The sequence below is a fragment of the Magnolia sinica genome, chromosome 18 (assembly GCF_029962835.1).
Source record: "Magnolia sinica isolate HGM2019 chromosome 18, MsV1, whole genome shotgun sequence".
In the NCBI taxonomy this organism is placed as follows: Eukaryota; Viridiplantae; Streptophyta; class Magnoliopsida; order Magnoliales; family Magnoliaceae; genus Magnolia; species Magnolia sinica.
Window position 1 is genome coordinate 23501015 of NC_080590.1, and position 144179 is coordinate 23645193.

Here is a 144179-nt window from a genome sequence, read left to right on the forward strand (position 1 = left end):
GCAGGCCGAGCTCGTGATTTCAAGATAAGGATTCATGATCATTAGGGTTGCGTCACCACTAAAGAACTTGCTAGAAATTATTCACAAGAGAATAATGTATTTGGCAAACACGATCAAAAGGAAGTAACCACTACTTTACAATTGACAATATTGGAAATTGCCACATTGGCAATAGATATTCTCACGACTACATCAGGAACTCTAAAAATAGCAGAAAAATACATGGAGATGTGCATCCACAACTATAACAACTCAATCAAATCATAAGCACTAAGCTGCTTTTATCCTTAGTTTTTAGGAGTTGTTCAGTCATTTAATTGTAGTTGTAATTCCCTTCCATCTAAGCCTATATACTTGACTTGAGAAGACTTTAGTTCTAAGAATCGTCCACCTACACTTGTAAGCTAGGTCGACAGTAGTTTATAATCTTTGGTACTGATCGATCACCGCCTATCAGCACACTGCTTTACGAAGCACTCCATTGCTCTCAGCAAAGTCGGTGATTCTGACTTTAGTGGTAAGTTCTCCCTCTCCATATTCATTTTAAATTTATTTTCACTCAATCAAACAAGTGTTACACCTTTGAAAGTCCTTTGATTTTTAAGGGAAAAAAGGACGCATTGGAGGAATATCTTCAACATCCACAAATATCCTAATATCGCACTCAACAGTTGGCTCAATAAACAGTAGGTTGTGTTCCCAACCAAGGTCACTAATCTATCTCGACACCAGGGGTCGGTGGTTTTGATTTGAACTGGGACCAATCATTTCTGGCTCGCCTGTATCCTCACACGTGCATCACATGGCCAAATTTCAAATCAACACATAATATAACATTTTTATATTACTCCAATGTCAAATCATCATCAAAATACATTGATCATTATTGAATAAAAATGAAAAAGTACAATGATTACCAATTCTTTTACTCATCTCTAAAATACATTTGCATTTAACAATCATTCTCGTGCTTAATTTGGCCATGGTAAAAAAATCATAATGATGACACAAATCATCATCAAACATATCCTTATTGCCTATTTGAATAGTGAATTACGATGATATTTGTGTTCACGTTCTCCGAACAAGACGGACATGAACATAATCCATGGTGTTGGCATGGATGCTCTTTTGATTTCCTAGATTAGATGTGATGTAAACTTAAAATGATGCGTTTGGAATAGTCAGAGTTGCCATTGGTCGATAGATGCCTACAATCTATGGTCAACTAGACCCACGGAATTGCCTTAATTAGATTAGAGAATCAAATGTTCCTCAATTAAGATAACTCCTTAATATAGTTTACAGTAAAAGATTCTAGGTAAGGACATCGGTGATGGAAAGGGATCAGGTACTCTTATCTCTACTTTACGAGATTTTAGAACTTTTAGAAATTCAGGGTTCGGGATGGCCTTATTTAATTAACTAGCTAGTTATAAACAACGTCAGAAATTGATTAGTATTCTACTACTTAACCCAACTCACCATTAAAGAAATCGTAGTGTCTTAACCTATGATGAAATTTTAGAGAGAGTAGTCATAGTAATAAAAGAAAAGATATAGCACACATGTAACACACTATTAAGTAAATGAAGTAAAATGAAAATTAAATGACAGTACTTGATTTCTGATACACCAGAATTCAAAAATTTGGCAAGTGTAGAGCATACACTCAACAATTACTTGGATAATAAGCAAGGAGTATTGTGGACACTGGATCACACTTACGCGAGCTTCGCAAACTTCCGGGTATATTTTTTACTCGCGATGCTGTATGTTTGACTTGGAGTTACCACTAGTCAGTTACTCAGATTTTCACATTAAGCTAGACCTTGTAGAAACCTTAAGTCAAGGAATTGGAGGATTCATTGTCTTAAAATGACTCTTGATCTGCGACCAAAAATTCTGAATAAGAGACCATGGTGACAAAAATAGAATATGTTAGGCACCCTCCCTACTAGTACAAGCGTACGATCTTTACTTACAAGATAAAATGAAATATCAAGGATTGAATTAATTCTTATGCATAGATTATGCAAATGTGTATGGAATAATGCGGCAATATAGTGCTTACTTCAAGCAATGGATCGAGATAGACTTCTCTACCCAGACTCACTCACTTGGAGAAGCAGTCGAGAGACCACTCAATCTGAGTTTTTGATGGGCAAGATCCAGTATTTCAGCAAGCTGCAAAGTATACAATCGAATTGACTAGATAAGCAAGTGGGCTGGGAGTAGAAATGATGATGCACAATGCAGATTTAGGTATGGATGAAGATTACCAAAGATGAGCGAGTAGGTGAACAGGTTATTTTGAGGACCGATTGGACTAGGTCAAATCAGTCTTTCGGATGGCTTAAGTGGCTAAGGGTAATACTTGGTTGGGCTGACCTGGGCGAGAAAGCTCCTCTCCTCACACTCTTTTCTCTCCTTAGTGGATGGATGGGCTACATCCCATTCTCCATCCCTCCTTCTCCTCCTTAAGTCTCTTTTGGTAATGGTGAGTGATAAGAAATAAGAGATGGAAGATAGTTTGTAAATGAAATGGGATAGAGTATTTATAGGTGTTTGGAGTGGCATTTGGCCATTTTTAAAAAGGCTAGGGTTAAAGAAGACCCTAAGGGCTGGGATTGGTTGTTGGAATGGGTATGTCACATGTCGCCATGTAGATGGTTGATTGTGTGGTAAGAGGCATAATTTTGGACAAAATAAGGGGAAGAACAGTCATTTCACCAAAGCATCTTTTGCATGGGCATCATTCGTTAACATTATTTAGCATTAATTTAGACAACTAGTTGGACGGTCCAACTAGTTGTGTGTGAGCATTATTCTCTCTCTCTCTCTCTCTCTCTCTCTCTCTCTCTCTCTCTCTCTCTCTCTCTCTCTATATATATATATATATATATATATATATATATATATATATATATATATATATATATAACACTTAAATGATATGTTATTTTTAAAGCTTAATTTACCCCCTTTTGTTGATTTAAGATCTTTGATAGAGTTAGAGGCAAATCACTTCAAAGATACTAAAAGTCTTCATAAGGTTCTGCATATAGTAATCATGAATGGATCTCTATAGGAACTCGTTGATGCAGTTTTTTTATCTGACAGACTCATTGAGTGCTCGAACTTAGTGGCTTAAAAATTTTGGGTAACTTTCTTATTCTCAAGTAATCATAAAAGGAAAAAACTATTTAGAGAGTTCGATTGAATTTTGATTGAATCTATTTTTATTTTATGGTTTTTAGATATAGAGGGTTCAATTTATATAGTATATAGGGTGTGGACCGTTACTAGGTGGTTATCAATAGTTCAGACAAATGTTTCTGGCCATTAACACTAAATTCCGAACGTTTCTAACCATTAGATCAATGATATGGTTTTTTATCATTGATCTGACCATTCTCAGCAGCATATAAAGCCAAGCCACCACCCACTCTTCGCACCAATATCGCACCATTTCGAGACAGTTTGTGTAAGTGCACATGCGAAGTGCACCAACTAATACTACTACAACTACATTGTTCAAGCCTAAACGCACATGTGCATTGGACACACAACCCGAGCATCTCTCTCACTTTTTCCAAATAAGAATACTCAACACACAAGGATTTATAAACCAAAAATTCTCTCCTACTTTATCCCATGTAAGACTAAAAAAGCACTTTTTTCTTTAGTTTCTTCCAAATCATCTTAGAGGGAAATGAATTTTCAAACTTTTTATAAATATTTTATTTAAAAAAAAAAAAAAAAAAAACCAAAAATCTCAATAACATCTATTAACTTGGGAAGTTCAATCATTCAGTTGACATTGTTCATTAAGTGCATAATACATTTTATAGAGTATAAAATAGCTAATTGTATGATCCAATTTACCTTTTATTTTACTTTATGTAGTTTTCAATTTTTAAGCCATGGAAAGATAATTACAATTGCCTAACAAAAAGTGATTCTTTAGAAACATAAGCAATCCATGATACCCTTCAAATAGATGTACGAAATTGTTAGCTTAACTTATTTGTGCGAGTGATGTTAACCGTTCGTATAAATGCCATTAATCCTATGCCACTAATCATGCATGGTAGCCCATGAAATATTGGTTGGGGCTAATGAACAATATCATTGAATGAGTTGGACTAAGTGTCCCAAAGCATCTAGAGAAAACCATAACTTATATGATGTAAGAGCATTTGGAGCATCTCTCAATGATAAAACATATTGATTGGTCCTAATTCAATCAACTATTTTCCAGAAGTTAAAATGATTCAAAAGATGTATGTGCCTTCCTAATTCAATCAACTATTTTCAGTTGGATGTATATTCCTTCTTAATCGATCCTATCCATCTGCCCTGAGATACAAAGGATCAACGGTCTGGATTCTAAAAATGTGGGCTTCATCTATTATAATGGAAACCCGTGTGTAATCTACAAAGATGGGATGCCGAATATGTGTAACTTACCCGGCCGAAACAAGGTGAGTAAACCGTGGGAACCATGTGTGATGTATTTGTTTTATCCACATTATCCAAAGCCACTGCACCATAAGAAATAATGAGAATTAAACGCCTACTGTTGAAATTGATCAAGACCACGGAAGCTTTGGATCAATCTAATATTTTTGTATTTCTTTCATAGGTTGAATGACAAATAAACACCACTTTGGGTTTAGAAATGTTTCAACGGTAGGTGTCATTATCCCCATTCTTTCTTGTGGTGCGGTCCACTAGAGCTTTGGATATGTTTCAATTTTGAGCTCATGCTATGAAATGAGCTGGAAAAACGGATGGATCGGTGTAGATAATGATAAATACATCAAGGTGGGCCCAAGATTGTATTCACTACTGTACTTCAACCTGCGTCCTCAAAGATGAACAAAGCTGGGCAAAATTTGCACGCAGTCGGTTCTTTCAACTGTTAAAACATGGCATTACGATGTAAGCTTCAGACGCACATAAAGGGTATTTGGGTAATTTGTCGGCAAAGCCATGTCTCGTCGGTGGGAATACGTCCCAACTTTTTGGGACGTGCCACGAGGGGATTTTTCAGGGAGTGGCGGTGGGTGAATTGGGCCCACCTCAATGTATGTACCTTAAATCCACTCTATCCATCCGTTTTCACAGCTCATTTTAGGGTATGATTTCAAAATTTAAGCAGATCCAAATCTCAAGTGGACCACACCACAGAAATAGAGGAGATTGAATACCCACCATTAAAAACTTCTTAGGGCCACCGGTAGTGATTTGCCATTAAACCCGTTGATAAGGTCACAAAAATATGAGGGACTACACAAATAACAGCTTGATCAAAAACTCTTGTGGCTGATAATAAGTTTTTAATTGTCAAACACCACTGTTTTCTGTGATGTGGTCCACCTGAGATCTGAATATACATCTCTTTTTTTAATCATGCCCTGAAATGGATGGACGTGGACCACGTGGAGGTAAGCCACCAAAGCCGTGCCCCAATTTTCAGTGACCTATGCTTTTTATGCGCGGGTCACAGATTCAGTAGGGTCCAGACATGATCGATTTCAGTCAGCTCGTGACAGTGGGCTCACCTAATGCATGTGCTCTATATCCACACCTTAATTTCATCCGCTTTTCCGCCTCATTTTATGTCGTGGACAAAAAACAAAAAAAAACAAACTGAAGAAATCTCAAGTTGGACAACACCCACTAGAAATAGTAATAATTAAATGCCTACCATTGAAAACTTCCCAAGGCCTGTAGTCATGCTTATTTATCATCCAACATATTCATAAAGTCAAATAATATAAATAAAGGATATTCATAAAGTCAAATAATATAAATAAAGGATAAATATAAATATCAGCTTGATTTAAAACTTGTGGCCTATGAGAAGTTTCTAATAGTCAATCTCCATTATTTCACGATGTGGAGGTCACTTGAGATTTAGATACGCTTCTGGCCCATAACTTAAAAATAAGTTAGAAAAACATATGAATAGTATGGACATACAACAAATTCATCAAGGTGGGCCCCATGATCACAGCTTGATGGAACTGGATTAAGTCCCAACATGGCTAAATCTGCACCTTTATCTATCAAGGCTTCATTGGATGGAGGAATGCCCAATAGGGAATGCCCAAAAGTTTTTTGAACTAATCATTTCTATTGCTAGCGATGATGTCAGGTGTGTCCAATTCATAATCAACTCAAATCGAACCAAACACCTTATGACCCCACACACATTGGATTAGAAATGAATCTATGAAGATTGACTCCACTACTCAGCCAGTAATGGATAAGATAACTAGACAATTTGTTAATGGAAGGATTAGTACTTTAAATGAATTCTGATAGCCTTGAAAATTCAGACTTTTATTCTAACGGTAAAAGCTTGATCTTGTTTGTCCCAAAAAAAAAGTAAAAATAAAAAAAGAACAAAAAAGAAAGAAAGTAGAAAATATATTAAAAGGCTTAATCCCAATGTTATTAATATGAATAATGATTTAGAACAATCGGCATATAAAAAGGAAATAAAGAAGAAAAAGTTACCAGCAATTATTTGAGCAGTCGAGACACTCACAAACAAGACGATCTCTAAGACTTGGATGATCGTGAAAAGAACCTTGATAGTCGTAGCTTTTGTTCAGCAACACATGACTAAGAAATCACTAAGTAAAAACCCTAGAGATTTGAAGTGAATTCGATAATGAGGTCATGGATATTTAGAGTTGTACACGAGCAGCCTACACTCAGTAACTCGCGCGACTCGGCTTGAAAAAGCTCGACTCGACTCAACTCGGATCGAAACGTTGTTCGAACCGAGTCGAGCCATATTTTGGGCGATCGGAACATTTTGAGTCAAGTTTGAGCTGGACGTAGCTCAACTCGACTTGACTCAGTATTAAGCTCGACTTGACTCGACTTTAAATTATATATAAAGTTTTTTTAAAAAACCTTACCCAGTCGTCCGACCCTACCCATACGCCCAAACTAGTAAGCCCTACCCGTTCTCCCTCCCTTTGCCCAAATCGTCCCATTTCTCCTTCCAAATTGCCCAAATCGGTCGTCCGTCTGACTACATGTCGTTTGTCCAGCGTTTGTCCGACGACATTTCGTTTGTCCAGCATCTGTCCGGCCGTCCAGCATCTGTCCGGCGGCATTTCTTTCGAAAGTGAATCCTATCCTCCGACCTCCTCTCTTTCCATTTTTCCCGGCCATCCGAGTAAAGGAACCCATTCGACCAGCAACCACTGGCCGAACGAACCCATCCGACCAGCTCCCACTGGCTGGATGGACCTATTGAATGTATATTAAGTCCGACCAGTTCCAACTAGCGACCACTGGCTCGAAGACTCGAACTCGAACTCAACTCGAAAACTCAGCTCGAACTCAGCCGAGCCGAGCACGAGCTGCTGTTCCAAGATCAAAGGCCGAGCTGAGCCGAGCACGAGCTAAGACTTGAGCAGTCAAAATCGAGCACGAGCTGGGCAAAGCTCGGCTCTGCTCGACTCGGCTCAACTCGTGTACACCTCTATGGATATTTATCTAAACTAAGCTAGTTTGCTACACTAATACACTGAACAGAAGTAGGAACTAAACTATGTTAAATTAAATCGATCCGAACTTAATGCAACATGACACTAGACAAAAAGTGGAGATACTTAAACTAGGTTATGCTCAGATTTTTGTCCATGAGGGACAAAGGATTTATAGGCAACATCGATTCAGACTTCCATTAACGTGGCAATGGACAAAAAGTGAAGAGGCTACAATTAGGCTATGCTAATATTTGTGTCCATGAGGGGCAAAGAATTGTTAGATAACTATAGACACCCTACCAAAATATCAAAGATACTGCTTTTGAATCAACTGGCTATGTTTCAATAAAATTGCACTCAGAATTCCCAACTGCGTTAAACACCTAGGCAAATTTAGAGGAAGAACTCTTAACTCGTCCCTGACAAAGTCATTAGACCCGATCCAAAGATCTTCAACTCTTAATCCCCTCGATAGGAGCCATTAAGCAACACTTGCAAAATTCACTGCCCGATATACATTCTGATAAAACTGCACTTATCTGCCAAATGGAACTTTGAAAGTTAACAAAAAAAAAAAAGAAATGTTAGAGTTGAACCCCCTTCCAAAGACAATGATTGGCTTAGATTGCTCAATCTATAATCCCACAACTCAAAATCAAACATTAAAAAGTCCAAGAAGGAAAATCACATCCACTATACCGAAATCAAGGGAAAGGATATCATCGACTCGTAGCGAGGCAACGACCACTTCGTATCCTTTTGCATCAACTAGGGATATGGATCCCTTCTAACAAATCTTACATGGCCAATATTTTCCAAGTGTCCACCATCGGCTCACCAAGAGCCGACGGTATTCATCTATAAATTTGACCCCCGGCCCTGATTCAACAAAAGTAGAGTCCTGTGAAGCCGAAGATAGGTCAAAACACTCATCAAGAAGGGAAGCTTTGCCATCTACGACGTCCAAAAGTTGCAATACTTATGCCTAGATCCTGCTTGACACACAGTCAGCTACAAAAAAGTTAATTTGTCAGAAAAAGTCAGTCATTTTAAGAAGAAAGGCTAGATTTAGCGACATTCGGCTATCCTTTTTTTACCAAAAAGGGTGCCTGACTTCCCTTTTTCTTTCTTACGTCTCTATCAAGCTCAAAACATGCCTATTCTACACATTCTAGTATACCATATGCCATTTTCATTTCTATTTCTCTACTTTTGCATATTTGTCTATTTATTTTACTACTTGCTTGAGGTCGCTTGACTTTGCATACATGGCTAGAAAATATTTTATTTTTGCTTGTCGGCCCTCCTACGGGGCTATGTGAAGCATGACTAAATAGACTTTATCATTGTAAGTGTTTGAAATTTTCTTGAAAGTTGCATACCCCTTAGAATAAAGACCATATGAAGTACAGACAGGAGATGTGCCTAACCTCTTTCTCCCTTGTAACTAAGACACTTACTCAGACTTTTGCGATCATAGGCCAATTACAAAAGTCTTTTTCAGATTAGGGAATTTTATAATCTCCCAACCCCAAGGTACGTTTGCAGACTCTAGCCCACCGCGAATGAAAACAAGCCTAATAGGCTAGTGGCGACTCCAAATATTCAAATGTACCATTTTAGGGCATTTCAAAGGGAATTACACAACCAAGAAAATGATGTGAAATCAATTCAATCATAAACACCATCTTACTCCATAACTAAAGAGTGGCAAGAGACACCCAGATCCATAGCTCAACTGGCAGATTGAGTGGAGATACCTCGTTTCAACACTTGAGGTCTTGGCATCGATCCCTAATGGGGGTGGCTAACATGGAGTGTGTGTACTGACATGTTTGTGCACTAACAAACTAACCCAAAAAAAAAAAAAAAAAGAGTGGCAAGCAAGATTCATCCCTCTCTTCTCACGACGGGCAACATCGGGATAGACTGAAAAGGGGTCGAGCCCGTAGGCGGCGTTTATAGCAGCATTGAGCTAAAAAGAGTTGTGTTTACTTAGAGTAGTGAGGACATGAAGCTCTTCATTCTATGCTACTTTTAGAAACTTGGATAAGATGGACTTACTTACAACCCCTATACCTACGGAATAAAAGTTTGACAAGTTAACAACATTGGCTTGATACGTTTCTTTTATAAGGTGTAGCCATATACACATATACCTTCATATTCAAGCGCATCTCTAATTTCGAACAATTTCATTATCTTAACACCCTGCTTAATTATCTTTGGGAATGTGTGGCCAATCGTCTTTGGTCATGTGTTCTTGGGAATCATCACGACATCAAACACGTCTTCAAAAATATAATATGTACGATTCTTTTATGTTTGTCTACCACGTGTCATTAGGAAAGTGTTACACTTCAAAAATAAACTCTTGTATACATCATACCAGATTCGAGTTATGTAGTGTTAGATAATATACACAAGGTATAACATTTTGTACTTGTCATACATTATATGCATTTATATTCATGAAGATACCCAGTCGCAAGAATAAAACCAACTATACTATAATTCTTATTTTATTTAATCATAAAAGTTTAATAAATCCTTTGATGCTCACTCAGGTGTGAGCAATTATTACAAAAATCTAAATTCGCAACAAGAAACATAAGTAAAACTAAATTAAAATGGGAGCATCGGTGATGTAAGCCCACGTCACTCGTAATAGTCTTTCGTATGGAGATCATTGCACATATATTCAAGTTGTGCATCACTTTCATTATCTATATGATTGGAGAGGATTAACGCCCTACTCATAGTGATGATTATCTTTCAAGATTAACAATAATTCAAGTAATTCACCACATTGAGGCAATATAAACGTTTTGATACATATCGCATTTCACCACTACGAGTGGTATTGATATGTATGCGCAACCAATTTACATGAATGTATGTCCAATATAATGTGTACGACTCATCATACATAATGACCACCACATTTTGAAATATAATTTATAAAAGTTTAGCTCGCTCCGCATCCCATAATTATAAAGATTTGTTGCCATGTCAGACACTATCATGGATTTACGTGAACACCTCGAGATGGCACAAGTTATAAATTGAAAGAAATTTGATTTGTTCATGGAGTGACTAATTACGACATCAAATCTCGAGAAGTGATATATCATGCCTAACAAAATTACATAAATCGATGCGTGCACTACTAACCAATTCCAAGGATTTACACATTGATTAAGACGGTCACTACTCATAGCACATTACGCCCACGATGTATATACAAGTCACTAGTCGTGAGTCCTTTAACACATCACTTGCATCAATATAAAATTAAATTGAATCATGAGAATTTTGGAACTCCAAGACACATGCCTAAGCCATAAAATACAGAAGTAGTATAAGACTAACTAAATAAAAAGAAAAAAAAAAGTAGTGTTCACTCCCCAAGTATAGGGTTGTGATGTAGTAATAAACTCGGTGAGACCGAGGTCGAATCCACAGAGACTGAAACCTGTACGTAATCTGAAACTAACTAGAACTAAAACTAGACTAAGATGAAATCTAAATTAAGTAAATATAAAGAAATAATGGTGAATTATTACTCTAAAACTTAAGAAAATAAAAGTGGGATCTAGGGTGCTAAGGATCCACTTGTAACAATTGGGAAGCTACCTTGTATTGATTCAGGGATACAACTGGAATCAGAGTCCTATCCTATCCAATTGATAAGAAGAGATTTGTCAGATCTCTGAACTTCTCATGGATCTGATCATCAATAGATAAGAGTGGTGAAGATTTGAAAGTGATTGTGTCACCTAACCATGCCCAGGAGACTATGGCAAACAACAGCAATTTACCAATCTCACATCCAATCATGAGAGAATTGTGAAAGTTAGGAAGGATTCCGTCACCCTACCATGCCCATGGGACGATGGTGAACAACAGGTCTTACTAATTTCACAATCTCAATAATGGGAAAAACATACTTAAAGCTATCGCAGATCCATTGTAATTTGAGTCACAATAAACCATTAAAAACTAAAAATATACCTTCATAAATAACTAGAATCCATAAGAGTTCAACAAAACATGAATCAAAGCCAAGCAATCGTCCCAATTATGCTCCAAGCTTCACCTCTTAGCCCTAGCTAAGAGGTTTAGCACAACATGATTGGGCCAGAACTCGAACAAAAACAAAACCGAAAATATGAAACAAACTCTAACTACTCTACTCTCTCTCTTGTATCCACGTTGAAGCCCCCAGTCGAGATGCCCTCTCTATCTCATCTCTTCTTTCCTTTATAGCTTACACTAACGGTGGAGAGGTCTCTTTTGAGTCAGAGAAAAAAAATTATTTTTGAAAACTTTCTGCGGAGACTTTACGCAGCCCGTTACGCAGCCAAGAAGTGTTCTTGCGTTGAACTTGGTCTTCACACACAAGGCATTTTTGTGAAGGGCAGGCGTCCCTACGGTCAGTTTTTGGTTGCTGTTCAGATGAACGGTTTGGATATTCAAGACGAGCCGTCCGTGATGGCCCACCTGAACGTCAGTTCCGGTTGCGAAACAGGGCTCTCGTAACAGAGCCTGCACTGATTGATTGGTTGGACCCGTTATTGAATTTAACAGAGAAATTCACTCCGTTCATTGGATTCAAGACGAAAAACCATTCGAGAAGGAGTGTTTTTGGAGTAAAATAGGTGTGCCCCACATGATCTTTTATTCCGCTGTCCATCCTGCGTTTAACGGTTATGATCTTGAAATAACTTGCATGATGTCAAAAGGTCACCTAGGTGAGGTTAATACCCCACCTATTTACACAATGGACGGTCCAGATTGATTATTTGGATAATGAGTGGGCCCCACTACATGAAACCGGCGGACCACGCACGTCCACTGGTCGTCCGTGCTGGAGAAGGAGAAGGAGACGGGTCTCCTTCCGTTGACTGGGGATCTTGGTCCAGTGCACGTCAAGTGCACTTGTGCACTCATGATGTATATATGAAATTCACTCCATCCATCCATTCTGTCATATCATTTAAGCCATCGAGACCAATTTTTAAGCATATCCAGATAGCAGGTGGGCCCAAAATCAATGGTTTATCAGCTAATCTATCCGTTGAGCCACTTCCACAGGGATCTAACGGCTGAAATTTGATATGTACGGTTAATTTATTGTCCTCAGGCCATGTATGAAGTTTCGAGCCGAATGGATGGTGGAAACCTTGTGATTTTGCATTCTGGCTGACTTTTAGGTCACTTGAACTTCAGTTTCTCGATTTTCTTGAATCACTAGCGTGTAAATCCATCGATCTTAATCCCCTGGGGTCCATCCCATGCTTTGGTGAATTCTGAGCATTAAATCTCAGCTTTTAGCACCATGTTTCGGTCCAAGCTCGCAAATGTACCCTGCATCACAAACACAATTAAATCGGGCCGTTAAACAATACCGTGTTCGTAAATCTAGGCAATAACAGGGATCTAATATGCAATATTTGACCCTCAACAAAACCCCCAACCAGCATCTTGCTAGTCCCGAGCAAAGTATGCGAAAAATACGTTGAGACTTACATGACAATTTCTATAAACTCGAGTGATTTTTAAAAAGCAATCCAGATACTAGAATTCTAAGATTAATGAATGTTAGGTATTACTTTTTCCTGGACTCAAGTGCACGGTAAACTTTATATTCAAGTTCAAAAGTATTAACCCATCAATTAGAAAAAAAAATTTAAACATTAAGATCCATGGGTATATAGTATAATCTCGACTTATTAACATTAAGATTCAATTCGTTATTTCATGATATCATTGGTAACCAACAAGAGCATTCAGGACACCCGAAACCTAGACTAAAATGTGCCTTACAGATCATCCTTTTTCTTTCTTTCAGCTTTTGATTTTTTTCATTAAAAGTAATGCCAATGAGGGGAATCAAATCCTCACATATAGGGAGCAAACCTATGGTGAAGACCGTATACCCAACCCCTTTCACATATCATCTATAGAGAATTAAATCTACACCTATAGGGAGCAAACCTATGGTGAAGATTATTCATCTAACCCTTTCTAAAGGTATCTTTTTTTTTTAATTTTTTTTAAAGATGGGTATTTTCTTTTTCTTTAATTGACCATGATGGGCAAATTTTCCAAGCCGGTTCCTTACATACTTAGTGATTACCAAGTTAACCCTTCAATATCAAACTGAAACCTTAATTTGCAAGGGAGATACTTCTTGTGAAATCATGACTCAATCAATGTTTAAAATTTCTAATCATGGATTACTAGTTCGAATTTAACTGTGAAATCTAACATATAACTAAATCCAAGAGTCATAAATTACCAACATCACTTATCTTGTAATTGTAAATCCAAGATGGCCGTCAAAATTACTTCGAATTCATAAGAAAGTACAGAAAATTTTAAAAATTTTCACAATTTTTACTAAAGACCAATAAAACACTGATTAGGTGACCTAATTTCCCACCCCAACCTAAAAGCTACATTGTCCTCAATGTAAAAGAAATAAGCATGCAATGCACATGGGACAACGAAAGTAAAAGAGGAGTGATGGAAAGAGAGTATCCGGACAAAGGAATCAAGAGGCTTTTCCAAAGAGATCGTAACGTGAGAGCGAGTCAACACAAGAGTGAAACCACGAAAGAGAACTAACCTAATGGCATAAAACCGGCTAACCTAGAACAATATAAAGCAAACTACCATAGTCCTATAAAAGCAGTAAATTCTAATCCTCAACTGTGAAGGCATGGAAAATCTACTCAATCATGCATCCAGGTTCTTCCGTCGGCCAGTATCTTGGTAAATTTCTCAGAAGGTTTTTCAACAAGATCATCCAAAAGCCCGTTTTGCAGTAGGCTTGGATGTCCAGAGTGTAAATGTCCAGAGAAATTGAGGGACCTCAGCATAAAGTTTTCTTTTAATTGTCTGAAGTGTCCAAAGTATATATGATTCACCTGTGGCAAAAAAAAATTCGAAGTTAGTACATCATGATGAATCAGAGACTACAAGTAGATGAAATTCAGAAAATTTTGTAGTAGGTGGTTTAGTCTCAACACACACTGAAGTTTCACTCTTTAGTTCAATTTTCAGCTCCTCCTCCTTTAATGGTAAACATTCAGGATCTGGGGGAGGAGGTACTTCAGAATAAGGGTTCTCTTGGTCCATGACAACTACCGTAGTATTGTCTTGCGAGACATCCACTATTTCTTGTATCATGGGATCATTTGAACCTGCAAAGTATGCCAAGTAATCATCCAAAGAGTCGAAACATTCAGTTGAAATGAGTTCATTCATCCTATCGAGATCTGTGATGATATGTCCAATAACTCCTTTATCTTCTTCGAGAGTAGAAATGAGCATACTCTCTTGTTTGTTCTCTAGGTGGGATGAAATCATCACTGGATATGTCTCTTCTTGACCTAAATAAATATATTTCACATCAGAGGGCAATGGTTTTAGGTCAAGCTTCGGCAATTTGAGGTTAGACGGTAGAGGCACTCCATCGGTTTGAGGAAATTCTTCAAATTATGGCCTCCACCGGTTAACTTCAATTACCAGCGCAGTATCAAGCAAGGCACTCGTCTCCCTAATTATGTCATTATCCAAGTCATGGGAGTAGGCCAGGCACGTCTCTAGATGGTTAGAGGATAAGGTCAAAGGCGTTCTATCTTCCACGAAAGAATCAATCATGTTAACATCGTGGAAATCGTCATCATCCTCGGAATTTATATCGTTATTGAAAAAGATGTTTGACTCTAATGTCATATTCCCAAAAGACATGCTCATGACTCTATTCCTACAATTGATAATTGCGTTTGAAGTGGCAAGGAATGGGCGACCAAGGATGACGGGAATCTGATAGTTTCCATTATTGACAGGTTCAGTATCTAGTATGATGAAATTTATAGGGTAGGAGAATCTGTCAACTTGAACTAACACATTCTCAATTATCCCTCTTGGTATACGAACAGAACGATCAGCGAGTTGTAACGTGGTTAAGGTGGTTTTCAATTCACCCAACCCTAGCTGTTTGTATACCGAGTAAGGAATCAGATTGACGCTCGCTCCTAAGTCAAGAAGTGCATGCTCAATGCGGTAGTTACCGATCATACATGATATGGTTGGGCTACCAGGATCCTTGTATTTCTGCGACACGTCTTGCTTTATGATGGCACTCACTTTCTCAGTCAAGAAGATCTTCTTTTGAATACTTTGTCGTCTTTTAGTCGTGCATACATCTTTCAGGAATTTGGCATATGAAGGTATTTGTTTTACGGCATCGAGTAGAGGAATGTTGACTTTCACTTGTTTCAACACCTCTAGAATATCCTGAGAGTTAGAGAGTGGTTTTGGTGCAACCAACCTTTGAGGAAATGGAGCAACTGGTTTCTCTAGAAGTTCTGGTTCTAATTTTTATAGGGCATCACTAGATTCATCATTGTTGCTCTCTTCTAGTTCTTGAGGCTTTTCGGGCCTAACCGGAAGGGTTTTATCAATAATCTTCCCACTCCTAAGAGTGGTGATGGATTTAGCATGCTCCATTTGATTTAAAGAGCTGGGATCACTTATCTCGTATTGCGGTTTGGGATTGGGGAGAGGTTGAGCAGGAAGCATCCCCTTTCCCCCAATCATTATGTGTGACTCTATCCTTTGAATGGATGATGTAAGTGATCCTATTGCTGATCTGATATCTTGGTTGAATAGCTCTTGGTCTTGAATGTGTTTTAGAACTGGATCCTCTTGAGGTTTCCCTTGATTTGGAGTTTGATTGAAGAAACCTTGAGGGATAGCAGTTTGTCCATTCCTCCAACTGAAGTTTGGATGATTTCTCCACCTAGGATTGTACGCATTAGAGGTGGGTCCATTGAAAGGTCTTTGGTAATTATTTACAGTGCTGGATTGCTTAGTCAGAACCTCTTGAAAGGCAGATATAGTTGGACAATTTTCAGCTGTGTGACTGTTACAACCACAAATACCGCAAACAACTTCCTTACCCTTGTCCTTCCTTGATTCCATGGCCTCGAATTTCTTTATGAGATTAGCCACTTTAGAATTGAGATCATTATTCTCTTTCAAAAGGTGTACTCCACCCATTTCCTTTGATTCAGTAGGCTTAGAAGTCGTATTTGATTTTGGGTATGTGTCCCATGCTTGTGTGTTTTCAGAAAGTCTATCCAAGTAATCCCACACATCATCGACATTTTTATTCATAAACTCTCCATTGCACATTGTCTCGACCAATTGGCGCATGGAAGATGTCAGTCCATCATATAAAAAGTGTGTAATGTGCCACGTTTCAAATCCGTGTTGTGGGTATGAGCTGACAAGATCCTTGAACCGCTCCCAACATTGGGAGAATGTTTCATCCTCCTTTTGGGCGAAGTTCATGATTGACTTTCTAAGGGTGTTTGTTTTGTGATATGAAAAAAATTTCTTTATGAACTCCCTTGTGCCAATAGATCGGGGACGTAGTGAATGTAACCATGTCTTAGCTCTCTCTTTCAAAGAAAAGGGAAAGAGTTTCAGCCTGACCATGTCCTCAGATATGTTAGGAAAGTATAAAGTGACTATGATTTCATCAAACTCTTTCAAGTGTAGATACGGATTTTCAGATTTAAGCCCGTGAAACTTTGGAAGGAGTTGGATCACCCCTAGCTTGATATTCATGTGTCTTGTATTTTCTGGAAAAACCATGCATGAGGACATACTCACCTCCACCTGTTGTAAATAATCTCGTAACGTACGAGGCAGGGGTGCTTGATGCACCTCATTCTCATCCTGAATGTCCTCCACCCTAGGTTGGGGTATAACACGTTGATTTGCAGCCATAACATCAGTTAACTCTGAGGATCTCAAGTGATGTCTAATCCTGCGATGGATAGATAACCCCTCAACTAATCCTCCTTGGGACGTAGAGTATTGTCACGAACCCACTTGGGCATGAAACACTCGCAGTTCTCAACTCAAATTCTAAACCTAAACCTAAAAGAAATGAAAAAAATAAGAGAAAAGAGTTAGAAGGAAGTTACCAAAATAGAAGTCCTAAATTAAGAACCTGCAAATCAAAACAAACCAAGTTAGTTTCTATAGATATAAAGTCTAAAAATAGCTGGAGATCTTAAAATAAAAGGTAAACTAGTTTCTAAAAAAGGAAAATTTTCTAAAAAGGAAAATAGAAAATTTCTAAAAACAAATTAGGAAAATTCTAAACCTAAAATAGAAAGAAAGTTATTTTCTAAATTAGAAGAAATCCTAGAATTAGAAAGTTTTTAAAGATAAAACCTAATCTAAAATAGAAAACTAAAAAACTAAAAAATTAGAAAGAGATTACCAATTTAGAATGTGTATGTCAAGGTCATACAAAACAGAAAAACAGATTAGTTTCTAGAAATCAGAAAAATCTAAACCTAAAGATAGAAAATCCTAATCTTAATCTACTTCTAAAACTAGTCAATTTTAGAAAAACGCAACCGTCAGTCCCCAGCAACGGCGCCAAAAACTTGTTCACTCCCCAAGTATAGGGTTGTGATGTAGTAATAAACTCGGTGAGACCGAGGTCGAATCCACAGAGACTGAAACCTGTACGTAATCTGAAACTAACTAGAAGTAAAACTAGACTAAGATGAAATCTAAATCAAGTAAATATGAAGAAATAATGGTGAATTATTACTCTAAAACTTATGAAAATAAAAGTGGGAACTAGGGTGTTAAGGATCCGCTTGTAACAATTGGGAAGCTACCTTGTATTGATTCAGGGATACAACTGGAATCAGAGTCCTATCCTATCCAGTTGATAAGAAGAGATTTGTCAGATCTCTGAACTTCTCATGGATCTGATCATCAATAGATAAGAGTGGTGAAGATTTGAAAGTGATTGTGTCACCTAACCATGCCCAGGAGACTATGGCAAACAACAGCAATTTACCAATCTCATAGCCAATCATGAGAGAATTGTGAAAGTTAGGAAGGATTCCGTCACCCTACCATGCCCATGGGACGATGGTGAACAACAGGTTTTACTAATTTCACAATCTCAATAATGGGAAAAACATACTTAAAGCTATCGCAGATCCATTGTAATTTGAGTCACAATAAACCATTAATAACTAAAAATATACCTTCAGAAATAACTAGAATCCATAAGAGTTCAACAAAACATGAATCAAAGCCAAGCAACCGTCCCAATTATGCTCCAAGCTTCACCTCTTAGCCCTAGCTAAGAGGTTTAGCCCAACATGATTGGGCCAGAGTTCGAACAAAAACAAAACCGAAAATATGAAACAAACTCTAACTACTCTACTCTCTCTCTTGTATCCACGTTGAAGCCCCCAGTCGAGATGCCCTCTCTATCTCATCTCTTCTTTCCTTTATAGCTTACACTAACGGTGGAGAGGTCTCTTTTGAGTCAGAGAAAAAAAAAATCATTTTTGGAAACTTTCTGTGAGACTTTACGCAGCCCGTTATGCAGCCAAGAAGCGTTCTTACATTGAACTTGGTCTTCGCACATAAGTACATTTTTGTGAAGGGCAGGCGTCCCTACAGACGGTTTTTTATTGCTGTTCAGATGAACGGTTCGGATATTCAAGATGAGTCGTCCATGATGGCCCACCTGAACGTCAGTTCCGGTTGCGAAACAGGGCTCTCGCAACAGAGCCTGCACTGATTGATTGGTTGGACCCGTTATTGAATTTAATGGAGAAATCCACTTCGTTCATTGGATTCAAGACGAAAACCATTCGGGAAGGAGTGTTTTTGGAGTAAAATAGGTGTGCCCCACATGATCTTTTATTCCGCCGTCCATCCTACGTTTAACGGTTATGATCTTGAAATAACTTGCATGATGTCAAAAGGTCACTTAGGTGAGGTTAATACCCCACCTATTTACACAATGGACGGTCCAGATTGATGATTTGGATGATGAGTGGGCCCCACTACACGAAACCGGCGGACCACGTGCGTCCGCTGGTCGTCCATGCTGGAGAAGGAGAAGGAGACGGGTCTCCTTCCGTTGACTAGGGATCTTGGTCCAGTGCACGTCAAGTGCACTTGTGCACTGTACACTGGCGCTGCCAGTGGGGTCCACTCATGATGTATATATGAAATCCACTCCGTCCATCCGTTCTGTCATATCATTTAAGCCATCGAGACCAATTTTTAAGCATATCCAGATAGCAGGTGGGCCCAAAATCAATGATTTATCGGCTGATCTATCCGTTGAGCCACTTTCACAGGGATCCAACGGCTGAAATTTGATATGTACGGTTAATTTATTGTCCTCAAGTCATGTATGAAGTTTCGAGCCGAATGGATGGTGGCAACCCTGTGATTTTGTATTCTGACTGACTTTTACGCCACTTGAGTTTTAGTTTCTCGATTTTCTCGTATCTCTGGCGTGTAAATCCGTCGATCTTAATCCCCTGGGGTCCATCCCATGCTTTGGTGAATTCTGAGCATTAAATCTCAGCTTTTAGCACCTTGTTTCTGTCCAAGCTCGCAAATGTACCCTACATCACAAACACGATTAAATCGGGCCATTAAACAATACCATGTTCGTAAATCTAGGCAATAACAGGGGTCTAATATGCAATATTTGACCCTCAACAAGTAGCAATAAGCTGACTCAATAAAAGAGAAGGAAACTGAAAGCTAAATCAATATAGAATGGAAACACGCGCCGCTTTCAAAATTGATAAATGACAAGGCTTGTATCCATCACTCCTCAAGAATTCATAAAAAATATAGCGGTGTTTTTATAACGAATCAATATGGAATTATAATATAATATACTTTAAAATGGTAGAAAATAATATAGACACTTTAAAGTGTATCAATAAGCACAGGTGCAATTTTGGGTCAAATAAGTCCCCAATTAGGTCCAAAATACATCAAAAGTGCGCCCGTTGTCTGAAACTTTAAAATATGAATTTTAAGTAACATAATATCAATAAGCACAAGTGCAATTTTGGGTTAGATGGGTCCCCAAGTAAGTCCAAAATACATCAAAAGTGGGTCTATTATCTTAAACTTTAAAATATGAATTTTAGGTAACATAATATCAATAAAATCATAAGGTTTGCTGACACAACCATTCAGTCCATTAGATGCATAAATTATGCATCATTTGGGGCCCAAACATGTGTAGTTTGACGATTTAATACATAGTTTTGTGGTCCAATCCACAAAATTTATCCAACATGATTAAAATCACATCTTAAACATAATTCTCACATGTATAAACAATTCATAATAGTACAACAACTTATTCGCATGGAACTCACAGTAGGAATCAAACTATTCAAAATTTTGCGGTGAAAATAAAAAAAAAGCTATAATATAAATTCAACTTAAATAGGTGTAAGTTTAAATGAATCCCTCACCTTAGATTGTTGATTACCGTAGACGTGATATAAGTTGGAAAAATAAGAATCTAAAATAAAAAATCAAATTTCGAACTATTTAGATTTCACATGTACAACATGTATTGAAACTAGAACTTCAATAGCATAGTTTTTTAAAAAATAGAAAATAAAATTAAAAAAAATCACTAATTTAAATAAAATTGGAGCTAACCTATCTTAAGATTAATTCGTGATTATGAGGAAGAAGGTGGAAAACACCTTTGAAGGGCTTGGACCGCCCACCCTTCTTTCTCTCCCATCTCTCTCATTCTCTTTAATGTGGGAGGGTTGAACGTACAACCCTCTCTTTATATAGGGGGGGATAGGACATCAGCTCCTTTAGGTGAGTTTGGGCGTGGCCCATTTGTCGGGGCTTTCCAACATCTCTCTAATAGTGTGATTTTTGTGATGAGTGGACACTTATGATGTGTTTTAGACCATTCAACATATGTGCGGTCCATTCTTAATGAATGGGTTCCAAAGTTTGTACAACCTCAGAGTTGAATGATCCTAGCCACTATGAGAATTTTCATCACGAATGGAAAATGAGAAGTAGTTTAACTTGACATTACTTAAGGCTTAAGCTAAATAGTTATAAAGAATTAAAAACTTATTTTTAAAAGATCGTGGAATTTTCTAATCTTGGTGAATCTTGAATTAAATCCAAGTGCTCTCTTAGTTTTTCAATATTGGTTCACACGGAAAATGCAATCGAGGGCATTCATTAAATCTAGCCCATTGTTCCAAGTTTAGGAAAAATAATTTAATGATCATGGGATGCTACATGAATGATTTAGGGGTTGTTTTGTTAATTTGACTATTTTTACAATGATTTAAGATTGGAGGCTTGGTTTGTCCAGTTAAATTGTACTCAATGGCTTTGGGTGATGATCATGAGCAAAATCTTGTGAGAAAAACTTTTGGCTAATGATAGCCTGTAATTAGGCACTAATAAATTGTACGTGCAATTAACTTCTAGACCATCCAAATTATGATCCCTAACTTAGATGATTCTTTAATTTAAAATTACACTGAAACCTTCCAACTGCCTAGTTAGTTGACATTTAGGGCCTATTTGGATACACCCAATAAGTAATTTTTTTAACTCATGTTAAGTTAATAAGTTACTTTTAAAAGTTATTTTGGAAAACACAGTTATAAAAGTAACTTATATTGCCATTATTTTTTATTTTTACTTTTATTTTTCTTGCTTTTTAAAATTTAACTTTTCAACGGCTTTCTCTCGATGTGATGGATGATCCACATCAAAGAAGGTCGCAAATGATAGGCTGGGCAATCCACATCAAGGGTGGGGCCCACATCATGGGCAATCCACATCAAAGGAGGCCCCAAATGATGGGTGGTCCACATCAAAGGTGGGGCCCACATGATGGATGGTCCGCATCAAAGGTGAGGTCCACAATATGGATGACCAACCTCAAGGTGAGCCCACATAATGGATTGTCCACATCAAAAGTAGGCCCCTAATGATGAATGACCCACACTGAAAGTGGGCCTCACATAATGGATGACCCACATTGAAGGTGGAGCCCATGATGGATGATCCATGTCAAAGGTGGGCTCCACAATAGGGGCAGTGGATATAGAAAGTGGGCCCACATAATGGCCCATATCAAAGGCCTACCCTTAATGATGAATGGTCCACATCCAGGGCGGGCCTCACATGATCGATGACCATATCAAAAGTGGGGCCCACACGAAGGATGATACACATCAAAGGTGGGTTCCACATGGTGGTGGTAGACATTGAAAGTGGGGCCTACATGATGGACAATTTAGTTTGATGGTAGGCCCCACACAATGTGGGGTCCACATTTAAGGTGCCGATGATGAATGTCCTACATCCAAGGTGGGCCCCACATGGACTGTCCACATCAAAGCTATGCTCCACATGATGGCAGTGGATATTAGAGGTGGACCCCAACTGATAGATGACGCATATTAAGGTGGGGCCCACACAAGCTGTTCACATAAAAGGTTGGCCCCTAATGATGAATGACCCACATCCAAGGTGGGCCCTGCTTGATGGATGACCCATTTCGAAGTTGGGCCCTAAATGATGAACTGTCCACATTAAAGGTGGGCCCGCATGATGAACGACCCACATCCAAAGGCCCCATATGATGGATGGCCCACATCCAAGGTGGGCCTCACAATGTGGATGGTCCACATTGAAGGTAGGCTCCACATGTTAACTTGTTAGACAGTTCATATTGAAGACAGGGCCATGGTGGACCCAACATAATAAACGGTCTACAGCAAAGGTTTGGCCCACATGATGGACAGCGGACATTAAAGGTGGACAGAACAAACTTGAGGAATAAGTAATCAAGTGATGTTGGAAATCAAACATACTTTTCTACTTTCTGGCTTTTTTAGCTAATAGGTATATTGTTTACCAAAGATACTTGTCTACTTAACAAGTAAAAATCAAGATAAATTAATTGAGGCATAAATAGCTTATATATAAAGTAATTGGGTCCCTACTCACGAGAGTTTCAACACTATGGTGTGTGTGTGAAATCTGATATGATGAGCAAAGTTATCATGCTGTTTGGGATGTGTTGTAAATAGATGGTAATCCAGTTGACCAAAAACAATTTATGTTCGGAGCAAAGATGTAAACATGGTCAAAATTTCAACCCTCACCATGCATACTCCATGGGAGGTACCCACAGTCGCTTACCTTGCTCCGTTTGGATAGACTAATACTACTCACCTATCAACCAACCGTGCAGTATATAATTTCTCCGAGCTAGAAAATATATTCTAAATTTTAAAAAAAAAAAAGAAAAAAAAGTGGGCCACATCATCACATATTGTTTTCCATTTCCTATGCTCCATCCCAATTTGATGCATCTACTTGAGATGGATCTGAAAGCTAGCATACCCATGTCAATTTGTCCAAAAAATTAAAAACATCTACACCTTTTACTCACCTGCAACCCCTATCAGAATACTTTAAAAAACGATCTCCCCCATATAGTCTTCCAAAGGATGGAGTGGAGGGACCCCCAGAAGAAGCTCACTAAAAAAACTTGGATCCGACACATGCCCACTAGCTGTCGACAATCATGTATATGGACACCAAAAGGAGTGCGACTCCTACCAGCACTACAAACATCAGACTCACATTGCGATTATACGGACGGCGGTGAGACACCGTCCCAACAGTCTGCTCCAGTACATTAACGGCCGGAAAATCCAAACCACCAAATGGGGCCGTGGAAATCTCCTGTGGTACAAGGTATGTCTCAGCACAAACAAAGGGTTGATTCGTATTCCGGTCAGAGTTGTTACTGGACAGAACTGCTTGCGGATGATGTTGAGTAGGCGGCTCAACTGTCAATGGTGAACGCTTGCCGGTGAAGTCACACCAAGCCTCAATAGCTTCATCTAGTGATGAAAACCCATGGAAGCTGGAACCACCGAATTGATGAACTTGATCCTGGCATAAAGGCCTCGATGCATAAATCTCCGGAACCCTCCCACGGTAAACAACGTAATAGGGTGCCATTCCATCCTGCATTCCAAAACACATACTATTATCATTGGTGTAAGTGTGCATCATAAGTTTGATCAACTTCTGGGAGTGAAACATCGAATCGATAATATGATCCACTGGCAGATCCCAAATTCAATAAATGCAGTATCATCATAGATCTGAGAAGGGATATTCAAGTAGGAACCGTTAGGGATGGGCTTTGCAACAGGCCTAACAATCATCCATATCTGTCGTCTACTAGCTGCAGAATTATGATAAGGTACATACACGATGAAAGCAGGTAACAGCTAAAGAGACATAATTCATATATAATACTTGGCTGCACGACGATTTCATTAAAGACAAGGCAGATTTCAACCAGATAACCACTAAATGGGCTACCAAGCCAAATAGAACGAAATATAAGCAAAAATAAACAGTGCCCAAATATTTAACATCGTGCACAGTGTATAGCTGAAACACTAAGGGCTCTCTTGGCATCTCTACTCTAATCTAATAAGAGCTTTTCAAATAAAAGCTACTCTAATAAGTTCTTTTTGTTCGAGCTCTTGTTTTAAATAAGCCCGTTTGATAAAATCATGTTTTAATTTTATTTTTAAAAAAAAAAAACAACGCTTATTTGAAATAAGCACGTTTAGATAAAATGTTTAAATAATAGCTTTTTTTTAATGGGATAGTTGATGTCATTTTTCAAGATTACAACAAATCCATTATAAGAGCGATCGGGACGGTTGTTTTGGTGTATCTCACCATAGATTGACTGTGCCCCAAATGGCAAAAGAATGGATGGCTACAATCTTCATGTTTAAAGACAATTGGGCAGTCCATTATGGACATTGGATGTGGATCACCCATCATATGGAGTCCACCTAAGCCAAACCTTCAAAGTGGGTTGTCCATCATGCGAGGCCTGTCTTGGATGTGAACCATTCATCATTAGGAGTTGACCTTTGACATGGACCGTCTATTATGTGGGGCCCACCTTGATGTAGGTCATCCATCATGTGGGGCCCACCATCAATGCTAATTGTCCTTTATGTGGGGCCCCTCAATTTCTACTACCCATCATGTAGAGTCCACAGTTGATGTGTACGTTGTGTGGGTCCCACCTTCGAAGTGGGTTGTGCAACGAGTGGGGCCTGCTTTTGATGTCCACCATCCATCATGTGCGGCACACCTTCTATGTGGATCATCCATCATGTTGGGCCACTTTGGATATGGGCCATCCATCATGCAAGACCTTGGATGGGGACCGTCCATTAGGTGGGGCCCACTTGATGTTGACTGCCTATCACAAGGGGCCACACTTTGATGTGGACCATTCCTTATGTGGGGCCCCACCTTCAATATGGGTCATCCATCATGTGGGTCCCACCTTCGAGATGTGGACCGTCCATCAAGTGGGGCCCACTTAACATGAATGGTCCATGTTGGGCTGCGCTTTGATGTGGGTCATCCATCATGCAGGCCCGCCTTTGATATTAATCGTACAGGCCTACATTTGATGTCCACCATCCATCATGTGGGTCTCACCATTGCTATGGAGCGTCCATCATGTGGGGCCCACTTGATGTGGATAGTCTATGCGGGGCCACATTTTGATGTGGGCCATCCATCATATGGGACCCAACTTTGATGTCTACCATCCATCATGTGGATCCCACCTTTGCTGTGGATTGTCCATCATGTGGGGCCCAACCTTCAATATGGGTCATTTATCATGTGGGCCCACCTTTGATGTCAACCTTCCATCATGTGGTCCCACCTTCAATGTCCACCATCCATCATGTGGGTCCCACCTTTAATGTGGACCATCCATTGGGTGGCCCCACTTGATGTGGATCGTCCATCATGTGGGGCCCGCCTTTGATGTGAACGTGCATTATGTGGGCCCATCTTGATGTGGACCATTCATCATGTGGAGCCCACCTTCAATATGGGTCATTCATCATGTGGCCCACCTTAGAGATATTGTAAAGAGAAGAGAAGAGGGCAAGATGGGAATTACTTAAAAAGTCATGTCTAAAAATTAGCCCCACTTAAGCCAAATAGCTCTTAAAGAAAAAGTGACCTCCCATCACGTATTTTTTTAAGAGCTTTTTTGCTAGTTTCTAAAAAATAAAATAAGTGGTAAAATTAGAGATTTACCAAACAGTTTATTTTCAAAATAAGAGCTTATTTTTTTACAATAAGCAAATAAACTCTTATTAGTAAAGATGCCAAACAGCCCCTAATATCCAAAACATCACTGGTCGTAGGTTGTGATGATAAAAAATAAGTATAACCCCTGCACCAACACAAGGTGACCTTGTATCTGCTTTTTAATTTAAATAATAGGAAAAATACGGTACATAGTAAAAATAAATATAGAAAATAGCAAAGAAGACATGTGACCTAGAGAAAAGAAAAAGGAAATGCTTCATTGTTCAAGCAAAAGCATGTTCAAAACAAGTTATCAAAAGCAAACCTACTTATATTCAAGCCAAAACCAATCATATTAACAAGTTTTATTTTCAATGGAAACAAATAGCATGAACAAATAAATATACACAATCCTTTTTGTAGTTCTAGTGAAGAAAAATGAAAATTAGCCAAGTATAAGTTATGCAACTGCAGCCCCCACCATGTCTAGCTATGCATGCCATCCAACCCACGGATTAAGTGAACCCAACTGTGATGATGGGATGCCGTGGAAATTAGGGATATCCAATCATCATGAGGGACACCATAGAAAACAATGGACAGTCACCCTCCACTGTAGCCTGGTGGCCCAGATGGTTGGATCAATCCTACTGCACTGGACGGGTTGGACGCTGGGCCAGTTAATAGAAAACAATGGACAGCAACCACAGAGAAAGAAATTAGACTTATCCAATCATTACATGGCCAAACGATAGAAAACAATGACAACAGCTCAAAAACGACCAACATAACGTGGCGGCCTACATGATGGATTGGATGGCTTGGATGCCATACCATTCACACACCACAGTAAGCCCCACAAAACAAATTGTTGTAGAGCAAGCAAATTCTACAATATTGAATAGGCACTCACCTCCCAAAAGGGGGGAAATTGCCAAACAAAAACCTCAAATCTACATCCACAATTAAATAAAACTCATTATCAGAGTTTAAGGGGAAGAACCTGCCTCTTTTTAGCTTTAAAATTAAAAATTTAAAAAAAAAAAAAAAAAAAAAACTTCAGCTCAACAGTCATGGAAAATCCATCTTTTCCTTTATTTGGGCTCCAATGCTCAAAATTTATCGAAGTGGTCTCGTAGGGTCGATTGATTCTCTAAATTTTTGTTTTTAATCATTGTATGGATTGTGAGAATCAAAGAGGGGTTTCGAAAGAGGGAATAAGGCTTTCAACAAAAAAGGGAATAGTCCTTTCAAAAAAGGACTTTGAAAGAGGGAAACCAAAAGTAGCTGCTTTTATGAGTTACCCTACTATGTTAGTTTTACACCATTTAAAAATGGTTGTAACTCTTTAATTGAACACTCAGCATAGTTCTATTGGTGGACATGATTGGTTGATAGTTGTGATTCTAGACATGTTCTATCAACAAAAAGAGAACATAGTTTGGATGGTATGGATAGCTGTACATCATTGCCACATGTGAGGAGAATTGAGTCATCAACTTTTGTGCTTAAGCTTATGTGTTTAAGCTTTCCAACCTACTTCCACAGCAGCACAAACTACCTACGCTACATGCTACAGAACGTGTAGTGTATGCTACACACAAAATAGCATACCCCTACCCCTTCCCGTGTGTCAGTGGGTGTGAGTGCAAGTGTGTGAGACATCCAACGCATCCAATAAGTTGGTCCCACAATGAGGATCATCTTGAGGAAAACTTAGCTTGATGAGTGGCCCACAATCAGGATCACCTTGAGGAGAAAAAAAGGCCTGATTCACTCATCAAATGGGTCACACCATAGAAACAATGGATAGCCACTAAAACAATAAGAATATAGGTGTGGCCCACTTGATGAGTGCTTCGGCTGATTTTTGCATAAAGTGATCCTCATGGTGGGGTCCAATCTTTTGGACAGGTTGGACGACGCACACACATACATGATGGAAATTATCCACCAGTTGGACAGTGAATTAGCTGCCTCCTTCATATGTATGTATATCTGTATGCATGTGTGTATGCCCATGCATGCCTGTGTGCATGCAATGCAGACGATTCCAAGGTGCTTGGATTCCTATTTCAAAGGCAACTACCATGGTCCTGCTTTGTGCAATTAAGGGATAGACCATCGATGGTAGGCCCCATCGGATCAATGGTCTGGATCACATAGCCATCGGCCCTACTTGCACAAACTCAAGGCTGGAGGCTACAGTGGTTATCCACGGCTCTTGGACAAATTCTTCCACCAAAATATGTGATGCGTGCAAAAGTGAATGACGTTTGCAGTGGGAAAGAAGCCAAATGCAAGCTGTCAATCAAAACAGGTAGGGGGGCATTAAATCAAGACGTTTACTGTGTTTCTAATCAAAATTTATGAAATAGAAGTGACAATCCAAATATTAACTAAGAAAGGTGACTAACCGCTTTAAATAAACCCTCCAGTGGCCGCTCTGTTGTGCTTGACATGCCAGATAAAGCCATGGGTGCACTGCCTTGATTGCCATCCGGGCTGCTGAACTCAGCGAGCAAGGGGGATGTTGAGATGCCAGGTGTACCGATTGCAAGGGATTGAGCTTGGATTAGGCCAATGGCAGTTTGTTGATGTCCCATATTTCCAGCATTCAAGTTCGATGAAATACCAGAAGACTGCTGTTTCTCAGGGTCCCCTTGTAAAGGAGATGGGGTTAAGGGCGTGGAAGGAGGAATGATGAAGGGTGAGTTTGCAGATTGTATAGGTGTTGCAGACTTCGGAATGGATGCTAGCAAAGTCCGCTGGTCAATCTGTGGAGAAGAATGCTGAAAAAATTGAGGCGATTGGGCTTGAAAATTTTGAGGTGAAGATATAGGAAAAGGAGCTCCCATCTTTAGCTGCTGCATTAACTGTTGGTGCATCTGTTGCTTCCACTGTTGTTGCTTTAATTGTAGTGTTTGCATCAGCTGTTCCTTTTTCAGGTGCTGTTGCTGGATCATATTAGAATTTTTTTGAAGGAGATTCATATTAGGCTGCAAAGCACTTGGACCACTCTGCGATAATGTGTTGATGTTAGCCTGTTGGGCTGCATTGACAGTGTTCTGCTGTAGGTACCCCACCATGCCACTCATCGCATTCCGTGACGTCGAATCCAGATTTGAACTGAGCTGAAGAGCATTTATCATGCTCTGCTCTGTTGCAGGAACCCCCAAATGTGTACATAAAGGCATGGATCCATGCTGCAAACCTGTCACAGCACCTGGCTGCAACGATGTCATAGAAGGCTGTAAGTTCATTGGCTGCATCTGGTTGACATGGTTGTCATGCTGCTGCAACTGTGGGATATGAGATTGCAGCTGCTGCGTCATCGAGTGTGATTGACCACCAGGCTGCTGGAGTGGTTGTTGCTGCCCTTGCTGCTGTGGCATGCCAGGTTTTTTTAGCCTGTGAGAACTGAGAATACCAATGATTTGTTTCTCATATTGGGGCAGCTTATCCTTGAAACCAATTGGAATATTACTTTTGGGCAACTGTAAGAATGTTATCATGCGCTCTAATAGGTTCTTAAAATATCTGAGTCTCTCGAATTGCTCTTGCTGCTCCGGCTGTTGGAGGAGTGCATCATTCTATACACAATAAAAAGAAACAGATATCAACAGGATAACAAAACCTAATCATCCAAAAAAAAAGACATTAAATGTGTCAGGAGAAGAGAATAGTTTGGCCCATCACCATCACTTCATAGTGTCTATTTGTTGGATAATGAACTTGAAGCATTTTGATGATGAATTTAGAAGGGGGGAAAAAAAAGGCAGTAGCACCTGCTGGAATTTCAGGTTGATCTTCTGGTACATTTCATTCAGTTCCGGGAAGTACAGTTCCTTCATGGATTTAATCTGCAATGAAAATAAAAATTAAAAAAAAAAAAATCAACTAAATTCTTCACGGTAAAGGCTCCACGTCTTTAAGGTACCATAGAGAAAAGACACCCCAAATACATGGATAGGGATTAATAGAAATGAATGACGAAAAAGAAAAAAGAAAAAAAGATCAGCATGTGCAACCAAAATATGGACTTTGGTATTCAAGAGTTCATGGGATGGGTGACTAGGATTGGATGTTCCAAATGTTCTTTTTTTTCTCTCATAAAATATGGACACTCGCCCATAAGGCCCATTATCTTTTGTTGGTCCATCCATGCCATGAAATAAACTGGAATATTGTCCAACTTGAAAGATTTTCAGACAGCAGACCATCCATGGTGGGAAACATGCTAATGTTTGAAGTATCGGTTTCACTACAAGTTTTGCTGGCCGAGGCTACAGAAACAATATCGATATCGTTGATAATATCACCGATAACCGGAAATGCAAGAAAGCATTGGGGAAACATGGGGAAAATGGTGAAAATTTTCAGTGAAACTTCAGAAGAAACTAAAATACACATTTGCATATTTAGGAATAAAAAATTTGCAAAAAGAATGCATACATAATAGGTTTTCATTTAATGGGGACCTAAAAGCATGTGTTGTCATAAAAAACCAATCCAACCATCCCATCTATCCATCCAACTATCGACAACACACGATATTTCGCCGAGAAATTATCGACAACTAGAAAGGAAATGAAAGATTGTGGTCTCAATATCGCCCACGTTGTGATAACGATAATATCGCGATATGATCGATATTATCATTGAAGATTTGAACAACGCATACAAACACGTGCCTATAAAAAAATTTAAATGAATTTTTTTAATAAACATATTTTCGGCTATGTTGATACATTGGCAATATTATCAAAATATCGCCAATACGCTGGCAATACAACTGACACTTGGAATTTACACAGTCGAAAATATTCACAATACATTGGCGATACTTAGTGATACATCGCCAATACCTAGAATTTCTGAGACTACCAGTGTTATCGGTATCGCCGAGCTGGACTTGCGGATAATATCAGGAATATTTTGATAATATCAGGGATACTCCAAACAATGCATGTAACACATGGACACAGATGATGCATGCATATGATTGATAAGTTCTCTGCATATCCATAGAGGAAAACAGGTGCACATGTTGCGTAACTACATGCCATAAACTCTTTAAAAAGATAGAAGGGAGGGCTTGAGGTTAAAGCAAACTAGGATAGGGCATAAAGAATTAAAGAAAGCATCTTTGTTAAGCACACATGCACCTTGAAACATTGTCATACAAGGGTTGTGCATCAGGTCTGGCGCAATATGCAGATCACCAGGTTGAAAACTTAGGCTGAGAGAGCATCCGTGGGCTTCCGTTTTCCACTTAACAAGTGGAGATGGAATTATGGAGAGGGAAATCAATACTCCTAAGGATTGATAAGATGCATAATTTCCTCTAGCAAGGGGGAGCCCGGCAATGAAAGTTTCTTCTTCTTAATTGGGAGGAAGTCTGTAGACCTTTGAACAAAGGTGGGGCTGGTATCAGGAACCTGGAGGAGGTCAATTCTGCTCTGCTAAGAAAATGGGTTCAGAGATTTGGGGTGGATGAGGATAACTTGTGGCGAAAGGTCATCGCTGGCAAGAATAGTGTGGCAAGCTCAGGAAGATGAATCAAGGATTCATCAATGTACAGAGCCTCCCTTTGCTGGAGATCTATTGCTTGAATAGCTTACAAAGTTCTCCCTAAGATTGGAGTGTCAGTTTGCAGCAGCAAAAAGTTTGAGTTTTTGAGATGACATTTGGATAGGGAAGGTAATGCAGGGGCATTTTCACACCAGGCTTGAGTGGTGGCCTGCGGGAAGCAGGGGCACACTCGGGGTGGGCAGCCCGTGTGAGGCGGGTGGCTCGTGTGATGTGGGGCCCACAAGGGGGGTTCGGCTGAGGACCTAACCCATGGGATGCAAGGCTTGGGCTATGAGATAAAGGGATTGATTCACCATGCTCTATCAATTCGAACTTTTAGAGCAAGTGGTTAGTTGTCCTGCATTAGTAGGCCTCCCTCAAATCCTACTTTCCCCGAATTGTGAGGTTGCGTCCAAACCAGTCTATCTCGATCGCTGATTGCTTCTCCACCTAGAATATCGGTGGTGTGCCCTTACCACAATTTATCCAAAGATGAGATTGAGATGCAAGGTTGATCTCTCTTCTGGAAGGTTTTTGCCCCAACGCGGTGGCCCCGATGAGCCATTCTAGTTAAAGGATATATCGAGCAGTTTTATGATGCAGTCTTTTCTCGATGTAATTCACGATTCGGGCCTGGGCATCAGATGGTCTCAAATGCGATTATTTGGCGACATCAAGCCCCTCCGAAGGTGGCAGTTTTTGCCTGGCTCATGGGTAGAAACAGGATTTTGGCAATGGATAACCTCCATAAGGGGGATGATCTTGCTTAATGTCTACCTTTTGTGTATGAAGGAAAAGGAATCAGTGGTGCATCTCTTCATAAGTTGTCCTTATGCCAAAGGAATGTGGGATAGCATTCTCTCCACTTTCAAGGTGCAACGGGTAATGCCGAACTCCATGAAGGAGCTCTTTTTATCTTGGCACGTAGGGCAAGGTGTCCCGTATCGGTATTGGTTGGCGTAACGATGCCCTCCGAAACCGATATGGATACGGGGGCGTAACGGCCCGTAACGACGCAAAATTTTTTTTTTGCCAATATATATATAGATTAAATCCGGAATATTCTAAGCATTTCAAATATGCATTCATTTATAAATTGAAACATGTTTATGGTGGTGTAACGGTCCACTCTTTGGTGAGAAGTTATATCGGACTGTCTGATGAATTTATGAACTAGATAACCTGAATTTGACTACAAAATTCATATATTTAATTTTCTAAATATATAATTTATATACTTAACAATTTGATATCGTTTCTCCCAATAGTTTTTTTTAAAAAAATGAAATTAAATTCAGGTAGATGGTGTTGCCAATTTGGAGCTGACTTGGAAGACTAATCCATGCCCCAAATCAGCCTCAAATTCATGCAATTTATTGGCATTATCCCACTTATAAATTGGTGGACATTTATTGGATAGTGAATCATGAAAAAAATTAAAAGGCCCTATTTTAAAAAATAAGCGTCCACAAATTAACAATTATAACTATTCAAACAATTTGATTTTGGCATTGTGAGTTAGCATCTATAGTTCATAATTTAATTGGTAAATTTTAAGTTAATACATGTCTTGTGTAGAATTTTTTAAGGGCCCGAATTAGGCGGGACTCGGATTGTGAAGTGTAGTACACGAGTGTCAAAGTTTTTTAGGCCCCACCTTGATGAATGTGTTATATCCACACTGTCCATCCATTTTGCCAAATACTTTTAGGACATGAGCCCAAAAATGAGGGAGATCCAAAGCTCAGGTGGACCGTAGCATAATAAACAACAATAATTAAACGTCCACCATTAAAAATTTATTGGGGGCTACAAAAGTTTTAGATCAAGCTGACATGTGTGTTTTCCCTTCATCCACGTCAGTGTAACCTAATTAACAGGTTAGATGGAAAATAAACATTACAGCGGACCGTGTAACAAAACAGTGCAAGTGCACTGTTCAGCGTGCACCGCAGAACACAAAAAATAATAATAATAATAATAAGTGTGTGGCTGTGAAACAGCCACGCAGTCCATTCCGATTTCGACGCTGGAAATGAAAAAGAAGAGAGGGAAACCGAAAAGAAAAGAGAGAGAGAGAGAGAGAGAGAGAGAGAGAGAGAGAAGAAGAAGAAGAAGAAGAAGAAGAAAGAAGCTGCAGCAGGGCCGCAGCTCATAGCCACGCGGTCCATTCCATTTTCGATGCCGGGAATGAAAAAGAAAAGAGAGGGAAACGAAAAGAAATGAGGGAAAGGAGAGAGAGAGAGAGAGAAGAAGAAGAAGAAGCTACGGCCGCAGCCACAGTAGTCCGAGAAGAAGAAGAAGAGGAAGAAGAAGAAAGAAAGAAAAGGTATGTAATTTTTTTCCTTTTTATTGTTTTGCCCGTAACAGCCTTTACGGGTCAGTAACGGCCGTTATGCCCGTAACGGGCCCATATCGGCCGATACGGGTACAAAAAAGAGGAATGGCCGATACAGCCCCGAATCGCGTAACGGGTACCACCGTTACCAATACGTATCGGCCGTTACGGCCAATACGTAACCGATATGGGACACCCAGACGTAGGGGGGCTCAATTCCAAAGAAAGGTGGAATTGGTGTCTCGCTTTGTTGGCAATCTTGTGGTGTATTTGGTTGGAGAGAAATGAAAGATGTTTAAGGTTTAGATGTGAGCCCCTAGGGTCCAAAGTCAGGAAGTTGTTTTTGCATCTAAGAGTGTGGTTCTTAACCCTTGGGGTTGTTTCTTTTTTCTTTTCTTTTTTTTGTTTTTTACTACTTTCTTCGTTCTCCCTTGAGTCTTTTGGCTCTTTTAATAAATTTATCAATTATCCCGAAAGAGAGAGAGAGAGAGAGAGAGAGAGAGAGAGAGAGAGAGAGAAGAAAGAAGATGCCATTGTAGTAACCATATGATGAGAGGTTGACTGACCTCAGAGCATTAGCATTGACCAAAAAGCATTTAATACTTACTCCTTTTGTAGTAACTTCAAATAAAATTTGACTTTTTTAGAAACCCTGGAAAATATACTTCTTTCATGCAACCCATAAAACAATTTATTATGTAAACTAACAATTAAAATAAATCAAGACACAATGTCACATCCATGAATCTTTCAACCATGAATATTCAGAGCTTTCGATTGCAGTATTCCATAGTCATGTCTGATTTTTCTGCGTACTTTTACCAGTGCGACATTCCAGGCAACTATGTGGCAATTCTTAGCATGATACACGCAAATATTACTGTTAAAATTTGCAAAGAAAATATGTGAGGAAGCTATTAAATTGTAGGTCCCATGAAACCTTCAAGTAACCAGACAAAGAACGAAGGACACATGATGCCCTAGAAACCAGTAGACGCCCATATGCATCACTTACAGAAGACAACACTAAAATCATACAATTGCAATAAAGAAAATAAAATAAAAGTTGTCCCCAAAATGGAATAAGGTGTTTGAGAAAAATACAAAATGAAAGATGACTATTAAGTAATTCTGTCAAGAAACTGAAGATCACATCAAGGAACATGACTAAACGAATTACAAATTAAATTTAAATAAGAGAAGTGGTGAGAAATACCTTCTGATAGATCTCTTCTTGCCAATCAACAACATCTGTATGCCCTGTCTGTGCTGTGGAGTCCATTGATGCTGCAAAGAAGCAAAAAATAGTAGTTGACAAATAAACAGATAGGAGTTAAATATCATTCTTTCCAGAGGTACGTCAGGAAGCTTGTTAAGTCAAGAAATGGAAATTTCTGCAGACTTTTAGAACTAATGTAACATGAAAAGATTATCTGAATAAGCACAAAGGAGGCATAACGAACCACAGGGAGTGCATTCAACCCAGGTGGAGAAATTAAAATCAACCACGAGAACAAAGATCAATCTAGTTTTCTAACCAAAATTAAAAAGGAAAGCAAGCAGAACATCAGGGAGGGATCTTCTTGTGCAAAATAGAAAGAGGTTGAAATGATTAAATAACACAGTTTTCCACATCATATTTGTTTTCTTAAGAAACATCAACATTTTATTCAAAGAAAGGGCAAAGAAACATTTCGGGATACAGAACTGGATCAGGATACATCAAGAATACCAAAAAGACACCACCATCTTTAAGTCATCAGCCAGATGCACTTGGTAGACTTGGACCAAAAATGTACATAACAGGAAGTAGATGCAATTCCAATTATTGTGACAAGTGTTCTCATGCAAACTCACCTAGCAACATAAGAGTAACCTTAGATTCTAATAAATCCTGACAAATCAAACTGTTTCGTATTTGTGACCAGGGTATACTTTCAAAGCAATCCTAGGTAAAGGATAAAATAGGTTATGGAGCATATACCATGAGCAAAGATAAGCATCTTCTTGTGTTTGCTTCGGTCCTAAATGTTTGTTATTGAAGGGATAACTTGTTGAGTTTCAAAAAGGGCACTCTAGCCACAACAACTGAAGGACAGAGATGTCTCAAATAGCAACAACAAATATAATAATAATGAAATACAAGAAAACACCTCTTGCAACAATCGATGGTGTTTTCCCATTTTGACACCTGACACTACAGATGATTCAGCCGAGAGGGTATGGAGCAAGCAATATAAACAATAGCATACAATCAAAACCAAAATGCTATACAAAGTGACTTACATGATGGGGCTTCTGGAAGCCCTCTTTGTGACTGAAAAGTTTGCTTCCGCTGCTCGATTGCATTCTGAGGTGGAAGCAAGGAACCTGGTGTTTGCATCCTTTGCTGCATTTCCTGTTGTAATGAATTCAGCTGCTGCATATTAGAAAGATTATTCTGCTGGCCAAGAAGCCTCGGTTTCTGCTGCTGCGATATGTCTGAGATGCTGTTTTGCTGCCCAAGAAGTTGATTCTGTTGCATGTTTCCTGAACTTGGTTGCTGCCCTGTCAGCTGTTGCTGCTGCTGTGAAGGTAAGATTGGCTGCTGAGAAACTGGTGTTTGCTGTTGTTGCCCAAGGACTGACTGTTGCTGCAGTACAGATGGTCCAGGCTGTTGATTCTGTCGAAGGCCAGGCTGAGTTGACTGCATTAAAGAAGGTTGGGTCTGCTGAGTAGGCTGGCTTGAAGTGAGACCAGAAGAAGATATTTGCATTAGGGGCAATTGGGAGAGCTGCATTTGGTTTGGCTCCAAAAGGGGCTGTTGTTGCTGCATGTCTGATGGCAAGAGATTGGACTGAATATTTCCCCGCTGCATCTTCTGCTTCAAAAGCTGCTGCTGAAGCTGCTGCTGGTAAATTAACTGCTGCTGCTGCTGCTGCTGTAGGGAGACAACCTGTTGTGGTCTTCCTTGCATCTGCCTCTGTGAAATGGTAAATATATTTGATTGTACTCCCTGACCCATTGAATTACTTACAGAATTCTGCGAAATTCCAGATATGTTTTGCAAGTTGGAGTCCTGGCCGACGATGTTGGATATGGCATTCCGAGTTATTCCCGTTATTGATGACAGAGCAGGTGGCAAGCTTGCGGAACTTTGTATTGTAGTAGTTGGTAGGTTCTGGGGTAAAAGCAGCTCTTGTAATTGAGACTGGTTGGCCAAGGGCATTGATAATGGCTGACCTGGGCTGTGAACTTGTGATTGCATACCGTGCAGTGCTGTTTTAGGATTAGAAACCCAAATGGTATGATAAATTAGCTGAACAACTCTCTAGAAATGAAATAGAGGAACATGCATCTTTCCAAGAACCTAACAATAAAATGTACAGGAACTCCAAATAAAGAAAATGGTGTAATGGATTCGACTTTTCATTGAGAAATTGAATGAAGATTTGCGCAAGGAGATAACAAAAAGGTGAATCACAGCACTTATCTAGATCCCCAATCATTATGTGGGTCTGACTGTGAACATTCCCTGGATCATAAATCAAGCCAAACCACTCATTAGGTGGGTACACTTTTATGAAGAATGTGGGTAGTTAGAAAGAAAAACATTAACGTCCTGTATCGAATGTACAACATATGGCCCACCTGATCAGTGGATTATCATGACTTTTGGGGCAATGAATGTTCAATTTGAGTGCCATCTAGTACATGGCCCGGATCTTGCATACTTTGCATGTGTGCCATGATTCGTATCTTCTTCATTCTCTCACCATAAGAATCGCTTCTCAAATCTTCTCTTTTTCCTTTTGACTAACCAAAAGATACCCATAACTGGGCGAAAACAGACTTGACTGCTCAATATACAATATTTAACTTTACCCATTGTAACTAGGATGCTGCCCCCAGTTAGTTGGGATATGGCTTTGATGATGATGATGATGACCCATTGTGACTAGAACAAATGCATATGTCTACATCTTTTGAGGACAGAGATATCAACCAGCTAGTAATTGATAATGATGATATGGGAAAGGATCTGGTGCTGTTCTCTTTCTTGTTCTGTTTAATAAAATTTTGCTCTAGGATTTCAAAAAAAAATATTCACATCATATAGCTGTGCACTAATCACATCAAATAAAAGCCGCATGGACCTTTCGTGTTGTTACCTGGATCTGAGGGATTTTGGTTCCCACCAGCAGAATTTGATGGCAAGGAATTAATTGCACCAGCAGGCTGAGATTTAATCTCCATTGTAAGCAGCTTCATAGCTATTTTCCGCAGATAATCTGACTGTAAAAAAGAATAAATATAGAATACTTACATCACCCAATTAAATTAGTTCATAATGAGGAGTTAACAAAATTATGAGGAGAACTCTAAATGCCGATGACTATAAAAATATAATTTTGAACCATGAAGAAATTGCAATATCATATTATGCATGAACAACCATGAATGCTGACTGACTATAGCATCTTCTACATAAAAGCATTGAAGCCACTTACACTTTTTAATATAATTGTCAGATTACAGAATGCAAACAGCCATGCAGGCAGCATGTAAAGAAAATAAGGGGACAAGAACGGATTTTGTGCACACCACAATTCAAAGGGTTAGTTTTATTAGTTTTTCCCCCTCTGCAAGAGAATACTTTCTCCCAAAACTCGCTCTATCTTTTTTTTTTTCTAATCTTCATTGCCATACAGAGTCTACAAAGACACATACATATATAGACCGACTCAACTATTCTATAATAAGAAAAGAACAAAAAATATTACGCATATGAACCTAAATCTCTCCCTCCTTTTTATTCTCTAATTCTTATCTACATCTTATCTTATTAAGATCAGTGTTTTAAGTAGCTACACAATGTAGCGTGTAGCTTTACACTACATAGCATAGAATAGCCTTAATGCTATGTAGCTCATAGAAATGGCTTAAGTCGCGTGTAGCCTACTCTACATGATAATTTGCATACACTACAAGCTACGTGGATCACATTACAAGTCATTTTTCACTACAAAATTAAATCAATTAATGTTTTCAATGATTTGTTACATTTTTCTATTTTCAATAAAAATTAGTTAATCTTTTCAATACTTTTAGTACAAATAATATAGTAAACGTATAAATCAATTTCATTGCTCTTTCTTTACCTTTATACTTAATCTTTACCCTTTCCTGTTACATCAAGTTGCACCAAATATCATGAAATTTTATTCAATTTCATTATTGATCAGTCTAATTGGGTGTAGAATATCATGAAATTGGAGCAACCAAGTGCAACGTTCATTAAAAAAAACTACACGATATGTAGCTTATGCCTAACGCTTCATAGGGTTGAACACTACGCTACACACTATTCGATATTTAAAACACCGATCGAGATCTCCCACAACATTAGTACATCATACTAAAGATCCCCCACTAAGAAGAGGAGAAGAATGCATTTTTTAAGGCAAGCAAAAGAACGCATTTTGCACATCTCTCAGGAAAAAAAAAAAAAAAAACGAATTTGGCCTACTTTCTCCCAAAACTAACTCTCTTTTTTTTATTACACACACACCGACCTTTTAGTCTCTTTTATTCTTATCTCTATCTTATTAAATTTCCCCATATATTAATATATCCTATTAAAAATCTTCTAACACTCAAATCTCTCAAATGAAAAAACAATAATAACTCAAAATACCTTTAAAGATCCTTTTAAATATTTACTAAATAAAGACCTCAAAGAATCAAGCAAGACCCATACAAAGGATACCAATCTCTTAAAATTTCTAAGCATAACTTAACATGTGAGGCCTACCGGACGGACCGTAGGATCGGCAAATTGGGCATTGGGGCCCCACAAATTCATCAGATGGTTCTTTTAATCTTTCATGCTTGCATTAGACAACATCATGATAAATAGATATCACATAGAATCATTGATGCAGGACAATTAACCATTTGCTTTAAAAGCTCGAATTGTTAGAGTATGGCGAATTAATCCCTTATCTCATAGCCCAGGCCCCACATCGCATGGGTTAGGACCTCGGCCGAACCCCCTTCGTGGGCCCCAAATCACATGGGTCGCCCACCTCGAGTGTGTCCCCGCATCCCACGCGCTACCCCACTCGAGCCTAGTGTGAAATGCGCATTAATCACCCCCAGTGAGGAGTGTCAAACACAAGACCTCCTCCGTGAACCATACCCACCCCGAGTGTGCCCCTGCATCCCACAAGCGACCCCACTCGAGCCCGATGTGAAAATGCTCCCGCATTAATCATGGTTAAAAGGAAAAGCCAAGTGAACAACAAACTTCTAAATAGTGTGCAAAAAATAATCAAATAAAATTGTTCAACGACAAGCATGGGCATCTAAGACGGCAAGGATCAGGTTTGATAGATCCTTAATATCCAAATTCTCAAGATACGGAAATTACAAGAATTGGTTACTGTTCATGAGGTTCTAACAAATATCATACAAACATATTTTACATCACAATATCACAAGTGGAAATCATAGTCCCTTGCTAGGCTCCAATGTAAGTTCTAACTAACTAAAAAAATCAAGATTTTGAAATCTCATGAAATTTAGATTAAAAAGTCCCCAGGAAGGGGATCCCTTATCTGAGTATATGAGTTAGCTACTTGGTTTTATTTAGGACCTGATTTCATTGATCATAATACCATATCATACATGATTTTTTCAAGGATTTCCACCTTGAAGAAGCTCAATTGAAGAATTTACCAACATTGAGGAGAATATTTAATGTAAGAGATTAATTAAAATAAAAGTGGGGTTTTGTGCATCAACCACCCTAGAAAATGTTCCCCAATACTCATTGGTAGAGGGAGAAAATTTTTTTTTTTTTTTTTGGGGGGACGGGGGGGGATTAATGTTAGTTATGAGACCAGGAAGCATTGCACAAAGAGAGAGAGAGAGAGACCGTCTGCTCTTGCAATAAATCAATTGATATTCATTAGCAAGGCAATCCTCCTTTCAACAAGTGAAGATTAATGACTTATTTGTTTATTAACAACCTTCTCATGCATATAGACCCTTCTAGTGCCAATACAACATAGACATTGATGGGCAACATCTTGGACATCCAAACCCACCCAATAGCCTCAATATTCAAACTCTCGAAATAGGGATATAAACTTTGATGGAATTTGGTAGTCTAAGAGGTTCAATGGAGAATGAGGAATGATAAATAAAATAAAAATAAAAATAAAAAATTTAGTGAAGAACACTAGAAATTTTAGCATTTGGAGACATTTAATCTAATTTCTACTATTTGAAGGATGTCATTAAGATTTTAAAGACTAGTTGTTGGAACCATAGGTCCTTGACCCAAATGTGAAACGAGTAGAATCTTGATTATTGACATGGAATAGATGATCAACAAAATCCCAATTCCCAATGATGCCATGCATTGTTGTTAGGAAGACATGCGGTAGTAGTGGCAACTACTGTTCTTTCCATGTCTTATGCAAACTTTGCTCCACTAATCTGATCCCTTCTTCTTCCCCATTAAAAATATAATGTTTCATGAGTTGAATAATATCTGAAGCTTGAGAAAAAAGTTATAGTTGTTTATGCTTTCACTTCAAAGGAGTGTGCTAATTTCAAGGTTTATCTCAGATCCCAACTGCATAGGGAGAGAGGTGATGTAGGACAATTAACCACTTGCTCTAAAAGCTCGAACTAATAGAGCGTGGTGAATCAATCTCTTTATCTCATAGCCCAGGCCCCACATCTTATGGGTTAGCTCCTCAGCTGAACCCTGCTCGTGGGCCCAACATCACATGAGTTCCGCCTCACACAAGTCACCTACCTTGAGTGTGCCCTCGCATCCTACAGGCTACCTCACTCGAGCCCGATGTGAAAATGCCCCTATATTAATCACCCCTGGTGAGGAGTTTCAAACACAAGACCCCTTTCTCTGATACCACTTTGACGCAAGACAACTAATCACTTGCTCTAAAAGCTCAAATTGATAGAGCGCAGCAAATCAATCCCTTTATCTCATAGCTAAGGCACACATCTCATGGGTTAGGTCATCAGCCAAACCCCGCTCATGGGCCCTACATCACATGGGTTCCGCCTCACACGGCCCCCTCGTGGGCCCCACATCACATGGGTTCCGCCTCACACAGGTTGCACACCCTGAGTGTGCCCCTAGATCTCACAGACCACCCCACTCGAGCCCAGTGTGAAAATGCCCCTGCATTAAGAGGCCACTTAACTTTCTCAAGAAACACATGAGGAAATGGCACTAGAAAGAATTGACCTAACTAGAAAATATAAGCATACAAACAAAGACTATTAAAAATAATGTCTTATACAAAAGTCCTTTGCGCCACTGATTTGATCCCTTCTCCCCCATTAAAAATATAATGTTTCATGCGTTGAATAATATCGTAAGCTTGAGAAAAACATTATAGCTGTTTACGCTTTCACTCTAGAGGAAAGTGCTAATTGCAAGGCTTGTCTCATATCCTAGCCACATAGGGAGAGAGGCCACTTACCTTTCTCAAGAAACACATGAGGAAAAGTGGGTAGGGGAAATAAAATTTAAAAAAAAAACTATTGATTGGAGGTTTTTTCCCCCTCTCCCGGTGCTTATTGACACAAGTGGTTCCCTAAAAATTGTTTAACAACTCAAATAGTCCACATAAAAAGTTCTTCCGAAAGGAATTGATAGTTTGCAGACTGCATATTGATTGTCTTTGCATTCTATAGTAAATCAAGGAAATGAAAAGGTCGATAGGAACAGACCAACTTTTTCACATATTGAATGAACTAGAAATGGAAAACAGATGTTACCTGGCTCATGGCAGCAGTATAAATCTTCTCCTCAAATCTTACAGCAATTTTTTGAAGCTCAACTAATCCCTCAGGTACAGATACCGGTAAGTGCTTCTTTAAAGTTTCCATTCTATGCATGTGAAATGGCAAGAATTAGATACCACAATACAGCAAAAGCATCCAAATCAGCATGTTTTGCAACATAATCCACAGTCAAGGTAAATCAATATTTATTACAACAAAAGGAGGGGAAAGAAAAGCTGTAGCATACTCAAGTTATGGCAAAGAATGGATCCTTACTCTTGCTCCGGTGGTAGACTCTCAGGAGTTTCAACACCGGTCAAGGGTTCGAGTAGCCATAGGTGGTGAAATCCCGCTAGTGCGTGAGTGTGTGGGGGGTGTGTGTGCGTGAAAAAAATAAAAAGCTATGGCAAAGAATAACCCAGCTATGAGGTGTTCTAGTCCCCATCATATTTCGTCACCACTCAATTCAATTTGAATCAACATATTATCCACCGTCTTATCCCTCAAATGCCAACTTTAGATGCTCCCCTTGAGGGCATCAACCAATGTAGTCATCTCTATGAAATAAGAGCTCATTACTGATTACACCCAATAATTCAATCTGTAGCATAAATTTCCGGACTTTGTACACTAAATTCCCTAAGTCTGCAAACTTGATACATCCAATTCATGAGTTTGTAGACTAAATTCCTTAAGTTTGCAAACTCGATTCCTCCAATTCACGAATCCTATTATTCAATTCACAGAACTACTTGAAATCCTATTCAAACCCAAAAAATCCGCTCATATTGCAAGTTTATTGTATTGAATTAGGGAATTTGATGAGCCACGAGTCAACACGTTCTATCTTAATCCATCAAATTAAGCTACATCAGCCAAAACAGAGTTGATAGAAGCATCCATTCATCTGCGCGATGCAAACATGCATTCACAGAATCACAATGGAGCAGATGATAATACATCGATAGAGAAATTCAAGAAAGCAAAGGCTGAAGTAGGATGCATGATTAGCCATTTGATAATGTTTCTCTCCCAAGTCATCCTGATCGATCAACCATGCCATTCCTCTCCCAAATCACATGATGGGGCACACCCAACAAGGCTTGGGACCTTGTACATGCCTGTGCAGCAGGGGAGAGATAGATGCATTCCATTCGCCCAAAGATGTGACGACTTGAAGAACGAACAAAATTCTTCTTCAATCAATCATATGGACAAAAAAATAAAATTAAAAAATAAGGCGGGCAATTACAGGCCGGAAAAGAAAGTTATACTCACATCTTATTGACGATCTTCTGTCGAGAATCAGGGGATAAAAGGGCCCGCCAATCGCCACCGTCCATGCCGTTGGATTCCTCTTGAGCAGCAGGTCTCCAATTATTCCCATCCATGGATTCCTAGACACTGAAAATTTCAATTTTCGTCAAAATTTCATCGTTGGAGACTTTATTTAGGCAAAATCGAAAGAAGCGTAAAAATCAAGACTTTCTATATATTTTGAATTGAAAAATACATATATCTTTGAATTAAAAAATACATAAAAAAATTATAATTTTTTCATATACTTTAAAAACCTAACTTTCTTTTACATATTTGGAGAGAGGGAGAGAGACAAGATTTCCGTTGAAATGAATAAAATCTCTTTGTATCTGTCGTAATTGCATGCAAAAAAAAAAAAAAAAGGAAAATGTCTTACGTGAATGAAACGAAAGATCGAATTCCAGATGAAAGAACTTCTACAAATGTTTGCAGAGTCAAGAGTCAAGTGAGGAAAGCGAATGCGTCGGTCCTTCGGTTAAGCCAAGAGCGGCATATAAATATGATGCTCGGAAGCGGATTGCGTACTGAGTACACTTTGTGAGGTCCTACATGATTTATGCATTTTATCCGCTCCGTCCATCCATTTTCCCGGGTAATTTTAGGGCTTGACCCCAAAAATAAAGGATATACAATGTTTAAATGGACCACACCACAGGAAACAGTTGAATTGAAATTCTACCGTTGAAAATTTCCTGGGCCCACGGAAGTTTTAGATGATGCTTCTATTTGTCTTTTCCGTCCATCCATGTCTGTGTTATCTCATGAACAGGTTAGATGACAAATAAACATCATCGCAAGGTTTCAACGGTGAAAATCATTATCCTTATTGTTTCCTGTGATACAATCCACTTTATCTTTTGATATGCTTCAATTTTGGGCTCAACACTTTAAATTAGATAGGAAAAGTGATATCTTTTGATATGCTTCAATTTTGGGCTCAACACTTTAAATTAGATAGAAAAAGTGATGGACAGCGTGGATAGACCACATACATTGAAGGTGGGCCGAACTGAGTTTGGTCAGCGCGATAAGAGAGTACTGAGTTACTCAGTATGCAATCCGATTCCATGGTGCTCTCGTAGAGTGCGGTGTATGATACGCAGGAGCATGGAAGTTCCTTGGGGTCCTTTGGATGCCACACAATTATTTTAGTTGTTAGCATACATGCAATTCCATGAACCTTCCAAAATCATATAAGAAATACTTAATATTTTTTAGAGTCCCGGGATGCCATTAAAGAGAGCAAACACTAAGGGCCTGTTTGGCCGGATGGATCCTGTGGGATTAGGAGGGATGGGATGGATTTTAAGGTAATGATGGTGGTGTCAATGGATTAGTTTAAGATCCATGGGATTGCTATATCCCGGGACAAGTTCACCGGGTCTATTTGGCACGCCAAGTATATCCCGAGATTTTACTTTCAAATACCTTCTAATCTATCCAACCAAACATGCCCCAAGCACTATTGAATGGGATTAGGAGGGATGGGATCAATTTTAAGGTAATGATGGTGATGTCAGTGGATTGGTTTAAGATCCATGGGTTTGCTATATACTGGGACAAGTTCATCGGATTTGTTTGGCTCGTTTGGCATATTTTGGGATTTTACCATCCCATCCCTCCCAATCCCTCTTAATCTGCTCGGCCAAACAGGCCTTAAATGGATTGAATGTCTTCCACCCACCTTAGTGAGCCCCAGAGCCGCAAATGTAATCTAATTTATTTTTTTAGGTGGACGTCTCATCCTTCCCTCATGTAGTCATTTGATAATGAATGAAATGTTTTTTTAGGGCCACTGAGAGCATCAAGGGAAGTACATGATGGATAGATTGGATGTACTATACACATTATAGTGGGCCCCACATATCATGAGTGCATATTAATCATTATATTCTAACATGTATAACGCATTTTTAACTATAAAAATTTTACTTAATACATGCTTTTTACCCCACTAAAATTTATAATATGCTTACAACCCCTTTTTTTTTTTTTTTTTTTTTTACATGTGCACCTGCCCACCCACCATGCCCTAGTGGGATTTCACCACTTATGGATTTCGAACGCCCACCCACCACGCCCTAGTAGGATTTCACCACTTAAGGATTTCAAACCCAAGACCTCGTGTTGAAACTCCTCAGAGTCTACAACTCGGGCAAGGATTGGAAGTTGGAACCCCTTTATTGACAAATACATGCATCTAAACAATCCTATAATTAGATTACTTGTGATCCTTTTACAACTTAAGGACTTTAAGTCATCCAAATGGGCCACCTGCATACATCGTATTATTCAGGGAATTTTACAAAATATTGCCTCATTAATGAGGTATTTACTTCTCACCTTGAAATATGATTTTTTCTAAAATAACGAAAATGTCCCACTAATTAACAATGGCACTTAAAAAATTTTAAAATGTGTATGCAATCAAAACCCTTATAAATAAAAAAAAAGCTAACTGTGGCCACTATGATGTTTGTAAGAAATCCATGTCGTTCACCTATTTTTTCATATCACGTCAACACATGATGCCAAAAGCAAACTAGACTCCAAACTCAAATGAGCCACACTATAAGGGAAAGTGGATAGGGAAATGACTATGGTTTAAACCTATCTGGATCTACTATGATGTTTATATGCCACACCTAAAAACATAAAAAAGTTTAGTTTGATCCAAAGATTATGTAGCCCAATTAATGTTTCAATGGTGGACATTCAATCCTTATTATTTTCTCTTGTGTGGCCCACTTGAGTTTAGATTTGTCTCATTTTTTAGCCCATTCATGACATGTTTGACTAAAAGGAAGGACAGGATAAATTTATCAAAAATATAACGGTGGCCCCACCTAGCTTTGTGGAAGTGCTTGCAAAAGTCTTTCACAGGCCATCCGTAGATGTTAATGTCTTTAATTTGTTATTAAAAAAATTTATAAGTGGAAAAAAAAAAAAGAGTAAAAAATTTTTAAAAAAATGGAGAGTTTTCTTTTCACATATTGCATTTTATAAGGGCCTGTTTGCCAAGCGGATTAAGAGAGATGGGATGGTAAAATCTCAGGATATGACAAACGAGCCAAACAGACCGAATGAACTTGTCTCGAAATATAGCAAACCCATGGATCTTAAACCAATCCATTGACATCACCATCCTTACCTTAAAATTGATCACATCCTTCCTAATTTCATTCAATCGTGCCTAGGGCGTGTTTGGTTGGACAGATTGGGAGGGATTGGAAGGTAAAATCCCAGGATATGTCGGGCGTCCAAACAGACTCAGTAAACTTGTCCCAGGATATAGCAATCCCATGGATCTTAAACCAATCCACTAACACCATCATCATTACCTTAAAATCCATCCCATCCCTCCTAATCTCATGGGATCCGTCCAGCCAAACAGGCCCTAAGTGAAATCCACTCCAATTAGTAAATGCCAAGTGCTCCATGACCCATCATTATGTATGTGTTTATCCATGCCATCCGTACATTTTTTTCATATCAATTTAAGACATGAGCTTATAAAATAGGCAGATCCAAATCTCAACTAGACCACAACATAGAAAACATTAGTGACTTAACACCCACCATTAAAAGATTATTAGGAATAACTATAATATTTATTTTCCATCCAACCTGTTAATTAAGTCACACGGACCTGGATGAAAGAAAAACTCAAATATTGTCTTGATCCAAAACTTTTGTAACATCAAGAAGTTTTTAATAGTTAATGGTGGGGCTCAATCACCCCTATTTCCCGTGGTATGAATCACTTGAGATTTAGATCTACCGCATTTTGGAGCTCATGCCTTAAAATAAGTTAGAAAAGAAAAATGTATGGACATCATGGACATAAAACAAATACATCACAATAACTTTCACAATCACAGATATGGAAGGATGTTGGGCAGATGCGCCCGGCGTAATCATACACGCACGCTAAATGGACGTGAAACCCAGGACATTCTCGCAGGGAAGAGTAAAAGATAGTAGACTCTTTGGGCGTTTGTATAGCCAAATCCATGCACTCGCCGTACACCCATGTGCCAACATGTCATAAACGTGCATGATCCAATATGTCATGAGTGTGTATTTCAAAGTGGACCATCATATCATCGTATCATAAGTAGGCTGCAATTTACAAAATAAATAGAGAGAGAAAAAAAAAAAGGGTAAAAAAAAAGAAGAAGAAGAAACCTGGCTAAGCGTAATATAGCGGTACATTTATTTTATACAATGTGGCCCACTTAATGAGTGGAGTTTACGGGTTCTAAAGCAGGGCATGTATGACCCACCCAATGATCAAATCAGCTGAGGGCTGCAACACGCTAGGAAATCACCTGATGAACAGCCCTAGTGTCACTTGGCATTTACTAGTTGGAATGGATTTCACTTACTCATGGCAGGTATCTTGTAAAAAATCAAAGATAGGCATCTCTCCCTTTACTGTTCTATTGGTGTGGCCAACCTAAATCAAAAGTCAGCTTGATATTTTATCTCAAGATCCAGAATGAGATCACATATTATCATAGTGGATCTCACATGCACATCAGGACATCATGATGGGCCTAGTAAAAATAAGATTAGGTTTTCCTCTTCCACTCGTTTACAAGAAAAAATTGACAATAGGGATAAGGGCGATGTAAGAAAAAAAAGTAGAAGAAGAAGGGTAGATTAAGTGCCGTTCCTCATGCAATACAGTTTGTCAGACCATGCCAAAAAATGACGCAGTTATAAATCTGGTCCACACCATAGGATATAGTGGATATTGAAATCTTACCATTAATATTTTCCTAGTTCTCCCTATAATTTTTACTGGCCACTCAACTCATCGATAAGGCCACAAAGACCTTGACAAAGGAAAATAAAAACAAAAACTAAATTTCAGCATGATCCAAAACTTTTGGCCCACAAAAAGTTTTTAATGGCCAATCACCACTATTTGTGTTGTGGTCCACCTGATATCTATATCAACTTCATTTTTCGAATCATGTTCTACTACGAGCAGAAAATATGGATGTAGGTCATGGATATAAATACAGTATATCTATTGAGGTAGGCCCACGGTCAGGGATGCATAGTACTGGATGAGGACAGGCTGCACCTAATCAACTCCCACTTTTTTTAAAACGCACACTTTTTCTCTCGAAATGGGAAGAATTTTAATAGCGGGAGAGAAAGCTGACCTTTATTTTTTATATGGCCTGCCACGTCATGTATGTTAGATCCACTCTGTTCACCGGATGTACAATCCCATTCTAGGTATAGAACCAAAATATAAGGTGGACTTGTAATTCAAGTGAGCCACATAGACTTGTAATTCAAGTGAGCTACACCAATGGAACATTTTAAGGTGAGACGTTCACCTTTGATTTTTACATGACCCAATCATGAATATGTGAAATCCACTCCAACCTTTAGATGTGACAGCAAAGTTTATGGATAGGACCCAAAAATCAGATTCATACCGATTCAAGTAGGCCTTATCAAATGAATCATTTTGGAGGGTGAGCTTTTTTAGCACATTGTTTCCAATTGTGTGATCCATGTGAACCACCAATGAAGTTGATTTTCAGTCTTTAAATCTAACATGGGGTGATACATGTGATGGTTAGAATGAATTTTACATTAATACAATAATAGTGCCCATCCAAGCAAATGTTCATTTTGAAAGATCCTTTTGAAAGCTAAGGGGAAGAAAAGTCCAATCTATCTCTTAACATTAATTAGCATTAGTTAAGTCGAGCTTGTTGGACGTTACTATTAGTTTTGTGTGTTTGTTTTATTTATTCACGATGGAATTAGAAATAAATAAATGTATATAACTTTCCGTTTGAAATACCGGGCAGCCGCCCTTAACTGATTTTTGATTTGACTAATACTATTACATAGAAAAAGTTCAAAATTTTGTAGGCCCAACTTGATATATGTGTACGATCCAAGTCTTCCATTCGTTTTAACAACTAATTTTAAGATATGAACTAAAAATCGAAGCAAATTCAAAGTCCAAGTATGCCATAATACAAGAAACAAGGGGATTAAACACCCACCATTGAAAACTTCATATGGGCTATAGGAATTTTGCATCAAGCTTATATTTGTGTTTTCCTTTCATCTTTACCTGCGTGGTCATATGAACAGGTTGGATCACAGATACACATCACTATAAGACCCGTATATGGCTTCACATTTTAACCATGGGTGTCAATTATCTCCTTGTTGGTTGAGGTAAGGTCTACTTGGTTTATAATCTGTCTAATTATTTTTTGCACCAGCTTTAAAATAATCTTATAAAATAGATAGGCAACAGGTATGGATCACATACATCATACTAGACTCACAAAATTTATTCAAAAAAATAAATTACGAAAATCGATGTGTAATTATTTAGCCTCTCTGTTACCCTCTGAGAAACAATGGAATAGGTTATAATTAATTATTTCCCATCATTTCCGGCTGTAAATAGGAAACAAACAGCCCTCAAAGTAATTTAAGATTCAGACCTCCTTTCGCAACCAACAATTTCTTCTCAGTTCCTTGGAATAGACGTACATGTCTTTTCAGCTCCTTGGAATTGACGCGCATGTCTTTTCAGCTCCTTGGAATTGACGTACACGTCAGACATTTTATTGTGGATACGATGGGTGAGTGATGCAGGGAAACATCGATCCCACCGTTCGATTTGTAAGACCCACCGTGTCGCGATCGGCTTAGAATTCCCATTCAATGGATGACTATAACAATAATAAAATGGAAATTTGCCCATTCAAGTATTTATTAATCCCTATGATTGCCCAGGTATAAACTCTATTAGAAGGTTCCTGCAATACAACGGTGCAACAAACAGCTTTGTAGAGTTCAAAATAATCTCATAGTTACATCTAAACTCTATCCATCCATCAATTGTGAGATCTAATGTTGGATATGAGTCAAAAAAAATCAGGCAAATCAAAAACTTGAGTGGGCCACACTACATGAAATAATGAGAAAGGAATGTGCATCGTTGAAACCTTCGTGGGGTCCATTGATGTCTATATGCCATCCCACATATTCACAAGGTGAGTCTCAGCAGGACGAAGGCATGGCCCCATGGCAGTTTTGAATATGGCCCTACTATCACGACTGTTTCCTGTGACATGGTGCACTTGAGTTTTGGATGTGCTTATTTCGGGGCTACTGACAGAAAGCGGATGGAAACGGATGGGCTACTCCTCTGCTACTAGCCAGATGGTGGGTGGTCGGTGATATGTAGCTCCACCATGATGGATGTGTTTCATCCATGCTGTTCATCCATATTACAGATCATTTTAGGGCTTGATCCAGAAAATGAGAAGGATATAAATCTCAGGTGGACCACACCATAGGAAAACGATAGTTATTGGATATCACCATTAAAATCCTCCTGAGGCACACCATACTATTTATTTGACATCCAACTGTTGATTAGGTCATACAGACCTAGATGAAGGGAAAAATCAAAGATCAGCTTGATCCAAAACTATTATGGCACCCAAAAACTTTTTAATGGTCTCTACGTTTATTCAAAACTGTTTCTTGTAATGTGGTCCACTTGAGATTGGGATATATCTTATTTTTGGTCTCATACCTTAAAATGATCTAGAAAAATAGATGACAGCATGGATGAAACACATACATTATGGTGGGGCTCACAGAGCACTGACCATCAGCCATTGGATGGTTGCAGGGGAGTAGCCAATCCGTTCAAAAGTGGATGGCGCACATATATCAACCCTGGGCCGCACAGAGCTTTTTGTTGTACGGGCTCCCTGCAACAAGCGTCTATCTGTCCTGCAGCTCCAAACCGACGTGTATTGTCACTTAGGGCGTGTTTGGCCGGACCGATCCCATGGGATTTGGTGGGATGGGATCAATTTTAAGGTAATGATGATGGTGTCAGTGGATTGTCTCATGATCCATGGGATGGAACGAATTCCACAATGAAAAGCCAGCGTGTTTGGGATGGCTGTTGGATTCGCATCAAACCACCGATTTGCAGCCGTTCGTGTTTGGGATGGCCGGACCAATCCCATGGAACTAGACGTCTGCCATTTCCAACGCCCGCCCACTTCTTGCACAGTATTCCATGCAACGAGGGAAACGGATTGGGTCGGTGCTATGTGGGCCCCACCATGATGTTTGTGTCTCATCCATGCCGTCCATCATCCTCTATGTACATCATTTTATAGGATGAGACTGGATCAGAGAGATGGCGTCGGGCCTAGTGAGAAATGCATTGTTTCATGATCGGATGGACAAGAAGAAAGGGGTCAGGTTGCGAGTTTGACAGCACTGTTTTACATTGGGGCCGTGCTCTTGCTCGGGTGGTAGACTCTTATTAGGAGTATCAACACCTGTTCAAGGGTTTGAGTACCCATAGGTGGTGAAATCCCCGTAAGGCGTGAGTGTGTAGTGGTGTGTGTGTGCGTGTCTTAAAATAAATAAATAAAAACTTGCATGGGTGTTCTAATGCTCTACATCATCTATTTACACGCCACGATCAACCCCACGGGAGTTATTGGGGGTGTAATAAGTATTAGCCTGTGCCAATACGGAACACGTGTTTGAGATCCAAGCTTTCCATCAAGTGGGCCCTACCGGTTAGATCCTCCAGCTCATCAGAAAGACAAGCTACACTCCTAAAGTGAAAGCCACAGCATTAAAAAACAAACGGAAGGTGATTTTATTTTACATGTGGCCCACCTGAGGCGTAGGATAGATGAATTTTATGGGCCGTTGATCTAAACAGAGTGGGCAGCCAGATGAGAGGCATGACCCACGTTGGCACGTATGTGGATGAGGAGGGCTTAGCGATCCTCTCCACATAAGAGCTGATCACCTATAGGTATAGGTCATGTACCATAACTTGTGGTACTGAGATCACGTTCCTTCCCACATGCCACGTGTTCAACATCTGTCCAGCTAGAATGGGATGCCGCACCATGAAGTTGGCTAGCACAAAAATCATTCCAGTCCGCTCATCATGTGGGTAACATCAACGGACACCCGATTGTCGGGCTCGACATAGGGGTGGGCCCCACCTAGCAGGCTTTTCAGCTTGATATTTTTTAGAAAAGGTGAGCTTATGGTGTGTCCCACCCATTTCATAGTACTGATTTCCTAAAGAGGCACGTTGGCTGAGCAGGAATTGCATTCCATGTAACATAGTATCATGGTATGCTTGATTAGTACTGAAATTGTTTACTAGGGAAATCAAGTGATTAAAGTTTGATGACAATATACAAAATAAAAAACACAACCACAATACCCGTTAGCAATGCAGCTAACGTTTCACCCCTTGACACGTCGGCATCATCCGTTGAAGTCGCACGAGAAACCACTGTTCGAGTCGTCTGTTGGGTCGACGACCATGACGTCATTCGGGAGGCGAGCCCTTCATTTGAATGGGATGCAGGTGCCTCGGTGTGTGGCGATACTATACTTGCTTCAGCAATGGTGCCAGAATGATAACTCTCCCAATAAGCTGCAGCTTCTCTCCAGTTTTTGAAGGCCCGGAACCTACTATTTCTGTATCCTTCGACTTCCAATCGGGCCTCTTCCCAAGATAGATAAATCCCTGCACGACGTCCAACTAGAACAACGTAATATTTTTCCTTCTTCATCTACAGAAACAAATAACACTCAATCAATTCAGGAGATCGCATAGTGAAATGAAGATAGCGGATACAATAAGATACATGTAGATACAAATGTCTATATCTAATATTGAAGAAAGAGAAGTAAGATGAATTTCTTATTTACACCTGCCTTGGTGGGGCTATTGCATTGCATTGAAACCCATATTAACACGTACCTTGCTCCCTCGTCGAAGACCTGTATTAGAGCTTACATGTGCCAATTTTTGGGAGTTTAATGTCATCCACAAAATGTTTAATGTTATCAATTGTAAGCAGTTTAATGTCATCCACAAAATGTAAACCTACACAGGATCAAACCAATCCCAAACCAAAAAAGAAATCCACACAACCAAGCCAAAAGAAAAAGAAAGGAAAAAAATATTAGTTATTACAATTCTAGAAGCATAAACTGTATCATCATCGGATGATTATAATCAAACGGAACCACTAGCACCATCACCAAACTTCTCTCGGAGGGTTTGTTTTAACCAATCCACGCGGCGCTCAGGGCGTAGGCTAACAAAGAAGGATGCCATGTTCTCGTCTCTACTTAAGAGCTGACCAACTTCAATGAACTCAGAGTTGGTTAGGCCCTGCACCTCTTCGAGGACATCCAAAACTTTGCTAGTTCTGTTGACCTCCTTTCCTAGCCCAAAGTCGCGCATAGCGTTTGCAACAGACCTTAGAGAAACGCCAAGTACATCACATGGTCGAGGTGGGCGTTGTCGTTTTTTGGTGCTACTCCCACTCCCACTGCGGCCATGATCTGTATCAGATGTCTGAGTGGGAGTGCCGCGATAGCATCGATTTGGCATGCTCGGTGTGTCCGAGGAAAATTGACCACGCATGGTCCCTATAGAATCCCCTAACGTATCATCAGAGAGGTCAACATGATCGTCAAGATCGCCATCTAACTCCGTCCAAGTCTCATTCAGATCTCGATTAATCCTAGATGACGATGCAGCCATTGTCCTGGATCCCTTTACATAACGTCCGGTCGCTTGATCAGAGCCGACGATAACCCCTAGGTCATCCATTCTCTCGATCCTCTTGCCCCTTAGTCTTGCAGCTCGTGGGTGTGACTACAGAAACAGAACACTACGCATTATTTCCATGTATTCAGATTTATATAATCAGAGGTTTGGGTTGAAAGCTAATACATGGAATATACAGATATAGAACAACTAGATTTAATAGTACCTTGAGATACTCTTCCCATACTTCATCTGGCGCAGTTACCACCATACGCTCATTGTCCCAACCGAATCCACTAGCAGCAAGCATGTCCCTGACAACATTGTACTCTCTTTTGTGATATCGGAGTCTGTTTTGTACGTTCTGCCAGGTGACAGGCACCCCTGTTTGTCTTGTCACTTGCTCGGCCGCAACTTGATATGCTTCTCTTCTGAAGCCATTGTCGGCTTTCCTTCCCAGCGCGATTTGTTCCAATAATGTGTTACATAAAACCTGATCCATTTGAGAGCTCCACTTGCTCTTTGCTGCCCGGAAGAGGGGTTCTGCAAGGGATTTGACTGTCTTTTCTCGCGGTGAACATCGCGTAGGTATAGCAGGGGACCGAACGGGCGACTGTATAGGTGTGGATGTATCAGATAGACAATTGTCCGACATTTTACCTACACAGAAAATAAACTATTATATGCCCTGTTATTCAAACAATCAAACCACTTAAGTTCATGTGTAAAGAAAGTCGCAAAGTTTTAGGCAAATTATACGGTTGATTAACAGGTCGCAAAATAATCCAAATTCGCTCCAATTAGTTACAACACGTTTGGTGTAATATACTTTATACGTCAAGACAAAACTTGCAAAAAGTAAATAATAATGTAGCGACTATCTACTGTGCTATCTTATCCTACTATTACATTGCGCATCTGCCCACATTCGCTCTGCGATGGCATCGCGCACCCTAATCCACGCTTCTTTCTCCACTTGATTCGATCGAAATAAACACTGTTGCTCGTCATGCGTGGAGACCTCGGTGGGTGTAGGATTACCCTCCACCTCGCCTACTGATATACCAGCAGCGTGTAGATCTTCACCGCAATCAATATCAGATCGAATGAAATTATGTAAGACAAAGCAAGCAATGACCACTTTCACTTGTGTTTCAAATGCATATTGGATTGCCGTCTTCAATATCGGAAATCTACCCTTCACTAAGCCAAAACAACGTTCAATTGCATTCCGCGCCTGGGCATGACGATAATTAAACAGCTCCCTCATGTTCGACGGTGCTCTGCCACTTCGATACTCTTGCAAATGGTATCGAACACCGCGGTAAGGAGCCATAAATCCTGGCGAATGGGCATATCCAGCGTCGACTATGTAAAATTTTCCTACATATTAGAACTAATGTTACATTAAGCGTATCAGATTGAACCATTAACTATCAAAATGTATTCCAGTGTAATGATTATAGTGATCTACCATTTGGGACCGTCAAAGGATCATCGGTTCGAGTCAATGCATTGTGTAGCACCCTCGCGTCTGATGCAGAACCTTCCCAACCGGCTAACAGATACAATATTTTCATATCAAATGAGCAGGCTGCAAGAACATTTTGGGACAAAGCTCCTTTTCGGTTGCGGAAGCAAGCATGATCGAGTGCTGGAACATGCGCTGGAATATGTGTACCGTCAATTGCACCAACACAGTCCTATGATGTGTTACATGTGAATTAAATCGGCGTGTATTTGTTAATAGATAGACAAAACTGAACAATATAGTAGGTAAGAGACCTTCAGAAATACTTATACCTGGAAATATGAAGCCCAATTTTGATTTGTTTGAAGGTCGGTGGGTGGCTCTTGTCCGGCCTGTTTCACGTAAACAGGGTACAGTGATACCACCGCATCAAGAACGCGATGAAAATGCCGGCTAACCGTTTCGCCCGAACGAATGAAACGATGCCCTATGACACGATTGCGAACATTATGGCCCACCGTATGAAGAAAAATAACGACTTGTTCTTCAAGACTGACGTTTCGACTATCACAAAGAAGTGTCTTCTCACGGAGTTGAGAACATAGTAAGAAAAATGCTTCTCGACTCATCCTGAGTTGGGTAACACAGTCCCGATCAGTGGCCCGAATAATCGAGTTGATGAACCTTGCCCGCTCATCATCCCCAAAACGTGTCGGTTGTTTAAACATGTAAGCTCGGCAGTATTCTCCAACCGCTGCCACACAAGCTGCCACCGCTTGAACGACCACGGTCCTACGTTCGTCCTCCTCCTCTTCGCTACCCATTTGGCTAGGTCACCTACACCTAGATGTACAACGTCGATGATTTAATAAATATCTTCATAACTCCTACTTTATTTCTATGTGCATTGTTATTTTGTATAGTTACTTGTAATTAAAACAATTTTACGTATATTGAAATAATCAAACCACCCAAGTTGTAGGTGAGAAATATCCATTATTCCACGTTATCCTGGGGTGGATTCAAGAGAATTGGAAGTTAGGACCATTTCCATGAAATCAGGAAAGGAGTTGTCTACAAAACTGAATTTGTTTATTTGGTCCACGCATGTCCAAAATGCATTATAGTCTTTTATTGCGTTTGGTAGGCATAATACAAAGTGCAATTTGGTCTTGTAGGGTGTTTGGCAAGTATAGTACAAAATGCAATCTGGCGTATCATTTTCTTAGAGTTGGAGTAGCATTAGATGCATGCAATAATCCAATCAATGACCAACAAAACGAAGTAGCATTAGTGTGCAAGGAAAACCAGAGGTCACTCGTCAATTGTTCTAGTGCTGCTCCTATTTGTATTGGTTATTATGGCCCACTCTGAATTATCCATTGAGTCCAGAACACATGTAATGGGCTGCATGCAAAATCACCTTGATTGGATGATCCAATCGATCCTTGAGTTGGCCTTATTTCTTATAGCTATCTTCTTTCCAGGCCATGGAAGGATGGTTGCAAATATCAATTGCCTAATAAAAGTGATTCTTTAGAATGGATAGCAACCCATGATACTCTTTTTCATAAAAAAGATGAATCAAACTAGATATATTTTTTTGTTTTCTATTTGAAACTCAACCAAAGCTCCTTAAAATCCAACAAAAAAACAATAATATCTATGTTTGGGAAAATACTTTTAAGCTCTTAGAAAAAGAAAAAATCTCATAAACCCAGTTCAATAATCAAAACCCAGAAATGAATTCTGCAGTCTTATACTTTTCTAATAGATATTATAGTAGCAGAACATAAGAAGAAGAAAACAAGAGATTTCACTTTAGTAGCAGAACATAAAGTTAGAAATGACGTCTGTTGGGCCTGTTTGGGAGCGTGGATATGTAACCCCCCGGACTCGAAACCCAGGATTAAAAACCCGCTCAATTTGCAATCCTCCCGTGTGTTTCGCTCCATGGAATGTAAATCTAACTTTAATCCAAAAGTAACTATCCATGATATATTTACAAGGATTCGAATTTAATTACTAAATTAACTTTAATATCTCTAATTAGTGAGATATGTAAATTTTGATACAATGGTTGTGATAAACCCACTGAAATATATGTCTTGTCAAAAAATGATGAAATTCTAAGTCTTTGATGGGCCACAAGCACAAGATCATGTCTTAGTGACTAACCAACAATTTTTAATCATTGATTTACATGGATAATGTTTGGATGGTGCTGATTTACATGGACAATGTTTGGACGATGATGATCATTATTAGTAGGCCATGTGCCCAATAGAATTATAGTGTATAGTGATACACATGTTACTATTGAAATGATTTTAAGTGTAATCCAAGCTCTCCCCATGGATTGGGAGCCCCCTCAAAGAGGGGATTGCAACCCCCTGAATTTGAAACCCCTAGTTATTTATGCTGCCAAACAATCAGGGGATTTACAACCGTTCATTAATCCAAATGGCCAATATGATATGCATAATAATCCATGTTCCATGAGCCAAAAATCCCACCTCCTAGAATATCTTGGCTATATGTGTCTTTTTTTAGGATTTTCAAATTGAGAAATAGCTGGTGTGCTTTCTTTCTTTACCGGACATTTGTTGGGTACCAATTGAAGGGTTATTATCTTTTTCATCCATGACATTTGGGATGGCAATCCTTAGTGGGGGCCATTGTATCAATGTACTCAACTACTGGATCACGGGCCCTCTTATATCAATTCAAAGGCGGCTAGAGCATTGTATAACACTTGCCAACAAAAGAAGTGTGGATGCTGAGATCTATTAGATTATAAATCTCTCTAGCTATGTAATATTCTCTCCTGCTATATATCTCTCCAGCTATGTAATAAGATCTTCCCACCCTAGGTCTCCAACCGAAGGTAGGCCCCGCTTCTTGTAATTGAATGCAAAAGTTTTGGATATGTAAATGGTGATTATGAAAGTTTGAAATTAAAATTAATTATAAAAAGAAATTAAAATAAAATTAAAAATTTAGATAAGGAGGAATTTAGAAAATTTATTTAATTGGAGTCATGAGGAAGGTTATTCGGCTTGAAACTGATTTGTTTTTTGTTTTTTTTTTTTTTTTTTGTATGATACATAATGCAAAATGAGTACTAGACAATCAATCTTTAGGATACTTTCGAATATTGCCTCGTCACACTAGCGCACTCAATGTATGAAGACTTAAACTGTCACAATATGTCTAATCCAAAGATTGAACTAGATGACTAAAAAAAAATTATTACAGAGATTTGAAATGAAAAAAAGAACTGAAAAATTGAATTGATTATAAATTTAAAACCAGAAAAGTTTCTTATATATATTTCAAAGGTTGCTTCGAATGGGTGTATATACACTCGTACCAATAATCATGCATGTTGGGTTTTTTAAGAAGAAAACTTTTCGTTTTTCAGCTTTGTTCAACAAATAACCGTTCTAATCAACCATTACAAAATGAAATTTCAAAAGTTAAGAAAAATGAAAAAAAAAAACTTTTGCACTTACAAGCATACTCGAGTATGCCATAACACACTGCATCACGCCACACCCACGGCGTAGTGCGTGTAGTTTATGGCATGGATTGAGGCTGATGACACAACTCCCAATCAATAAAATTCACATGTCCCCTAAAAAGACCTAAGCCCTATGTAAAATCTTTTTCTTATAAATCTAAGTTTTTTTATTTTCCTCATTCGACATGGACTAAACACACATCACTATAAGACAAAATACCTTAGTTACTTTAAAATAAAAAATTTAAAAATTTCAAATCATTTAAGATCATTTTTATTTATTTTGAAATACCGAAAAATACAATATTGAAACTCATGGATGCTATGAACCTTGTTCACACCACACTTGCCAAAGCTAATGTTGCTGTGCAAAGACGTGGCAGCCCTTGGCTGGGTGAGGGATCATCAAGGTCTAATAGCCTTTGGCAGGAAATAGGCCGGTCTTGAGTCCACACCGTATCTATGGGCCCACCGTGATTGATGGTGGAATCACACCCACTAGCATAGATACAATGCTTTTTCATTGACAATACATCGTTTCTAAATAAGATGTGAGCAATATCATATACATAATTTCTATCCGCAATAACAAAACTTATTACGGGGCACCCTTTTTCATGACATTAGTGATGTACCACGCAAGTTGTACAGCGGGACTTGGTAGATAAGATGGTACGATATCATGACCATGGATTTAAGACTCAATTGCTGAGTCTGACCACATAATGACCCTGGGAAGAGAATAACGCCATAACCAAACAGTAACAGATAATAATGATATATGGAAACTGATCTTGTGATTTTCTTAGCAGATTTTCACATTTTGATATTTTTCTCTGATAATATATGTAAAAACTCACTGCAAATCAAAGATTTAAAAATATTTAATATAGATTAATAAATGATTTTAAAAGGTTAAAATTTGGGTAAAAATTAAATTTATTAAAATTTTACATATTTATTTCATAAAAATCATGATACTTCTATTGATGAAATAGCAAGAAATTAAGAACCGCTGGGATTTTGAAACTCATGATATTCTCACAATAATATTATTAATGAATTTTCCACCAGAACATGGCAATATTTTCAAAATCTCAGTAAAATTTGTCACACTAGTGCTATCTTTTTTCCTTTTTATATGTTTAATAAAATTCATTTTAGGATTAAAAAAAGAGGCACACATCTGATGGCTGTGCACATATAACATCAGTAAAAAGCCGTTTGGATCTTTCATGTTGTTACCTTGTTCCCACTAAGTTGAGATTCATTCACAACTGTAAGTATGTTACCAATATTTTAGTTGGGGGCTGTTAGATTTATTTATTTATTTTTATTTTTCATTTTTTTTTGTTTGTACTGTAGATACTTGGTAAATAGGTCATTATTGCTCCAGGGTCCTTGCTCTCACTCCGGTGGTAGACTCTTAGGAGTTTCAACACCTGGTTGAGGGTCCTAGTACCCATAGGTGGTGAAATCCCACTACGGGGTGACTGTGTGGTGGTGTGTGCGCGTGTGTTAAATTTTTTTTTTTTTTTTTTAAAAAGGTCATTATTACTCCCTTCGTCTACTTGAATTCAGGTAAATAGTTTCATCTCCAAAGTCGGTTTAGAAAGAATGAACTTTGATTTGTGGGCCCCACCATGATGTGTGACATATCCACAATGTTCATCTATTTTTCCGGAACATTTTAGGGCATTAGTCCAAAAATGAGGCAGATCGAAAGCTCAAGTGGCCTGCACCATAAGAAACGGTGGTCATAAAACTTCCACCGTTGAAAGGTTTTTTCTTCCCAAGGCTGTAAGATTATTTATTTGTCAGCTAGCTAGCTCATAAGGTTATATGGACATGAATAAGGGGTAAACACAAATATCAGCTTGATCCAAAACTTCTAACGACCCCTAACAAGTTTGTAACAACAGGCTTTCAATTTCCACTATTTCTTATAGTATGGTACACTTGAGCTTTGGATCTGCATCATTTTTGGGCTCATATCCTAAAATCAGCTAGCAGAATGGATGAACAATGTGAGCCACACATAAAATTCGTATCTCTCCTTGATTTTAGTGTTCAAAAAGCAAAACATCAAACCAAAACGTTGAAATTACTGTGGTAAATAATTATGATCATTTTACATGTATTTTCAATGGTGAATTAGAAAACAAACTGCCCTTAGGCAACCTGACTGAAAAAAAAAAAAAAAGAGAAAAAAGAAGAAGAAGAAGAAGAAGAGGAAGGAATAGTTACATACCCCCGATAACCTTGTTCATAATGAGGGTTTAAAAAAGTTGAGAGGAAAGTATGAATGGGAATGACCATATAAAAGTATAATTTTAAGCAATCTGAGAATGAAAAAGCATGAATAACAGATTGAATATGGCTCGTAACAAGCATTCAAGCCACTAATAGTTTTAAGTAGGGTCGCAGTGGGTTGTCTGCCCACAGATCAACTGGTCTCACTCGCTTTTGAGCAGGTTCGGAGGAGCTAAATGGGTAGTGGGTTGAGCCTGGGCTAGAAATGTAACCCATTTAAGTAAATAGGTTGAGGTTGGATTGAACCCTGACCGACCTGACCTGACCTGACCCAACCCAAAAGGCGAAGCAAAATATTGAAAAAAAATAAATAAGTAAAGATAGATTTTTTATTTTTTAATATGCAGGCATGTATCCACTGACTGTGCTAGGCGGTGCATAGCATTAGCCTCGTATTCCATTCTTAAACCTGAGTTGGGTCAGGTCAGTCGAGCTCGACCTATTTGCAATTAAATAGGTTCAGCTCTAGTTGGGCTTCGTGAATTTTTAAGCGGGTTGGACCAGGTCAGATGGTAATGGGTTGTGGGTCAGGTTTGGGCAGGAATTATTGTCCCATTTAGCTAATGGGTCAGGCTTGGGCTGACCCCATCGTGCCGGAACCGAACCCATTACCACCCCTAGATTTAAAATTACCCAAACCATTATGGAACATGGATGGTACGGTGATAAATAGATATCATGGAGGATCATGGTTCGAAGGAAAAGCAAATCAAACAAGGAACTTCTACAAAAACACTTGTGCGCCTGAAGATAGGCACGGGGATCTAGCAGGCAAGAATTGGGTTTGGCGGACACTTGAGATGCAAGACAAGAATCAGTTACTAACTATTCATGAGGTCCTAACAATACCACGAAAACAGATTTGCATCGCCATATCACAAGTGGAGTTTGTTGTAGCTTGGTAGGATTCAATATAAATTCTAAATAACAGACCAATCTAGATTTTGAGATCCCATTAAATCTATGGATTTAAGTCCCCAAGAAGAGGGATCTAGCTTATCCCTGTCAGCTACCCTGTTTTGTGAAGGACCTCATGCGCATGTATCAAAATAGAAAACCAATCGTATATGATTTTCTGAAGGATTTCTTACATGAAGGAGCTCAATTGAAGAGATATATATATATATATAGTACTTAGAACATTTTAAATTTGCCAATATGGAAGGGAACAGTTAAAAGAGAGATGCTCCAATGCTCTCAGGCACCAACTCTACAGTGCTCCAAATTCTGTTGGTTCACTTGGACAATACAATCAATTAATCTGAACTGTATTAAATCCAGAATACTTTTCATGGACTAGCATGCAAAAAATCCGATTTCATGGACTAACCATACAAAAATCACACTGATTGGATAATTCAATCCATCCTTGACTTGGCCTTGTTTTCTATAGCTGATCCTTCCCACCCAGCTAAGACAAATGTAAAACACATGTCAAAGTTAGATGTACACATTATATTTTGGGTCATATTGATCTTTCTTCTCTATATAATATTTTGTTATTTACTTGCTAGCACAAAAGTACTTACATGCATGCCATCGATTGCTCCTACACTTTCTTTGGATTAAAAAATAAGAAGTTAGTATTCAATTCATATTTTCAAAACAAAATGTAGAACATGTTGGGGCACCTATCAAAGTTTCTTAAAACCATGTTTATGATACAATTTACCTGTATTAGTATGTCATCCCGATAAGATTGCTTACATAGATGTAAGTTATAATGATGCCCGACAACCATGGTAGATATTAATTCATTAACACTTAATGAGTTCACATCGGATGAATTGGATGAGTCGGCATGATTTCTGTTTATAGGGATTCATCCTGTGTCCAAAACCTGTAAGGTACTTGATAATTAACGTAATATTGTTATCATTCAGGCCATTCCATCAATAACATTTAAAATATTAAAATGATCCAAACCGTTCTCATCCACCCATCTATAACATTGAAACAATAAAAACCATTCCAAATTAAAATTTTAAACATTCTCATTAATGCACTTGTAACATTTAAAACATCCAAACCATTTACAAAAAGAAATACCCATCCAAACAAAATGAAACAATTGAAACAGAAAAGGTCCATGCCAAGCTGTGAATTGAGTGTTAATAGCATCCATCCCATCTATTGTTATAACATCTAAAATAAAATAGGTCTATGCCTAAGAAGCAAAAGATGGTACCATGAAAAGAACATCTAACTGCAGTCCTCTTGTATCCTCAACAAGAGGGCTCTCCTCCGATGATCTGGCATAAGAATGAATGTCTCCCTCCACCCTTGTTGCTGGAGCAACTCAATGACTTTAAAGTAGACACGGTCGTCCAACTCATTAGTCATCTCCTCCAAAATCTGCATGACAGCTTCTATACTGTACTTGTCCTTCTGATCTTCCCTCCTGTGGGTAGCTTCGGCCACGAACCTAATCATGCTGGAGAGATCATTAGTATTGCTCTCCCTCCGTCCACGGCGGCTAATACTAGGTGGTGTACGTGAGCGATGTCTAGAGCGACATACTCCAACTTGAGTTAATGGCAAAGGATTGGAAGGAAGAGAAGTGGAGGGAACACTTTTAGCCAAATTTTCTTCAATAGCAATTGCTTCTTCCGCATACTCAACATCAATGATATCAAATGTATGCTTGTGTGAAGCTTGGAGGTGTCCGCTTGCAGTTGTGTCTCCAAATATTAAACAAAGCTGATCATACTCGGGACATCCAGCCTTACGAAATTTGGATGCTTGTGGGTTTATCTGTGGTACATTGAAAAGTTTATGTTAGTACCATACAAAAAAGTATTAAAAAATTAACAGCAATGGTATGAGATGAAGAAGAGAACCTTCAAATATGTATCCCACCATCCATCCTCTGCGGTCACCGTTTGCAAGACTGGATCCCACCCCAGTCCAGATGCTTCTTTCAAAAGTTTACTAAAGCAACTCCACCTTTGCTTCAAATGATGATGTTTGTTCTTAAATTGTTTGTTATCATACTTCTTCCCAAATCGATGGTAAAAGTCTATCCGCATTTCTTTCCACTCTTCTTTGTTGAAGGTCAATGTTTGCCTATTTGGATTTGCCCTTATCTTTGAGACCATTAGCTCTATAAAGAAATTCTCCTGCTCGTGAGTCCAAATTGCATTCACAGAATTTGTTGCTTCATCGAACGGTGGCAAATTAACAATGTTGTTCATCATCTACAATCATGGAAACAAAATTTTTATTAACATGTGATTAAAGTTCAAACATACAAGTTAGTAGCAATGTATCAATTTAAATTTATATACGGGTTAAATGTAAAAGCTAGTAACATCAAAGTTTTAGACCCTTCTAAAATAAGTTACATTTAACAATGGTTAGCATCAAATTTTAGACCCTTGCCTTTAAAATAAAAAAGTTTTAGACCATTTTGAAACCAAGCTACATTTCACACTTTTCATGTCATTTTCTTTAATCATTTTGTAATATCATGATCAACAGCTTCAACTCTTGACACATGTTAATAACTGAACCAAACTAATGTCAACAAATTTGTAATTCCAGAGAGTTTAAATTCTCATGAGTAAGAAAAAACTACATCCTATCATGGTCACATACACAAAATCATCCACTACAATTCATCAAATGAGAAAAGTAATATTACAGAGAAGAGCACAAACAAGAAGACAACAGCAGAGATACGCAAAGAGAAACCTCAAAAATAGTAAAATAGAAGTGGTGGGAGAACTCAAAACAAGAACATGAAGAGAGAATTCCAACACTCCAAAAACACAAAAATCAACAAGCTAACCAATTTCCAATTTCACTAAAAATGAATCGAGGAGCACAAATAAAATCACAAGCTATAATGACGATGTTGAATTTTGCAAATCCATTATCATATCAATATAAACAAGAAGACCAACTTACATCTTCACAACAAAAGGGAAAAAAAAAAAACAAAAACAAAATACAAAATATTGGAACTTGAGCCGCCAAGAAAATTGAAACAAGAGTCACCACATAAAAATAAGAAGAAAAAAAAACGAAGCAAAGTTCTACTCAAATTCTTTTCACGTCATTTTCTTTAAACATTTTGTAATACCATGATCAATGGCTTCTAACTCTTGATAAATCTTGATAACTTAACCAAACCAGTCTCAACAAATTTGTAATTCCAGAGAGTTTAAATTCTCTCAAGTAAGAAAAAACCACATCCTATCATGGTTACATTCACAAAATCATCCACTACAATCCACCAAATGCAAAAAGGAAAAATGGAGACGAGCACGAACAAGAAAACAACGGAGACAAAGAAACCGCGAAAACAATAAAATAGGAGTGGAAAGAGAACTCGAAACAAGAGCATGAAGAGATAATTCCAACACTCTAAAAACACAAAAATCAACATGGTGACCCATTTCCAATTTCACTAAAAATTACTCAAGGAGCACAACTAAAATCACAGGCTATAACTATGATGTTGAATTTTGCAAATCCATTATCATATCAATGTAAATAAGAAGAGCAACTTACAATCTTCACAAGAAAAGAAATAAAAATAAATAAATAAAACAAAAATACAAAATATTGGAACTTAAGCCGCCAAGAAACTTGAAACAAGAGTTGCAAAAAAAATTTCTACTTCTCAAATTCTTTCTCATACCAACATAAGTAGAAAGACCAATTTATAATCTCATGAGAAAGAATTAGGAAAAAACAAAATAAGATATGAAAAAAGAGAAACACAACCAATGTTCTGGTCTTTTTCCCCTCATTTCTTTCTCATACCAACATAAACAATATGACCCAGTTCCATCTCATGAGAAAAGATCATAACAACCAAAGTCACAAACAAACAAACAAAAGAGATTATCACATTTCTTCCAATTTCTTACTCGTAACATACAAAAGCAACAACCCCCATTTCTAATCTCCTTCTCACAACAAACAAAAGCAACAACACCCATTCAAATCTCAAGACAAAGAAACTGTAATTCTCTTAATTTCATTCTCATAACAAAAATGGGACTCATTTCATAATAGACTAATAGTACCCAAAAAAAAAACCACATGAGGTTGAGTTCTGTGGGCTCCACTATGATGTGTGACAAACATCCATTCCATTAATTAAATGCGCCCTTCCATGATGAGCCATGGGACTAAAAATTAGGCCAAACCATGACTTAGGTGGGCCATACCACGGATAACAATTGAGAGTGGATGTTCGCCCATTGAAAACTTCCTGATTGTATCTAGGGCCTAGTGACATGTGATTTATAAATCCATCCAATCCATTGTGTGTGTCCCACTTGGATGAGGGGCCACACCAAATTTCAGGCCATTCCAAAACTCTAGTGGGCCCCATTAAGTACTTTTAGAGGTTTTAGGCATGATTTTCCATTATTTAGATAGTGTGGCCCACCTGAGTTCCAAATGTGGTTGATTTTTGCCATATCCCATAACATAGCGGGGACCCACCAAATGCACAGCGTGCATGTCCACCACACAGGTGGGGCCCACAAAGCTGAACCTCATGGGAAGCTCCGATAAGGTGGAACAAGATACTAAGCTAATAAGAAATTGGAAATGGGTCATAAGTAACTGTTTGGATACAGCCCCACAAGTAACTATTTTTGCTTATGGTAGCAAAAAAGCTACTTTTTTAATAAAAGTTAGTTTCGTAAGCACCTTTTTTAAAAGTAGCTTATTTCTCATACACGCAAGTTTAAGCTAATAGGCTACTTTTTAAAAAGTAGCTTACGAAACTAACTTCTATTAAATAAGTAGCTTTTTTGCTGCCATAAGCAAAAATAGTTACATATGCCGGGTGTATCCAAACAGGCCCTTATGGGAAGCATCTCGGACATCCATAGCCACCTGCCTTAGTATTTGGCTCCTTTAAATCAGGATACAATAAGAAGACGTGGACGGAATTTGGCTTGTCTCATTATTAAAAAGAAGAAGAAGAAGAAGAAGAAGAAGAAGTAAAGAATGCTTGAAAATTCAGTACTAGGAGAGGTTTAATCTCAATCCGCTATTTGATGGATGCCTCAAGATTTTTTTCTATCTTTTTTTAATGGCAAGTACATTTTATTGAAACGAAACAAAAGAAAAAATTGATGGTGAGAGATCATCCTGCAATCCTCCTCGCAAAGAACACAAATCAGAAAGGGCTCCTAACAGAGGGAGGGAGGAGGGGGCAAAAATGCTCCCAGTTGAATGCCCCTGTTCCAAATCCCTTCAGTGTCCCTTTAAACCCAAAGTTAACAATTCACCGAGGACATTGTGTGGCTAAAGTGTAAATAGCTACCGCATTACATATAGTTGAGAATAAACAACTGAATGTTTTTACTTAAAAAGTTAATGAATTAACAACATATTTATTAATGAAAAATATTTTTTGAAAAAAAAATTGAAAAAAGAAAAAAGAAAAAATCTTTTTAATCACTACGTAATAAATAGTGGAGACATCGCATATTTATGTTCTTAAAGAATATTAATTATTTGGATATAATTACATCGCTTATGGACGACAACACAGTTGTGTCCACTAAACAATGGAAAACTATCATGTATAGTTATTGTTTGACAATGTTTAAGTTTTACGCATGTAATCATGTGTCTTTTAACATCTCCTTAAGTTTTAATATTTCTTGGTGTTTCCCAGTATGTTTCCATATCCCAAGGGTGCGATATGTGGTGTGACACCAATACATAAAACAGTGCTTTTCATGACTTACATAGAAGTCCTTTGCACCACCGATCTGATCCCGTCCTCTTCCCCATTAAAAATATAATGTTTCATGTGTTTGATAATCTCTCAAGCTTGGGAAAAACATTATAGTTGTTTAAACTCTCACTCTCCACATTGCCTTTCTCACAGAAGTACACATGCATTATAATGCTTGTGAGGTAATATTGCTTGAAAGAATTGACCTAGCACAACCAAAGACTGAAGTTTATTGACTTAGGAATGCCATATCAACATCCTTACGATTATCAAACATCGCCGATTGGAGGTTTTTTGTTGTTGTTGCTTGTTGACACAAGTGATTCCCTACAAATTGTTTTGCAGCTTACATAATTCAAATAAAAATTTGTTCCAAATGCATTGACAGTTATTGACTGCATTATAGATTGACTTTGCATTCTGTAGAAAATCAAGGAAATGAAAAGGTTGATAGGAACAACCCAACTTTCCACATGCTGAATAAACTAGATACAGAAAACAAAGTTACCTGGCTCTTGGCATTAATATAAATCTTTTCCTCAAATCTTACAACGATTTTTTCAAGCTCAAGTAATCCCTGGGGTCCAGATATTGGTAAGTGCTTTAACATCACCATTCTATACATGTGAAATAGGAAGAATTAGAAACCACATTACAGCATAAGTAACCAAATCAGCAAGACAATGTGACCTATAGTCAAGGTAAATCAAAGTTAGTATGAGAAAAGAAACAGGGAAGAAAGAGCTCTAGCATACTCAAGTTATAAGGAAGAATGGTCTAACTAACTATGAGGTGCTCTTGCCCTCATTACATTTTTGTGACCACTCAATTTGCTTCGAATCCAAAGATCATCCATCATTGTATCTCTCAAATGCCACCTTTAGGTGCTTTCCTTGAGGGGATCAAGGGATCAACCAATGTAGTCATCTATGAGAAATAAGAACTCATTACACCCAGTGATTTAAATATTGATAATATATCAGCCGATACTATCGACATCGCATGTGGCTGATATGTTGTAAAAGAGGAGTTATTAAATTCCCAGCACGCACAAAATATCGCAATGTATTGACGATATATCAATACATTGTGATATTTTGCCAAAAACCTTTCATACAATTCCCCTAAACCATCGATACATGTGATACACTGCAACATTGCAATATGTATCAGCGATACATTCCCCAATGTTTCTCTCAAACAGCGATACATTCCTTTTCTTTCCTTTTTTCTTCTTCTTCTTCTTTTTTTTTTAAGAACTCATTTTGTATATAATTGCATCACTTCTATCAAACAATGCATAGTTCAGGACTGTATACAAATAAAACTTGTTGTGCATACTAGTTTTTCTTTTCTTTTCTTTTTTTTTTTGGTGACTTTTTTGAGTTCTAAGTGTGTTAATCATGTCTCTTTCAACATATCCTAAAGTTTTATTGAAAAATTCCATCATTTCCCAATGTTTCTCTCAAACAGCGATACATTACCCGATAGATGCAATATTTCCATGCGATACCGACGTGTTCCTGTATCCCAAAGCCCAAAGGTGAGGTATGTGCATTGATACCGATATTCAAATCACTGATTACACCCGAGAATTCAATTTATGGCATCAATTTGCTAAGTTTGCACACTCAAATCTCTGAGTCAGGAAAGTCTTAATCATTCAATTCGCAGAAACACCATCCGAACCCAAAATTTCTACTCATATTGTGAGTTTATTGCAGCGAATTAGGTGTTTGAGAACCATGAATCAACCCACTCTATCCGATTAGGGCATAGGGTTATTCATTGAAAGTAAGTAACATCTGCCAAAACAGGGTAGACAGAAGCATTCATCCATCGCATGCACACATGCATTCACAGAATAAAAAATTGAAGTAGATGATAATAGGTTGATAGTGGAATTCAAGAAAGCAATGCCAAAAGTTAGGATGCACAATTCTGAAGGATGGATGGACAATGCCAAAGGTACACATCATATAATGTTTATCTCCTAAAATCATCCTGGCCAGACAATTGGGATCCTCCAATCAACCTAATTCCCAGGCAATGGCCTACGGTTGATGGCGCGCACCAGACAAGGCACTGGAACTTGTATATGTCTTTGCAATGAGGAGAAGATCAATGAATTCCATTCAACTAAAATGCAGCTAGTCAAAGAACGAACGGCGTTCTTCTTTGTTCCATTATATTGAAACAGCAGGCAGGCAATGAAAGGTCGGTAAAAGAAAAAAGTGAAATAAATACTCACATCTTATTAATGATCTTCTGTCGAGCATTGGGAAAAAAAAGGGCCTGCAGATCATTACTGACAATGCCGTTGGATACTCCTTGAGCAGCAGGCATTCCCATATCTGGGAATTTTCATTTGAGTCAAAATTTCATTGCTGGAAACTTTACTCAGGCAAAATCGAAAGAAGCACAAAAAATCAAGACTTCCTATACAAACGAACCTTACATATAAAATTCCTTTTAGAGAGAATTTTCATTTGCATTAAAATTTCATCACTGGAAACAAGTGCCCCATACTACAATTTAAAAACACCTTCCTGTGTTCTCTAATAATGCACATATTTTAAGCAACTTGAAGAACTGATTGCATGTAGATTTTTACACCTGACTTCTCTCCTTATGCATGGTAGGGATAGACAATAGTAGATATAACTACACTTTTCATGGGCAACATTTATGCATGCAATTAATATTTCAAATTACCAAAAGCTTTGGCAAGGGTTTTTTTAACAGAAAGGGCATTTAGGTAATTTACAAGGTGAAGCCATGTGCTATGAGGCTCTCCATCAATGAGCCTTTCTTATAATTCTTCTTAGTCAACTCACATCTGCAGGTCCCAGGGACATCTACAACCACTCAGGGTCCACAGTGGCTGTTGGTGAACTGCTTATGCCCCACCAGGAGGGTCCATCACATGGCCTCAATATCACCAGGATGGGCTGGATCAATAGATCAAAGCCATTCAAATCAAATAAGGACTACAAAATGGATAATACGATCCGTTCTACTTCTACCCCTTCTGACCCTGCCTTCAGACTCATATTTTGCTAATACACAATCAAACGTAGCCTTCCCCAATGTATTGAATGCTGTTAACTTTAGCAGATGATCAAATCAGAGTTATTTTTGTATCATATGCAATCTACAATGGTTTCTCCTGTCAAACAACCTTTGGTGATCATAGGTGGCCCACTTGAGCTACATATCACATTGTAACAAGGCGGAGGTGCCAATCACTTAACAGTCACCACTACCAAAGCTTATGGTGCTGTGCCATCTTTCCCACCAACATGTTACTTGTGTAGGAAATCAGAAAAAAGATAGTCACCACCATGAAGATCACTCTTCTTGTAAATCAAGATGATCCAATGAATTGGTGGGCAACACTAGTATGTTGAGTCAGACCATCAGTTGTCAAACGGTTTAGCCCACCTGATGAGCAGACTAGACTGATCTTTATGCCAGACGCGTTCAAATTATCTCCGATATTATCTTTATCTCCAGCTCAGCGACACCGATAACACCGGTAGCAATACTAATAATGCTGGTAGTATCAGAAATTCCAGGTATTAGCAATGCATCGCTAGGTATTGCCAACATATCAATATTGCTAATATAATCGCCAATATTTTCAACTATGTAAATTCTAGGTGTCACTTGTATTGCCAATGCATCAATGTCGCCAATGTATCGCCAATATTTTCGACGGTAATGCTTGTATCATAAGTGTATCGACGATATTTCAATAATATTGGCAACATATTGATATCATCAAAATTTTGTTTATTAGGAAAAAAAAAAATTTCAAATTTTTTTTCATGGGCACATGGTTGTATGTAGTGTTCAATTTGTCATTAATAATATTGATAATATCTCGATCTTATCGATATCGCAACATGCGCGATATTGAGACCACAATCTTTCGCTTCCTTTCCAATTGTTGATGATTTCTTGGTGAAATATCATGTGTTGTTGATATTTTGTAATATCGATGAATGTTTGGATGGAAGGTTGGATGATTAAATAGGTTGGATGGGATGGTTGAACCGATTTCTTACAACAATACATGCTTTTAAGGCCCCATTAAATGGAAACTTGTTGTGTATGCATTTTAAAATTATTTTTTTTTTCTAAATACACAAATATGTACATTTTAACATCTCCAAAAGTTTTGTTGAAAATTCTACCGTTTTTCCCATGTTTCCCCACATTTCCGGTTATCAGCGATATTATCGGCGACATCGATGTTGTTTCTATATCCCTGGCCAGCAAAACTTGTAGCGATACCGATACTTCGAACACTGATGCCAGTTGATGTTCATATTTGGACCTACCATTTCATGATACTGATGTCCAACACAAGCTGCATATTGCTGTATAAGATGGTATGCAATCATGACCAAATATACCGATAAGCCGGAAAGAAAACAGACGAATTGATTCTATATACGATGTTTAACTTCACCCATTGTAAATAGGACAAGCTTGTTTGTCTACATCTTTTGAGGACGGAGATTTCAGAAATGATGACCCTGGAGAAGAATAACACCACCATAACAACCCAGTATTTGATAATAATGACATGGGAAAGGATCCGGTACTGATGACCATAAAATATAGAAGTTAAGGAACTATGAATGCTGATGACCATAAAATATACTTTTAAGCAATTTGAAGATGGGGCAACCATGAATAAATTGGAGCATCACACCATGCATCAAAGATTCAGATTGACCATAGTGAGTTCTAAATAAAGCATTGAAGTCGCTTACAAATTTCTCAAAGTTTTTTTTAAGCCACCCACATTGTCAGTTATGACAGAAGTTTCATGCTGGCTGCCAACTTGACACAACCCTGCTTCACTGGGCTTAGGACCGGCAATGAAAGCACAAAACTCCTAGGGATGCTACGTAATAGTCTGTTACATATGTTGACTAAAACCAACGAATTGGTCCAATGGGTAATCAGATGAGGGTAAATAGACTTAGATGGTCTGGCCATGTGCAATGGAGGCCAAGAACTGTACCTATTAGAAGATGTGAGTTGGCGTGAGTTTTTTTTTTTTTTTTTTAAGATAAACTTTATTGGGCCGAAGCCAAAAAATGGAAAAGAACAAAAATAGAAAAGAAACAGAAAACCTAGGAGAAACTTACATACAAAGGCTGGAGAGCCAAAAAAAGAAAAAGAAGAAAAAACCTAGAAAGCTAAGAAACCTACAGAAACTAGAAGCCTACAAGCTGGAGAACCCAAAGACAGATCAAAAACTGAAAGCCGAAAAAGTCGGGGAGCCCAATCACGACAAAGGAGAAGGGGCCATATATATATATATATATATATATATATATATATATATAACTTTGTCTATAGTTGAGTGCATGTGTACATGTTTTCTGAATTCTGTGCTAGAGCACCATATGTACATATATATGAATAATATGACAGTTGTATAGAGAATGGAACACAACCTTTTGCCCTAGCCATCTCTCTCTCTCTCTCTCTCTCTCTCTCTCTCTCTCTCTCTCTACACTTCCTCTTCCACTAATTCTACTGATTTCTTCTCCAATCTACTTCAACTTGATATCAAAGTAAGGATTCATCTTGTCTTTTTGCTTGTAGTTGTCACACTCTGCTGACGTCAACTACTGTATGGCCGACATTAGCATTTGTACTATCCATACAGTCATCTAGCAAATGAAATATATGGTTTGGTTGATGTTGATCTTAGAAGGTTTGTGGTGATTTTTGTGGAAATTTTTTAGTACGATTGAGGTGAGTTCTTAAGTCCCCAAGGTATTTTTCAAAAATGGCCCATTTCGAGTTTTTCTGAGGTTTCTACCAATCAGATGAGTTTTTTGAGGAAGGTCAAAAGGGGGTTGGTCAGTTTGACCATTATTGACTATCCCTATGAGTTTTTTGCATAGAATGGCTTTTCTGTGTTTTTTAGGGGAGATTGGTGTGTGGTTCATGTTATGATGTTACGTTTTTGCCCAATCCATTCCCCCTCCCCCCCTTTTTCATGCGAACTTAGCCAAGGGTTGGTGTTCAACATCATTTTAGGCATGTTTTTGGCTCTTCCTCTTAAGTGTTGGGTTTGTCATATGGAATTTCTAATTTTCGAGTTGTGTGGGCTATCGGCTATACACTGAAAGTCAGTGTATCTACAATTTTGGTGTGATTCGGATAATTGTTGTGTTTTAATATATCTAGTCATTGTCCGTCTTCTCTTTCGATTTAGTATGGAAGATAAGCTCTCTACTAGAGCTCTTATGGGGCCTTCCAATGCTCACACCTTGATTACAACTATCAAGTTAAATAAGAACAATTACTTGCAATAGGCCCAATCCATCAGGCTCTTTTTGGGAGGAAGGGAGAGACTTTCTTATATCTTGGATGACCCTCCAGATTCAACCGCTGAGGGATTTAAAACCTGGAATAAGGAAAATTACCAAGTTGTGGCTTGCCTTCTAAACAATATGTAGAGCATCGTTAGCAATTCTGTTATGTTTTTAACGTCGGCTAAGAAGATATAGGATACTATCCAAGACATGTATTCTGAGGATCGCAACATATCCAGGGTGTCCAAGTCGATTTCAGACATATGTAAGTTTCAACAAGAATCTAGAAGCTTGGAGTACTTCACTATCTTACGTGGTATGTGAGATGAGCTAGATATGTATTATCCTCTCCCATCTCATTGTACTCAAGATCATGAACTCATCCGACAACAACGTGAAGAGACTCGGATCATGCAGTTTCCCTCTGGACTCAATTCAAAATATCAGTGTTTGTCGTCGAATCCTACCTACGGAGCCCTTCCCCTCTTTGCCGGTTGTCTGCTCTCTGAACTTGTTCAGAGAGTAACCGCCTCGTCTTCTGTTGCACCTTTTGTTGATGATAGATCGGCATTCATAGCCAGTAATCATCCTTCTAGTTCCAGTTCTCGGGTTTCAAGTTGGAGCAACCCAAGTACTAGTCGTCCTCCTGGTTATGGCAGCAGATCCAGAGGTCGAGCTCTTGACAGAGATTGTCGTGGTAACCGCATTTTTAATAGTCGTGGATGTGGTCGTGATGAAACTCCTCATACTTGCTCTCATTGAGGTGGCACTAATCATACAGTTGATCGATGTTGGGATATTGTTGGTCGTCGTTCATGGGTAGGTGCTTATATGGCTGGTGTCATATCGTCTGGTTCTAAGAAATCTCGTCAAGTACATTCAACATTACCCCATTAGATGTCGACTTCAGGTGATTCAATTACCATCACTCAAGAAGCATATGATGCCTTACTGCACCGCCATTCTTGTGACCCAATCCCTTCTTCCAATGCTACCTTAGCTCAGTCAGGTATTGCACTCCATAGGTCCTCATCTCCCTCCTGGTTCATCAACTCTAGAGCCACATCTCATATGACTGATAAGCCTCATCTTTTCCAATCTTATGAACCTATTAGTCAATTTGGTTTTGTTACAGTTGCTGATGATAATCACGCTCCTATCTTTGGGATAGATTCCATTACCCTTTCTCCCAGCATGCAGCCATCTTTTGTTGTTCACGTTCATTATTTTCCATTAAATATATTGTCCGTTAGTTCCCTTACTAAATCATTACATTATTCCATAACATTATTTCCTTCTCATTGTGTATTTTAGGTTCTCTAGATGAAGCGGACGATTGGTGGGGGCAGTGAATGTGGCGAGATTTATTTTCTTGATGATGCCCCTACTAGTCTGATGGGTACTTTATCAGTAAATAGGGAGTTTGCATCCAGATGGCATTGTTGTTTAGGGCATCCATCTTTATTAAGACTGAGACTTGTTTTTCCTTCTATTTCTATTGTTAAACCATTATGTTGTGATACTTGTGAATTCTCTAAGCATCATAGAGCCATGTTTCCTTGCAGCTGGACTGTAAGGAAGTTTAGACTTTCGAATTGATTTACCCTGATGTTTTGGGGCCCTAGGCTTGTTGACTCTATCCGAGGTTATAAATACTTCATGTCTTCCATTGATAATCATTCTCGCATGACATGGATTTACCTTATAAAATTCAAACATGAAGTTTTTTACATGTTCAAGGCCTTTTACAATGAAGTCGTTGCTCAATTTCAATACCCCATTAAATTTCTTCGTTCTGACAATGGGGATGAATAAAAGTCGAAAGCTTTCTTGTCCTTTTTTGTAGGATTATGGTATTTTATCTCAGACTTCTTTTCCAAGGACCCCTCAACAAAATAGTGTTACCGAAAGGAGGAATCATTATCTTCTTGAAGTTACACGTGCACTTCTCCTTGGTATGAATGTTTCGAAACGTTTTTGGAATGATGCTTTACTGATTGTTGGTTTTCTTATTAATCATATTTCATCCAGGGTTTTACATAATAAGTCTTCCTTTGAACTTTTACATCCTCATGATAAAGCCTTTCTTTGTCTCATAGGGTTTTTTTATTGTACTTGTTTTGTTCATAAACTTGATGGTACTACTACTAACAAGCTAATTTCTCGGTCTGAAAATTGTGTTTTTCCTAGGATATTCACTATCCCTGAAGGGGTATAAGTGCTATAAGCCCTTGACTCGCAAAAGTATGTGTTAGTGGATATCACATTCTTTGAGGATATTCTCTACTTCTCATCTGAAGGACATTTGCTACATAATCATCTTACCAATTAGAGGGAAACTTTGTTAAATCCACCTATACCTCTTTCGGTCCCCTCTCTTGATGAAGATGCACATCCTTCTGAACCTCTTAAGCCATTACGTGTGTACCAGTGACAAAAGAAATCCCCTATTAATTAGCATTTCATCATTCCGTCCACTTCTAATGGAGATCTAGGTACTATCCCTTTATCTTCTGACGATCTCCCTATTGCTTTACGTAAACCTAGTCATTCATGTACTTGCTATCCTATCCATCATTACGTTTCCTTTTGATGCTTGTCTCCTTCTTTCAGGTCTTTTGCTTCCTAGGTCTTCTCTTGGTCTATTCCTCGCACTCTCAAGGAGGCCCTTAGTAGTCCTAGCTAGAGGCAAGCTATGATGGGAAAAATGCAGGTACTTGAACAGAATACATGGGAGTTAGTTCCCTTACCTAAGGGTAAGCAGACGGTTGGGTGCTTCCGGGTTTATATTATTATCTTCTAAATGGATCAATTGACCGGTATAAGGCCCGATTAGTCGCCAAGGGCTATACTCAAACTCATGGTGTGGACTACTTCTAGACCTTCTCCCTTGTAACTAAGCTTAATTCAGTTAGTGTGATCATCTCGTTAGCTGCAAATCTATCTTGGTTGTTATTCCAGATGGATGTGAAGAACGCTTTTCTTCATAGTGAGTTTGTTGAGGAAGTGTATATGGATCAACCACTTGGTTTTTCTCTGACCAATGGCTCACATCAGGTTTGTCATCTCGAGAAGGCTATCTATGGTCTTAAGTAATCACATCGAGCTTGGTTTGATAAGTTTAACCACACATTGTTAGACTTTGGCTTTGTTCACAACCATTTGGATCACTCTCTCTTCATCTGTCAATGTATTACTGGGATTATGGTTTTACTAGTCCATGTAAATGACATTGTTTTAACTGGTGATGATGTTGCGAGCATTACTGCTCTCAAATCCTTTCTTCATATGCGATTTGCAATTAAGATTTGGGTATGCTTCATTACTTTTTTGGTATTGAAGTTGTTATATTGAAGTCTAGAATTGTTCTATCGCAGCGAAAATATGCCCTCAATCTCGTCTCAAGTCGATATGCCTAGGTGTCGACCTATTGCCACTCCTATGGATGTTGCTTAGAAACTGTCTTGATGATGCCAATATTTTATTTGATCCTGGCATGTATCGTCCTTAGTTGGTCGTCTCATTTATTTGACTATTACATGGCCTAACCTGTCATTTGCGGTTGGCATCATTAGTCAGTTTATGCATGCTCCTCGTATGGCCTATCTTTCTTCCATGTATTCGATCCTTTGTTATCTCAAATTAGTTCCTAGTCGGGGCTTACGATTTCAACATCATTGCCATCTTCATCTCTCTTGTTACTCTAATGTTGACTGTGTCGAACCGTCGATAGTCTTCATGATCGGCAATCTACACCTGACTATTGCACCTTTGTGGGTGGCAACTGGCCACTTGGAAGAGTAAAAAGTAGTTAGTGGTTGCTCGGTCCATTGCAGAGGCTGAATATAGAGCAACGCCACATACAAACTTATGTGGCTTCGCACCTTGTTTCAAGAGCTTGGTTACCCTCCTTCTGGCCCATTCTTTTGTACTATGACAATAAAGTTGTGATTCATATTGCTAGCAACCAGTGTTCGAAATATCGATACTATCGGCCGATATATCGGCCAATATTATCGGTATCGCACCACTGCGAGACGATACACCCCCGATAACCACCGGAAGATACCAAAAAATTCAAAATCCCAATATCGGCCGATATATCGTCGATATCGCACGATATATCGACAATATGGCGAGATTTCCTCTCCATTATCGTCGGAGACATGCACGGACAGAAAATCGGATCCGGCTTGTGGAGAATTAAAAAAAAAAATTGAATTAGAAAAAAAAGAAAAAGAAATCGGAGCGTACCTGGCTGGAGGTGGGCCACTCGACAGGTAAGTAAGATTTTCTGTAAATTTTCTTCAACTTCCCCCTTTCTTGGAGATTCCGGCAAGGAATCAGGCCGTGGTCGACATTTCCGGGTCACAGGAGAGAAATCTATCGACGTCCGAAGAAATCCAAGGGAAATCCGGAGAAATCCTCTCCGAAATGTCAAGAAATCATCGTGAGATATGAAAATTCCTGGATTTGGGCGAGATTTTAGGGTTCCGGAAGGCCGGAACCCTCGCTGCGTCGAAAAACAAGGGCGTCCGAGCCCTCTTTTAGTGATTTTGGGTCGGGTGGTGTACCGTACACCACCGAGTGTTGACGTCTTCAAGTGCTGTGGGTCCCATCATAAGGCATGCGTTATATCCAAACCGTTCTTCCATTTGGCGAGCTCGTCGTAAGGCTTGAGCCGAAAAATAAGACAGATCCAAAGAACCAATGGACCACACCCCAAACAACAGACAATAGTGGGAGATTGAACGTCTACCATTGAAACCCTTTTGAGGTCAGAGAAGTTTTGGATAAATATGATATTTATTTTTCCTCTTCAACCAGCTCTGTGTGACCTCGTGAACAGATTGGATGGAAAATAAAAGTCACGGTGGGCCGTACGAATGTTTTAACAGTGAGAATCACTGTCCCACAGCTATTTGTGGTGTGGTCCACTTGAGCTTTGGATATTAATTATTTTTTGGCTCATGATCTAAAATAATCTCTCCAAATGGTTGAACGGTGTGGATATAATAAATATATTATTGTGGGGCCATATAATATTAAATCTAATCCAAAAGGAAGCGGATTGGCTGGTGTACCACACGAGGACGCGGATTGCGTACTACCCCCGCCCGTCCCTAGCTCCGAACGGGCAGGTCTGTGGTCGGGCCCACCGTAATGCATCTGTACATCCAAACCGTTAATCCCTTTTCTCATATTATTTTAAGGTATAAGTACGAAAATGAGGCATATCCAACGCTCAAGTGGACCACACCAAATAATAAGCTTGGTTGCATTAAAATGCACTAAGCATTAAATGTCATTGGGATTAAATGCAAGAGTCATTTTGTAGGGCCCACCATAACGTTTATTTTCCATCCAATCTGTTCATGAAGTCACAAAGACATGAATTAAGAGGAAAAACAAATTTTATATTGATCCAAAAATTCCGTGAACCCCTAAAGGGTTTCAATGGCAGACGTTTAATCCCCCATTACTTTTTTCAGTGTGGTCCACTTGATCGTTAGATCTATCTTATTTTTCGTCTCAAGTGAACTATACTCAAGGAAACAATGGTGGTTGAACACAGTACCATTAAAAACTTTTTAGGGTGCACCTTGATTTTCCCTATATTTTATTAGGCACTTAATTTATTGATAACTTCACGTAAGTTTGAATGAAGAGAAAAAACAATTATCAGCTTGATCTAACCTTTTGTGGCCCACTAATGGTCAATCATCATTGTTTCCTATGGTACGGTCCACTTGATTATTGGATCTGCTTCATTTTTTTTTGAATAATGTCCTAAAATGATATGAAAAAACGGACGGATGGGGTGGATACTGAATATAGTTGTCATAGTTCAATCGCACAGCGCATATCTTAGTACAATATACAAAGGAAACCTATTATGACCATTTCTTTTTTCAGATTTTATGATTTAAAAGTGTGTATTAGGGTCTTTTAAAATAATCCCTGAAGTTTCATTGAAAAAATCAACAATTATCTTAATGTTTCCCCATGTTTCCCAAAAGTGCGATAAATTATGCGATACAAACGATATATCCCATGCAATAACCGATACGTATCTGTATCCCAAGGGTGCGATACATTGTGTGATACCGATATTTCGAACACTGCTAGCAACCCTATGTTTCATGAATGCACCAAACATACTGTGATAGACTGTCACTTCATCTGTGAAAAGGTGGCTGCTAAAGTAATTGCAACTCCATTCATTCGTTCTATGGAGCAACTAGTTGATATGTTCACTAAATTCCTTGCATCTAATGCATAAGTTGGGCATGATTGATATCTATGTTATAACTTGAGGGGGAGTATTGAGATATATATATATATATATATATATATATATATATATATATGTAACTTTGTCTATAGTTGGGTGCATGCGTATATGTTCTTTGTATGCTCTACTAGAGCAACACACACACACACACACATACACACACATACACAAAAAGACATACATACATACATACATTCATATATACATATAATATGAAGGTTGTGTAGAGAATGGAACACAACCTTTTGCCCTAGCCATCTTTTCTCTTCTCTCTCTTTATACACATCCTCTTCCACTCCGACTGATTTCTTCTCCAATCTACTTCAACTCCCGATTAAAGACCCCTGAAGACGAGAGGCTTCTATCGTGGAAGCACCTATTGTTTCTTAAGGACCGCGAGAAGCAAGATTCTCCATTTCCGCTTACCCAGCCTCCCACCAACAGTTGCATGCCAGGAGAAAAGAAGGCTATCAATAAAGGCATTACTCAAAGGACCCCTACAAGCTGGAGAGCTCCTGACCACACATTTGAGGACATGATACAATGCAAGAATAGATGGTCCATAGATTCCATGTCATTCGGGCAAAGCATACAAACGTTAGGGAAAATAAGACCCCTCTTTTGGAGATTATCTATCATCAAGACCAGCCATTTCCCCACAAGCCAAGCGAAGGTTGCGACTTTAAGGGGGCCTTTGTAATGCCAGAAGACACTCGAAGGATGTAGGGAGGTAGGAACAAAGTCCTTCAAGCTTTGAGTTGGTGCAAGTTGAAGGCTTTTAAAGGGTAACAGGAAGGCCCAAAAAGACATTGGTGGAGATAGTAAGAAAAGACTTGATGACTAAAGTTATGGCCCTCGATAGAGTGGAATGGCGGAGCAGGATTCATGTAGCTAACCCAAATTAGTTGGGATAAAGCTTAGATGATGATGATGACGATGATGACGATGATGATTATGAAGCCACTCATGGTTTTTAAGTTACATGTGATTATGGAACTCAAACAACATCATGATAAACAAATATCAGGAGGAATGATGGTTAAAAGTTAAAAGGAAAGGCAAAACGAACAAGGAGCTTCTAAAAACACTGTGAGTAAAGAAAATTAGAACGATATATATCCAAAGACAAGTGATAGCGGACAACCGACCAGCGCACCAAAAGCTCCAGAGTTGACGGGGAAGGACCAGTTTATCCCTATATCCAGGTCTTCCCAAGTAAACCCAAGCGAGACCTCGTGGGCAACCTCCCCATCGCACGGGTCCCTGAGTCTGCATGGTCCCACAATGGGGTCCACCATCCCGTGGTCAATCCTGATTTCGCACGTGCCCCACCTCATGGGCCACACCACCCCAACGTAGAGATACAGTGCATCCTTGGAGTTCACACCAAGATGCCCTTGCATCATCCACCCAACCCAGTGAGGAGACTAAATCCTTGTACTCCCGCTCTGATACCATTATGATTGTGGACAACCGACCAACGCACCAAAAGCTCCAGAACAGATGGGGAAGGACCGGTTTATCCCTATATGCAGGCCCTCCTAGCTAAACCCAGGCAAGACATCCCCGTGGGAAACCCCTGTGTCGCACGGGTCCCCAAGTCCGCATTGTCCCACAATGGGGTCCACCATCTTGTGGTCACTCCCGATTCTGCACAGGCCCCACCTCATGGAGATACGGTGCATCCTTGGAGTCCACACCAAGATGCCCCCGCATCAACAGGCATGGGTATCTGGTATGGTAAGGATCAGGTTTTTGACAGATCGTTAAATCCAAATTCTCAAGAAATGGGAATAACAAGAATTGGTTACTCTTCATGAGGTCCTAGAGATATCATGCAAACAAATTTACATCATTATATCACAAGTGGAATTCATTTTTGCTTGCTAAGATTTGAAATCAATTCTAAACAACCAACAAATATGCATTGTGATTGCAATGATCTTTGATGCTTGAGAAAAACTTATAGCTGTTTAAGTTTTCACTCCAAAGAACAGAGCCAATTTCAAGGTTCATCTCAAATTCCAACCACATATTGAGAGAGGCCACATTACCTTTGTCAAGAAACACATGCACTATAATGTATGTGAGGTAATGCCACTTGAAAGAATTGAGCCAACTAGCAAATATAAGCATGTAAACAAAGACAAAGTGTGCCATTGGTTGCAGTTTCCCTCTCAAAATAGAAGTCTTTCTACACTTTAGAATAGCTTCTATTTTGTAAGAGAAGCTGCCAGAAGTAGCTTCTGGTATTGTCACCAAATGCAGCCTAAGGCCCTATTTGGTAGCCTAAAAAGAACTCACTTTAGTTAACAGTAATCATGTATTGGAGATATTGATCTCTAATACACAATGAGTTCATGTTAGCAGTAATTATGTATAAGTGATCAAGATCTCTATTACATAATTACTGTTAATTAAAATGAGATGAACTCATTTTTAGGTGTCTACTGAACAGGACCTCAAGTTCATTGATTAATGAATGTCATGGCAACATGATTAACGATTATAGAACATGGTGAACTTTGACTAGAGGCTTCTTTTTTTATCTTCCGATGCTTATTGACAACAATATATCAAGCCAACCCACTTATTAGGTCGTTACACTCATACGAGAAATATGGGTAGTTAGAAAGAAAAACACTAACATCCTGTATCGAATGTACAACGTATGGCCCACCTGATCAGTGGATTAGCATGGCTTTTGGGGCATTCTCAGCCGGATTTACAGCGTCCAAATCAGCAAGCGACGGACAGATTAGGTTGGCGTCTGGACAAAAATGGTAAATTTTCCGTGAAATCTCTTTATAGCCTTCTTGCAAGCAGCCCTTCTCCAAGTGTAGAGAATCCTTTTTATCATGGTTGGAAGTACCAAGTCCCTCCCAAAATTGCAGTTTTTGGTTGGTTGGTTGGCAAGGATAAGGTGCTCACAGTTGATAATCTGAGAAAGAGGGGAATGATCATCACTAATATTTGCTTATGTTGTATGGCGCAAGAAGAATTGGTGGATCATCTCTTTATTCACTGTCAGTTTACATATCTGCTTTGGACAGCCTTTCTAATTCGTTTTAAGGTTCATTGGACCTTTCCGGAGTCTGCTCATGGTCTTCTTCAAGCATGGCATGGAGTTAGATGTGGGAAGCAAAGATCTAAGCTTTGGAGAATGTCTCTCCTGGCTGTTTGGTGGGCTGTTTGGGAAGAAAGGAATGGAAGATGCTTTAACGATACCTCTAAATCAGCCGAGGCTACAATTCTAAGGGTGACCCATCTCTTAGTCGAATGGGCTTCTTTTTCAGCTAATATGCAGGATTGTAATCTTCTCTTTCTAGGAGATTAGCTGGGCAGCTATCTCAGCCGTTCAGCCTCCTATCTTTTGTTTCTATCTTCTTCTTTTAATATAATTTTGTTATCTTTCAAAAACACTTTGAGACCAATCTGCCCAGATCTTGCACACGTTTGCATGTGTACCATGATTCATCTCTTCAATCTCTCACCACAAGAATCGCTTTTTAACATCTTCTCTTTTTCCTTCTGAGTGACCAAATGACACGCATAACTGGGCCAAAACAAACGTGACTGCTCAATACACCATATTTAACTTACATTGTAACTAGGACACTGACCCCAGTTAGATGGGATAAGGCTTTAACAATGATGATGATTCATTCTAACTAGAACAAACTCATATGTCTACATCTTTTGGGAACAGAGATGCCAAACAGCTAGTAATTGATAATGATGACATGGGAAAGGATCTGGTGCTGTCCTCTTTCTGGTTCTGTTTAATAAAATTTTGTTCCAGGATTAAAAAATAATTTTGTCATGGCATATAGCTGTGCACTTATCACAACAGATAAAAAGCGGCTTGGACCTTTCGTGTTGTTACCTGGATCTGAGGGATTTTCAATCCCACCAGCAGAATTTGATGGCGAAGAATTAGTTGCACCAGCACGCTGAGGTTTATTCTCCATTGTAAGCATCTTCATAGATGTTTTCTGCAGGTAATCTGACTGTAAAAAGAATGAACACAGAATACACACATCACCCCATTATCCTAGTTCATAATGATGATTTAAAGAAGTTAAGAGGAGAACTCAGAATGCTGCTGACTACAAAAAGATAATTTTGAAAAACCGTTTATAAATTGCAATATCATATTATGCAGGAAAGCTTCAGATTAACTATAGTGTCTTCTAAGTAAAGCAGTGAAGCCACTTACAGTTTTTAAGATAATTATCTGAGTACAGAACTCAGAAAGTGATGCAGGCTGTATACAAAGAAAATAAGATAATTGTCTGAGTACACACACCATAATTCAAAGGGTTGGTTTTATGGGATTTTCTCCCTCTGCAAGAGAATACTATCTCCCAAAACTCTCTCTTTTATTCTCCTAATCTTCATCGCCACACACACAGACTCGAATACTCAAAAATAAGAATAGAACAAAAAATACTACTCACATGAACATAAATCTCTCCCTTTTATTCTCTTATTCTTATCACCATCTTATCTTGCAAGATCTCCCCAAATACAATATATCATAATTAAAATATCCTTTTAAAGATCTTCTAAGACCCAAATCTCTCAAAATGGAAAACCAATAATAATATAACACCCCTTTAAAGACCATTTAAAAATCTTTATTAAATAAAGACCTTAAAGAATCAAGCTAGACCCATACGAGGATACTCATATCTTAAAAAGTATCAAAGCATAACTTTACATGTGAGGCCCACCAGTCGGATCATAGCATCCGAAAGTTGGGTTTTTGAGGCCCACATATTCATCACACACTTATTTTGATTGTTCATGCTTGCATTATTCCCCCCAGTTGGAAGGACTCAACTTGATATATGGTAGCAATCGGCAGGATTGATCCACCTATATAATGCATCTTGTTGGCCATAGTTAACGGTGAAGACCTACATGTGGGATCAGCACCACTTTCGCTGGGTGGCATTGTAGGTCAAGCCACCTCTTCCTTCATCATTGTGCCCTAGGCATCAGCTGTTGCTTCTGCAATAATGGAGTTATGAGTCTATCAACTCATTGTTCATGTGGTGTTGTATGTGCTCTAATTTATGCGATCTAATCATCATTGGGATGGGACAAAAATGTCCATAAACTTTGACATGGACTATAGAATGTACCAGCTCAACCTTTGAGTTGCTTATCTCTTCCTCTACCAACCTAACCATTGAACCGTTGCACGTCTCATCAATTAGTGCATCTGTTGATTTATAAATAGATTCATCCATCAATCCACCAACTAGCTCTTCACATGCATCTTCATAGATTGTGGCTCTTTCTTCAGGCACGCCATCCTACTCTCTAATGAATCTTGGATTTTTTAATTGATATTCTTATATTTTTCATAAAACTCGAGCATCTCAAGTTTTACATCATAAGTTTCTCCCTTGCAAGAGAATACTTGATCCCAGATTAAGAGAACCACCCAAGCCCACTAATGAAGTTGCTCTCGTAACAATTCGATGCAAGATAGATGGAAAGAAAATAATAAGAGGAGAAGAACGCATTTAGCATACACCACAACTCAAAGGATTGATTTGATAGGGTTTTCTCCCTTGCAAGAGAATACGCAAAGCTTCAGATTAACTATAGTGTCTTCTAAGTAAAGCAGTGAAGCCACTTACAGTTTTTAAGATAATTATCTGAGTACAGAACTCAGAAAGTGATGCAGGCTGTATGCAAAGAAAATAAGATAATTGTCTGAGTACACACACCATAATTCAAAGGGTTGGTTTTATGGGATTTTCTCCCTCTGCAAGAGAATACTATCTCCCAAAACTCTCTCTTTTATTCTCCTAATCTTCATCGCCACACACACAGACTCGAATACTCAAAAATAAGAATAGAACAAAAAATACTACTCATATGAACATAAATCTCTCCCTTTTATTCTCTTATTCTTATCACCATCTTATCTTGCAAGATCTCCCCAAATACAATATATCATAATTAAAATATCCTTTTAAAGATCTTCTAAGACCCAAATCTCTCAAAATGGAAAACCAATAATAATATAACACCCCTTTAAAGACCATTTAAAAATCTTTATTAAATAAAGACCTTAAAGAATCAAGCTAGACCCATACGAGGATACTCATATCTTAAAAAGTATCAAAGCATAACTTTACATATGAGGCCCACCAGTCGGACCATAGCATCCGAAAGTTGGGTTTTTGAGGCCCACATATTCATCACACACTTATTTTGATTGTTCATGCTTGCATTATCCCCCCCAATTGGAAGGACTCAACTTGATATATGGTAGCAATCGGCAGGATTGATCCACCTATATAATGCATCTTGTTGGCCATAGTTAACGGTGAAGACCTACATGTGGGATCAGCACCACTTTCGCTGGGTGGCATTGTAGGTCAAGCCACCTCTTCCTTCATCATTGTGCCCTAGGCATCAGCTGTTGCTTCTGCAATAATGGAGTTATGAGTCTATCAACTCATTGTTCATGTGGTGTTGTATGTGCTCTAATTTATGCGATCTAATCATCATTGGGATGGGACAAAAATGTCCATAAACTTTGACATGGACTATAGAATGTACCAGCTCAACCTTTGAGTTGCTTATCTCTTCCTCTACCAACCTAACCATTGAACCGTTGCACATCTCATCAATTAGTGCATCTGTTGATTTATAGATAGATTCATCCATCAATCCACCAGCTAGCTCTTCACATGCATCTTCATAGATTGTGGCTCTTTCTTCAGGCATGCCATCCTACTCTCTAATGAATCTTGGATTTTTTAATTGACATTCTTATATTTTTCATAAAACTCGAGCATCTCAAGTTTTACATCATAAGTTTCTCCCTTGCAAGAGAATACTTGATCCCAGATTAAGAGAACCACCCAAGCCCACTAATGAACTTGCTCTCGTAACAATTTGATGCAAGATAGATGGAAAGAAAATAATAAGAGGAGAAGAACGCATTTAGCATACACCACAACTCAAAGGATTGATTTGATAGGGTTTTCTCCCTTGCAAGAGAATACTTGCTCCCAGATTAAGAGAACCACCCCCCCCCCCCCGCGTGCGCGCGCAAGTACTCAATTATTCTAAAATAAGAAAGAACCAAAGATAGCACACACAAGTACTCAATTATTCTAAAATAAGAAAGAACTAAAGATACTACACATATGATCCTAAATTTCTCTATTCCTTTTAGTCTCTTATTCATATCTGTTACTCATCTTATTAAGATTTCCCGAGATATTAATATATCTTTTTAAAGATCCCCCAATATATCCTACTAAAAGTCTTCTAAGACTCAAATCACTCAAAAAAAAAAAAAAAAACCATTAATTCAACATCCCTTTTGAAGTTCCTTCTAAATTTTTACTAAATTAAGACCTCAAAGAATCAAGTTAGACCCACACAAGGTAATGCGGGGGCATTTTCACACTGGGTTTGAGTGGGGTGGCCTGTGGGATGCAAGGGAACACTCAGGGTGGGTGGCCCGCATAACCCAGGGATTTGGGGCCCATGGAGGCAGGTGACTTGTGTGAGGCGAAGCCCATGGATTTGGGGCCTAGGCTATGAGATAAAGGGATTAATTCGCTATGCTCTATCAGTTCGAGCTTTTAGAGCAAGTGGTTAATTTTCCTGCATCAAATTGGTATCAGAGCGAAAGGTCTCGTGTTCGAGACTCCTCACCAGGAGTGATTAATGCGGGGGCATTTTCACACCGGGTTCGAGTGGAGTGGCCTGTGGGATGCAGGGGCACACTCAGGGTGGGTGGCCCGCATAACCCATGGATTTGGGGCCCTTGGAGGCGGGTGACTCATGTGAGGTGGAGCTCATGGATTTGGGGCCTACGAGGGGGTGAAACCCATGGATTTGGGGCCCATGAGGAGGGTTCGGCCGAGGACCTAACCTATGGATTTGGGGCCTGGGCTATGAGATAAAAGGATTAATTAGCCATGCTCTATCAATTCGAGCTTTTAGAGCAAGTGATTAATTGTCCTACATCACGAGGGATACCAATGTCTTAAATTTTCTACGCATAACTTAACATGTGGGCCCCACCAAATAGACCGTAGGATTTGCAAATTGAGCTTTGAGGGCCCACAAATTCATCAAATGCTTCTTTTGATCTTTCATTCTTGCATTATACAGCATCATGATAAATACATATCATGGAGAATAGAGAAAAAAAAGTGCTAGAAAAGGATATTGTTGTCGAAATCCCAAAGATATATAAGAACACTCAACACACACACTGACTGCTCTTGCAACAAATCAAATGATATTCATGGGCAAGGTAATCATCCTTTCAACAAGGGAGAATTAACGGCCTATCTGCTTATCAAACAACCTTCTCATGCATATAGACTTTTCCAGTGCCAATACAATGCCAACATTGATGGGCAACATCTTGGACATCCATACCCACCAGGCTTAGTATATGGATCCTCTAAATAGGGATATAGTATGGAGATTTCAACAGAATTTGGCAGTTTAAGAGGTTCAATGGATAATGGGAATGATAATAATAATAATAATAAAATTTTTTTAAAAAAAGTGAAGAACATTCAAAATTTCAGCACTTGGAGACATTTAATCTCATTTTGTTCATTGAAGGATGCCAATAAGATTTAAAAGACTCAGTGTTAGAACTTGGAACCATAGGTCCTTGACCCAAATATGAAACGAGTCGAATTGAGATTATTGACATGAAATGGATGATCAACAAAATCCCAATTCCCAATGACGCCATGCACTGTTGTCAGGAAGACATTTGGCAGTAGTGACAACCACTGTTCTTTCCATGAGTTGTGCAAATCCTTTGCGCCAGTGATCTGATCACTTCCACTTCCCCATTAAAATATAATGTTTCATGTATTGAATAATATCCAAAGGTTGAGAAAAACATTATAGTTGTTTAAGCTTTCACTCTAGAGGAGAGTGCAAATTTCAAGGTTTGTCTCCGATCCCAGCCGCATAGGGAGAGAGGTCACTTACCTTTCTCAAGAAACAAATGAGGTAATGCCACTTGAAATAATTGACCTAACTAGAAAAAACAAGCATTCAAACAAAAAGTAGAATATAATGTTCTATGAATGTCATGCCAGAATGATTATTGATCATTGAACATGGTGAACTGTTGATTGGAGGGTTTTGTTTTGTTTTGTTTTCCCCTGGTGCATATTGACACAAGTGGTTCCCTAAAAATTGTTGAATGAGTCAAATAGTTCACATAAAAAGTTGTTCCCAAAGGAATTGACTCTTGCAAACTGCACATAGATTGACTTTGCATTCTATAGTGAATCAAGGAAATGAAAAAGGACGATAGGAACAAACCAACTTTTTCACATGTTGAATAAAGTAGAAAACAGAAAACAGAAGTTACCAGGCTCGTGGCATCAATATAAATCTCTTCCTCATAACTTGCAGCAATTTTTTGAAGCTGAACTAATTCCTCGTGTCCAGATATTGGAAAGCGCTTCTTTAAAGTTTCCATTCTATGCAAGAATTAGACACCACGTTACAGCAAAAGTATCCAAATCAGCATGTTTTTCGATGTAATAAATCCATACTCAAGGAATAAATATTTACTATAACAAAAGAATTAAAAGGTGCTCTTGCCCTCATTATATCTTTGTCGCCACTCAAGTTGATTCGAATCCACATATTATCTATTGTCGTATACCTCAAATGCCACCTTTAGGTGCTTTCCTTGAGGGCAACAACTAATACAATCATTCATCAAGGGGCCATTTGGATGCAAGTAACTTGTGTAAAATGTAAGAAAGTTACAGAAAACTTTGTTATGAGTGGTGTTTGGGGGAGGAAAGTTACCTGTAACTTTCTTTTAACATGTAACTTTCTTCCAAGCAAAAGGTGCACCAAAAAAAAAAAAAAAACTTACAGTGGAAGAAGTGTTGCAACTTTACAGGGAACTTTGAAACAGGCCAATGAATTCTTTTTTTAACCTCCCTCACCAATCTCCCTTTGTGTGTGTGTGTGTGTGAGTGTGTAATGACCCTAGCAAATTTTAGGGTTATAATTTTTTTAGGAATACAAACTGTCCATCCATACATCTATGCATCCATCTACTTATCCGACCAATCATTTTATCATCCATCCATTCAATTGCTTATTTTTGCATTTAATTACTTATTTATGCATTTATCATGACATCCAACAGTTATATCATCCATCTAACCATTAGATCGTCTAGTCATGCATGTATTTAACCATCCATCCACTCATTAACTAACCATCCATTCAATTATTTGGCCATCCATCCGTTGGATCTCTCATCCAACCTTTTATCTAATTATATAACCATGATAACAATCGTCGGACCATTCATTCATCTAGATAACTGTATACAAACCCTGCCCTTTAACTTTCCTTAAAACCCTCCTGTCTCATATGTTACACTCCCCATTACCCCCTCTCGCTCTCTCACACACACGTTACCAAAAGAGATTCTTAAAACCCTGCCCTTTAACTCCCTCTTTAAAGACCGCAACTCTATATTTAAGAAGAGACCTAAGGCTCCCTCTCTCACATTTCATTCCACATGGGGGGGGGGGGGGGGGGCATCATCATTATTTATTTTTTTGTTGTTAGAATCAGATCAAAGTGGGCCGCCTTTTGTAGCAAAATGATAGAAAAAACTTTGGCCATTTGCATACTCCAAAATCTGGACAGTTTGCACCATCTTCTGAGTGTAAAATTTGGACAGACTTGAATGGTGATTCGTGTAAAATTTGGACAGTTTGAAACCTTTGGATTTGTGTAAAATCTAGACAAATTACAACTATCGGATGTGGGCAAATTTTGGACAAATAAAAATTGTTGTGGTCTGATTGGTGTGGATTGTGGACAGCATTGTGAGCGAATGTTGAATCGGATTGGGCAACCAAATCTGACCCCTGATTGGGCGTCCAATTCTGTCCAAATCTGGCCATTGATTTGGGCACTCAATCTGCCCAAAATCTGACCCGTGATGGCGTTCAAATCTGATCGAATTTGTCTATTAATCATGTGAACAATCCTAAATGAATTTGTCCATATATCACGCATACGAATCAAAGCTTATCTGTCCATTGATTACATACAGATCGGAGCAAATCTGTCACCAATCTGATGCTAAACCATGTAAATCTGTCCACTGGATTATGTATTCAAACCATCTCAAATCTGGTCGTTGATTTATGCAAGTTACGTCCAAAATCTGGCTATGGAATGGATGCGCAAATCTGCCCATTGTTTACAATTTTGTACGATTGTTTTTAGTATACAATTTTGTACAAATTGTGCATTGTTTAGAATACAAACTTGTACATATTTTGCTCATGGTTTAGTATGCATTTTGGATATAAATTCAAGCCACTGGATTGTGTGCAAGATGGGTACAAATCAGCCCACTAATTAGCCCACAAATTGTACAAATTCAACTATCGATCAGGTGTGAAAATTGTTCAGAATTACCGGTTGTGGTGTACCAAAAAAAATGTCCAAAACTGACTGTATGAGTGTGCCTAAATGTTGGGTAAATTTCAATTGCAAGATCGAATACAAGATCAAGGTAAAACTGACCATACCTGATAAATGGGCAAGTTCAACCGTAAACTGAATACAAAAAATGGCTCGAGGATTTAGACGCCTAGTTACTCTGTTTTCCTTATCTTCTCTATTATTTTAAAAAGTTGCACAAGTGTGATTTCATTCGTAGCATAACAATTGTAATGATTGAATGATTTTGAAGATCATGGTATTGGTTTCAGTTTTGGAGACTAAAAAAAAAATGAGTTGGATAATAAACTGTTTGGAAAATGATGATTTAATGGAATCATGCATTTATTCATCTGGACTGTGAACTCGATTGGAACACCGGAAAAATAGGTGGGGCGATTAAGTCCCCCGGGTTGGAAATACATAAAGCAATAAATACGTGGGGCAATCTGGTCCCCTAGGATGAAAGTCTCAAAAGCAGTAAATAAGTGGGGCGATCGAGACCCTTGGGTTGGAAGTCCCAAAAGCCCAATTGGTACCATTTGGAACCCCATTGTCTAGGCCGGGTGGGTAAGTACGTCAAGAGTGCAACAAGTTCCCATCAATAGGTGCCGGATAGAGTAGAGGTTTGACCAGCCTACATAAGATAAATGGGTTAGGTTTAACCACCCCATGGCATACAAATTAGTTCCCAATGTCTAGGCTGGGTAGGTAAGCATGGTCGCAACAGATTCTCATTGATAGGTGTTGGATGGGTTGTTGAAGAGTTTCTGGCCAGCTGAAGAAAAGATGGCACTAGTGTTTAAAGAAAACCAATCAAGCTAAATATTATGGATACATCCTTGCATTTTATCATTCATTTCTTTTAGATACTTTGGATATTCTAGTGCACATGTTTTACAAAACTTGTGTAGGGTAACTCATTGGGCCTCCCAATTGATGCAATCGCCCCACATCCCGCATGTGTATACAAGAAAAGGACTACTTTCCCTTTTTAGCCCATCACTAATTTTCTTTTCTTTCAAATATCCACATTAGGAAATTTTCTTTTTCTTTCATATCTTTATATTAAGCAAGAAGTAATTTCAGATTTTCTCATTTAGGCGCTTTCTTAATTAGGTAGTTTCCCATTTTCTCATATCTTAGCTAGCTAGGAATTCTATTTTTAGATTCCATAGCTTTTATTGCAGATTGTAAGGACTAATTTATAAGGAAGTTTAATGATATTTCTTTTGATTAAATTATCTTATTCCTCTATGGCAGTTATTGGGGGGGGGGGGGGGAAGATGATTGCGCTTGCTCATAGTCTTGCATTTGTAAGAGCTATTGCGCTTGCTCATAGTCTTGCATTTGTAAGAACTATTGAGCTTGCTCATAGTCTTCCATTCGTAGTCTCCATAATTCAGCTAGAGGATTGTTAGATCCTTTCCCACAATCTCTTTCTTCTTTTCTTTGATCTATTTGCTTCCCAATTCAAGATTTGCATTAAATTGGTATTAGAGCAAGTTTTGCTCTTTGGAAACTTAAAGAAGGTAATTTTCTCATCTCAATCCTTCATCTTCTTCTATTTTCTTTTCTTTCCCTTTTCCTCCATACCCTACCCTACACCCAACCTTCTAAAAACCTTTCTCATTCACTATATTCAAAAAGAAAAGGAAAAAAAGGAAAAAACAAAAAAAACCTTCTCATATGCTTAGTGAAACCCTGTTATCTTATGCATACTAGAAGATGGATGATTTACAATCCTTGGATGGCTACGCAACCTCAAGATGGGATTGTCTCAACCTTGCGGCAAGTGGTCGATTTGATCACGAAACAGTTGGATGATCTAGAGAACCGTTCCATAGTTTGAATGTTTTAGAAGGACATTACTGTTCTTGAAGACGCAAACAGGAGAAACAATCTAGACCACCAAACCTCTATGGGTGACCTTGAAGGAGAATTGGAGTCTAGGAATGTTGACTCAAGGCATCCTGGCTGAAATGTTGATCACTAAGAAGAAGAATATGTGCTTGGCTACGGAGCCCAACAACATCCCTATGCACAACTGAAATCCAAATGGATAAGCAACCTCTGACGAGATCATCAAATTTATTCCGAAGGAGGAAGGAATATTAGCACTTCGGATTCCGCTAAGCATGTCAAGATTATTACGATGGTAATTTGGATCCCGAGGTGTTCAATAACTGGCTAAAGTCAATGAAGCAATATTTTCGTTGGTACAAAATGGAAGAAGCTGTCAAGTAACGTTTTGATGCCCTGAAACTTAAGGGTGTGGCTCGAGACTGGTGGTACACCATCAAAGAAGATTTGCAACGGCGTGGCCTTCCTCTCGTAAGCAATTGGGAGGAAATGAAAGTGAGATTGAAGCGAAGGTTTCTGCTGCTGGATTATGAAACGACTTCTTACCAAGAGCTCCTCGTGCTTCAGCATGACAATCTGACCATGGAGTACACATAATGTTATTATGACCCAGTTATTCGTTGCCGCCTAACAGAAACTAGAAGACAACAAGTAGCATGTTGTTGCAATTGGCTAGGTTCGAAATTCAAAGAGAAGTAGTGACCGTTCGACTCAATAGCATAGACGAAGCATATCAAATAGCCCAAAAAACGTAGGAGCAGAAGTTGGTGATAAGGCACGATAACCCTCAAGGTGAGGGCTATGCATCCACCCGACCCACTACTAGTGGCTCCACTTTGCGTCTACAACCATTCATGCCCCACACCAACTTGCCTCAGTATTAGAAAATTGGTCACAACTTTGCCTCCAATCCTCTTCGATGAGAATGCTATCTATCGATTCAACTTGTTGACAGTCAATTAAATGGGCCTTAATTAAACACAAATCAAGATGATTTGGTGCACAATGGCCCATTAAATTGAAATACGACAAAAAGTAGATGAAAATATAATTTTATTTTTTATTTTTTTTAAAGTGAAGGTTTACCCTTCTTTCCGATTTTTCCCATAATAGTCCACTTCACTTCGATTTGTCGAATCCCATTCAAATCATTTGTTTTGATACCAACATAGGTCTAGATCTAGCTAAAATGAGCTTTTAAGCTTCTTCCATGATTAAAATGAAAAAAAAATAAAGGAGGAGACGAGTGAAATTTTGAAGGAAAAAAAAATCAAAATCAAAATTGGGCTTTATGGGCATATCGGCCTGTATCGGCCATATCGGCCCCGTATTGATGCCGATACCACCCCGTATTGGCCGATATGGCCCGATACAGACCAATACGGGTCAATTTTTTCATATCGAGCCAATACGACCTCGTATCACATATCGTCTCATGCCAATATGGATACAATATGGTCGTATCAATCGAAATGATACCGATATTCATATCCATGACTTGGTTTGAATATATAGCTTCTTACTTGTAACTTACTCACAGGTAACCAAAACACAGAAACTAAGTTACCTATAAGTAACTTACAACTTACATCCAAATAGGTAAGTTACTTTCACCTGTAAGTAACTTACATATAACTTACAACTTAAAATGCTTACAAGCATCCAAACGTGCCATATAAATAAATAAATAAAAAGAATAAGAAGAAGTAGCTGTCATCTCTTAGAAATAGGAGCTCTTACACCCAAGTAGTGTAATAAATATCGCTGAAATTTTGAAAATATTGCAACATTATCGCAAGAAATACACTAAACAATACTATAGTGAGGATTTCAAAATCTCAGGAGATTTTAAAATATCACACAATATTAACTCAAAATCTAGTAAAAAACTTTAAATTTTGTTATACAAATATTTATTTAAGTAATTTATTTATTAATTTTACATATTTATTTATTAATTTAGAAAAGAATATTTTTATTTTCAGCGAGATTTTCCTGATAATATTCTAAGAAAAAACCTCAAAATTTGAAAATCTCCTGAGAAATTGCCCGCAACGAGATTTGTCACTATGTACCCAAGAATTCAATGTGGCATCAATTTGCCGAGTTTGTCGTTACAATCCCAAGGGTTTAAGAGCCTAACTTTAAATGTTCCATCAGTCATGAGGCTTTTTGCGCATTGGTTAGTTTCTTAACAATTGGTATCAAAGCCAACACCATGTCCAACGTTCAAGTCACGGAAGGAACGACCTATGGAAAGGGCAAAAGGGCAACTTGGACCAGAGTAAAAGCCACCACAGCGTGGAAAGGGCTACCTGGACCACCAGAGTGTAGCCGCTATGCCCTGGAAAGGGCTATCTGGAATATACCTGGAATAGAGTCCAGAATGAATGCCGCCACAGAGTGGGCCACCATGGACGTCAGCTGGGGAGCTTTGTGGAATGTTACAATCCCAAGGGTTTAAGAGCCTAACTTTACACGTTACATCAGTTATGGGGCTTTTGGCGCATGGGTTAGGTTCTTAACATTTGTAGACTTGATTCTCTAACTCTGAAAAAACTGATTCGTGAATCCGATCAGTCAATCTGCAGAACCACTTCAAAACATGGTTTTAAGACTCCAATGAGCCTGATGTGACTCGCCCCAGTCCACTCGGACTCGGTCGGACCTGATCCGGTTGGATACCACAAGTCACCCAACTCAATCAAAGCCGACCGAGTCAGGTGGAGTTGCCGAGTGTTTAAATCCTATCCGCACCCAAGATTTCCACTTATATCGCAACAACGAATTAGGGAATTTGAGGAACTAATCAAACCCCCACCCCCCACTATCAGATTAGCGGATAGGGTAATTCATTGGAAAGAAGTGACGGAATCCCAACGAAAATCGAAGCCAGATGGAAATTGGTTAAAAGAGGAATTCAAGAAAGCAAAGGCGGAAGAAGAACGAACGATTCTGAAAAGTGGATAGAAAATGCAAAAAAGTAGGCATCTATTGACGCCTCTCTCCTAGAGAATCATGGATGGATGGTTAGGATCCTCTAATCGAACCGATTCTCAGGCAATGGCCCACACATGGTAGGGCGCACCCGACACGATTCCGGAATCTTGCACGCGGCTGCGAAGAAGGTCGGAGAAAGAAAGAAAACAGTGAAAGAAATAGCGAAATACTCACATCTGGTCACCGATTTTCTGTCGACAAATGGGAGAAAGTAGGGCCCGCCATTCTTTGCCGTCTATACCGTTGGATTTCTCCTCAGCAGCAGATTCTTCCATATGGTTTCCAATCTGCTGTAATTTTCGTTTTCTCGTCGAAATTTCGTGATGGGAAAGAACAAATAGTTGATAGGGATTTTATTTTTTTTCCTTTTTCAAAATTCCTCCGAAATTCCGATTTCACGAAATAATGTCCATACGAAACGACATACCGGCGGAGAATTACGGAAATGCCCTCCATTAGTTTTTCTTTAAGAAGCAGTGAAGTTGGAAATTATTAGGTCCGGTTGTCCGTGTATGAAAACAGAAAATGAAGTAAATTCAATTCTAAGATGGACCATAGTACCGGAAACAGTGGTAACTGACTATTACCCACCTTTTCGGTCCAGGTCAAAAAAAAAAAAAGAGTGGTAAGTGACTATTACAAGCTTCTTGTGGGCCACGAAAGCTTTGGATCAAGATGATACCTGTGTGGTGTCTTCGTCCAGGCCTTTGTGACCTTACCAACAGGTTCCATGGCAAATAAACATTTCGGTGGAGTCCATGAAGTTTTTAATGGTGGGGATTCAATCACAATCATTTCATGTGGTGTGGTCCACCTAAGATTTGGGTCAGCTTCATTTTTTGGATCATGCCCTAAAATGAGCTTTCAAAATGGTTGGATGGTGTGGATTTAAGGTACATACATCACTGTGAGCCCCATAGTTAGGGGACCCACCTCGATGGATACGGGCCAAAGTCCACCTCTAGTCCCATGACAATAGGCACACGCATTCAAATGCAACTGTGATTGATGCTGTGATATGGTTTGATGGTTGTAGAGCGGATTTTAAAATAGTGCATTTGGAAGACTTGAGTTGCCACAAGGAGAAAGACTGGGTATGGAGTGGATTTTAAAATAGTGCATTTGCAAGACTTGGAGTTGCCACTAGTCGAGATATATTATCAACAGACAGCTAGATTGTAGAATTGTATTGGTTTGGTAAATCAATTACTTCCCAATTTAAGATAACTTCTAAATAAGGTTTGCAATCGAAAATTCTGATACGATGAAGGGTTGGGCATCCACAATCACCCACCCTTACACACAATCTCTACTTTATAGGATCTAAGTTTTTTGATAGGTATTTCCAAGGTTCAATAAAACCTTAAACTAGTAAACTAATTTGGTTATCAATGGTGTCAAGTATTACTAATTCTCTCTTTATGGGTATATCTCTCTCTTGTAAAAATGAGAGGAGTGGGCCTCTATGTATAGAGATTGGCTTAGTAATCAGCTTCCAAATTTACATATAAAACCTACCAGCTCAAATTGGGTCTATTGGACCTTATTGCCATTTTTAGTTTTGAGAATTGGTTGGGTTGTATTACTAAGGGATCTCTAAGCTCATAAGTCATCTTACATAATCTAAGATAAGGTGCACAGTTTGTTAGGATGGAGTGACTACACCTCCATATTTTTTTGTTTATTTTTATTTTTTTTCATTTGACCATCATGGTGGGGTGTATTGGTCGGGTACCTTGAATGTCATAACATGCCAATTAAGCCCCATAGTTCTTGGCTTCAACACTTTCTGAAAGAAAAAATAAATAAACAATATATTTTGGTAACTTCACACTTCCAAAAGCATAGCTCAATACTCTTCAATAATTTATCCATAATAATGAGGTAAATTCTTTATTTACTAGTATGTGTGCCTCATTATTATTCCTTTGTGCAGTTACTAAATCCACACAATTTCCCCTTCATGTATACTGATGCCATGAAGGGGCAATTTTTCTTGTTGCTCGGCTTCTTCCCCTTTTCACAGTCATACCTTACATAATGAATCTCATTTCTTTGCTAGATATAATAATGGTATTATCAGGAGCTACTTTAGCTATTGCCTAAAAAGATATTAAGAGAAATTTAGCCTATTTTACAATGTCTCAATTGGGTTATACTGTGTTAGCTCTGAGGCTAGGTTCTTATCGAACTGCTTTATCCTATTTAGTCACTCATGCCTATTCAAAAGTATTATTGTTTTTCCGGATTGATTATTCATCCAATGGAACCCATTATTGGATATTCTCTAGATAAAAGTAGAACATGGTTCCTATGAGTGGTTTAATCAAATATGTGCCAATTACAAAAATGACGTTTATATTAGGTACACTTTCTCTTTATGGTATTCCATCTTTTGCTTGTTTTTTTGTCCAAAGATGAAATTTTTAAGGATAGCTAGTTGTATTCACCGATTTTTGCAATAATAGCCCGTTCCAGTAGAATTAGCTACGTTTGATATATTTTGGACGTATTTACTTATTTTTTAGGGGTATTTACACGTTTGCCTTCAAAATTACAGTGGCACTAAAAATAGCTCTTTTTGTTCAATATCTATATATATGGGGTAAAGAAGGACCGAAATCAATTAACAAAAATTTACTTTTCTCGATGATGAATGATAATTAAAAAGGTTTCCTTTTTTTCGAAGAAATATCAAATTGATAAAAATGTATGCAATCTAATGCAATCCTTTAGTACTCATTTTGACAATAAAGACAGTTTCATATATTCTCATGAATTGGACAATGCCATGCTATTTCCACGACTTATATTAGTCTTATTTACTTTGTTTGCTGGGTCCATAGGAATTCCTTTCAATTAAGTAGGAATAGATTTTGATATATTATCGAACCAGTGGACTGGTTCCAATCACATGGAATAAAATACTAAATTTTGCAGTGAAAATCCTTAGTTATGCAACATTAGTGGTCTTGGGTTGAGCTCAAGCATTGTGCCCAGCCCAGCCCATTGCTACCCATGTTGCTAATTAGTAAAACACCTCTAATAACGTCTGTGTTAACTGAAGGAGGCCGTGTGAGATCTAAGTGCAGATCATGGTCTGATGCCTTATACCAGTCGTGTGTGACTCATCTGAGTTGACTCAGACTCGGCAGGCCTAATCTGGTGTGACAACTAAAGCCACTCAGATGAGTCACCCCTGACTTTGTGTGAGTCGGACCTGTTCAAATCCATGCACCTGTGTCAGAGATTTGGGCTAACCGTTACCTAGGGTGAACTTTCAATAGTCCATGTATTAAAAAATTCAGGGCGGCACACTTATCAAGTGAGCCACACACATAGATTGTTGGACATTTTTTCCAACGGCCAACTTTTCTAATACAAGCTTGGTTTCCATGGGACAGACATTATTTTTGGGCCATGGTATGTCCAGGGTGTAATCTACTTAATGAATATACAGGTCATTGATGCATTGTTGTCCACTCAGGCTCTGACACACTTTCGGCGCCTTCATGAAATTACTGTTACTATGAGAGGAATTCTTCTTTAGTTCCGTCGCCGGAAAGCTGAGGACTTATTTGATAGTCTAGGCATAAGCATAAGAGTTTGATTAAACTATCATGTGGGCCACTACGGTGAATTTGAAGTTTTTAATGGACGTTTGGAAAAATAGAAAAAGGAAAAGGGTCAAAATATGTGGCTTTCCCTGTAAGTAGACAGTCTGATTTTTTGCATATGCTTCTCTTGGATCACCAGATGTCTCACACACTTGTTGGGTTATCAGGCCGACTGCGTGTCACGTTGAGGGGTCCCACCACATGCAGCGAATCTCATAACTTTTAAGTACTATTAATTATTGAAAATTAAAAAAGGTTTAAAAACATTAAAAATAAAGTAACCAATTTATTTTTTTTGGACCCACCGAGAAGACCCCAAATAATCTAACCTAATACTCAGGCTCGTATTTAACATATGCCATGCCCTAGAGTCGCTATGAGCGAATCTTCCGCTATCTAATGATGGTGTATAGAGGTGTACACGAGTTGATCCGAGCCAGCTCGGCTCGACTCGGCCAGCTAGAGTCCTTAGCTCGAGCTCGGCTCAGCATTTGAGCTTGGATCAGCAGCTCGGCTCGGCTCGATCAGTAGCTCGGTCCAATTCGAGCAGAGTTTGAGCCAAGTTTCCGACTATACCAAAGCCACCCGGCCAGTAGTCGGGTGGGGTCGGCTAATCGAATGGACACTACTCGTTGGATAGATGCTGGAAAAATGGAGAGAGAGGAGACTCACTTTCAGTTGCCAGTCGTTCGGACAGACGCTGGAAAATGGAGAGAGAGAGAGAGGAGAGGAAGGAGAGTAATCACGATCGGGTGCTGGAGAAAGGCGAGAAGTAAACGATTCAGGCGAACGGCCGAGAGAATTTAGGTGCTAGGGTTATATTCGGGTGAACAGGTGTAACGCCCTGAAAATCAAGGGTCGAGCATAGGCTCAACTTCCGAGTTCCAACACATCACTTATGCAACATAGATAATGATGATTAAGTGTTGTTCGTATTAGTGCATTAAACATGAGCGAGATTATACTAAAACAGCATATCATACTTCAGAGACAGTTAAATTATGCAAGCGGAAGACTGTGATAAGTATATAAGGTATAAAGTGATTTTAAGTCTCCCAAGTATGATTATGTTACTAGGTCAAATAATTACAGGTACAATTCCAAAATATACAAAAGGTGTAATGTCATATAGTTAACATCTCAGAAATCCTCGTCAATCAGGACACAACTCACATAAACCCGCCTGAAAACTACATGTAGGAGAACGCCTCCTCGTCATCCTCGAAGTCTGGCTCCGCCTCGTAGGCTTCGTCATCACCTGCAGCTAAGACAGAGTCTGGTTAGTGTTTAAAACACCGTCCTAGAACGTGAGAGTGAGTGATCAACTCAGTGGAACTATAGAGTAAATGTTAAAATGTTATCAATTTAGTCACGCGGTAATGATAAAGTAATACAATCAAACATCCCTAAGTACTCTGATTAGTGCAAGAATGGTATGTATTAATGATGGATGCCCTCGCTTGCACTCCCTTTGCGAACTTCATCTCACGGTCACAGCATGCAATCACTTCCTCAGTGCTCAACTCCAACGTCAAAGGCACATGCAATGTGGTGCATGAACGTGATTGTCAAGTTCTTATTAGACCTTTTCATACAGGAGAATTGAGAAACCAAGGTACCTTCCTTATATCAATTCCCAAATAATGATCCATCCTAAGGTTGTCGGTCTTAGTAAAACTCATACGATGTTACGGTTCTAGGTCACTACAAAGAGCTCGTCACCTGATCAGTGTAGGCCTAGTTCGTACTCGAGGTCACTCCACCAACGCCCTACCAACTGGCAGTCTATTTTCGAAGGCTCGTCACCAACCCGACTGGGGACCACAGCCAGGCTGCGTCAGTGCAGGCTGATAGTTCAAATACAGTGTCTCATACTACCGTATTTGGCTCACAAGTTTGGGTTGCTCAATGAACACTACGGGGAGGCTCGTCGCCTCAGCATAGACCGACAGCTCGACCAAGGTGTCCTATACTACCATGCCCGGCTCATGAGTCTTAGCGGATTAAGGTATCAAGGTTAATGGGGTTTCCACTGGTGGGTTTGATATCTTAGGTTCAAGCAATAGCGTCCATACATGGTGAACATACATCGGGTCAATCGGGTTACTTGACGAGCCCGATTAGTATGAGCGCGCATTGAGATGATCAACATGAAGTGCGTAAGCACTCCGTGTGGCCTAACCACTGTCGACAACCGAGGTACGGCTCAGATTCATCGAACGCGTCCTATGTGACGAAAACAACTTCAACCACCTGGTCGGAACCTGTTACCGATTGCCTGGACTGTAAAAGTCCCAAGCACACTCCAGAACAATAACATTTACATTTAGTAGTCAAGACAACATGTAACAACATAATTAAATATAGATTTCATTTCAGCATTTTTTAATGAACACACAGAATACATGTTAACATACATGAGCATTTTCTTCATACATCACATAGTAATAAGATAGATTACATGAAGGAAACTGTAACCCTAGATAAGGGGATTGAGAATCCTATCTCAACGTCCTCATAGGAGAAATTACATCAAGCATTTTCTCACATAGGCATTTCATCAAACATTTAGACTAAACATATTACATACACTTAATACGTTAGTTAAAACACATATAGTAGCGAACCCTTTCAGAAAGGAGTTGCCACGAGCGCAACGACCATGCATTAGCAATTAATAATCCTGGGATGCACAAATCATAATTCCACATTCGTTTAAACATTATAACAAATACTTAGACTACACACTTCAACATACATGACGTATGTTGGTCAATACATGTATTAGGGCAAATCCTTTTGACAAGGAGTTGTCACATATACACCAATCATATATCCACGATGGATAATCATGGCAAGCATGAATTCAAATTCCATACCCATTCAAACATTTTAACGAACACATGAAATACAATATATTCAAGATAGTTCATATATATCTGTAAAGCGAATTAGGCATCGCATTTAGCATGTGAAATGGCACCCACATCAGTTATAAATCATTAACCGGCATTAAAAGCCTTGAAAACCATAACCTAAATGTTTATAGTCTGCACCTTTCGCCAATAAACAAGTATCGAACTCAGTTTATATACCGAGTCTTTGTCTATGGCACAACAGCACCTATAGAATGAAATATGTTAGCTATTTCATCACTTATACTATTGAAAACCCTAAAACAGATTAATGTTAGGTTTTCTTACTTAAGAACGGGATCAGAATCGCCCGAATAACGATACAAGAGTGGTGGATAAGCACATGGAATGATGAGATTGAGTCCCGAGAATAATCTCCCACACACACTCTCTCTCTCTTTCCTTCTCTAGGGTTTGCAAATTCATATGTGAAGGGGGAGAGAGGGGTTAAGACCCTTATATAGGCTCAAACGTAAGTTCAATGGCCTCGGGGCTATGGTATACTTAGGTTATAGTCAAAACCCATCTGTTTCGGCTCAACGGAGCACTTCTGAAGGTCACTTATTTGCGTGCGGTCGAACTTAAGCTCCTTGACATTAGATCTAGGTCGAGTTAAGCTTTTGGTCCGATCGGATTTATAGATCGGTCGTGGTGGACCAGTTTCAGTTCAACGGTCACCGGTGCTCGATCGGGGCTACAAGTGTACTGACATGTGTTGAAAATTTTTCCTGATTTGATGGTGTAATTGAGTCAGATTCCAACGGTCTGAATCCTTTTGATTTGGCCTGCAAGTGAAACGATTCAATTCACTTAAGTCCCAGTTCATTTCCTAAAGATATTCGCGTTTCTCACACACTTCGCTCCGGGCTCAAGTTGTACGTTTTTGAATATAATTAAGATTTGATTTTCGAGGTAGTTGTCAAGTCCAACAAAGCGGTCATAACCGTATGGTTTCGCAGTAATCGGACTTTTGATGTGCGGTCCAGGTCTGATACGGAGTTTCGAGGTGCTCCCGAGACCATTTTCAAAGTGATTAGTGCTAATTTCATAGGTAGTCTAGTGTAACACTAGTTAATTCTCACCTAATTTCTAAAGGGTTCGGTCCTGTGTGAATTCTGCTTGAGGTGGTACTCGAGTCTTTATACGGATTTTTCTGAGACGTTACAACAGGTGAGACAATTTGGGCGCTAGGGTTAAGGTTGGGCAAACGGGCGAGAGTCGACTCAAGACGCACAGCGGGTAAGGTTTATATATATATCAAAAAACACACACATATATATATATATATATATATATATATATATATATATATACTACACTCAAAAATTGATCCGAGTTGAGTTCAAGCTCAATACCAAGTTAGGTCGAGTTGAGCTAGGTCCAGCTCGGACTCAACTCAAAATGTTTCGAGCTCATTAAAATTGGCTCGACTCGGCTCGAACACAGTTTATTTAAGTTGAGTCAAGATTTTCTGAGTCGCTCCGAGTGAGCTAACGAGCTACTCGACTCGTGCACACCTCTAATGGTGTATAGGAACTTTTTTCTTTCTTTCGAAATATGCAAGTAGGGGTGCAACATGAGGACTTCTTAGGAGACTACCCATCCTAACACTATTTCTGCTCAAGCAGACTTTACCATAGAGTTCTGATGGGATACAATGTATTAGTGCTGGTATGATCGCACTTGGTGGATGGAAATTTTAGCATGTGAAAATTTACATTATGAAATTCTTCCTAGTCTCTTACCAGCTCTCTTTTTAACGATTGAATACAATATCGGTAGGGCTCTCTCGTTGTTGATTGCGTCATTGAAATCATGCTCGGAACTTATGCATATGAGGCTGGAACTAATACAAAGCTTTCCAAGTGTAAAAATACATTGAAATGTGTCTTAGTGCATCCAAGTTCATCGAGTGAAATGTGCTTAGATTCAGACAACTTAAGGTACAGAGCTTTGTATTGGATCCAGGATCTATTTATAAACTAGGATTTGGGATTTAGGGAAAATGATTGGTGGACCCAAAGAAGTAGCCCTTCCATTGTTCGTGTTTGAAGCCATGGTCCCATCATCCAAAACTGATGGGATTTATGTGCTGTAGGCTAATATATTTATATTTGAGAGGACTACTAAACTGTGGCTCCGTAGTCCACTGAAACCTTCAAAATCATCTTGTAACTTTCCCGTCATCAGTAAATACGGCCTCGATACGGCCTTGTACATGGATTTCAATTTCCAGATTTGCCGTAGTCGAATATGCACAACAGAATGCATGGCGATGTGCAAATTTGTAATTTTTAAGCCAAACGTAAAACCCAATTTGGCATTTTTTTTGCATGGTTTGAACAATTCTTACCTATTGATTCTCTCAATTCGGCATTTTTGCTTCAGGTGATTCCAATTTCCCAAAAATTTAATCATCTAGCTCACACCCATCTGTGCAAAAATTCAGGAAATTACAAGTTAAGCTTCTGCATCCCATTTAGGAAAGCTAACTTATAGATGCTCTCTCTCTCTCTCTCACACACACACACACACACACACACACACCTTGAGAGGAGAGGAGTCTTTGATTTATAGAGTTACACAGATAAACTTAGCTTACATTTAGCACAGTAAGGACAGTTACAACTTAAAAGGGGCCTAAGCTAATCTTGTGAGATGTGGAAAACTTATAATTATGTGGACTGATCATGTGATGATATGGACCCATTTGAAATCTCTGAAATCTCCATTCTGCTATGGCTTACCTTTCAAGAAAATGGTGCTTTGGTTGGAAAGTGCCAAAATCCATGTGGTATGTAACGGAATGGAGAAATTCTGTCAAATCCACTCCAAACAGTACGCAAAGCGCATTTTCGTAAATTGGAATAGCCACCACCAATTTTCATGGCTCTTGAAAAAATCAAGTGTAATATGTTTAATGAATGCTTTCTTTTCCAAATTGATCTCTAAAGGCCGTCCCTTTGCTGGGCCAAATGCAGAGAAGGAATTAGGCACTCTACCCGACTTGTCATGTGGAATCTCTTCTTTGCTTTTTATGAGGACAACAATCCAATCGACTATTTTGGGCCATCGTTCCCATATTATAGGGCGGATCTCAAAAAATATGAAAGATCTCCCTCTTGATCATAGATTCATTCTTCCAGAGAGGATTTTCACGAATTCTATATATACCTGTGAGATCAAGTATGAAATTTTGTTTACTCACTTTAAATCAAGTTTCTGTTTCCCTCCTTTTCCTGCTAGGCTTGAAAATCTTGTTTTTGATATATAAATATGACTTCATGTTACACAAGTGGAAATCGCGGGCTGTTTAATTAACAAGCAACCACTTTGCTTGGAAAATGTGGAAATAAAGACCATGGGATATTGAATATTGAATGTGATTAAACCAATATTGTGAAAATCCAGATATGATGTATTTCTGGTACCATACAAATGGTGTTGTCCATCTGGTAAACAGTATTTCATCGACCACTGCTTCGAACTCCTATCAACCATCCAAAGAAATGGTCCATGGATCAGTTCCTAACTTTCAATTTCAACAAGTGCTATTTTTCAGTTACAGCAGAACTAAACAGGATGCTTGAGATGCATATCCAAGTGAACCAATCCAACAATTAGCAGACATGCTACAACTTGATAGCACCAGGAGTGCACCAAAATCCTCAAATCAGATTTGGGGTGTGCTTGATTGCACCTCAAATTGCAATTAGTGCCGCCCGTCTCCTGCTGCAACTCAACCAGTGACCAAAACCAGTACAACTAGTCCTGACTCAATCTGACTCAGTCCATTTCAATCCTGGTGTGGTGACTCATTTTGATTTGGACCGCAATCGATAGAACAAAGAAGATACCGAGTCATAATTCAAACCATGATTGGTTTAGTATTTCACGGCCAAACGGACGCCGACCCACTTCCAAATCATACATTTGTGTTTTCTTGTGTCCTAATTCGAAAAAAAAAAAGAAACAAAAATCATAAGCATGAATTAGTAGAGAAATAAACATAATCAAAATCACAAGACCTTTCTATAGCATTACACATTGCAAGCAGTTTGTGTCAGCATACATTAAAATGAATTACAATGGCTATGTATTTACAAATTACACACTCTCTTCTCTCTCTCTGTCTTTTAATTCGAATGGTTTGTGAGTGTGATATCAAAATTCAATTTCCATTTCTCACCAAATCCTCACCGAACAGATAAGAAATTGTGTCAACCACCCAATAATCTTTCCCACCCTTTCTCTCACCTCCATCAGACAACAGCTTAGATCGACAGAGCGGGCATGTGACCTGTCCTTGGTCCACCCACTTATCTAAGCACCCCAAATGGAATACATGTGAACAATTGCATAGCTCTCTGATATCATGGCCCACCTCGACGCAACCCAAACAAACGGCACACGTCGCCTCCTCGTCCTGGTCGTCTCCCAATCCGGACTGTTCAATGAAACCGGAGAATTCGATGATGGGCAGCCTTGTCTTGATCAACTCGGATGTGATCAAAGGTGGGGCGTTTGATGTAGGGGGACAATCGCTGTGATCGGCCCAAGTGTGTGAAATATCGGTTGGATCAAATAGGCCGAGATAAAAGAGAGCTAGTCTGACCATGATCTGGATATGCGAAAAAAGATCGAGTAGATGAGCTAGAGGTTTTGGCATTGTAATGTCACAACAAACAGAAGGAAAACCCATGAGAGATTTGAAAGGAAGAGAAGGGAATTTGATTGATAGAAGAGGAGAAGGAAAGAAAGGAGGACGTTGGTCTGTTGTATGAGTTGGAGGGGGGAGGAGGGAGGAAAGGAGGTGTATTTATATGCACTTTGGATGGTTGGGATTAAAGTTGGGAGGAATAAGATTATTACATGCAGTGGCTGTTGGAGCTGTGGAAGCGGACGCACTCCATCTAGCGGCCGTGAAAAAGTGCCGCGGTTGCGTGTATAGCGTGTCGGATGCAAACTAAAAGGGTAAAATCGTCTTTTTGAGTAGGGAGTCTTTGGGCGCGGTTTGGCTGATGACCCCAACGCTAGCCAGCTGGCTCATGTTAAAGCTGTGGACCCACCATGATATATGTGTTACGATATATTCGGTTCATTTATTTTTCCACGTGCATTAATTTTTCGGCTTATTTCATGACATGAGCCCAAAAATGAGGCAGATCCAAAGCTCAAGTGGACCACACCACAGTCAACAATTGAATTGAATGTTATCTATAAAAACTTCTCGGAGCTATAAATTTTTTTAGATTAAGGTGATATTTTTCTTTTCCCATCATCAATGTATACGTGACCTTAAGAACAGGTTGGATGATAAATAAACATCTGTGAAGGTTTCAACGGTGGATATTATTTTCTACACTATAGTGTGGTCCACTTGAACTTTAGATTTGACTCTTTTTTTTTCTCATTAACTAAAATGAGCTAATAAAGTGAATGGATGGAATGGATAAAACACATGCATGATAGTCAGGCCCACACGGCTTTGACACTGAGTAGTTGGCTGGTGTTGGATGGAGTGCATCGGGTGCCTTCTTGGACGCCATCTGTGCTTTGCGTTTGCCCTAGGAAAATCAATGTGAATCATGCCTATTAATAATGTAGATGTGGTATTGATGATTTTAGCCATATATTATGATAACCATGATTCTATTTAATGGATATGTGAATATATCATAATTAGTAGAATATTTTAATATATTCATGAGAATATAGGTTTAAAAAAATAATTGAACTTAGAATCTTGAGAAGATTGAACACAATTACCACTAACTAAATAAGAGTTTTTTGTTATCATGGATTTCAGTATCATGTTGTATCATGATTACTTAGCAAATTGCAGACAAACTTATAATTGTTGTTATCATTATGATGATGGATGTGGTTATCTGGTGTTATGGGACCGATGCAAGTCTAAATGGAAGGTCTCCATTGTCGACGAGTCGGTGTCTTCTCCTTACCCATATAAGTGTGTGTGCAATATTAATATAGGCTCTTAGTTTAAACTTGTTAAGGACTTGCATTGGTGGATTAAGATCATGTTTCTAAATAGAAAAGTTCATTATGTCTATGTCTAAATTTTGATAGGCTTAATGTTGCTAACATTGCATTAGATTTTATGAACTCTTGTGCATGGTAGGTTTTTTTTTTTTTGTTAGCTTGTTAGTACACCCAATTGTCAGTTTAGACTTCACTGTTAGCCACTCCCAATAAGGATCGATACCAAGACCTCAATGTTGAAATAGGGTATCTTTCACTTAGTCTACCACTTGAGCTATGGATAGGTTTGATAATGCATTTAGATCTTATTAATTCTTAAGCTTGAGGAAGGACATGAATCAAGACCTTGATTAAATATGCTTTGACTTGCTTTAAGATGTTATCGTGTGGCTAATAAAAATAAATTCAAATGGTTACATATATAAAGGTCCATTGAGACTCATATCAGCTACTAAGGAATTAATTAGTTTCTTAGTAACTTACTATTTAAATCTAAGATATTAGATCAAGTGGTAAAAGTGAAGATAACTTTGGGTGTGGCTAACAATGGAGTATGTAATTGTATGATATTAGATAGAATCATGGGATTCTAATGCAATGGGGTATATGAAAGACAATAAGATGATAAATTATTATAATTAACATTTTCCTAACCATAGCTTACACACGCACTCACAACCCCACACATGACCTTTTGCAGAAGCTCCCGCGAGCCTACCACTAAGACATGGTTAATGACTCAATAAAACTCACAAATTCATCCACAATCTTCGATCGGGAAATCATAGCCATGGAATTCATGGTTTTTTCTTGTCTAAAACTTAAATACATCTAAAATGGATATGTAGATTTAATTTCACAATCTTGACTTTAAAACATATATACATTTTTAAAAAATTTCTACTACATTTAGAAAAACTAAACAACCTTCACATGCAGCCATTTTATAAAAAAGTAGGCCATACCATTATTGATTGTGTGGTATAAAAGTCAAGATGATTGACTTTTTCTTTAAGCCAAATCCACATACTGAATGATACCATCGCCTGTCAAGTGATTTTGACATTGTGTCCTACTTGATGGGTGGACCTACCTAATTTTCGTTTAGGTACTGATAATCATATATGGCCCACCTCTTGCATGGATAGGATATCCAGTACATTTGATACAATGGCAGGAAAGATACGTATGTTCGAAAGTCAACATACAGCTGTATGTGATAATTTCTCAGAAGAAAATCAATGTGAGAATATATACCAAACGTGGACGGCTAATCCGGCAAAAAAGGCTATGTTATGAGTATCAAAGATGGGGAATAAATAATAAAAACTTTGATACTCTGGCAGAGCGTGATGGATGATACACTGGCAGTTTGGGATTAACTAGAAATTTCGTACGCGTCATACAAATAAGTCGAATCAAACTGTGCAATTTATGATTCCTGGTTTAGATGTATCATGAACAAAATATTATAATTTTTTTATTATCAGGCCATCGGATTGGTAGATGTTATGATCGGTCAAAAATGAAAAAAAAATCCATTGGTCGTATTTCGACAAAGAGGTATCTATAAATCAACGGTTGGGATTGTTTACCGAATTTGATTTGTACATTGTGAGTTAGCTACAACAGGATCAACAATTTAGTCGGTTTAATTTGAGTTAATTTTTGCCACACGTACAATTTCTATGCGCCTGTGTATCAAGTGCCTTTGGCTGCCCGAGTACATATGACCCCCAAAGGTTAAACTCCCCCTGTACGCTACTGTGTTAATTGGTAGTGAGTGTCGGCTACGGTATGCATGGTTCAAATGTCCGTCAATCTGGGCCATTGAGACCTTGGTCTTATCATGGATGGATAGATCATAACCTGAAACTTGAAACCGATTTCATGACCTTAAGCATCTGATGTCGACCATTGAATTTCGATTGCTGGCTGATTTCTTTGTAAGACCTCCATTTGATGGCAGACAATCAGATGGTTGGGAATGATCGATTGGTATGAATGTTGGGCTGTCTCCCTCCCACAACACGGCAACCGATTTGGACGGAATGGATGGACTAATCAGCGTACCAGGTGCATCGAAGATGAGTCACCACCGTTTAAAATAACTTTCTGCGCGCACAACACAGTCTAGGAATAAACGGCTATTAATTAAAATGACGCGCAATTATAACCTAATAAAGACTTTGACATCATATTTTGAATTCATATTTTTTTTAGTCCCTTGGGTACGTTTTTTGCTTTCTTTTTTTTAATGACAAAAATATCATCTATCAAGTGGGTACGGTGAGCTTATCTATACGTTCACTTAAATTGAACAACCGTGAACCCACGGTAGAGCCAATTAAAAAAAATGGAGTTGTTTATGACCTACAATTGCATTAATGTTGTGAGTTATTTTCAAATTATTTTTTTTGATATATTCCATTCGTGATGAGTTTTGTCTTCAAATATAGGCAAATGTCATAAAATTAAAACTCATTTCATTTGAGTGGTTTGGATTTACTACAAGACAATCTAGTGAGCCTCACACAAGACGTGAGATGGGTTTAATAGGTGGGTCCCTTGTGCACGAAAGGCCATTTGGCCTTTTCTTCTTCTTCTTCTTCTTCTCTCTCTTTCTTCATCCTTAATGCACTAGCTTGCCTCAAAAGTTAAATGGAAGAGGTAATTGTGAGTCTCAATCCTTACTCAATTTGATCGAGTAACTTGCTTCGGGAAATTATGAGACATTAGTAGGTGTTGATTTCATCTTCATTCAAGCCGTCTTTAACCTTATAATAGATATATCGATGGACCTTTGGTTAGAGTTGTGTTCTCTATTGTGGTACATTTCTGATGTATTCTTCCCTCAATCTTTGGGCCATGCCTTGAAATTATTTCCACGGGATAATGGTCAGTATGGATTTAAAAGGAGATGCATGGTAGGCCCCACCAAAAAACAATCGTAAAAGGTGCGTGTAAGACAAGAAGTCTCCATTTGAGTTATTGCGGAAGTTATTTTGGAAAGAGGGAACCACTACCTTAGAAAGTAGTTAGGACTATTGTCACCACCTCCATGAGATCCACTTTGACGAGATGTCGACATATACTCGACGTCATTACTTCAATTCCTGCCATGAGTTTCCAACATTTTTTGTTTTTTGATCTACATGAATTCTAGCCAACGGTGATCCTGTTTGAAACACAAAACGAAGATCCAAGGATTAATGTCATTGGGGGATCTTGTAAATGCACAACGATGATCTTTTAAAAGATACACAATTGAGATCCTTAAAATAAGGTAAATGGGGATCCTATCGCAAATGGAGATCCTTGGAATAAGTTTATGGGGATCTTGTCCAAAATATAGAATGGATCGCCAATACTTGATGTGATCGCCAATATTCGCTTTGATTCGTCGATATTAACTGTGGCTAGCCGATACACATTATAGATCACCAATACACACGGTGGATCACTTATACTGGTTGTGGATCGCCAATCTTTGTTACAATTGGCGATTCATAGTGAATATTGGCAATCTACAATAAATATCGTTGATCTACAGTGTGTATCGGGCATTCACATTGAATATGAGGATATTATAATTCCACCGCTAATAGCTGAACTGATAGGGACATCTCGCGCACATGCACCCCCTTAAGCACGTACACAAGGAGGAGGGCCCCACCTTCGATCTGGATCGATGACAACATTCATGGAGGGCCTCCTAGTTAGAGGATTGTGTTTTGGTTCCTTGGGGTAGACCCGATCATCATATGGATCCCATCATTAGATCTCATGATCGTGACCCACTGCCATAAGTGATCTAGTACTTTAGGTTTTGCTTATTATTGTTATTAGGAATATCATGGACGGTTTAGATTGTTTTGATTAGTAGTTATTTTTTATTACTCCGTCTCCAAGTAATAAGTGCGCACATGGCGCAAGTTTTGGAGTATATGATTTTATTATAAATAGGCACCTCTTGTAGTCTTTTTTCTCATTGATGATTGAATAAAATTTCTACGTTTTCCTGCTCCTATTCGAGTTATGAAAATCCAATTAGGTGCGAAACCCTCCACTCTTCTAAAGGCTAACTGCCGTAGTGCGAGGCCACGCTCATCCCGATTCGCTCCACCTTCTACCATCCATATTCCTCTTCTCCTATAGTCATTCCACCTGTAAATTCATCGTTATATTACAGTCATTCCTTCTCTACAGCAGATTTCTGGAATCTGGCCCTGCAGGAGAGCTAAAACTTCGACGGAGTACCACGCACGAACTGTACGTCAGATCGGATCGAAACTTAAGGGGTTTGTAGTCCAACCTTAGCCAACCAGCCCCAATGAGTGGATTTTTAGGTTCGTGGGCCCCACACACGTGCGGAATGCCCTTAACACAATGCGTTAGGCGTGGCCTGCTGTCCACAAGCGCAGGTGGTCCTCAGGTTCACACTCTCCTCTCTTTCACTCATCTCTTACATGATTTCCCTTACCCTAACCTTAAATTGTCTTAAATTTCCAATTTCTTTGCCTTTTTTTTCCAACCTTAGGGTTTTTCAAATTGAAACTTGTGAATCCCTTAGATTGGAGAAATTATTCCTGTGCATGTGTCGCTGAATCTACTCTCCTTTGAGTATTATTTGATTTATAATTTTAATTGATCCAACCCTAGCATGTGTAGGCCTGGATCCACATAGATTCTTCATGATTGAGTGCTTGACTTTATGTGGGATGTAAAATTTTGTGTGATTATTTTGAATTAGTATGATCTAAAGCCTGAAATCAAGCATATCATGTTTAAAATTTCATTTCCTACATCAAATTTGATATCAGAGCTTAGGGTTTTTATAGGGAAATGCATTGCATATTTAGGATTTGGTCTATTCATGTTTAGTTTACATTAACTCTGATTATAGAGTCTTATCGGATCATTTAGTCTCATTTAGACGTATATAGTTGTGTTAGAGGGTCTTTGAATTGAGAAGTAGTTGTATGCCCACACGTACTGGTCGTAGTTTTGGTTTGCACCCTATGCTAAACATGGAGCAATTGCAAGAATCAATAGACAACCTAACTCGACAGTTTGGGTCTTTGGGTAAGCGCTTGGAACAACGTATTAACCATCGCACTCAACAAATGAACGTGCGCGTTACCCAATTAGAGACCTCCACCTGGGCAAACCCCACCATTGGAAAAGATGTTCACTCTCAGGCAGGTGGTCAGAGGATAAACTAAGGAATGAAGGTGGCCAAAGAAACAGACATGGGCGTACACCTGTACACCTACCCCCCGAGGGGTATCATGATCATTATGACCCAGATGCGCAACTCCTTAAGGGAATTAGAGTAGGGGCCCCTACGTTTAATGACCACTTAGGCCCTAAAGCTTTTCTAGATTGGTTGACAGATATGGACTACTATTTTGAGTGGTACGACATGTCGAATGCTCGTCGAGTCCGATTTGCCAAGATGAAGTTTGTGGGTCAAGCAAAGAGGTTTTAAGTTACTGTGAAGCGAAAGAAAGAGAGGTTGAGGGAACCCCCAATGGTCCATTGAGGATAAATGAAAAAAGTTCTTAAGAAAAAATATCTCTATTTTTCTTATCACTTGAGGTTGGTTGAGGAATCGAAGTCCAAGTCTAAGCCTCTCCATATTCTAAATACCAAATACTTTTAGTGATAGACTGAGTCAGACTCAATGGCGTACACCCTTGTGGCTAGGGAAAGTGCACCAGAAGCTAGTACAAAGTTACTCACTGAGGCCATTCCGGTAGTAGATGAGTTTCGTGATGTTTTTCCCGATGATATACCGGATGAGCTTCCCCTTATGAGGGATATACAACATGTCATTGATTTAGTCCCTGGGGCGACTCTACCAAACCTGTCTGAGGTGGTCAATAGGAGTCTGAAAAATTTGCATAGGTGTTTAGTAGGGGAGCACATCAGGACGTGGGACACTGCACTACTTATCGCCGAGTTTGCATTTAATAGTTCTGTCAATAGATTCACAGGTTTAAGTCTTTTTGAAGTCGTTACTGGTTATAAACCTAGGAAGCCCATTGATCTTGTCCCTATGTCCCTGTCCCATAGGCCATTAGAGTCTACAAAGTCCTTTGCACATCACATTCATTCGTTGCATCAAGAAACCAGGTAAAAGATCAATACTAATAATGAACATTACAAGATTTTTGTTGACCAACATAAACGATTCAAAGAATTCAATGTAGAGGACTCTATAATGGTTTACATCAGGCCAGAGTGGTACCCTCTGGGAGCCGTTCATAAATTACACGCGCGTAGCGCTGGACCATTCAAAATTATAAAATGAAACGGTCTCAATGCGTATGTGTTAGATCTTCCACCTTCTATGAGAATTAGTTTCATATTTAATGTGGAGGATCTAGTTACATTTTAAGGGACCACTGATACATTGTCCAGCCTGTCACCTAACCATCCTAATTTCCTAAATTTTTTTCTTGATCCATGGCCTCCTTTCGACTCATTTTTCCAGCCTCTACCTCCCATACCTACCTTTCTCACACCCAGAGAGGAGATAAAGGATATTCTGGATTATCAGATAAAATTAACGTTAGACGACGGATTTCAAAAGTTCCTTTTCAAGTAAAAGTCATGCCTAGCTTTAGACAATACGTGACTCACTGAGCAGGAGCTTCAGAGACTTGATCTTAATATCTTAGAGTGGTTCAGGAATTTTGTTTCGCCAGCGGTGAAATCTTCGCAGCTAGGGAGAATTGATGGGGACATCTCGCGCATACGCACGCCCCCCCTTAAGCACATACGCAAGGAGGAGGGCCTCACCTTCGATATGTGTCGATGACGACATCCATAGAGGGCCTCCTAATTAGATGACTGTGTTTTGGTTCCTTAGGGTGGACCCAATCATCATGTAGATCCCATCATTGGATCTCATGATCATGGCCCACTACCCTAGGTGATTTAGTACTTTGGATTTTGCTTATTATAATTATTAGGAACATTATGAAGGGTTTAGATTCTTTTGATTAGTTGTTATTTTTAATTACTTCGTCTCAAGTAATAGGGTGTACACGTGGCGCAAGTTTTGGAGTATACGATTTTATTATAAATAGGCACCCTTTGTAATCTTTTTTCTCATTGATAATTGAATAAAATTTTTGCGTTTTCCTGCTCCTCTCCGAGTTGTGAAAATCCAATTGGGTGTAAAATCCTCCCTTCTTTGAAGGGCTAACTACCGTGGTGCGAAGTCACATCCATCCCGATTCGCCCTTACCTTCTACCATCCATATTTCTCTTCTCCTATAGTCATTCCATCTACAAATCCATCGTTATTTTGCAGTCATTCCTTCTCTACAACAGATTTCTGGAATCTGGCTTTGCAGGAGGGTAGAAACTTCGGCGGAGTACCACGCATGAACCGTACATCAGATCGGACCGAAAATTAAGGGGTTTGTAGTCCAACCCTAGCCGACCAGCCCCAAGGAGGGGGTTTTGGGGTTTGTAGGCCCCACGCATGTGCAGATTGCCCTCAACACATTTGCATTAGGCATGGCCTGCTGTCCACATGCGCGGACGGTCCTCAGGTTCACTCTCTCCTCTCTTTCACTCATCTCTTACCTAATTTCCCTAACCCTAACCTTAGGTTGTCTTAAACTCTCAATTTTTTTGTCATTTTTTCAACCTTAGGGTTTCCCGAATTAAAACTAATGAATCCCTTGGATTAGGAAAATTATTCCTATGCATATGTGGCTGAATCTACTCTCATTTGAGTATTATTTGATCTATAATTTTAATTAATCCAGCCCGAGCATGTGTAGGCCTGGACCCGTATAGATTCTCCATAATTGAGTGCTTGACTTTAGGTGGGATGTGAAAATTTGTGTGAACTAGTATGATCTAAAGCCTAGAATCACGCATATTATGTTTAAAATTTCATATCCTGCATCATGAAGCCCTTTTCCTTTCAGGTACAACAAAAACTAAAAAGCATAGCTATCAAGCCCATATGGTGCTATTATGATTGAGGAATACCATGTTAACGCACTAGTGAAATAGAAAATCTTTTAACCGGTTGAATTCGTAATCACTAGTACAAGGAAAAAAGAACTCATTTGTGAGGGCTAAACCATTCCCTTGCTCAAATTACCCGAGTACGATGTGCATTAAATCAACAAGTTGGTGATTGAAAGGACTCTAGGTTCCCATCCGATTTCCAATATATTCATCTTGATGGAGGGGTACTGGCGAATTCAATCAATATCTTTGAGCCAAGTAGACTTTGGCATGCCCCACACAATCATACTTGCACATATTCTTCTTATACATGCCTCCAGTCATACAAGTTATCTTGGCTAGCTGAATTGAGAGTAACACCGTCCTGCATACCCACATACTCACAGCATGGTCAACAAGATTTCTAGAAACTATATCACAGACCCTTTCCCAAGGATATTTGTATTGAGTAAAACCAGCATTTAATTTACAATCCCATCAAGTAAGAAAATCTTTGCAAAATGGGAGGATAAAAGGCGAGTTATTTGATACTCTGTTAAAGTATGACTCTTGATACGCAGGCACTCAGAGATTATAGATGCAGGCATATGTTAACTTAAAGTGAACCCACTAAACTGTGGGACCCACTGTCGCTGAGTCACTATCCAAAGTCATTTTGTTTGAAATAGGATCATTGGTTGGTTTTTCATTTTGAACCATATGATAAATGCCCACCAATCAGATAGTTTTTGGTCCATGACACATCTAAATTGGGCCCCATAATTTAGACAGTTTAGTTTGAATTGCGTGTATACCACGCCCGTGTATCATCAGTCACATTCTGCCAGAGCATAGAAGTGTTTTCTCAAGATCAAAAGCAAAAAGATGCGAGGATAAGATAACGAGCTTATCCTCCTAAAGTTACCAATGTTCTTATGACGTTGTCCCAACTTCATCCAATGTCCTAAAAGGCTCAAATCAATGGGATCTTATTAGTTACAGCAAATGAGGAGGTTCCACGAGCTGGATCAGGAAGGGATCTTCGTTGCCCAGCAGTTGACACGTGGCAGTTATAGTGATGGATCTAGACCGTCCATCTAGTGGTTCCTGTCCATGGATGGCCTATGCTCGAAGATCACATCAAATTGATGATCCTAGCCATCTTTTTGAAGGCCCAGCTAGCATGTCTAGGATAGTTCCTTAATTGTGATTTCCAGCCATCCATCCTCCTTTACACACGGTGCACACGTGCAGTGCACTTGATTTGTACACAAAGTGTCCCCACTGAGCAGATGATCCTTGGCCCAAATCAACCCAGTCCGCTCATCACGCGGGCCACTGTGTATGAAAACAACGAACAGGTTTAGAAAAACTTCACCACTCACATACTATCAACCCATCTACAGTGGGATCCAACTCATGCATGGTTCAGATTTCCACACGTAGTTATGTGAGGCTGGCAAGACTCAGCTGAATGATCCATTTGCATTTTTTAAAACTCCCTCTAAAAAAACAATTGCAGTCTGTGGGTGGCAGCACGATAGGCCAAGGAAAGGAAAGGATAGAAAATAGGGCCCACCAAAAGCATGAAAGATAGGTTTGTGGCTTTTGATTGCAAGAAACGAAGAACGCATCATAATTCAATTGTTTTCTTTCTCACCTATAAATTCATGATGAGCTCATTGTTTTTTGCTGAGTATAATTAATACTAATTCTTCTTGAAAGATCTTTATGCCCAAAATTTTTTAAAAATAAGAAATTGGACCCTCAAATTATGGTCCAACTAGTGCAATCGTTCTCACACGTGTACTAAATCCTGCCCGTCCAAAAGGTTGGCCCCATGGTGAAGATCACCTGGCACAAAAATTAGGAAAACCCACTTTTTAATTGTAACATACTTTAGCACTTTGGATCAGATTGTCAGCCGTCCATTTTTTCTATCTCACGGCCCATTATTCATGGCTGGCCAGATTTTCACACAAGGTTACCTTCATGGTGGGTCCGGATTTGGGATGGGTTGGATGTTTTACATGGTTGAGTTGTTGGCACCATTGCGGTACTTGGACCGTAGATTTCAGTCCAGTTGAGGAGGGGATCTGGCAAAATTGGAATTAAGGCCGATCTTGATTTTGGCATGCTTCATGCCATCCACATCAGCTTCTACTGTGCAGTATCAGCCATTTTTAAAATAAATCATCGGTAAGCTGCGCTCGAACGTTGAAACGAAACTGTCCCTGTCTAGTTATAGAAGTGATTAGGTTCTTTAACATTTTAAAATTGTAATTAAGGGGGAGAAAAGTGCTGCTTGAAAGTGAAAAATCTGATGTGGAGGGGTGGGCATTGAGCGGAGTTGAGTCGAGGTGGGCCAAGCTCGGCTCGGCTTTTCCATGCAGTACTCGAGTTCGAGCTCGAGCTTGAGCTTGGCCTCAAGCTCAACATTGAAGCTTGGGTTGTTTGCCAAAGTTGTCGAGTCGAGCTCGAGTCGAGTTCAACTTGAGTCGAGCTCAAGCTTGTTCACCAATAACAATATCCTATAGGTATGACCCTCTAACAAGAGGTTTGCTCACATACATCCTGATGTATTGCAATATGATATGTTGTGGACTTTAGTCTTTATCCTCATGTGTTTGGGATTCTCTTGGATGAAGGATGCTTGAAAAATTCTTTTAGATTGGATGTTTTAATCATCTGATTATGCAAAGGTAGGGTAACCGGCCATTTTTAAAGCAAAAGAGCCATATTCCAAATGGATGAAATAATCCAATTCTGACAGATGTTATTTGTTGCCTATCTACCATTCAAGGAGAGACTAATTGTATAAATGGTTCAAATCATTGGAACACAGCCTGTATATCAGATGGATCTGAACTTTAAGCCCATACTATTAGGTGGGCATAAAATTTCAGGACCAATGGTGGCCCAGCGCAACAGACCCTTTTGGTTAGTCATAAGAGGAATTAGGTGTCCAGTTCATTTGCAATGCACAATTTGCATACTCCAATAATTGAACATTTTTAGGGCATGTGATCGGTGATCCAAGCCGTTGATCGGATGTGATATACGGCCCATGGGGCCTGCCTCTGAAGTCTTCAAGCTGGGAAGATCCTAGCCTATTGATCAATGGGCCCATAGGATATTCAAGGAGGTGGTTCATACTCAAATAAAAATAGTTAAATGATCAAATGGTTGAAATAATCCAATGCTAGAAATTTTTTTATTATCCAAGCAAATGCTATCTCTAAAAAATCAAGATTTAGAGAGCCATTGTCCAAATAGATGGACAGTGTGGATATAACCCATACATCAGGTGGGCCCACTATCCAAATAGGATCAGAAAAGGCCCGGTCGACGACAGAAGTGATCCAGACCATCGAACCTTAAATCGGGCGTATCTTGCAATCTGGAATGAGTTATCGACGTAAAATATATGATTTTGGGGTAGACGAGCTATCTGAAGCCAACCAACCCCGCTATGCCGGGTTGCAGCCGAATTACGAAAAACCCCTGGATCGATGGTCGTTTCCCGTTTTAATTTCATTTTTACTATAAGTAATAAGTTTTAGTTTGATTATAACTCTTCATCCTGTCGGGCTTTAGGAGTTGCCCAACGTGAAAAGAGCTTAGAATAATTAGGAGAACGGTTTGGTGAAGCCAAATAGGACACTTACTATTTTGGCCGAAAACCTTGCGCACTAGTAGACATCACGACTGTCTATAAATAGTAAGTTTACTATTTATAGTAAGTCGCTGATTCTAAGAGTTTGAGTTGTAGTTTGCTTCTAATTTCTTTCCCATTGCTTGGTAGCCCTATTTAAAGGGTTGTGAACTCGTTTTTAATCATCAATTAATCAATTTCGAATTTATTAGAATTTATTTCTATTTTTTGCTTTCTTTCCTCGTGGATTCGAGAAGTCTCTCTAAAAAATCAAGATTTAGAGAGCCATTGTCCAAATAGATGGACAGTGTGGATATAACCCATACATCAGGTGGGCCCACTATCCAAATAGATGGACAACATGGATACAACGCACACATCAGGTGGGCCCATTGTCCAAACAGATGGAAAACGTGCATTAAGCCATCATGGAACCGGATTCAAAATCCAAGCCACGCATCAAGTGGACCCCATTCTCTAGCACTTGGCCCAACAAATCAGGCCATCGCGGAACCCGATCCTCCTACATCAATATCCGCCCATATAAAAAGGGTAAATGATCACAGCCGTCCATTCAAATCATCATCTAGATGACTGGATCTCCAACGGATTCAACATACAAGAAGAAGAAGAAGAAGAAGAAGAAGATTAAGAAGAAGAAACAGATTTGGGCACTCACCTTGTCGGGATTGGGCCACTCTGGTTCGCTCGGCGAGATTGGGTGGTGGTGGTCCAGTGGAGACGTGCAGGCAGCGTGCGGGCAATCGTAGCCCGTAGGTGGTGGTGGTTTGGTGGATTGATGTTGCTCATCAGGCGGGCGTGCGGCAGGCAGCGGGCTGGGTGGGGTAGAGAAAGAGAAGAAAGGGAAAGGGAGAAAGGGAAAGGCGTGCGGGTGCGGGTAGGGTTTTTAATTTTTTAAGTTCCTATATATATATAATATTTAAATTATAAATTCCTATTTCTAATCGAGCGAGCTCGAGTTCGAGTTAAAACGGCCCATGGTCAAACTCAGCTCGAACTCAACTCGAGCTATAAGAATTAAGCTTGACTTGGCCTGACTCAGCCATTCAAGCCGAGTCAATTCAAGCAGACTCGAGCCAAGTCAAGCGAGTTATTCGAGCTAGCTCAACTCGTGAACAGCCCTATATGGAGGGCATGGAGCTTGTCAAATTTTATTATGCTTTGTCTTGATCTTCCTATCCCCTACACAAACAGATCTCAGCCATTCAATTAAATATAGTTAAATACTCCTCTCTGTGTACACGAATGTGTGTGTGTGTGTCTCTCTCTCTCTATATATATGTGTGTCTGTGTGTGCGCGCGCGCACGTGTGTGTGTGTGTGCGGGTGCGCGCGTGCACTCTCACCCGCACACCTTTGCACACTTGTCATGGACATCTAATCCAAACGGCCCATGTGATGCGACATCCCATGAAACCCTAAGGGACCACCATGATCTAAAACTCTGGTGGGCCATAGCAAAGAGAGATGCAAATCAAGGGAGGAAACTATTTTTTTTCATAGCCCACCAAAGTTTTGTATCAAACTAAAAGTTGGGCCTAGGGGTTTCACAAGGTGCTGCATCACATGGACCATTCAGATTTTGGACTCCCATTACATATGATTAGTTCGTAAAATGTTCGCATGAGTTCTGTACAAACTGGTGTGTGTGTGTGTGTGTGTGTGTGTGTGTGTGTGTGTGTGTGTGTGTAATGCAGATTTAGACCTTTGTGTATGTAATCCTGCTCGTAGTAATTAAGAGACACTTATTTTAGTAAGGGTTTGATTGTTAGCTCAGTCTCCTTATGATTAAAGTAAATGAACTGACCACAAATTCAACACAATTTCCTTATTGAGAAGGTGTCCTGGATGGAATTGGGAGTTAGGCTGCCAACGATGCGGCTGTAAATTCAAGAAGACGTAGGGCAGGTGAGCAATATATAGATGATTGTTTATGATTTAGGATATTATTATCAATTAAGTTTTTGGTGGTGCTATTCACTTTTCTCATAAAAAATGAAAAAAAAAAGAAAGAAAGAAAGAAAAAAGGCTCTTTGACAGTGAACTAATCTCATCAATAATTTCTCTTAAGGGATTCAGGTATTTTGATGAAAATTTACAGATTTCATTTAAGTAGATAAAACTGCTCAAATTGATAGGAATTTGGGAGATAATTTTCGCTTCTCAAATGGCATTAATAGAAGTCTAAGGATTGAAAAATTAGTTTCAGTGTATACTATATCAATCATCAATAAAATCAATTGTACCAAGTTGATACTTGCTGATACAGCCATGTCGTCTACAAATATATAGTAATCGTTGGATATATAAAGTGAAAATCAAAGTTGAAATTATTGAATGATATAAAGCTTGCCGATCTTCATACTTTTGCAAAAAAATTGAAGATGTACGATGCACATGCAGTAGTCCTCCTAACTAATATAGGAACAAAGATGTCTGATCACTTCTCTAATTTTACGGTTAAGATGCTATTTGATTACGATCAATGGCTTAGATCATATAAGAAATGAATCAGATAGACAAAATCTATCATATGTTATCTCCTTTTTCTCTCTCAAACTCTCATGATCATTGAATAATCTTAATGAGAGAACCCTTCCCCATTTTAAGGAAAGAATTGGGGAGTTTGAATGAGACTGAAAGTTGTTCAGTCTCATCCTATTCCCACCTTATCTCAGTATCAAGTTTGAAATTTAACTTTAATATTAAAGTTTTTAATTCAACTTTAAACAACAGAGAAAAACAAAAATGAAATAAAAAGAAAACTTATATGAGACATACCTACTAATGGTTGCCCACGAATGAGCACAGTCGGCTTATGTCCAACAAAGACTATTATCAACAATTTGGCATTAACTTAAACCTATGTAGCATTTCTTGTATATTTACTTCTTTCTCATCAATACTATTCACAGTTGTCATCTCTTTTGATATAGTCATAGCAAGGGTGGTTTGGAATGGTACTTTAAACCTCAAAAAAAAATCATGTTCCAACATTTCCCATTTAAGTGATGAAGTGGCAGTGGGCTTCCATGCATTGGGTTAGAGGAGCTGAGGAGCACCATTTGTTAATCATAAGTTTGGCATTGAAACATGACATTTAACCACTTCCTATATTTAGCAAAGCTGTTTTGGGATGCCTTTCCAATGTAAAAGGGTCTGATGTGAATTGGACCACCTAAAAAGATCCAAATCTTGGAGACATTTATCCCCAGTGATTTGATACCACCGACGCCATTGTGTATGTAGACGAATGCCTTTTTTATTTGTCTATTTATTCATTTATCAAGATATAGTGGAGTAGTGCTTTTCTTCTGAAAACGAGTGAAGTGATTTGTTGGTCCAATATGATCTAAGGGCTTATTTTCATTGGTCAATCCACCTCAATTACACTTGGGAAAATGGGCTCATGAGGCACTCAATGCTAACTTAGTTGACTCCAACTAAATCACTTCCTTGGGAGAACCATTTGAGTTTTTACCCATGGTTCAATGGTGAATAAAGTATATTTCATCACAGAGATCATGGGTTCTAGTGTCTACATAGGGTATGGATATGAGTGTGTTTGCTAAAAACAAAAGCAAAGCTTTTAAACCATAACCAATTAACCAATATTTATCTTTTGTACTGTCTTATTAACAAAAAGAATATCCTTCTACACACAAAAAAAAAAAGAAAAAAAAAAGAAGCTATTGTGATTTGGTCTACTTAAAAAGCTCCAAATCTTTGAAGTATTTATTCACAATTATTTGGTGACTCAACTTGAAACTTAACTGAGTTGACTCAAATCAATGGAATTTCAAGACAAGTTAGTAAAAGTTGGGTTTTATATATTACCAATTTACTAATATTTATATATATTACCAATTTACTAATATTTACCTTTTGCACTCTCTTATTAATAAAAAGAACATCCTTCTAGACCAAAAAAAGCTATTGTGGTTTGATCTACTTAAAAAGCTCCAAATATTTAAGGTATTTATTCATGATAATCTCGTGACTCAGCTTGAGACTCGATGGAGTTGACTCAAATCAATGGTATTTCAAGACAAGTCAGTAAAAACTGGATTACACACACACACACACCCCTGCGAACTAGTTCGTACGTACTATAAATATCTACCTTTTGTACTCTCTTATTAATAAAAAGAACATCCTTCCAAACAAAAAAAAGCTATTGTGATTTGGTCTACTTAAAAAGCTCCAAATCTTTGAGGTATTTATTCATGATGATCTAGTGACTCAACTTGAAACTCAACTGAGTTGACTCAAATCAATGGAATTTCAATGACACGTGTGCAAGGGTGCGCACATGCCTAGGTGCATAGGTGAGCATGCCTATATATATATATATTATCAATTTACCAATATCTACCTTTTGTACTCTCTTATTAATAAAAAGAACATCCTTCCAAACAAAAAAAAGCTATTGTGATTTGGTCTACTTAAAAAGCTCCAAATCTTTGAGGTATTTATTCATGATGATCTAGTGACTCAACTTGAAACTCAACTGAGATGACTCAAATCAATGGAATTTCAAGACAGTCAATAAAAACTGGGTTTATATATATATATATTATTAATTTACCAATAGCTACCTTTTGTACTCTCTTGTTAATAAAAAGATCTTTAAGGTATTTTATTCATGATGATCTGATGACTCAACTTGAAACTCAACTGAGTTGACTCAATTCAATAGAATTTCAAGGCATATATATATATACACACACACACACTTGACTATTTTAGGCTGTGTTTGGTTGCACAAAAAAATATGAAATTTTGTACTAGTGTGAACGGACCAGATCATTGACTCTGCAATGACGTGGACCCCATCCATATATATGTCATCGGAGGTTAGGATTGTTCAACTATTTTAATTTTGAGACTGACTAACAATTTTGTCGGTTAAATTTGAGTTAATGCATGCCACGTGTATAATTTCTAAGTGCATGTGTATCAACCGTCACATGCTGCCAGAGTATCAAATAACTCACATGAAAAAAGTTGCCGAACTACCACTGGGCTGTAGCCTCTAAGTGAAAATACATACACTCCATTTCGATGGCTAAGATCTTCCAATCTCAAGGAATTTAGGGGCATCTCCCATCTTGTGTGGGGCCAATTACTCAGCTGTCCGATCTGTGAACTGTGGTCCCAACTTGTAAGAAGACATTCTACACGTTTTGATGAATCAGGACCTTACAATTCCGTTTGGGCCCACCTGTCTGATTGACATTCGAACCGAGATAAGAGCCAAACGAATGGCGAGCAAAGACGCTTTCTCTTTTTGTAGCGTGCCTCTGGTGACTTCCACGTGTTGCTGATACGGCAAAACTCACTGGAAGTTTCTTTCGGTGGACGGTGCTCTTGAGTCGCAGCTCATCCGCTTCCCGTAGGAACGCAGTCGCGTCTTCACGAAACCACCGAAAGCTCTCGACACGTGTCGATGACGGGTTCTATTACGCGCCAAACGAAGCTCTGGACACGCGTCAATGACACAATTGTATCAGATCTCCGACGTTCATCAGGCCATCCAATTGTTCAGGTTCTTTCGTAAATTTGTGGACAATCTGATGAGTGGACCACTTTTCAGCTGCTTTCTCAATTTTTTTGCTCAACTGTTCTGCAGATTGGAAAATTTTTAATCTAAGGAAGATGTACCATGTAGATCACCCGATGAACGGATCAGATCCCTTTCCCGTACGTCATTTAGGCACGTGTAAGCTGCGTGAATTCGGAACGTTCTAAGGCAGAGATTAAAATACATTCCTAATCCGGTTTTGAATTGATTACGTGGGAACGCGTCGTATATGTTAAAGTTGAATTATCTTGTTGGCTTCAATGTTTCTCATCTTTGCACGTTTTAAACAAGATGGTATATACCATACCCGAGCTTGTATGGAACTCCCGTACAACCTACCTTCCACCTACAGTTAGTAGATGGGAACTTTGATCAGGTTGTCCATCTAGTTGAAACTCACACTAAGAAGACAATTATGACCATCTGATCAGTGTATTTCAAAAGGGGCGGTTTGAAATTAAATGATCAATGGTCATAAATCAGTAGAAGAAAAGACGTGCAAACAATTGTATTAAATTGTTCGATTGTGTGGATTTTGAAATGTGGTACACCTACAGTTCTTCAAGCTGGATGAATGGTCCTGATCCATCTTTTTCACTCTATCAAACGCATGGTGAGAGGTAGGTTGCATTGAAGTTTCGGGCGTATGGTGCAAAGGTGTTATTCACCTTTAATTTTCACGCAACGAATCTGTCGATGCAAAATCGGTGGACCCACTGTGATATATACGTTTTATAACCATGCCGTTCACCCACTGTGATATGCCCAGAAACTGAAGTAGATCTAAATCTGAGGTGGACCACCACAGAAAACAGTAGTAGTCGAACGACCACAATTAAAAGCTTTATATGATCCAACATAATGTTTATTTGCCAGGGATCACACAGATATGGATGATAGAAAAACACAAATATCAGCTTAATTTAAAATTTTTGTAGCCCTCAATAAGCTTTTATTGGTAGGCATTCAATCCATACCATTTCATGTTTTATTAATGTGGTTCACTTGAAAATTAGACTTTACCATTCTTTAAAATGACTTTTGGAAATAGATTAGATATAAAACACATGCATCACATTGAATGTCGATTACCATAGATCCACTGCACTAGATGGTTCTTAAATTCATCGAATCCATGACTGTATCATTGAAAAAAGAAAAAAAGAAGAAGAAAAAGGAGCGAAGCAATCTAATTGGGGCCATGTGGGTGGTAGAGGATTTTCAGTGGGGCCCTTTGAACAGTTGGATTGGAATCCAAGTGAGCCTTTAGGTGCTCAATTAATGATTCTTAAAGCAACTAAACTTTTATTTTGTTGTTATCATGAATTGATAGTTATAAATCCTGATATTCATAAATTTGATGTTTGGTTGACGTAAAACCATATGATAAAAGACAAAAAATAAATAAATCCTATCGTAATGAAACGCTGCAAACGTATGCTATCTTGGCACGTGTGGCAACTTGTTTCAGGTTGAACTCATCAACCATGTAGTTTCAGCAAAGCTCCAATTGATACAAGGTGTAATTCTAATCATAGTTCTAAAACTCAGTGAGTCAACTAGAGTCGGCCAAATTTCAAACCGGGTTGAAGGAAACCCAGTCCTGGATTTGACTCGATCTCGACTCAAGAAGACTTTAGACCACTTAAATAACTAAAACCAAGTCACTCTGCGAGAAAGGAGAGTGAACCTAAGTAAAGCAAGTGTAGACCGGAGGATTTCAAGCTTTAGCAATGAAAAACTGCATGGCTTTCCCTCACCATAACAAGGTGGATGTTTGAAATTTGGATAAGAAAACCATGAATTCCAATTTGAGATTTCCATTGTTATTAGGATGCAGATTTATCGAGAAATCAATGTACTATATCATAAGTAGATTAGATTTTTCACTTTTATTTTTTTAAAAAGTGCTCACCACTTAAAACTTTGTTAATACGAAAAGCACTTAACCAATACATTATTCAATGATTTGATTAAAGGTTTTCAATCTTATATTATTTATGCATTTCTAACTATACAAAATGTCTATTCTTATCCCTAACATCTTTAATTTATAATTTAATAACTATGGAGTTGAGTCAGGTTTTTTGGTTTTTGATTTATGATTCTAACAGGATGAGTTGCATTATATATCTAGCCATTCATAAGATAGGCCACACAATGGTTCAAAGAACAAAAAATCAGATGGTCCACTTGAGTAAATGATCTCACAAACACCACACTTGATCATTCCTCTAATTCCATGCAATATGATGAGGTACTAAATGATGATACCCTATTTCTTTACGGCTGACCATATTCCAGCACGTCTACTACACATTTGGTTACCATATATTTCAACCCAAACCATCCCCATTTGAAGGCTCTACAATTGAGGTGCATGGCCCACAAATCACACTAATGATATGATTCTAACCACCCTGGGACCTTAAATGGATTCTTAAAAGAAAGATATTAACGGTTCAAATTCAACGGGGAATGTGGATTGGACTGAAGGATTGTCCAGTGCACATCTGACCGACCGACATTAGGGACCACAATTTGGATGGCTTGGATGTATGTGAGGATGATCTGGTAATGTATATATATAATGCTGCATATGTATACAAGATAATATTACTTATGAAGCACGTTTTTGAGCGACGTCACCTCAAAATATCTACAGTGGTGCACGCTCTCTCTCTTTTTTTTTTCTTTTTTATTTTTATAATAATTATTATTATCCCTGGAGGAAGTGTCACGTGCAACACGTGAAGAGAGAAAGGGAGAGAAATATTGAGAGGGATTTTCCAAAGCTAAAATATAACCCCATTTTTACTTTAAAAAAAAAAAAAAAAAAATTATACACGCGCGCACACACCCCCACGCATTCACGCTGGTGGAATTTCACCACCTATGGGTACTCGAACCCTTGACCGGGAGTTGCAACTCCTGAGAGTCTACCACCCCATTTTTACTTGAACAAATCCAAGCCGTTGATTTATAAGTCATAGTTTTTTAAAATTTCTAAGTGTTTTTAAAAAAATAAAAAATAAAAAAAATCTCATGTGAAATCTCAAACGCCACTCCCTATCCTTAAAACTAATGGGATGGGCAGAAATATTCAGCTGATATGATTAAAAATGGTTAAGAACACTTCCTTAATTAAAATGAGTAGCAAAAACAACTAAGCTGGACAGTAAGTTACCGTCCAAACCAGCACGCAAGTGCCAGCGGCTCAAGTATGTATGACATCCGACCATCCAAAGGCTCCGATAGAAGCACTCATGTCAGAAAATCATTCCAATACACTCATCAGGTGGACCACACTGTAGAAACAATGGACGATGGCTAGTTTAATCCAAAGTACATATATGGCCCGTCTGATGAGTGGATCAGCATTTGTTTCTCCCAAGTGATATTCATACTGTGGAAAACCTTTCAACGGGCAGGATGATGTAAAAACCTGACATGGTGGCACTTTTACGAGGGTTGGATGCTTATATAACCGTCCAATTAGTTGCTTCTGAGCATGACCAACAATCTTATGATCTTAAATTCCGAAAACAAACACTGGCAATCCAGGAAATGATGGGCCATTAAACAGTCCGATCGATCTATCCATACCGTCCATTAGTGTATGACACATATTTCATGGGACCCATCACAATACCCCACAGATCCGACGATGGAATCCATCTCCAAGTTGTTTTCCTTTTCATAGCCATCCATTTCCAAACCATTGATGGACGGCTAGGATCGTCTGTTTCTAAGTAGCCCATGAGGAGCACCAACAAACAGATGGCTCAAATTGTTAATTCGACCTCCTTTCCCATAAACGACCTCGACCGTCCATTTACAGGCTATTGGTTGGATGATCAGAGTCGTCTAATTGGTACGATTTGTTCACAGAAAGCCATGTAATAAGTGCTGGACCTGAAGAACCGTCCGTATTCCCGTTGGACTCATTCGACTGTCCAAGTATGCTGCTGTCACACTAGTTCATCCCCAAGCGAGATAGCTCAATTGGAAAGTCACTAACATACGCATGGTGCGTATTCAGCAACCCTTGCGTGGAAGCAAAGCCACGAAAGGCTTTGTTGGGGACGTGACGCATGTTCTCAAAGCATTATGGACCGCATGGATGGAAGCGCATCATAGCAACTGCCAATAGATGAGGCAGGTGCGCAAATGGACCCGACCGGGTAGTCAGTTAAGTATCAATCATAACTTGGACCCGACCAGAACCTCACCAGACCATTTTAAACCTTGGTTAGAAAAAATGGACTCGGACCTATTAAAATTAAATTTGGGTAAGGTCCATCGTAACCATTGAATTGGAATGGCTTTTGTGATTGGCACATGTAATTGCTTGATGTAGACTAATTGGGAGGTGTTGTTGTTGAAGGGACCGCTCCTGCCCTTTGATATTGATGTGTGATGATGGGCTAACCTTATCTTGATTTATTCAAATGGGGGTTGGAACCCCACACACACCATAGGGTGCCCCTTCTTTTTTGCTCCCACATTGAGCTTGTCAATGCTCGTGCATGAGTGGGGGTTGGCACAACTACTTTTTCTTTTTAGGAGTAATTTTTGAAAGACTATACCCGGGGACCCTGGGAGGGTGCTCTATGGGGCCTGCCATGATGTATGTATTTCATCCATGTTGCCTATCTATTTTGATGATTCATTTTACGTGATGAGCCCATAAATGACATAGATCAAAAGTTCAAGTGAACTGTACCATAGGAACTAGTGGAGATTGAATGCTTACTATTGAAAACCTATCCGGGGCAATAATAGTTTTGGATAAAGCTGATATTTATGTTTTCCCTTAATCCAGGTCCATATGACCCATTGAACAGGTTGAATGGAAAATGAACATTGCCACCATTGCTTCCTGTGATGTGCTACTTTAGCCTTCAGTCTGCCTCATTTTCAGGAGTTTCAACACCTGGTCAAGGGTTTGAGCATCCATGGGTGGTGAAATCCCACTACTACATGAGTGTGTGGAAGTGTGTGTGCGTGTGCTTTAAAAAAAAGTTCTTAAAATAAAAAAGGCTCATTATGTAAAATGATCCATAAAAATAGAAGGATGGAGTGGATAAAAAAAATACACCAAGCGGAGGGACAAAAAGATTTCCCCAAAGGTAAACTGGTCTTGATATGGTGGAGTTTTGATGGAATCTAGAATATTAGAATAGTAGGATCCTAAGCTTTACTTTTAAGAAGGTATTGGTGCATGCACACCACAAAACTTTAAAATGGCAACAGCTTATCAAGAGTGTCTAACTAGCGGAGCTATTATTAATAGAGCATAGTGCTATGGACATGTTAGGAGCTAATTTATTCTCTTGGTATGCATTGGAGGCTATGTATATAATATGCAATGAATTGCAGGGAATTTTACTGAGGGTTAAAATTATGTAAAATAGTGTGGAGATCTTTCTAATAGTTTAGAGTTATCTAGTGAAATTTTATTCATGACTATTACATAAGCACTTCATGGCCTCATCTCAAGAAGACATTTGCAATGTAAGTTACTTTAGATGGGACTCGTCCAAGTGTACTTTGACTTAGGGCTTGTTTGTTAAATTTGAAGTATAAAGCTTGGATATGAAATTTGAATTTGAAGTCTGAATCCAAAGTTTGAGAATATGTTTGGTAATTGTTCGAAAAAAGCGTCCAAATTTAAAAATTAAGTATTGAATTTAAAATAAATAGTTTGTTAACAAATGCATAAAATATTTAAAATTTGTTAATTGCAAACATTTATTTATTTTGTCTGGAGATATTTTACATTATGGAAGATTAATTTATTTTAAAATAAAAATAAACCCAATAAGTTAACATCCTTTTAATTCAAACAAACAAAAATATCTGCTTGATAAGCATATCCAAAACTCAAGTGGACCACACCATAGGAGACAGTGGGGATAATGATGTTCACCATTGAAACATTCCTAAGGCCCACAATGTTGTTTTTTGTTTTTTGTCATCCAACTTGCTTGTAAGGTCACACTGATATGGATTAAGGGAAAACATGAATATAAGCTTGATCCAAAACTTCTTTGGCCCCAAATGTTAACAAACCATTAGTTGAGTAGAATCTAGTTTGGTAAGATGAGTCATGCCCAAATGTTCCCAACACAGATGAGTCACTCCCTATATTGGGCGAGTCATGAATTGACTAAGGACTAACCGAGCTAGTTCAATTTTCCAAGTCAAAAACCCATGTTAACTACACCTGGGTGGTGGGCTGACTGGTCACAACAGGACTGAGTTTGAGTGATCTACTGTATAAGCTTGGGCAACAGCTCAGGCTACAATGATAGCCTATCCTCGGAATAGATACTTACCATCATTCCGTCAGTCTCATTTATGGGTTATGGTCCATCTGTAACAGGATCATATTTGGACGGACTTGATTGTCTTACTCGTATGCTGCGCGTGCAGTGGAAGAGTTGCAACTTACCACTACCGATGAGAAAATATTTTGATACTCTGGCGGTGCGTGATGGTAAAAAATTGTACATTCCTATTTACTTAAATTAAACTGTCCAACAAATGGGCCCTATTCAGACAGATCATAAACCAGACATGCTGCTTTCATTTATTTTTTCAAATTGGACAAATGGTCGACATTTAATCGACTGTTAAAATGAAACATAATCCAACAACTAGTTATTTATCAAGGGTTAAAAACATTCAATCTATCTGAATTTGGAATGATGATGTATCCAATGTGGGTCCACCAAGATTTGGATGGTTTCATTGGAGTTGATTTATGCTATGCGTAGAATTTTTTGGTGCCAGTGTATCAACCATCACACTTTGTCAGATGATCAAATAACTCCCCTGAATTTTTTCTTTTTTCTTTTCTTAGCAGGAAGGATATTTTCTTTATGCACGTGTCCAAAAGTATTGAAGAAGAGTCCAAAGTGAGAATATTTATAATGATTTAGAGTGTAAATCTGCTATTTATTGATAATGAATGGAGGCAGATTTGGACAACACGTCTAGGTCACCTGTTCGCTTTCACGGATCTTGTAGTTGTAGATTAATATTCTCATTCTCCATTTCAACTTCATTTCGTTACATCAGGAAGATTTAGCGAACATAGAATCTCCCTCAATTTTAGTTTGTGTCGCGTTTGATTCTAAAGATAATTGCCAATCAATTAGGATCTCAAATGGGTTTCAACCCATGATTTAAAGGTAGACATATTGTGTTTCAACACTGAAATCATGGGTTGGAATAAGTATGTGGTTAAGTGTGTGTTAGAAAAAAAAAAGAGACTCTTGACCAACCATCAGAAATATATATCTTTTGTTAGAAATTGTTTACCCATTAAATCCAGCGGCAGTGGAAGATAGAGGCCCGAATGCTGGATCTTCCTATATGTCTCACCTCGCAAGAAGAATGTTACTAGAATAAGAAGAGGTTTAAGGGAACCCTCTTCATTAAGCAAGATCCACACTATAAATCATATGGCAGTGATGAAATTCAACGTCTTCTTATTCATAGTTGATTTATCTACACTCCAAAAATTGGTGCTTGATGTCCATGAGATAATTTGCTCACTAAGTCCTAACCTTATTTTTATAAAAAATGCAGCCAAGGCAGTTGTGAAACTGCAGGAGAAACTACCCATGTAATTTGGAAACGGCTAGAGTTATGGGTAGCTAATTACCTTGAAACCATCACATTTTTGTTTTTAAATTACATTATACATGATTAAGTAGTTAAAACTTGGGATGTTTATTCTATTCTTTTTAGTTAAGAATTTCTTTCTAGTCATCCTTGAATAATTAGAAATATTGTTGAAAGTAACATGGTTTTATTTCTAGTGGCAACATTATTAGGTTGTGGTCCCATTTATGGGTCAAATCAATACTTCCTAGGGAGGAAAATTGAATATTAATCTTGCCAATGCCATCGGTATCACTAATATCCTTCCAAATCCCATCAATTGAATTATCAAAGTTTCATAAGGGAACTATTCGTTGATAAGAATATAAACGGTGATTGGATTGACGATAAAAAGCGGTGTATGAATAGTAATTAGATTGATGATAAAATGGAATGCTTCCATGAATTTTCCAAAGAACTAATACATTAATAGAAAGACATTAATACTCTGACAGAGCGTGATAAATGATATAATGTCACTTAGAAATTGCATATGTGGCATATAAATAATTCAAACTAAACTCTCCAAATTATAAATCTCTATTTAGATGTATCATCAAGCTTAAGTTATGCTTGATGGATTATATGACTATTTGATTATTGAGTATTCATTGGACAATTAAAAACAAAAATATCCAATAGTCCTGTTTTAACAAACAAGTTTTCCATTAATCAGATTGGTCAACCAATCTGAGTTAGCTCTACAGTTTAGTCGGTTTAGTTCAAGTTAATGTATGCCATATGTACATGTTCTGAGTGCCTGCTTATCAATCATCACATTTACTGTAAGAGTATCAACTCCCCATAAAAGGAGGGGATATTTGGTACAGATTTAGAAACTCAGGGGTCTTCTTGTAAGTAAATAAACATGGGCTTTTTGGTACAGATTTGAGGGGGACTCGGTAGTTTTACTAAATGACCATGAGCGCTGGGAGGCTCAAACGATGCTAGAATGGTGGTATCTCCACCGTACACATGGCACTCCTTTTAGGGTGATTGGAATTGTCGGCCTGATGCCACCATCCGGATGGGTGAGAGGACAAAAATAATTTTGATTGCCCAATCTTAGCTGTCCAATAACTGTGAATACTATCGGTTGACTGCTGACCGTTGCTAAATTCTTTAAAAATCGTCGATTTGGATGCCATCGTTGAGACGGCTATAATAAGAAAGAGCCCATGATTTTTGTTCTATGGCCTATGCATGTGGTAGGCCGCCTCATCAACGGTCACGATAACCCTAAATGATCGCCACGTAGATATGGGCGAACCTTGATACTACCTGTAAATTATTTATTTCCTACTGACTGGGCTCGCTGAGTCCTTTCAGAGAACTCATACCAGTATGATATGAGCCCAAATCATGATATTATGTACGGGTTCACATGGCTAGGGCATCAGGAAGGGTGGCCCATCGAATCAGTGATTCCATCGAACCTAGAAGTACCGCATGTGTACTGTGAAAATACTTGATGAGTATAGGCCCAGACCATTGCAAGCTTTAAATTTAATGTGCCCTGACTTTATACATGGGCTCAGTCAAAAGGTCCTAAATCTCCAGAGTACGTTGTGGCAGCCACGACTCTGAATGGACCATGGCCCGAATATCTCAATGGGCTATGAGGTTTTTTGGAGGGCCTGGTTGGTTGGGATGGCCTGTCGGCCAAGCTAAATAGGTAGCAGGTTGGGCTTGGGTGAGAGATGTGTCGCATTTAAGTAAATGGGTGAGGATTGGGGCTGAACCCTACCCAACCTGGGCCTGCCAGTCAGGTTAGCCAAATGACCATATGGGTGTACATACACTTAGCTTCATATTCCATTCATAAACCTGAACTGGGTCATGGAGGGTTGGGTCAGATCAATCGAGACCAACCCAGTTATGGGTCTAAGAGGTCCGGTTGGCTCCAGTTTGGTCTCGCTGAATTTTAAGTGGGCTGGGTTGGGCCACCCAGTAACCAGTCCTCGGTTTGGGTTTGGACTACACACATTTATCTTTTGTATTAATTCCAGACCCAAGTCCAAAAACAGGCCTATTTATACTTTTGTAACTGGAGCAGGATGGACCTAAAAGCTTGTCAAATCTGGGCCCACCTTCAACCTCTGTCATTTAAACTTCAATTTAGGCCCAGACCTTTCTGTGATCTAGAATTTGGTACAAGCCCAGGGCCCAGCCCCGTCCCTTTGATGAATGCTACTTGAAATCACCCCACATGTGTCAATGAAGTACGCATGCGCAAGATCCTGTCCCTCCATCTGGTGAGCCTTGTGGGTTTTAGCCCAATAAGGCCTGCTTCAAAATTTCGATTTCTAATGGCCCAATCTTCGCCTATTGACAGCCCTATTGCTAACCTTATAGCTTGAATACATGACTTTTTGATGGATGCATTTCAACATGTAAAGGCACATCCATGGGTCATTGGACTGAGTTTGGGTTCAAAATTTGGAGTCATAGAGCCGTTCTAAGTCCAAAAGTGTGATCTAATTATTAAGTTGGTCAGGTTTTGTCTGCGTTCAAAAGTTTGAGTTGATTAGAAAATGATGGCCCAAACGCCATCAGTGCAATAGAAGCAATTGAACAAAAGGAGTAAAGAAAGAAATAAGAGATAAGAGGCATACAGTACGTGATTCTGATTCGGCAATATTACCTATTTTCACGGGTCAACGAATAGAACTTTCTTCTTCAATAAATTAAAAGAAATAAGAGAATTAAAAGCTTCTCTCTCTCTCTCTCTCCTTGCACCGGGAGATGTCTCGCAAAAGGATTTCCTAAATCCGACCAATGTGCTTCCCTTTTATAAACAACACATCCCAAAAGGACCTACATGCCAAATCTCATTAAAACTAAGATTAACAATAAGGAAGAGATGAACAACCATTTTTCACTTAAAGCTATTGTTTTTTTTATATATATATTTTTTCATAGTGTAAAAGAACAATCCTAAAAAGAGCTGTCCAAACGTAATCAATCACTATATAACAAGCTTTAAAAAATAATAATCTACACCACACAAATTTCTTCCTATCAATGGGCTTCTTTAATATATTCGCTACACTCTCATCGGTATCAATATTATGTAATGAAATCCATCTATCTTCTGCTACAAGCAAAATGACACTGCATGTTAATGAGCCTAATTTAAGCTTTAAAATTAGGCTCATTAACAAACTTTAAAAAATAATAATCTACACAATACAAATTTCTTCCTATCAATGGGCTTCTTCAATATATTCGCTACATTTTCATTGGTATCAATATTATGTAATGAAATCCTGATTTAATGAGCCTAATTTAAGCATGAAATTACTGAATTTTTTGAAAGAGTAATGTGCTCTAATTATCATAATCAATCATTACTCAACTTTTAATTTGTTTTAATAATATCTTTAATTAAATATATTTTTTACACGCATATGTAATTAACATGCACTCTACTTTAATAGCACACAAAGCTATCATAAATCAATATTTCTATATGACCTCTATCGATTTATTTCATACATATATGGACTAATAAAACCATATCCTTTATGGATGATATAAGTATATATGTATAACGGATGATACCCATATGTATCAAGCGATGTGTACCAGCTTTGACCATTGCATTAAAGACTTGGCTGACATGTACCAGTTTTGCCGTATAGATTTGGACAGACATTAAAGATTTGGAATATTCTTTAAGCAGGTGGACCACATAAATATTAAAGACTTGCACGGCCTGAATGAATTAATTAACGGCACACATTCATGGCCTACATGATGTGGATGATAGGTACCAGTTTGGGCTGTACGTATTTGGACAAACATTAAAGATTTGGACTGTTCTTTAATCAGGCGACCACATGATTATTAAAGATTGGGACGGCCGGAATAAATTAACCAACAACACATATTCATCACCTACATGACATGTGTTCAACTAACTACTAGATTAATCTATATTGGACCGTGATAAATACACCTCCACCACCTAGTGAACGGCTCTGATCTCCTAAATTCATGCTACACTGCGTGATTGACATACCGAGTAGCCATATCAAGACTCCTGACCAACCCACTTGTGTATTTAGAAACAAGTAGGGCTGTGATTAAATGGCTGAGTTTGGACGGGGCTAAGGTCATTCAAGCCCGGCTTAGGCCCATGACGGACCAAAATGGATAGGCTTAAGCCTCAAGATCAAATATTAATTTCTATTAATAAGTTATCTAGTCTAAATTACTCATTAAATAATTCAAAATTTTATTAAAAAAATAAAACTTTCGAATATACTTATTGTTCATTCTCATTATCGACGTACCTTGTTATGACCAATCAGACAGAGTTACGTGTGATTTGTATGGATTTGTATGATGTGTTCAGAAATTTACAGATATGTATGGAGGAGATTTTTTTATAAGTGTAGCCATGATATACCGGGTGGTACCATGTGCTACCAAAACGTTTGAGGGAGAATCGATCGTGCTCCAACAATTATATGACAGGTGGCAAGAGAAGGAGCAAATGAAGCAAGAATATGGGAAGTATCTAGAAGACAGTAATGGAGAACGGTTATGGTAAGTGTCAGAATGTATGAAGGATTTTAAATGGCTGAATCAAAGCTATAAATAATAAAACAAATTAAGATGGAAAATCATCTTATACCAATCCAAACAACCTAAAAATTATTTTTTAATTATTCCATCGATTTATATTTCATAGTGTAATCATTTACTAACCAAGTTGAGCAAGTTACATTTTATAGAGTAATCTTTACTTTCTAAGCCTGTTGTTTTATATTCCGTGTTATAATCCATAGTAGTAACTGAGTGGTTGATAATCTTTAGCTGTAATTCGAGTTTATGCTAGCACGCTCGACTCAAATTATCTACTGGTAAGGTGTTCTTTAGTTATTCTCCGTGACCGATTGTAAAAATCTCTTTCCCATTTAATTTTGATTTGTATTGAAAAGTTTTTTCGTATGAAAGTCAAATGAGTAACCTATCATTAGATGATGAACCCTACCCTCTAAACATCGCTTGATCCAATTTTTACACATTGAGTGAGTTGCTGAATAAGAGACCAATCTCTTCAGATCTCAGTCATATACTACATGTCTGCCTAACTTGACACATGGGGTAATTGTTATTCGGTTCAAAATAAAGTCATAATTTCAATTATGGCATGCCCGCGGTCCTAGCGTATAAAATAACAGCCAACACCCATGAAAACTATAACCACCTCAAGGTGAACTACACTCACGTTGGGCTGGCGGGCCATTAGCTCCGCCAATCAGAACTGGCATTACTTTTAGGGCCGACTAGAGCCCACAGACCATATACGCCAACCCAAGCCTAGCATAAAGCAAGCCTATGGGCCAGCTGAGAACCCTGTAAACTAAAATGAAGAGGTGATGAAGTAGGTGAGAGTTAACTTACCTTTGACGTGGCACCATTTTATTGGTGAGCACAAATTGCCTGGCCCACCAACTTTCAAAAAATTCATAGGAGTACGCAGTCACTTATCTGACCGACATATGCATACTAATAAAATATCACCACGTCGGTGTAACACCCCATCCACTCCCATGAAATAAGATAGAAGTATGAGAAAGAGAACATGGGAGAACATCTCTCCACATGACACATGGCAAGGTGACTGGGCCCACCCATATAGTGGCACCAACATGCTGGCTTATGTTTTTGAAACAAAACCAATGAGATTATCCAATCCATTACCATCAATTGAGGCCCATCTGAGCAAAGAAATTGTTGGATTCCGTAGGCAAAAAAAATAAAATGTAGCCATTATTTCCCACCTCATGGAAAGCTAAGATCTCACACACGTATTTCATATGTTCACGAGTACCTGCGTATGAATGTGTACGGCTCCACACGCGTGTGGGATTAGCCAACCTCCAGACACACATATCAGAATTTCATTTCAACCATGGCCCAGATGGGACCTCTTGTAACTACGTAGAATAAATGGTAAAAGTAGTCACCTAGATTTCCATCATCTTAGGGAAACAAAAAGATAGACCATGATTCCAAGGCGAAGATGGGTCCCACTGGCCAATGGAATCTATCAAAATCGGGACCATTGTCCAATGTACTGGGCCATCCTGACCCTACAAAAGATGTGTATGCTTTGTGGGCATTGTTTCCTTTGGTTGAGACATAGCAGTGGCCGCACAAGCGACTGAAATGGCGTTCACGTGTGTTCATGTGACCCAAATAGCTAAAAACCTAAAATGTGTGGGCCCACCCTCCAAAAAAGCTATCAAAATGTACTCTTGTTGGCCGTTCACCCTCTTTCCATGTGAGTCTGTCATTGGTCGTTGGATCTGGACCTGTCCATTTGGCCCATTCCACTCTTCACAGGCAGCACGGAAAAAGTTACACTGATCAGATGATCCAAAATTGTCGAGTCAGCGTCAGGCCAGATTGGATGGATACGATCATCTTGCTTCCCAACTGGAAATTATACCGTAGATCAAGGAGAACTGGAATGCGGTAGAGCTGTTTTGTGAAATTACAAGAGGCATGTGTGTATTTCAATCAGGACTGTCCATCTAGTGGGACACACTATGGATGGAAATTATTTCAATATACGCATATATCAGATGATACTAGACATCTAAACAGTGGTCTTCAAACCAATGGTGAGAAATAAATACTGTTTATTGTCCAATTCAACTGTTGGAAAGTAAAGATAAGTTATGGATGGTCCATCTATAATGAGTTCCACTAGTTGAATAGTTCAGATTGATAGATAACCTGTCCACATGTCATGTATAGAGATGCCTCTACCATATTCGGGTTCTCCCGCACTAACGTATCATCTCGCACCTCGAAAAGAGGTTTAGATCCGGAAGAACCGTATAGCATGGTAGAACCTTTTTACTGAAGCATACGTGGCAGAGTAACATGCAATCGGTACGGTCCAACTATACATTCCAACCATCGAGGGTCCATACGATGAAAATAAAGCCTACCAAAGATCTATGGCCCTCACCTTTTGTTAGTTTATGGCGTTAGATGTTGACCATTAATTAACTTCATTTAAGGTCTTTTATTAAATCCTGTTCATCAGATGGATAGATCATCTGATATACGCGTATATTTAGTTATTCCTTGTACTTATAGTAGGGCCCACTAAATGAACGATTCTGATTGATATATAAACCTACCACGTGTACTCTAGAGAGATGGCAGTACCATACTCCCGTTCTTCCGGCTATACTGGATCATCCTCCACCAAACAGTCAGAACAGAAGCTAGAGTGAGTCAGCAGATCTCAATGTGTTTGGTCAACTGGCTCAACACATTGAGGAGCCTCGGAGTTCATCTTCGGGTGATGGATACGTCGGTCCAGACATGGTTGGGCCATATCTCTGCGTATATCGTAGCAGGTAATCCATCAATCAAGACCGTTCATCTAGTTAATCCTGTCATGAATGGTCTACATGTTAAAAATCAGACATATAGAACAATCCTAGCCATCACGTTTATTCTCCTTTATGTCGACCATTAACCATATCTCTTTTCCACCGTAGTCTTAAAAAGTACACTGATCAGATGGCTATTAACAGCCTATATAATCTACAAATTAAACCATTTAACATGCACAGTTGGGAGAACTAGATGGACGGTCCTGAATGATAGTCGCCCTGTCATGCTTGTCGTGCAGAATGGTCCTGCCATATTTCAGTTTTTCCATCAACCGTACGATCCTTGAATAATTGAAACCCAGATGAAAGGGAGAAGGGGCCCCCGGACATGGCAGATGAAAACGTGAAATGCATCAGACGAGGAGATGAGTTGAAAGAGAAGAGGACAAAAATAATCCAGGATATGATTAGAGGCCCACCCAATTGGAAAGGTCAATCTGGCACGTCCGTGATTTGTCCGTAGAATGATGTTGAGCGTGACTTCACTGCAACCAGGAACCAAGAATGTGTGGGTGGGACCCTGACCGTAGGGCCCACCTCAATGTGTGCGTTTGTATATCCACACCGTCCATCTATTTTTCCAGCTTATATTAGGCCATGCTTCCAAAATTTTATGTAGATACATATTTCAAGCGAGCACGCTAACTGATTTATTGACTATTAAAAACCTTTCCTAGGCGATGCACACAAAATATGAAGGAAAAACACAAATATCAACTGGATTTAAAACTTATATGCCTTGAAAGTTTTCAAGGGTGGATATTATTATCCCCAATGTTTCCAATGTTTCCTATAGTGTAGTTCACTTGAGTTTTGAATATGCTTCGAGCTTCAAATTTGTATTCGTGCCTAAAAATGAGTTAACAAGTGTACGAATGACATGGATAAAACACATAGATAAGGGTGAGCCCCAACGTCGTAACATCATGTAACTAGGGTCACCACACAATTTAGCCCCATACATTATGAGTTCCACCATGATGTACCTGGATTAGGTAATACCCTGCACATATCAAGTTTGACACAGGCATGCACGATGTGGCA

The 144179-nt window shown here is 38.8% G+C and overlaps 4 protein-coding genes and 1 non-coding gene across 10 annotated transcripts; 1 reads left to right on the forward strand and 4 right to left on the reverse strand.

The window, feature by feature from the left end:
• The first annotated feature begins 16800 nt into the window (after positions 1-16800).
• On the forward strand, positions 16801-16907 carry LOC131234141 (small nucleolar RNA R71). Its single transcript, XR_009165550.1, has one exon. It is a non-coding gene; the product is annotated as a small nucleolar RNA R71 (small nucleolar RNA).
• A 6797-nt stretch (positions 16908-23704) lies between these two features.
• On the reverse strand, positions 23705-91682 carry LOC131232607 (mediator of RNA polymerase II transcription subunit 15a-like). Of its 4 annotated transcripts, XM_058228956.1 has the most exons (10): positions 44984-45132; positions 44566-44691; positions 43282-43393; positions 38631-38754; positions 36895-37737; positions 36766-36837; positions 35696-35766; positions 30356-30430; positions 28985-30160; positions 23705-24443 (listed from the first exon to the last, which is right to left on the reverse strand). In XM_058228956.1, exons 2-10 carry the CDS (start codon positions 44676-44678, stop codon positions 23979-23981), a joined length of 3051 nt encoding a protein of 1016 aa, XP_058084939.1. In that variant the 5' UTR covers positions 44679-44691; positions 44984-45132; the 3' UTR covers positions 23705-23978. The 4 variants fall into 4 exon arrangements, with proteins under 4 accessions (XP_058084939.1, XP_058084936.1, XP_058084938.1 ...); XM_058228953.1 differs by lacking the exon at positions 44984-45132 and adding an exon at positions 91664-91682 and having other exon boundaries at positions 36766-37737; XM_058228955.1 differs by having other exon boundaries at positions 35696-35748; positions 36766-37737.
• Positions 53838-55890, reverse strand: LOC131232309 (uncharacterized protein At2g29880-like). Its single transcript, XM_058228546.1, has 3 exons — positions 55455-55890; positions 54695-55336; positions 53838-54239 (listed from the first exon to the last, which is right to left on the reverse strand). Exons 1-3 carry the CDS (start codon positions 55881-55883, stop codon positions 53838-53840), a joined length of 1473 nt encoding a protein of 490 aa, XP_058084529.1. The 5' UTR covers positions 55884-55890.
• LOC131232310 (uncharacterized) lies at positions 56118-57523 on the reverse strand. The gene is made up of 3 exons (XM_058228547.1): positions 57032-57523; positions 56703-56931; positions 56118-56611 (listed from the first exon to the last, which is right to left on the reverse strand). The coding sequence occupies exons 1-3, from the start codon at positions 57521-57523 to the stop codon at positions 56118-56120; spliced, it is 1215 nt and encodes a 404-aa protein (XP_058084530.1).
• LOC131232608 (uncharacterized) lies at positions 64487-98672 on the reverse strand. Of its 3 annotated transcripts, none has more exons than XM_058228958.1 (7): positions 98435-98672; positions 91281-91392; positions 85776-85884; positions 71499-71601; positions 69756-69864; positions 65376-65732; positions 64487-65289 (listed from the first exon to the last, which is right to left on the reverse strand). In XM_058228958.1, the coding sequence occupies exons 1-7, from the start codon at positions 98533-98535 to the stop codon at positions 64738-64740; spliced, it is 1443 nt and encodes a 480-aa protein (XP_058084941.1). In that variant the 5' UTR covers positions 98536-98672; the 3' UTR covers positions 64487-64737. The 3 variants fall into 3 exon arrangements, with proteins under 3 accessions (XP_058084941.1, XP_058084940.1, XP_058084942.1); XM_058228957.1 differs by having other exon boundaries at positions 85776-85899; positions 98435-98671; XM_058228959.1 differs by lacking the exon at positions 91281-91392 and having other exon boundaries at positions 85776-85899; positions 98435-98590.
• Positions 98673-144179: the final 45507 nt, after the last annotated feature.

Coding starts and splice junctions, on each gene's coding strand:
- LOC131232309 (XM_058228546.1), bottom strand. CDS start 55,883: ATGTCGGACAATTGTCTATCTGATACATCCACACCTATACAGTCGCCC. Junction 55,337..55,454: donor TATGGGAAGAGTATCTCAAG/GTACTATTAAAT, acceptor CTGTTTCTGTAG/TCACACCCACGAGCTGCAAG. Junction 54,240..54,694: donor GTGATGGTGCTAGTGGTTCC/GTTTGATTATAA, acceptor TTGTTTCTGTAG/ATGAAGAAGGAAAAATATTA.
- LOC131232310 (XM_058228547.1), bottom strand. CDS start 57,523: ATGGGTAGCGAAGAGGAGGAGGACGAACGTAGGACCGTGGTCGTTCAA. Junction 56,932..57,031: donor ATTGGGCTTCATATTTCCAG/GTATAAGTATTT, acceptor AACACATCATAG/GACTGTGTTGGTGCAATTGA. Junction 56,612..56,702: donor TCCTTTGACGGTCCCAAATG/GTAGATCACTAT, acceptor TCTAATATGTAG/GAAAATTTTACATAGTCGAC.
- LOC131232608 (XM_058228957.1), bottom strand. CDS start 98,535: ATGGAAGAATCTGCTGCTGAGGAGAAATCCAACGGTATAGACGGCAAA. Junction 69,865..71,498: donor CAGAAGATCATTAATAAGAT/GTGAGTATTTAT, acceptor TCACATGTATAG/AATGGTGATGTTAAAGCACT. Junction 65,733..69,755: donor ATATTAATGCCAAGAGCCAG/GTAACTTTGTTT, acceptor CCATGATTGTAG/ATGATGAACAACATTGTTAA.
- LOC131232607 (XM_058228953.1), bottom strand. CDS start 44,678: ATGGATGGGAATAATTGGAGACCTGCTGCTCAAGAGGAATCCAACGGC. Junction 35,767..36,765: donor GCTTCCAGAAGCCCCATCAT/GTAAGTCACTTT, acceptor GCTTCTTTGCAG/CATCAATGGACTCCACAGCA. Junction 30,431..35,695: donor AAGAAGAGATCTATCAGAAG/GTATTTCTCACC, acceptor TTTTCATTGCAG/ATTAAATCCATGAAGGAACT.